The sequence below is a fragment of the Pistacia vera genome, unplaced genomic scaffold, assembly GCF_008641045.1.
Source record: "Pistacia vera cultivar Batoury unplaced genomic scaffold, PisVer_v2 Contig340, whole genome shotgun sequence".
In the NCBI taxonomy this organism is placed as follows: Eukaryota; Viridiplantae; Streptophyta; class Magnoliopsida; order Sapindales; family Anacardiaceae; genus Pistacia; species Pistacia vera.
In genome coordinates, this window is record NW_022196158.1 from 383,965 (window position 1) to 523,173 (window position 139,209).

General features: G+C 35.8%; 18 protein-coding genes, 4 non-coding genes and 1 pseudogene across 29 annotated transcripts; 10 read left to right on the plus strand and 13 right to left on the minus strand.

The window, feature by feature from the left end:
• The first annotated feature begins 587 nt into the window (after nt 1–587).
• Nucleotides 588–4,428, plus strand: LOC116138422 (tobamovirus multiplication protein 2A-like). Its single transcript, XM_031424139.1, has 6 exons — nt 588–1,336; nt 2,045–2,144; nt 2,368–2,448; nt 2,528–2,632; nt 3,088–3,297; nt 3,989–4,428. Exons 1-6 carry the CDS (start codon nt 1,098–1,100, stop codon nt 4,094–4,096), a joined length of 843 nt encoding a protein of 280 aa, XP_031279999.1. The 5' UTR covers nt 588–1,097; the 3' UTR covers nt 4,097–4,428.
• A 6,156-nt stretch (nt 4,429–10,584) lies between these two features.
• LOC116138358 (uncharacterized mitochondrial protein AtMg00810-like) lies at nt 10,585–11,103 on the minus strand. The gene has a single exon (XM_031424068.1). The coding sequence runs from the start codon at nt 11,101–11,103 to the stop codon at nt 10,585–10,587; it is 519 nt and encodes a 172-aa protein (XP_031279928.1).
• A 3,851-nt stretch (nt 11,104–14,954) lies between these two features.
• Nucleotides 14,955–16,656, plus strand: LOC116138360 (tobamovirus multiplication protein 2A-like). The gene is made up of 3 exons (XM_031424069.1): nt 14,955–15,005; nt 15,283–15,525; nt 16,217–16,656. Exons 1-3 carry the CDS (start codon nt 14,955–14,957, stop codon nt 16,322–16,324), a joined length of 402 nt encoding a protein of 133 aa, XP_031279929.1. The 3' UTR covers nt 16,325–16,656.
• Nucleotides 16,657–28,531: 11,875 nt separating this feature from the next.
• On the plus strand, nt 28,532–33,322 carry LOC116138342 (type I inositol polyphosphate 5-phosphatase 2). Of its 2 annotated transcripts, XM_031424058.1 has the most exons (10): nt 28,532–29,149; nt 29,235–29,340; nt 29,429–29,521; nt 30,249–30,336; nt 30,440–30,544; nt 31,183–32,011; nt 32,163–32,350; nt 32,476–32,584; nt 32,705–32,853; nt 32,997–33,322. In XM_031424058.1, the coding sequence occupies exons 1-10, from the start codon at nt 29,120–29,122 to the stop codon at nt 33,205–33,207; spliced, it is 1,908 nt and encodes a 635-aa protein (XP_031279918.1). In that variant the 5' UTR covers nt 28,532–29,119; the 3' UTR covers nt 33,208–33,322. The 2 variants fall into 2 exon arrangements, with proteins under 2 accessions (XP_031279918.1, XP_031279916.1); XM_031424056.1 differs by lacking the exons at nt 28,532–29,149; nt 29,235–29,340; nt 29,429–29,521 and adding an exon at nt 29,817–29,988.
• A 2,519-nt stretch (nt 33,323–35,841) lies between these two features.
• On the plus strand, nt 35,842–37,567 carry LOC116138343 (peroxidase 20). Its single transcript, XM_031424059.1, has 4 exons — nt 35,842–36,198; nt 36,298–36,489; nt 36,682–36,847; nt 36,982–37,567. Exons 1-4 carry the CDS (start codon nt 35,980–35,982, stop codon nt 37,401–37,403), a joined length of 999 nt encoding a protein of 332 aa, XP_031279919.1. The 5' UTR covers nt 35,842–35,979; the 3' UTR covers nt 37,404–37,567.
• A 398-nt stretch (nt 37,568–37,965) lies between these two features.
• On the plus strand, nt 37,966–39,501 carry LOC116138361 (S-norcoclaurine synthase 1-like). Its single transcript, XM_031424070.1, has 5 exons — nt 37,966–38,013; nt 38,057–38,332; nt 38,417–38,664; nt 38,777–39,101; nt 39,186–39,501. Exons 1-5 carry the CDS (start codon nt 37,966–37,968, stop codon nt 39,426–39,428), a joined length of 1,140 nt encoding a protein of 379 aa, XP_031279930.1. The 3' UTR covers nt 39,429–39,501.
• Nucleotides 39,502–39,671: 170 nt separating this feature from the next.
• On the minus strand, nt 39,672–39,764 carry LOC116138433. The gene has a single exon (XR_004129292.1). It is a non-coding gene; the product is annotated as a small nucleolar RNA Z101 (small nucleolar RNA).
• Nucleotides 39,765–40,087: 323 nt separating this feature from the next.
• On the minus strand, nt 40,088–40,182 carry LOC116138432. Its single transcript, XR_004129291.1, has one exon. It is a non-coding gene; the product is annotated as a small nucleolar RNA Z101 (small nucleolar RNA).
• Nucleotides 40,183–40,296: 114 nt separating this feature from the next.
• On the minus strand, nt 40,297–40,382 carry LOC116138430. Its single transcript, XR_004129289.1, has one exon. It is a non-coding gene; the product is annotated as a small nucleolar RNA snoR14 (small nucleolar RNA).
• A 113-nt stretch (nt 40,383–40,495) lies between these two features.
• LOC116138434 lies at nt 40,496–40,588 on the minus strand. The gene has a single exon (XR_004129293.1). It is a non-coding gene; the product is annotated as a small nucleolar RNA U61 (small nucleolar RNA).
• An 806-nt stretch (nt 40,589–41,394) lies between these two features.
• On the minus strand, nt 41,395–46,156 carry LOC116138409 (ribose-phosphate pyrophosphokinase 1). Of its 2 annotated transcripts, XM_031424118.1 has the most exons (9): nt 45,826–46,156; nt 45,597–45,617; nt 45,319–45,492; nt 44,237–44,485; nt 43,769–43,912; nt 43,498–43,665; nt 43,022–43,091; nt 42,568–42,649; nt 41,395–41,859 (listed from the first exon to the last, which is right to left on the minus strand). In XM_031424118.1, exons 1-9 carry the CDS (start codon nt 45,976–45,978, stop codon nt 41,679–41,681), a joined length of 1,242 nt encoding a protein of 413 aa, XP_031279978.1. In that variant the 5' UTR covers nt 45,979–46,156; the 3' UTR covers nt 41,395–41,678. The 2 variants fall into 2 exon arrangements, with proteins under 2 accessions (XP_031279978.1, XP_031279979.1); XM_031424119.1 differs by lacking the exon at nt 45,597–45,617.
• Nucleotides 46,157–47,474: 1,318 nt separating this feature from the next.
• LOC116138421 (tobamovirus multiplication protein 2B) lies at nt 47,475–50,931 on the minus strand. The gene is made up of 5 exons (XM_031424138.1): nt 50,724–50,931; nt 49,567–49,632; nt 49,419–49,483; nt 48,657–48,747; nt 47,475–48,313 (listed from the first exon to the last, which is right to left on the minus strand). The coding sequence occupies exons 1-5, from the start codon at nt 50,856–50,858 to the stop codon at nt 48,275–48,277; spliced, it is 396 nt and encodes a 131-aa protein (XP_031279998.1). The 5' UTR covers nt 50,859–50,931; the 3' UTR covers nt 47,475–48,274.
• A 73-nt stretch (nt 50,932–51,004) lies between these two features.
• On the plus strand, nt 51,005–54,512 carry LOC116138417 (isoamylase 2, chloroplastic). Of its 5 annotated transcripts, XM_031424136.1 has the most exons (3): nt 51,007–51,243; nt 51,854–53,381; nt 53,460–54,512. In XM_031424136.1, exons 2-3 carry the CDS (start codon nt 52,025–52,027, stop codon nt 54,392–54,394), a joined length of 2,292 nt encoding a protein of 763 aa, XP_031279996.1. In that variant the 5' UTR covers nt 51,007–51,243; nt 51,854–52,024; the 3' UTR covers nt 54,395–54,512. The 5 variants fall into 5 exon arrangements, with proteins under 5 accessions (XP_031279995.1, XP_031279996.1, XP_031279994.1 ...); XM_031424135.1 differs by having other exon boundaries at nt 51,005–53,381; XM_031424134.1 differs by having other exon boundaries at nt 51,485–54,512.
• Nucleotides 54,513–54,795: 283 nt separating this feature from the next.
• Nucleotides 54,796–58,255, minus strand: LOC116138419 (protein PALE CRESS, chloroplastic). The gene is made up of 7 exons (XM_031424137.1): nt 58,047–58,255; nt 57,864–57,931; nt 57,300–57,494; nt 56,586–56,672; nt 56,283–56,333; nt 55,503–55,682; nt 54,796–55,222 (listed from the first exon to the last, which is right to left on the minus strand). Exons 1-7 carry the CDS (start codon nt 58,249–58,251, stop codon nt 54,989–54,991), a joined length of 1,020 nt encoding a protein of 339 aa, XP_031279997.1. The 5' UTR covers nt 58,252–58,255; the 3' UTR covers nt 54,796–54,988.
• A 166-nt stretch (nt 58,256–58,421) lies between these two features.
• On the minus strand, nt 58,422–68,405 carry LOC116138326 (mediator of RNA polymerase II transcription subunit 33B). The gene is made up of 12 exons (XM_031424042.1): nt 67,921–68,405; nt 67,379–67,489; nt 66,335–66,679; nt 65,798–66,114; nt 65,605–65,696; nt 64,113–64,473; nt 63,472–63,682; nt 62,436–62,550; nt 62,160–62,321; nt 61,037–61,700; nt 60,132–60,338; nt 58,422–59,649 (listed from the first exon to the last, which is right to left on the minus strand). Exons 1-12 carry the CDS (start codon nt 68,202–68,204, stop codon nt 58,529–58,531), a joined length of 3,990 nt encoding a protein of 1,329 aa, XP_031279902.1. The 5' UTR covers nt 68,205–68,405; the 3' UTR covers nt 58,422–58,528.
• A 2,521-nt stretch (nt 68,406–70,926) lies between these two features.
• Nucleotides 70,927–73,836, minus strand: LOC116138405 (RNA exonuclease 4). Its single transcript, XM_031424113.1, has 7 exons — nt 73,715–73,836; nt 73,079–73,230; nt 72,869–73,002; nt 72,496–72,719; nt 72,195–72,401; nt 71,838–71,918; nt 70,927–71,384 (listed from the first exon to the last, which is right to left on the minus strand). Exons 1-7 carry the CDS (start codon nt 73,753–73,755, stop codon nt 71,141–71,143), a joined length of 1,083 nt encoding a protein of 360 aa, XP_031279973.1. The 5' UTR covers nt 73,756–73,836; the 3' UTR covers nt 70,927–71,140.
• A 1,759-nt stretch (nt 73,837–75,595) lies between these two features.
• LOC116138371 (sm-like protein LSM2) lies at nt 75,596–77,832 on the minus strand. Its single transcript, XM_031424079.1, has 3 exons — nt 77,765–77,832; nt 77,461–77,619; nt 75,596–75,949 (listed from the first exon to the last, which is right to left on the minus strand). Exons 1-3 carry the CDS (start codon nt 77,765–77,767, stop codon nt 75,830–75,832), a joined length of 282 nt encoding a protein of 93 aa, XP_031279939.1. The 5' UTR covers nt 77,768–77,832; the 3' UTR covers nt 75,596–75,829.
• Nucleotides 77,833–79,749: 1,917 nt separating this feature from the next.
• On the minus strand, nt 79,750–83,689 carry LOC116138370 (BTB/POZ and MATH domain-containing protein 2-like). The gene is made up of 4 exons (XM_031424078.1): nt 82,935–83,689; nt 81,591–81,939; nt 80,612–80,888; nt 79,750–79,977 (listed from the first exon to the last, which is right to left on the minus strand). Exons 1-4 carry the CDS (start codon nt 83,357–83,359, stop codon nt 79,799–79,801), a joined length of 1,230 nt encoding a protein of 409 aa, XP_031279938.1. The 5' UTR covers nt 83,360–83,689; the 3' UTR covers nt 79,750–79,798.
• Nucleotides 83,690–101,447: 17,758 nt separating this feature from the next.
• On the plus strand, nt 101,448–105,216 carry LOC116138372. The gene is made up of 5 exons (XM_031424080.1): nt 101,448–101,824; nt 102,531–102,711; nt 103,006–103,423; nt 103,707–103,781; nt 104,313–105,216. Exons 1-5 carry the CDS (start codon nt 101,738–101,740, stop codon nt 104,806–104,808), a joined length of 1,257 nt encoding a protein of 418 aa, XP_031279940.1. The 5' UTR covers nt 101,448–101,737; the 3' UTR covers nt 104,809–105,216.
• An 833-nt stretch (nt 105,217–106,049) lies between these two features.
• Nucleotides 106,050–110,211, minus strand: LOC116138398 (elongation factor Tu, mitochondrial). The gene is made up of 12 exons (XM_031424106.1): nt 109,922–110,211; nt 109,633–109,708; nt 109,371–109,463; nt 109,168–109,242; nt 108,566–108,670; nt 108,366–108,456; nt 108,052–108,257; nt 107,717–107,800; nt 107,391–107,456; nt 107,243–107,305; nt 106,622–106,862; nt 106,050–106,451 (listed from the first exon to the last, which is right to left on the minus strand). Exons 1-12 carry the CDS (start codon nt 110,098–110,100, stop codon nt 106,381–106,383), a joined length of 1,350 nt encoding a protein of 449 aa, XP_031279966.1. The 5' UTR covers nt 110,101–110,211; the 3' UTR covers nt 106,050–106,380.
• Nucleotides 110,212–110,963: 752 nt separating this feature from the next.
• LOC116138399 (GDSL esterase/lipase At1g54790-like) lies at nt 110,964–112,962 on the plus strand. Of its 2 annotated transcripts, none has more exons than XM_031424107.1 (5): nt 110,964–111,525; nt 111,696–111,896; nt 111,986–112,152; nt 112,229–112,499; nt 112,588–112,962. In XM_031424107.1, the coding sequence occupies exons 1-5, from the start codon at nt 111,291–111,293 to the stop codon at nt 112,863–112,865; spliced, it is 1,152 nt and encodes a 383-aa protein (XP_031279967.1). In that variant the 5' UTR covers nt 110,964–111,290; the 3' UTR covers nt 112,866–112,962. The 2 variants fall into 2 exon arrangements, with proteins under 2 accessions (XP_031279967.1, XP_031279968.1); XM_031424108.1 differs by having other exon boundaries at nt 112,016–112,152.
• A 1,506-nt stretch (nt 112,963–114,468) lies between these two features.
• LOC116138376 lies at nt 114,469–118,873 on the plus strand (annotated as a pseudogene).
• Nucleotides 118,874–120,658: 1,785 nt separating this feature from the next.
• Nucleotides 120,659–136,884, plus strand: LOC116138362 (E3 ubiquitin-protein ligase SP1-like). Its single transcript, XM_031424071.1, is given in 13 exon segments — nt 120,659–121,251; nt 133,018–133,070; nt 133,743–133,867; nt 133,973–134,068; nt 134,266–134,403; nt 134,492–134,557; nt 134,820–134,932; nt 135,073–135,183; nt 136,056–136,085; nt 136,087–136,097; nt 136,179–136,287; nt 136,768–136,778; nt 136,781–136,884. Coding segments are annotated over 13 exon segments (1,560 nt in total).
• The last annotated feature ends 2,325 nt before the right edge of the window (nt 136,885–139,209 follow it).

A 139,209-nucleotide genomic window follows, 5' to 3' on the forward strand; every position in this document is an offset into this window, starting at 1 on the left:
TTTTGAATTAATTAACAAGAGCACAATATGTTCATTGTGTTGTACTCAGAGACAAATTGACACAATTATCCCGCTAACAACAGCCAATTGGTATGCAACTCATGAGGATATTATGGTGATTTTGTTATAAGAAGTGGGCGGTGTAATAAAAATAGATGGAGTGGACAAAGCAAATGCCAACTGTCGAATAACACGAACAGCGAACAAAATAAGTAAAAAGGTGTCGAATTATCGTCCCACAGTTTTGAGCTTCCAGACACTCCTTTCCCTTGTTTATTTTTATGTTTTTTCAGAAACACAAAAAAAAAAAAGAAAATAAAGCAAGCCAATATTAACTTCTCTAATACCTGTAAGTTCTTCAAATTTCAATTTTTATCGTTATCGTTATTTATCTTCATTCTTTCAATCATTTAACGCGATCTGAGCTTAGCTTTTCATAGGATTCCATTAAACTAACGCTTCTGTAGATATTCGATTTTTATTTTTTATTTAATTTTTAAAGTTAATTAGGGTTTTTTTTTTTTTTTTTTTGCTATTTGTATATGAATTGGATAAAATTTATTGAAATTAGAGTTGCATTGCATCACGAGCTGATTCAAGTCCTTTTTTAATTTCATGGATTGAAGTGATTAAGTGTTCTAATATCTCTGTTTGGGTGCCGGGAAAATCCAGGAAAATGAAAAGAAATTTTAATTTAATAATCCACTGTTAGATTAGGTCTTTTTGTTTTGGGAATTGTAAGCCAACATTAAACCAGATAGCCTTATTTAATTTTTAATTTTTTTTAATTTTCCTGAAAAGTGTCTTAATGTGTTGCATGGATCGTGATAAGGGAATAATCTAAAATTCAGTAATTCAATTTTCTTTAATTTTCCACTTTTTACTCGGAACGTAGTACAAGTTTCTGACTGAAAAATCTTTGCCATACATAAATATAGTAACAGTTTGTGTTAAATTTCATTTACAAGCGAAAGTTTTTGCGTAAGTCATTTTTAGGTAAAATGTGGGGTTTTTTGTTGAAGGTGAACCACAGAAGTTGATGAATTAAGAAAGACCAAGTTGGACTGTGATCAAAGGGCATTTGAGCAGTTTAGGGGATGGCTTGTAGAGGATGCTTGGAGTGCTTATTGAAGCTACTGAACTTATTGCTGACTCTTGTGGGATTGGCAATGGTTGGTTATGGAATCTACTTGTTTGTGGAGTACAAAAGAGCGGAGGCCAATGAGACATTGTTTTCACCTGTGAGTGGTGATGAGACTTTGGTACAGCTCGGTCGGCCTATGCTTATGGCTGTGTCTTTGTCGTCCAGTATTTTTGATAAGTTGCCGAAAGCCTGGTATGAATGCTGCCTACTCATTTCACCTAAAATTCAATTAATGTTTTTCTTTTCTTTTTTTTTTTTTTATTTTTTCTTTTTTTTTATTTTGTGGCTAGACTTAGCATGTTTTATTTTATACTTGAGAATCTGTGTGGTATGTTTGTATAGAAAGTTGTGATGTTGATAGTATCAAATTGCTTGTGTTGCGTTAGTTTTGCATGTTAGCTATCCTGTTTTTATTTGATTGTTTGGTTGTTAAATGGGTGTATGATCTTGCATGTAATTGCTAAAGTTATAAGATAACTGGTTACATCATAACGCAATGCAAGAACACATGAATTGTTAATAAACTATGATCAGAAGTATCTTTTCAGTGAGGTTACATAGAACATCCATCTTTTTAGTGAGGTTATATGAAAAATAGTGTTTCTTATCTGGTTTTGATTTGGAACTGGATTGGTCTCAGTTTGGCAAAGGTCAGCTCAGATTTTAACTTTGGTGTGTAGCACCTCTTCTATGCTCCCTATTATGTTATTGTCAACCATAGTCTGCTTATTTTGTTGAGTACTTGTTTTTCATTGAAAGAATCTAATCCTGGCCCAATTTATGTTTATTTTTATTGATTAGTAGTACAAGCGTTTGAATGCTTAAGTTGAGTTATTTATTGCATTACATATTATCCTGTAATTTGCTCAATTCTAATTGTTGCACCATATCTCTTTGCAGGTTCATATACTTATTTATTGGCGTAGGAGTGGTTCTCTTTGTCATCTCTTGTTTTGGTTGTGTTGGAGTTACAACACGGAGTGGATGCTGCCTGACTTGTGTATCCTAATTGGTTTATAGTACTTATTGGGACTAATGTTATGAGTATGATTTCTAAGAGATAACTCTTTCATGTGGTACTGATGTTGTACTTTTCATGCATCTTGACATATTTTCATTTTAATAATTCAAATGGTTGATAATATCTAATTTTTATGCTCTTTTTTCATGTTCCCCTCCATGTTTCTTTGTTGGTTATTATTGGTTTCCTTAAGCAAACATAGTATTCAATATTGGTAATCTTGTTGATTTTAGTTGAACTGGGCTGTGCAGCCTTCTTATTCTTTGACAAATCCTGGAAAGACGTGAGTATGCTCAACTGAATTGTTGACATTCAGGATTATACACCTGATTAACTAATAAGTGAAACATTTTTCTTTTCAGGAGATTCCAACAGACAAAACTGGTTATTTTGACATGATATATGATTTTCTGAAAGGGCACTGGACTATTGTGAAATGGGTTGCTCTTGGAATTGTTGTTTTAGAGGTATGTGTAATATGAAGTCATTTGCTTTATTGAGGATAAATATTACCACATGCATGATCTCACTCATCCTCACCCTGAAATGGTTAGTATACTGATGGACGAGCAACTCTTCATCTGTGAACTTTTACAATAAGTGGATTAGGTTTGGGGTTGAGGTAGATCTTATGTTTAAATTTGCTTAGCAAAGATAGAAAAATCAGAAAAGAATAATTTTTTTTTTTAATGGCTTCTCTTTATAGATAAGCTCCATTTTTTTTCATTTTTAATAATTATGAATTCCCTGAACATGAACATGATGCTTCATAAAATATGTGAAATTTATTACACTTCTTGAAATGGCATCAAAGTTATTCCTTGCTTGTGTGCGATTTTGAACTTTCAAATTGATAGAATTGTTTATTACTAATGCTACCCCATAGCAGCCCTTAAATAATGAAGCAACTGTGAACTTGCAGGCTCTTATTTTCCTGTTAGCTCTTGTGGTTAGGGCAGCAAACAGACCTGTAGAGTATGATAGTGATGATGAGCTCATTGCCCCAAGGCAACAAATAAGGCAGCCCTTGCTCAACAGGCCACCAGCTCCTGCAACAGGTGTGCCTGTAGCTGGAGCTCTTGATCAGCGTCCAAGTAGAAATGATGCTTGGAGCACACGCATGAGGGAAAAGGTGCGATATTTTTTTCCTAGAAATATATACTTTTTAAATGCTGAGAACATGGGTGCTTTATCTGCTAATTATGAATAGTATTTTGTTGCACTGTACTGCCTCTTTAATATATTGTCAAAACATTGGATCTAGATTCTCAGGAAGCGTCTAAATTTTGGAACTATCTGAAATGCTTGAATTGACCCAAACAATTTATTTTGCATTTTAAACCTGCCTTGCTTACCCTACAATCTTTTCTTATTCTGATATTGTAGGGAAAATATATCTTTAGATTTCTGATCACTCATCCAGTTAAATCCCTAATCTTGCAATTGATTCATGTGGTTACTGTATGTACAAAGAGAACACTGAGCCCATCTTATAATCAAGTAGAATTTAGAGACTACTGTTGATGCTCCATCTCATTCTTGAGTATTTCATGATGTTAGGATTTTATGGTCTAATACTTATGCACTCATCAACTTGATTAGTGTAATATATGACAATTTGTCCCAGTTATTATTTCTGACCTCTGAGATACCTTATATTAGGAGCCATATAGGGCCCATTATCATGTAGTACCATCATAGTTTTCTATCTTTTAATAACCATCATAGCACTGAGATTGGATGAATATATGTTTGTTTATTTATAATTCATACTGAGTTCTAGTCCTGATACTGTTTTCTGGTTTATAATGCGTTTAAACCAGTATGGGCTCGATACTTCTGAGTTCACATACAACCCATCTGAGTCACACAGGTTCCAGCCAGTGGCCCCACAACAATCAGAAGAAAGGAGTCGTTGCACCATTATGTGATGCCTTTGTGGATGTTGCCCAACTCAAGTGTTTTTTGAACAATGGTTTCAGAGCTTAAAAGTTTCCAGAGGACGGTCTTTTCCTTTTTTGTGTACAAAACTCATTGTTTTACTTTGATCATGAATTCTCGTGGAGTTCAGTTGAGTCGTTGCACCCCGTATTTCACTTTATGCCAACTGCATTACCATTTTGTGTGTAAAAATGTACTAATTACAATCATGAATTCTCGTGGAGTTCAGTTGAGCTTAATTGTTTTTATAGAGTTGTGAGGACATTCTGTACTTGCATAAGGCTTATTGAAAAAAAAATCTAAGGGTGTGTTTGTTTCCTTATTTTTGTCCTATCTTATTTCTATTATTTTCAAAATACACATTTATTTCCCTATTATGAAAATACTATTATATTTTATTCAATTATTTTAAACCTCCTAAGTTTGTTAATTTAACTAAATACCCTCCAAAAAAAGTTTAGAAATTGATAAAAACACCTTTATCCATTCACATTTGTCAGATTTCGGTCACCATTGTCGTCAGGTGGTCGAAATCTGGTATAATAGCGCACTATTGGTTGGATTTGGTCGATAATGCGTCGATATAGTATTTTCTGGCTATATTTACGGTGGATCTAGTTGGAAAAAGCCAGATCTTTGGTCGTAGTTAGTCGTCAACGATAACCATATATTTGGTCGTCGTTGACGACTAAACGCAGTTAGATCTGACCTTTTCCAGCCAGATCCATGGTGGATCTGGCTGGAAAAGACCATCTAGCTGATCGTGCGCTGATATGGTGACTCAAGCCATCCTCCAGCGGTGGTGGCCAGCTGCCAGTATTTAATGGGTGAGTGGGGGTGTTTTTATAATTTTTAATGTTTTTATTAAGGGGGTCTTTAGAAATTAACAAGCCTAGGGGGTGTTGTTGTTAATTTTCAAATTTTACCTCGTAATTACTACTCAATTCTTACTTTTTCAAAAACATTATTCAAAATACTTAAAAAACACACCTTAAGCTTTCACATTATGCACAACTTCTAAAAAAGCTGCATTTCTTTTCTTCTTTAAAGAAACCAAACATCTGGAAATTTTTCAAACCTAATTCTTCCTGAATTTAGGGTATCACCATCTTTTAAGCACTGTTTTAAAACCTGGACTGGGACTCGGAAGCTTCTCTGGTTCGGTTCGTTTTAGGGGGGTTTTTTGTAATATTTCAAATTTATAGGGGCTAATTAAATTTTCTAGGGGTGTTTTGGAGATATATAAAAAAATTTAGGGATTAATTGGTAATTTTTTGGAGGCATTTTTGAAATAAATAAAAATTTTAAGGACTAATTTGAATTTTTAGGGGTATTTGTGTAATATACTAAAATTTAAGTGATTAATTTATAATTTTTTAAAAATAAAATTATTGTTGACGTCACCGGTCCAAATCCAACCGACCAGTCCAATCGGTTGAACTGCTCGACCCATGGCCCAGTCACTTTATCGGGTATCAAATGGGTTGAGTTTTAAAACAATGCTTTTAAGTTTTGTTTTACTTTGATCTACATTCAAGTTGCTCGAAGGGTAGTGGTGTGATATCAAAGTTTGATTATCAACAAGTTGGGATAATAAATGTCACTTAATGGGAGAAGCTAATTTACATTGGCTTGAAATAATGCATAAAGCCTCGTGCAACCATTGTTTTAAAACCTGACGTTGTGAGACCTGTAAGTGACCGGTCATGGGTTGACCAGTTCAACTGGTTGGACCGATAAAATTAGCAATAATTTTATTTTAAAAAAATTTATGTAATCCCTTAATTTAATATATTACAAAATACCCCTAAAAATTTCAAATTGTCTCTAAAATCTTATTTATTTAAAAAGTGCCCAAAAAATTACACTTAATCCCTAATTTTTTGACAATCTCCAAACACCCCTAGAAAATTACAATTATCTCTATAAATTTGGAATATTACAAAAACCCTCTAAAATCTGAAATGGTCCCGAGAAGTTGTCGGGTCTAGATCCGACCAGTCGGGTTTAAAAACAGTCGTGCGAACTTGGCTGATTGCTTTATTTTTCATAGTATCTTGTATGAAACTATGATAAGAATTGAAATGATGAAACAGAAGGAAGATATTATTGAGTGATATTTCAATGTCATTGTCCATAAAAACGCAAGAATTGCAGAGATGATGGAGGCGGTTAGTCGGTTCCAGAAGATATTTTTGTTTATCTTAAAAGAAAACAAAAGAATAAACGTACATTGTAGATGAAAACCACATGTAAACACTCCCACTGAAAACAAAACAGATACATCATTGTCTTCTATATCTGTTTTGGTCTTGTTAAGTTGTCGAGGTGTTTTAAGACTCTACCGACATTCAATGTTTACAGAAGGGTCGATTTCATTTCCTAAGTGACATCACTTCAGTATTAATAAGCTAATCAATAATGCTAAATGTGCAAACAAATCTTACCAAGATTTATGTATAAAGATGTGACAAAAATAAATGAAAGAGTAAATTGATGAGTTTACTTTTTGTACCAATTCTTTTATTATTTTCTGTCATATCAGTTTGTACAAAATCTTTGCAAGAGTTTTGTACATGTAACATTACTTAAAGCTAATAAAGGAGTGTGCTAAAGGTATTCCTCTCTTCTTCTCAGTTGGGTCCAAGTTCAAAAACAAACAAAGAAAGTGATTGCGGTTGAGACTTGAGAAGGACCAGAGATTGGGGTCTTTAATTATGCAGGTACTTAATGTTTGTGCTCGTTGGTGAATGGTGATAACTGTTCACAATGGGTTCTGGTAATGACAAAATATATACCGAGATTCCAGACAAAACAAAGGCAATTAAGAAGATTAAAACTAGTGGGTGATGACTAAACCATAACCCACACAGCCCACTACATCTTATAGATAATCGATGGTTTAAATTAGTGCATTATCTAGCATAAAGATGAAAACTGGATTATAATTATTGCAATCCTCGACGACTATGATGTCACAAACCGCCAAACTCTTTTTATTGGTCTCAACTCAAATGTATCTTCCACACACACAACATGACAACAACTAACGTTCTGTGTGTAAAATATTCTGTTTTGTTTTCATTAAGCTTTCGTAAGGGGCTGCTCTTTGGACCAATAGATTAAGATATGTTGTTTCGGTTAGTTAACAATACTCAATGAACATTAATCAACCAGGTGTATATATCCAAACTGCGTTTATTTACATAATATGTGGTAACTTAAAGACTCTATCATGTTCAGGAGGAGAATGATTTCATCTTTTCATTTCGGTCGTATATAAGCGTAAACTAGTAATTAATAGAGAGCTTTTTCCTCCTTTAATCCATTCGTAGTATACTTATAAAATGAATGGAAAAATATTCTTAATCTTTCCATCCCATAGAAACTAATTAAGCGATTTATGAGGTGTAGTGTCCAGTGGCAGACCCAGGATTTTTGCTTGGGGGCCCCCCTCGCTCTGCCAATGCTTGCCAATCAACTAGTAAAAACATAAGAAAATAACATCCAATTCACAAGGAAACACAAGAAAATTGTTACGTGGAAAAACTTCTCAATGTGAAGAGATAAAAACACACGAGAATCTAACGATCCACTTAAATCCAATATAATCAAAAGAGTTAACTAATGCATATTTTGACAAACATGCAAATGTAGCAAGTGCACTAGTTGCAAAAAGTAATAAAGTGATAAGTAGAGTATCGTTCCCACGAGGATAGTATTACTAAGTACCGATTTCTCTAGTTTAAGTCCTAATTGAAGCAACAATAAATTGGATTGATGGAAAATTAACGAACTAAAACATAAGATAAATGAATTATAATGAAAAAGGAAAACCCAATAACTTAACATTAAACACAATGCTAAAAAAAATGTTAGGGTGTTGATTTCACCTAGATACGCAACCAAATCATAGAATCTATTACCCAAGTTCTAATTCCTTGATTGAAAATCGAATTCCCTAAGTTATAAAACATACCTTCTCAGGATATTTTTCTACTTATCCGTATTAAGCTTCCGCACCCAACAAAATGAAGATTAATAGTTCAAAGTTTTTTAAGCTTTATGGAATTCTATCTAGATTTCATAAATCGGTAAACTTATCTCTAGTGTTTGCTTAATCTACGGTATTTATTCCAAGAGGCACAATCACAAATCACTTCTTAGTCTCATTGTGAACAATACACATTTGAATAGTGATCAAGCATCCAAAAGTCATTAAGCAAAGAGATAAATACTCAATCATAAAATTAAAACTTAAAGTAAATCAATTCATATAAATTTGAATCATTGTATCAAGGTTACATCAACCCCTAGCTAAACAACTCAATTCATACTCAAAAACAAAATAAAATAAAAAAAACAAACTGAATCAAGATTTATCATTGAAAAACAAGCAAAAGATGGAGAAATCTTCTCTAATTTGAAACTCAAATCTTCAATAATCTTCTCCTTTCAAGAGCTGCCTTCCAAATGACGAACCAAGACCCTTTTTCTTTCATTTTCGTGCTAATTTATATCTCTTTCTCTTAAGGACCAAGCCCTAGAAAGCCAAAACGCGTTGTTTTATTTTTCACATCTAACGAAGTTTTGCCGCGGCGAAGCTTTTTCCTTACCGCGGCGAAAATCTTTTGGGCCAAATTTGAGCATGAAAGAATCTGAATATGGAAAAGTGTTAAACATATGAATTGTAGCCCTTTAAATTATATTTCTACTCGTTAAAGAATCAGCACAATCCGAGGTCTACAACTCAAGTTATGGCAGAAATATTGAAGCACGTCCAAAGACCTTTTTCTTTAGTTTCCAACAGGTTTTCACCATTGTCCAGTCAGAATTAGTAAAAACCCAAAACACAAAAGTTGTAGCTCTACTTCTTAGCTTTCCAAAGCTTCTAAAATCAGGTCATTCTGAGTTTCCAAGCTCAAGTTACGTAATTTACGCTCAAAACTGTCATTTATGATCAAAATCATCGTTTAGGCCTACAAAGACAAATTAATAAAATTAGGTAACAATTATGGCCCAAATTGTATGAGAAATATCCTAAATCCTATCGAATTTAATGCAAAATCATAAGAAAAAATATGATTATCATTTACAACAACCACAAATCTACTAAAAATATTCTACACTAATTTAGAACTCAATCACAACTCTAATAAAAATAAAATACACAAAGATTTACCAAAAGATGAATTACAATCACTCCAAATCCAGATCCGCATGTAAAAGGGAAGTTGGAAATTGGGGAAGAAAAACTTGAATATGACAAAACCTAACTTTTTAATTTTTTAACTTTTAACTTTTCTTTTTTACCTTTTAATAAAACTTTTCAATTTATTTTTTAAAGTTGAGGGCAGGCCTGTGCCTACCCTCAAGGGGCCTGGATCCGCCCCTGGGTCTATAGTGTAGTACTGCTAAAACCCTGTTTCCATTTTCGAAGAAAAGTTGGTGGCTATGAATGAAGTATTTAGGGGTTAAATGATTTGTGGCTGATATTACAAACTTTAGAACATGAATCTGACCAGTCGAGTAAAAAGTAGCCTTAATGAGTTGAATCAGATCTACTATGGAAAATTAAGCCTCTCTCTACACTTTAATTTATGTCGGTATAAAAGTTAGGCCAATTTGCCGACTGTTCATGCTCCACCTTATTTGTTGTTGCTAATGCCGGAGAATGCAAAGAAAAGAAAGAGAGCTACTGAGAAAAATGAAAAGTAATATTTTCTACATTACCAACTGAGTTTTACATCAAAACCAATAAAGCAAAAGTTTACTGTTGACAACCACTTTACAGACATATTTTATCCAACATTAATCTAAAGCTATACATTAATACCAACTTACAACAAACATTATAAACACATCCCATATAACCTGGCAGTACAAATCTAAGCCATTACAAAATGAATCAAACAAGGTTGCCACACAAAACTGATAGATGGCAGATTGAAATACATTTTGGCGCCATAACAGATTCAAAACAAGTTGACAAACTGCTACATTTCTAGCTAACTATCAGAATTTAACACTCCTCCTTGATAGTTGGCTGGAAACACCAAGTCCGAATTTGAATTCTTCAAACTTGGCTTTGGAAACAACTTTAGTCATAATGTCAGCCACTTGGAATTCACCCCTATAGTGCATCATTTCCACTTCACCATTTTGTTTAGCCTCTCTCACTGCATGAAACTTAATTTTGATATGCTTTGTACGTCCATGATGCATTGGATTTTTGGCCATTGCTACAGCAGATTGGTTGTCACACATGATGGCAGTAGGCTTGACCTGCTTCAGCTTCAAATCTTCAAGAATCTTTCTCATCTAAATGACTTGATTCACAACAGCAGCAGATATATACTCTGCTTTTGCTGTGGATTGAGCTACGGTTTCTTGCTTTTTGGAAAGCAAACAAATAGCACCACAATTTAGAAAAAAATGCATACCCTGAAGTGCTCCTCATGTTATCTATTGAACCAGCCTAGTCGCTGTTAGAAAAACCAACCAACTTGAAGTCTTCTGATCTCCTGAACCACACCCCAAAGTCAGTGCTGCCCTTCACATATCTCAGCACCATTTTTGCAGTCTTGAAGTGAGTCTTGGTTGGTTGACTCATAAATCTGGACAGCAAACTTGTGGCATACATTAAGTCTGGTCTGGTTGCTGTCAAGTACAGTAGGCAACCAATCAAGCTCCTGTACAATCCTACATCAACCTTCTCAGTCTCATCACTTTTTGATAACTTCATATTTGGAACCAATGGTAGGTCCACTGGTTTACAATTCTCCATGTAAAATTTCTTAAGGATTTCACTTGCATACTTCCTTTGATTCACAAAAATACCATCTGCATCTTGATCAATATCCATCCCAAGAAAGTATGACATTTCACCCAAGCCCATCATTTCAAACTCACTGTGCATGAATTTTTTGAATTCCTCCACTTGAGCATGATTGCTTCCAATCACTAGAGGATCATCCACATACAGAGAAATGATCATTACATCATCTTCGGCTTCTCTAATGTATAGAGTGTGCTCATTTGGACTCCTCACAAAGTCTAAACTGAGCAGGTGGTCATTAATCCTGCTATACTAGGTCGTTGGTGCCTGTTTTAGGCCATATAAGGCCTTCTTCAGCAAGTAGACTTTTCCTTCTTCTCCTTGAATCTGATACCCTTCTGGTTGTTCAATATAAGTCTCCTCATTCAACCAGCCATTCAAGAAAGCAGATTTAACATCCAATTGATGAATTTTCCAAATAAATTGAACTGCCACAACAAGCAGCAATCTGATGGTATCATGTTGGGCAACTGGTGCAAATGTCTCCAGGAAATCTACTCTATATTGCTGAGCAAATCCTTTAACAACTAGCCTGGCCTTATGCTTGAAAAGGATTAATTGGTAATTTTGGAAGGCATTTTTGAAATAAATAAAAATTTAAGGACTAATTTGAATTTTTAGGGGTATTTTGGAATATACTAAAATTTAAGTGATTAATTTTTAATTTTTAAAAATAAAATATTGTTGACGTCACCGTCCAAATCCAACGACAGTCCAATCGGTTGAACGCTCGACCCATGGCCCAGTCACTTTATGGGTCTCACAATGGGTTGAGTTTTTAAAACAATGCTTTTAAGTTTGTTTTACTTGTCTACATTCAAGTTGCTCGAAGTGTAGTGGTGTGATATCAAAGTTTGATCTTATTCAACAAGTTGGGATAATAAATGTCACTTAATGGGAAGAAGCTAATTTACATGGCTTGAAATTAATGCATTAAAGCCTCGTGCAACCATTGTTTTAAAACCGACTCGTTGGGAGACCTGTAAATGACCCGGTCATGGGTTGACCAGTTCAATGGTGGACCGATAAAATTAGCAATAATTTATTTTAAAAAAATTTATGTAATCCCTTAAATTTATATATTACAAAAATACCCTAAAAATTTCAAATTAGTCTCTAAAATCTTTATTTATTTAAAAGTGCCCCAAAAAATCACAATTAACCCTAATTTTTTGACAATCTCCAAACACCCCTAGAAAAATTACAATAATCCTATATTGGAATATTACAAAAACCCTCTAAAATCTGAACTGGTCCAGAGAAGTTGTCGGGTCTAGATCGACCAGTCCGGGTTTAAAACATGCGTGCGACCTTGGCGATTGCTTTATTTTCATAGTATTGTATGAAACTATGAATAAGAATTAGAATGATGAAACAGAAGGAAGATATTATTGAGTGATATTTCAAGTCATGTCCAAAATAACGCAAGAATTGCAGGATGATGGAGGCGGTTAGTCGGTTCCAGAAGATATTTTTGTTTATCTTAAAAGAAAACAAAAAGAATAAACGTACATTGTAGATGAAAACTCACATGTAAAACCTCCCACTGAAAAACAAAACAGATACATCATGTCTTCTAATCTGTTTTTGGTCTTGAGTTGTCGAGGTGTTTTAAGACTCTCCGACATTCAATTGTTTACAGAGGGTCGATTTATTTCTTAAGTGAATCACTTTCAGTATTAAAAGCTAATCAATAATGCTAAATGTGCAAACAAATCTTACCAAGATTTATGTATAAACTGATGTGACAAAAATAAATGAAGAGTGTAATATGATGAGTTTACTTTTGTACCAATTCTTTTATTTATTTTCTGTCATATCAGTTTGTACATAAATCTTTGCAAGAGTTGTTTGTACATGTAACATTACTATTAAGCTAATAAAGGAGTGTGCTAAAGTTGGTATTCCTCTCTTCTTCTCAGTGGGTCCAAGTTCAAACACAACAAAAGAAAGTGATTGCGGTTGAGACTTGAGAAGGACAGAGATTGGGGTCTTTAATTATGAGGTACTTAATGTTGTGCTCGTTGGTGAATGGTGATAACTGATTCACAATGGGTTCTGGTAATGACAATATTATACCGAGATTCCAGACAAAACAAAGGCAATTAAGAAGATTAAAACTAGTGGGTGATGACTAAACATAACCCACAGCCCAATACCTCTTATAGATAATCGATGGTTTAAATTAGTGCATTATCTAGCATAAAGATGAAAACTGGATTATAATTATTGCAATCCTCCGACGACTATGGTTCACAAACCGCCAACTCTTTCATTGGTCTCAACTCAAATGATTATCTACACACACAACATGACAACAACATAACGTTCCGTGTTAAATAATTGTGTTTGTTTCATTAAGCTTTCGTAAGGGGCTGCTCTTTGGACCAATAGTTAAGATATGTTGGTTCTGGTAGTTAACTCAAACTCAGATACATTAATCACCAGTGTTATATATCCACACTGGTCTTATTTACCAATTAATGTGGAATAAAGACTCTATCATGTTCATGGAGGAGAATGATTTTCATCTTCTTCATTTCGGTCGTCATATAAGCGTAAACCTAGTAATTAATAGAGAGCTTTTTTCTCTCCTTTAATCCATTCGTAGTATACTTATAAATGAATGGAAAAATATTCTAATCTTTCCATCCCATAGAAACTAATAAGCGATTATTGAGGTGAGTCTGTCCAGTGGCAGACCCCGGATTTTTGCTTGGGGGCCCCCTCGCTCTGCCACTGCGCAATCAACTAGTAAAAACATAAGAAAATAACATCAATTCACAAGGAAACACAAGAAAATTGTTACGTGGAAAAAATCTTCAATGTGAAGAGATAAAACCACACGACGAATTAACGATCCACTTAAATCCAATAAATCAAAAGAGTTAACTAATGCATATTTTGACAAACATGCAAATGTAGCAAGTGACATAGTTGCAAAAAGTAATAAAGTGATAAGTAGAGTATGTTCCACGAGGATAGTATTACTAAGTACCGATTTCTCTAGTTTAGTCCTAATTGAAGCAACAATAAATTGGATTGATGGAAAATTAACGAACTAAATACAATTTAAGATAAATGAATTATAATGAAATTAAAGGAAAACCCAATAACTTAACTAATTAAACACAATGCTAAAAAAAATGTTAGGGTGTTGATTTCACTAGATACGCTAACCCAAATCATAGAATCTATTACCCAAGTTCTAATTCTTGATTGAAAATCGAATTCCCTAAGTTATAAAAACTACCTTCTCAGGCTATATTTTTCTACTTATCCTTATTAGCTTCCGCACCCAACAAAATGAAGATTTATAGTTCAAAGTTTTTTAAGCTTTATGGAATTCTATCTAGATTTCATAAATCGGTAAACTTATCTCTAGTGTTTGCTTAATTTACGGTATTTATTCCAAGAGGCACAATCACAAATCATCTTGTCTCATTGTGAACAATACACATTTGAATAGTGATCAAGCACCAAAAGTCATTAAGCAAAGAGATAAATACTCAATCATAAAATTAAAACTTAAAGTAAATCAATCATATAAATTTGAATCATTGTATAAGGTTACATAACCCTAGCTAAACAACCCATTCATACTCAAAAACAAAATAAAATAAAAAAAACAAACTGAATCAAGATTTACATTGAAAAACAAGCAAAAGATGGAGAAATCTTCTCTAATTTGAAACTCAAATCTTCAATAACTTCTCCTTTCAAGAGCTGCCTTCCAAATGACGAACCAAGACCCTTTTTTCTTCATTTTCGTGCTAATTTATATCTCTTTCTCTTAAGGACCAAGCTAGAAAGCCAAACGCGTTTGTTTATTTTTCACATCTAACGAAGTTTGCGCGGCGAAGCTTTTTCCTTACCGCGGCGAAAATTTTGGGCCAAATTGAGCATGAAAGAATCTGAATATGGAAAAGTGTTAAACATATGAATTGTAGCCCTTTAAATTATATTTACTCGTTAAAGAATCAGCACAATCCGAGGTCTACAACTCAGTTATGGCAGAAATATTGAAGCACGTCCAAGACCTTTTCTTTAGTTTCCAACAGGTTTTCACCATTGTCCAGCAGAATAGTAAAAACCCAAACACAAAAGTGTAGCTCTACTTCTTAGCTTCCAAAGCTTCTTAAATCATCTTTATAGATAAGCTCCATTTTTTTTCATTTTTAATAATTATGAATTCCCTGAACATGAACATGATGCTTCATAAAATATGTGAAATTTATTACACTTCTTGAAATGGCATCAAAGTTATTCCTTGCTTGTGTGCGATTTTGAACTTTCAAATTGATAGAATTGTTTATTACTAATGCTACCCCATAGCAGCCCTTAAATAATGAAGCAACTGTGAACTTGCAGGCTCTTATTTTCCTGTTAGCTCTTGTGGTTAGGGCAGCAAACAGACCTGTAGAGTATGATAGTGATGATGAGCTCATTGCCCCAAGGCAACAAATAAGGCAGCCCTTGCTCAACAGGCCACCAGCTCCTGCAACAGGTGTGCCTGTAGCTGGAGCTCTTGATCAGCGTCCAAGTAGAAATGATGCTTGGAGCACACGCATGAGGGAAAAGGTGCGATATTTTTTTCCTAGAAATATATACTTTTTAAATGCTGAGAACATGGGTGCTTTATCTGCTAATTATGAATAGTATTTTGTTGCACTGTACTGCCTCTTTAATATATTGTCAAAACATTGGATCTAGATTCTCAGGAAGCGTCTAAATTTTGGAACTATCTGAAATGCTTGAATTGACCCAAACAATTTATTTTGCATTTTAAACCTGCCTTGCTTACCCTACAATCTTTTCTTATTCTGATATTGTAGGGAAAATATATCTTTAGATTTCTGATCACTCATCCAGTTAAATCCCTAATCTTGCAATTGATTCATGTGGTTACTGTATGTACAAAGAGAACACTGAGCCCATCTTATAATCAAGTAGAATTTAGAGACTACTGTTGATGCTCCATCTCATTCTTGAGTATTTCATGATGTTAGGATTTTATGGTCTAATACTTATGCACTCATCAACTTGATTAGTGTAATATATGACAATTTGTCCCAGTTATTATTTCTGACCTCTGAGATACCTTATATTAGGAGCCATATAGGGCCCATTATCATGTAGTACCATCATAGTTTTCTATCTTTTAATAACCATCATAGCACTGAGATTGGATGAATATATGTTTGTTTATTTATAATTCATACTGAGTTCTAGTCCTGATACTGTTTTCTGGTTTATAATGCGTTTAAACCAGTATGGGCTCGATACTTCTGAGTTCACATACAACCCATCTGAGTCACACAGGTTCCAGCCAGTGGCCCCACAACAATCAGAAGAAAGGAGTCGTTGCACCATTATGTGATGCCTTTGTGGATGTTGCCCAACTCAAGTGTTTTTTGAACAATGGTTTCAGAGCTTAAAAGTTTCCAGAGGACGGTCTTTTCCTTTTTTGTGTACAAAACTCATTGTTTTACTTTGATCATGAATTCTCGTGGAGTTCAGTTGAGTCGTTGCACCCCGTATTTCACTTTATGCCAACTGCATTACCATTTTGTGTGTAAAAATGTACTAATTACAATCATGAATTCTCGTGGAGTTCAGTTGAGCTTAATTGTTTTTATAGAGTTGTGAGGACATTCTGTACTTGCATAAGGCTTATTGAAAAAAAAATCTAAGGGTGTGTTTGTTTCCTTATTTTTGTCCTATCTTATTTCTATTATTTTCAAAATACACATTTATTTCCCTATTATGAAAATACTATTATATTTTATTCAATTATTTTAAACCTCCTAAGTTTGTTAATTTAACTAAATACCCTCCAAAAAAAGTTTAGAAATTGATAAAAACACCTTTATCCATTCACATTTGTCAGATTTCGGTCACCATTGTCGTCAGGTGGTCGAAATCTGGTATAATAGCGCACTATTGGTTGGATTTGGTCGATAATGCGTCGATATAGTATTTTCTGGCTATATTTACGGTGGATCTAGTTGGAAAAAGCCAGATCTTTGGTCGTAGTTAGTCGTCAACGATAACCATATATTTGGTCGTCGTTGACGACTAAACGCAGTTAGATCTGACCTTTTCCAGCCAGATCCATGGTGGATCTGGCTGGAAAAGACCATCTAGCTGATCGTGCGCTGATATGGTGACTCAAGCCATCCTCCAGCGGTGGTGGCCAGCTGCCAGTATTTAATGGGTGAGTGGGGGTGTTTTTATAATTTTTAATGTTTTTATTAAGGGGGTCTTTAGAAATTAACAAGCCTAGGGGGTGTTGTTGTTAATTTTCAAATTTTACCTCGTAATTACTACTCAATTCTTACTTTTTCAAAAACATTATTCAAAATACTTAAAAAACACACCTTAAGCTTTCACATTATGCACAACTTCTAAAAAAGCTGCATTTCTTTTCTTCTTTAAAGAAACCAAACATCTGGAAATTTTTCAAACCTAATTCTTCCTGAATTTAGGGTATCACCATCTTTTAAGCACTGTTTTAAAACCTGGACTGGGACTCGGAAGCTTCTCTGGTTCGGTTCGTTTTAGGGGGGTTTTTTGTAATATTTCAAATTTATAGGGGCTAATTAAATTTTCTAGGGGTGTTTTGGAGATATATAAAAAAATTTAGGGATTAATTGGTAATTTTTTGGAGGCATTTTTGAAATAAATAAAAATTTTAAGGACTAATTTGAATTTTTAGGGGTATTTGTGTAATATACTAAAATTTAAGTGATTAATTTATAATTTTTTAAAAATAAAATTATTGTTGACGTCACCGGTCCAAATCCAACCGACCAGTCCAATCGGTTGAACTGCTCGACCCATGGCCCAGTCACTTTATCGGGTCTCACAATGGGTTGAGTTTTAAAACAATGCTTTTAAGTTTTGTTTTACTTTGATCTACATTCAAGTTGCTCGAAGTGTAGTTGGTGTGATATCAAAGTTTGATCTTATTCAACAAGTTGGGATAATAAATGTCACTTAATGGGAGAAGCTAATTTACATTGGCTTGAAATTAAATGCATTAAAGCCTCGTGCAACCATTGTTTTAAAACCTGACTCGTTGTGAGACCTGTAAAGTGACCCGGTCATGGGTTGACCAGTTCAACTGGTTGGACCGATAACATTAGCAATAATTTTATTTTAAAAAAATTTATGTAATCCCTTAAATTTTAATATATTACAAAAATACCCCTAAAAATTTCAAATTAGTCTCTAAAATCTTTATTTATTTAAAAAGTGCCCCAAAAAATTACCAATTAATCCCTAATTTTTTTGACATATCTCCAAAACACCCCTAGAAAATTACAATTAATCTCTATAAATTTGGAATATTACAAAAACCCTCTAAAATCTGAACTGGTCCAGAGAAGTTGTCGGGTCTAGATCCGACCAGTCCGGGTTTAAAAACAGTGCGTGCGACCTTGGCTGATTGCTTTATTTTTCATAGTATCTTGTATGAAACTATGAATAAGAATTAGAATGATGAAACAGAAGGAAGATATTATTGAGTGATATTTCAATGTCATTGTCCATAAATAACGCAAGAATTGCAGAGATGATGGAGGCGGTTAGTCGGTTCCAGAAGATATTTTTGTTTATCTTAAAAGAAAACAAAAAGAATAAACGTACATTGTAGATGAAAACTCACATGTAAACACTCCCACTGAAAACAAAACAGATACATCATTGTCTTCTATATCTGTTTTGGTCTTGTTAGTTGTCGAGGTGTTTAAGACTCTACCGACATTCAATTGTTTACAGAAGGGTCGATTTCATTTCCTTAAGTGCACATCACTTTCAGTATTAATAAGCTAATCAATAATGCTAAATGTGCAAACAAATCTTACCAAGTTATGTATAAACTGATGTACAAAAATAAATAAAGAGTAAATATGAGTTTAACTTTTTGTACCATTCTTTTATTATTATTTCTGTCATATCAGTTTGTACATAAATCTTTGCAGAGTTGTTTGTACATGAACATTACTTATAAGCTAATAAAGGAGTGTGCTAAAGTTGGTATTCCTCTCTTCTCCAGTTGGGTCCAAGTTCAAACACAAACAAGAAAGTGATTGCGGTTGAGACTTGAGAAGGACCAGAGATTGGGGTCTTTAATTATGCAGGTACTTAATTTTGTGCTCGTTGGTGAATGGTGATAACTGATTCACAATGGGTTCTGGTAATGACAATATTATACCGAGATTCCAGACAAAACAAAGGCAATTAAGAAGATTAAACTAGTGGGTGATGACTAAACCATAACCCACACAGCCCACTACATCTTATAGATAATCGATGGTTTAAATATTGCATTATCTAGCATAAAGATGAAAACTGGATTATAATTATTGCAATCCTCCGACGACTATGATGTCCACAACCGCCAACTCTTTTCATTGGTCTCAACTCAATGATTATCTTCCACACACACACATGACAACAACATAACGTTCCCTGTGTTAAAATATTCTGTTTGTTTTCATTAAGCTTTCGTAAGGGTTGCTCTTTGGACCAATTAGATTAAGATGTTTTGTTCTGGTTAGTTACTCATACTCAATGACATTAACAACCAGTGTTATTATCCAAACTGGTCTTTATTTTACCATATATATGTGGTAACTTAAAGACTCTATCATGTTCATGGAGGAGAATGATTTCATCTTTCTTCATTTCGTCGTCATATAAGCGTAACCTAGTAATTAATAGAGAGCTTTTTTCCTCCTTTAATCCATTCGTAGTATACTTATAAATGAATGGAAAATATTCTTATCTTTCCATCCCATAGAAACTAATTAAGCGATTTATTGAGGTGTAGTCGTCCAGTGGCAGACCCGGATTTTTGCTTGGGGGGCCCCCCTCGCTCTGCCCACGCTTGCCAATCAACTAGTAAAACCATAAGAAATAACATCCAATTCACAAGGAAACACAAGAAAATTGTTACGTGGAAAAACTTCTTCAATGTGAAGAGATAAAACACCAGGAATCTAACGATCCTTAAATCCAATATAATCAAAAGAGTTAACTAATGCATTTTTTTGCAAACATGCAAATGTAGCAAGTGCACTAGTTGCAAAAAGTAATAAAGTGATAATAGAGTTCGTTCCCACGAGGATAGTATTACTAAGTACCGATTTCTCTAGTTTAGTCCTAATTGGCAAAATAAATTGGATTGATGGAAAATTAACGAACTAAATACAATTTAGATAATGATTATAATGAAATTAAAAAACCCAATAACTTAACTAATAAACACAATGCTAAAAAAAATGTTAGGGTGTTGATTTCACCTAGATACGCTAACCCAATCATAGAATCTATTACCCAAGTTCTAATTCCTTGATTGAAAATCGAATTCCCTAAGTATAAAACATACCTTCTCAGGCTATATTTTTCTACTTCCTTATTAAGCTTCCGCACCCAACAAAATGAAGATTAATAGTTCAAAGTTTTTTAAGCTTTATGGAATTCTATCTAATTTCATAATCGGTAAACTTTCTCTAGTGTTTGCTTAATCTACGGTATTTTATTCCAAGAGGCACAATCACAAATCACTTCTTATTCTCATTGTGACAATCCATTTGAATAGTGATCAAGCATCCAAAGTCATTAAGCAAAGAGATAATACTCAATCATAAAATTAAAACTTAAAGTAAATCAATTCTATAAATTTGAATCATTGTATCAAGGTTACATCAACCCCTAGCTAAACAACTCATTCATACTCAAAAACAATAAATAAAAAAAACAACTGAATCAAGATTTACATTGAAAAACAAGCAAAAGATGGAGAATCTTCTCTAATTTGAAACTCAAATCTTCAATAATCTTCTCCTTTCAAGAGCTGCCTTCCAATGACACCAAGACCCTTTTTCTTTCATTTTCGTGCTAATTTATATCTCTTTCTCTTAAGGACCACCCTAGAAAGCCAAAACGCGTTGTTTTATTTTCACACATCTAACGAAGTTTTGCCGCGGCGAAGCTTTTTCCTTACCGCGGCGAAAATCTTTTGGGCCAAATTTGAGCATGAAAGAATCTGAATATGGAAAGTGTTAAACATATGAATTGTAGCCCTTTAAATTATATTTCTACTCGTTAAAGAATCAGCACAATCCGAGGTCTACAACTCAAGTTATGGCAGAAATATTGAAGCACGTCCAAAGACCTTTTTCTTTAGTTTCCAACAGGTTTTCACCATTGTCCAGTCAGAATTAGTAAAAACCCAAAACACAAAAGTTGTAGCTCTACTTCTTAGCTTTCCAAAGCTTCTAAAATCAGTCATTCTGAGTTTCCAAGCTCAAGTTACGTAATTTACGCTCAAAACTGTCATTTATGATCAAAATCACGTTTAGGCCTACAAGACAAATTAATAAAATTAGTAACAATTATGGCCCAATTGTATGAGAAATATCCTAAATCCTATCGAATTTAATGACAAATCATAGAAAAAATATGATTATCTTTACACACACCACAAATCTACTAAAAATATTCTACACTATTGAACTCAATCACACCTCTAATAAAAATAAAATCACAAAGATTTACCAAAGATGAATTACAATCACTCCAAATCCAATCCCATGTAAGGGGGAAGTTGGAAATTGGGAAGAAAAACTTGAATATGACAAAACTAACTTTTTAATTTTTTAACTTTAACTTTCTTTTTTACCTTTTAATAAAACTTTTCAATTATTTTTAAGTTGAGGGCAGGCCTGTGCCTACCCTCAAGGGGCCTGGATCCGCCCCTGGGTCTAATTGTAGTACTGCTAAAACCACTGTTTCCATTTTCGAAGAAAAGTTGGTGGATGAATGAAGTATTTAGGGGTTAAATGATTTGTGGCTGATATTACAAACTTTAGAACATGAATCTGACCAGTCGAGTAAAAGTAGCCTTAATGAGTTGAATCAGATCTACTATGGAAATTAAGCCTCTCTCTACACTTTAATTTATGTCGGTATAAAAGTTAGGCCAATTTGCCGACTGTTCATGCCCACCTTATTTGTTGTTGCTAAGCCGGAGAATGCAAAGAAAAGAAAGAGAGCTACTGAGAAAATGAAAAGTATATTTTTCTACATTACCAACTGAGTTTTACATCAAACCAATAAAGCAAAAGTTTACTGTTGACAACCCTTTACAGACATATTTTATCCAACATTAATCAAAGCTATACATTAATACCAACTTACAACAAACATTATAAACACATCCCATAACCTGGCAGTACAAATCTAAGCCATTACAAATGAATCAAACAAGGTTGCCACACAAAACTGATAGTGGCAGATTGAAATACATTTTGGCGCCATAACAGATCAAAACAAGTTGACAAACTGCTACATTCTAGCTAACTATCAGAATTTAACACTCCTCCTTGATAGTTGGCTGGAAACACCAAGTCCGAATTTGAATTCTTCAAACTTGGCTTTGGAAACAACTTTAGTCATAATGTCAGCCACTTGGAATTCACCCCTATAGTGCATCATTTCACTTCACCATTTTGTTTAGCCTCTCTCACTGCATGAAACTTAATTTTGATATGCTTTGTACGTCCATGATGCATTGGATTTTTGCCATTGCTACAGCAGATTGGTTGTCACACATGATGCAGTAGGCTTGACCTGCTTCAGCTTCAAATCTTCAAGAATCTTCTCATCTAAAGACTTGATTCACAACAGCAGCAGATATAACTCTGCTTTTGCTGTGGATTGAGCTACGGTTTCTTGCTTTTTGGAAAGCAAACAAATAGCACCACAATTTGAAAAAAATGCTACCCTGATGCTCCTCATGTTATCTATTGAACCAGCCTAGTCGCTGTTAGAAAAACCAACCAACTTGAAGTCTTCTGATCTCCTGAACCACCACCCCAAAGTCAGTGCTGCCCTTCACATATCTCAGCACCATTTTTGCAGTCTTGAAGTGAGTCTTGGTTGGTTGACTCATAAATCTGGACAGCAAACTGTGGCATACATTAAGTCTGGTCTGGTTGCTGTCAAGTACAGTAGGCAACCAATCAAGCTCCTGTACAATCCTACATCAACCTTCTCAGTCTCATCACTTTTTGATAACTTCATATTTGGAACCAATGGTAGGTCCACTGGTTTACAATTCTCCATGTAAAATTCTTAAGGATTTCACTTGCATACTTCCTTTGATTCACAAAAATACCATCTGCATCTTGATCAATATCCATCCCAAGAAGTATGACATTTCACCCAAGCCCATCATTTCAAACTCACTGTGCATGATTTTTTGAATTCCTCCACTTGAGCTGATTGCTTCCAATCACTAGAGGATCATCCACATACAGAGAAATGATCATTACATCATCTTCGGCTTCTCTAATGTATAGATGTGCTCTTTGGACTCCTCACAAAGTCTAAACTGAGCAGGTGGTCATTAACTGCTATACTAGGTCGTTGGTGCCTGTTTTAGCCATATAAGGCCTTCTTCAGCATTAGACTTTTCCTTCTTCTCCTTGAATCTGATACCCTTCTGGTTGTTCAATTAAGTCTCCTCATTCAACCAGCCATTCAAGAAAGCAGATTTAACATCCAATTGATGAATTTTCCAAATAAATTGAACTGCCACAACAAGCAGCAATCTGATGGTACATGTTGGGCAACTGGTGCAAATGTCTCCAGGAAATCTACTCTATATTGCTGAGCAAATCCTTTAACAACTAGCCTGGCCTTATCTTGAAAACTGACCCTCTGGATTTAGCTTTTTTTTTTTTTTTTTTTTTTTTTTTTTTTTTTTTTTTCCTGAAAATCCATTACTTGGATCACTTTCCGTTTTCGGTCTATCCACAAGCTTCCAGGTCTGATTTTTTTCAATCATGGCTAGCTCCTCCTTCATGGCAATCCTCCAGGGTTCTGACTTCACTACTTCTGAGTAGCTTGAAGGTTCCATTTTTGCCATATTGCTCTTCTGTCATACACATCAGCCAGAGACCTTGTTCCTTTGACAAAAATCTCTTCATCTGATTCATCCCCTGGATTTTCTTCAACCTGATCAACTGGAGCTTCACTCAATTGAGGTCTTGTTTCTACATCAACCTTACAGTTCTCCCAATTCCAGACTCCACTCTCATCAACTGTAACATCCTTGAACAAGTATTTTTTTGAGTCAGGAATGTATATTCTATAAGCTTTGGATGGCTACTGCAACCAATAAAAATTCTTATCAAAGCCTTATCCTCCAGCTTTGTTCTTTTTGCAGGTGGTACCAAACATAGCATATGCTTCCGAAAATTTTCAGATTATCCACTGCTGGCTTGACTCCGTCCAGGCTTCAAATGGTGTTTGACTGATCAAAGCTCTAGTGGGAAGTCCGTTGAGCAAGTGCCCCCTGTGTTGACAGCCTCTACCCAGAAGGATTTCGAAAGTCCTTTTCTCAACCATCATACGTCTTGCCATCTCCATAACAATCTTGCTTCTCCTTTCACTAACTCCATTCTGTTGTGGAGTATAAGGGTTGCTGAATTGATGTCTGATTCCAGTCTCCTTGCAGATCATTTCAAACTCTTGAGAAGTGTTTTCAGTACCATTGTCACTTCTCAAGGTTTTGATAGTCTTTCCTGTTTGGTTTTCCACCAGCTGTTTGAACTTCTTGAATACTCCAGCCACCTCATTTTTCTGCCTTAGAAAGTAAACCCAACACATTCTAGACCCATCATCTATGAACAATACAAAATATCCACTTTCATTTAGGGATAAGGTTTGCATGGGGCCACACACATCCGAGTGAGCAAGCTGAAGTTTTTCAAAGGCTCTCTAGGCTTGATTCATTGGAAAAGTTTTTCTACTTATCTTGCCTAATTGACATGCTTGGCAGACTGCTTTTGATTCTTCAACAATGGCCAGATTCTGAACTAAGTTTTTTGACTGAATCTCCCTTAGACTTCTATAATGTACATGGCCTAATCTCTTATGCCATATCTCAGTTTCATCTTCTCTAGCATTACATGCTTTGTGTGGAGTAATTCTCCACATGATTGGAAAACTCATCCCCACCATTCTTACTCTCATAATTTCATTTCCCTCACTGTCTAGGATTATGCAAGATTGATTTTGAAAATGCAATGCATAATCCTTTTCCAGCATTTGTCCCACACTAAGGAGACTTTGACTTATATCAGGTGCATAAAGTATATTAGAGATTAACTTCATACCTTTTGGTGTCTGGACAGCAACATCTCATTTCCCTTTTGCTTCCACAAACTCTCCATTTCCCACTTTGATCCTTGACCGTTGTGAGTGATCCAGGTTCACAAAACTATGCAAATTTGGTGTCATGTGATGTGTACATCCACTGTCAATCAACCAAGTTTCATCACACGCTTGGATCAAACTGGATGAGGCCACAAATAACTGCTCTGTCTCTTGGCCTGGATGTTGTTCATCAGCTGTTTGAGCTTGTTGTTAGGGCTGCTCTCCCTTGTTTTTGCAAACTCTTTTGATGTGGCCAAATTGTTTGTAGGCCCTACATTGTATTCCTGGCCTGAACCAACATCTATTCCCCGCATGTCCCTTCTTTTAGCAGTGAGAACAAGCTGGAAAATTCTTCATTCCACTAGCTTTGTTCCACTGAATATTGGACCTTTCTTTTCCTTTCTTATCTCTAGCAAACCTTCTGTTATTTCCTTGTGCAGACTTACCCTTGTGAGCTGCTAACATTGCCCATTAACTCGCATCTTCTAGCCTTAGGAGCCTTCTCTACTCTTGTGCCTACAGAGCATGGACCAGCTCAGTCAAAGTGATTTGAGTCAGGTCTTTTGAGTCCTCCAAAGAGGAGATTTTTGCTTCAAACCTTTCTGGCAAGCTTACTATCACATTCTCCACTATTCTTTTATCTGTCATCTCCATTCCAGGCAACCTGATTTTGTTGACTATATTCATCAACCTGTCAACATATTCCTTCACTTTCTCAGTCTCCTACATTCTCAATGTCTCAAATTCCCTTCTCAAATTCAGCACCTACATGTTTCTTGTAGTGTCACTCCCCATGAACTCCTCTCTCAACTTGTCCCATGATTCTTTTGCTGTTTCGCATGTCATGATCCTTGTAAAAACAAGGTCTGTGACAACTGAATGAATATGGGCCAAGGCTCTTGGAGCCTTTGAAGCTTCTTCTTCATGCAACCAGATTTGGTTGAGTGTGGGATTTGGTCCCAACTGAGGGGGTTGTTTCTCCTCCTCTACATACTGCCAGAGTCCTTGACCCCTCAGATATGCCTTCATTTTGAATGCCCATATATGGTAATGCTCACCATTAAATACAGGAGGTAGAAGATAAGCTGTCTGAGTGGCCATTGATTCAAGAAAACAGGTCTGATGCAAGACGGTTTTCCAGAGAGATAGATAAGCTGTTTCAAGAGAAGGAAAAGGTTCAGATTTTTTCAGCTCAAGTAACCAAGCTCTGATACAATTTTGTTGTTGCTAATGCCGGAGAATGCAAAGAAAAGAAAGAGAGCAACTGAGAAAAATGAAAAGTAATATTTTCTACATTACCAACTGAGTTTTACATCAAAACCAATAAAGCAAAAGTTTACTGTTGACAACCACTTTGCAGACATATTTTATCCAACATTAATCTAAAGCCATACATTAATACCAACTTACAACAAACATTATAGACACATCCCATATAACCTGGCAGTACAAATCTAAACCATTACAAAATGAATCAAACAAGGCTGCCACACAAATTTGCCAGACGGCAGATTGCAATACACTTTGGTGCCAGAACAGATTCAAAACAAGTTGACAAACTGCTACATTTCTAGCTAACTATAAGAATTTAACATTATTGCCGTATAAGGTATTTATACTTCCTACCCCAAATAAATACTATATTTCTCATGCCAATAACTCTTCACACTTGTTTTAATTTATAATATTGAAGGGAGTTAACTAGTGTATATTAAGTAATGGAATTGACAGTAAAATATGATATCTTAAAGTTATGTAATCCTGGTAGTTGTATTTAAGTAAGAGATATTGCCAATCCATATACGCATCAACTTGGTGTATGGAAGACACTAGGCAAATGCATATCTAAATTAACGTCTGACTTTGAGGCTGTGCCCAGAAAGTGTTTTGCTGCTGGGCTGCTTTGTGATAAACAGCTGTGTCCTTTACATATCCCATTTTTCATATATACTTCCAAATTTTATTTTCAAAAAAATAGCAATAATTAATTAAAAGTCCAAGTCAAGGAAATTGTTCTATTTTGTTTGTTCTTTGCTTTTCAATCCTCTATCATGTTTGAAAACTTTATCTAAAACCAAAGATATGCATGCTTTGGTGATAATAGTAGTAATCTAGGGTTACTTTTAGTTAAAGATAACAAACTTAATAGCAAATTGTGGAATAGTGGTCAATTTGAGAGAGATGTTGATTAACTGCATTTTGCCTTTATATATATATTATACAATATTTCATTTCAATGGCATTGCATCTCCAGGTCATTGCATGCCTTATCTTTTGATTGTAAAGAGTTCATCTTTTATCCCTTCAACTTTTGGGTGAGTGGGCACCATTCAAAACACTGAGTAACTAAAAATATGCATGGTTGCACTTTTACAAATTGATATGGAAGTCCTTTGATTTGCACCCTTGAAAGTTGTCTTGCCTTTACTAAGTAATATACCCAAGAGTCTTTATTGAACCACTCAGTCTTCTAGAAGTAATACTTCTTTTTCAACACTCCATTTTAACCTGACACTTCCTTCATTATTTATTTGGTTTTAATACTAAATACTTTAAAGTCAAAAGCCATGCCACTTACTTCTAAAACAAATGTAATGTTTTTGGCTCATTTCATTCTTCTCTTTGTGGTAATAATTGCATATTTAAACTTTATAAATTTGATTATATTATTATAATTTGTTTGTTATAACAGAAATAAAAAATCTTACCCACCTTTACCTTTCCATTGATTAGTTGCATGGTTGTAATAAAATCATATTCTAAAACACAATTATAATAATAAAGAAGTTCATTTTCAGTTGAAGCCAAAGAGTCGCTTATCTTCACGTAGTGTGCGCGTTGACCCCATCTTCAGGGTCCCCAGTTTGCTCCATTTTCATGAATTTTATTTTGATATTATATATGCATGTTTGTATTATGTATATGCTACCGTCTGCCCAATCTTCGCTCTCTAAAGCTGTCTTGAGTGAAATTATTTTTTTTTGCTTACTTTCTAATTACCCATTTGACTTCTACTTCCAAATTTTTTATTATCAAGTTTCAACAGTTTAGGTTGGCTGTTACATATTTCAGGCTGAGCCAAATAAAACGGGTGGGGTCTAACCAAATCTTGGCTGTGATGGCTATCATCATCCTTTATCATTACTATTATTTTATGTCATTATTTCTTGCCATTGTTGCATAGAATGCACTCACACGTCTTAATCAGTATTTGTCTTTCGCTTCTATATCTTTGTGCAAGTTCCTAAATTTGTTTTTAAATTTGTGGTGGGCGGGATTGTTTATTTATATAATGCCACTACTTAATTGGGTTGTTAAATATGAATGATTTTAAATCCCCAGTTGGGTTTTTCTTGATTCTAAGGTGTAATCAGCTTCTGGGTTTTTTGTGTTTTGGGTTGTTTTCGTTTTATTTCTTTTTGCATACAAATTGTTCTCTACTCCATTTTCAAACATTTCTGTCAACAGCTTATCTTGTCTACTGCCCAGCTGAAAGTAATGGTTATAGCCTAAATTGATTTCAAGACTATAAAATTCTTTGGATGAGAGTGACATCTTGAATTTTTATGGTTTTGTTTTTTCAACATATATCAAGCCATCTATGCTGTATTTGTATGAGAAAATTTAGACGCGGGTGGAGGACCATTGAGTATACGTTTTTTATATTTGGGCAAGTTGCGGTTGTGGATGTCTGTTGAATATGGTCATAGCTTTTCTGTCCTTTCTATTTGGTCATATATTATGAATCTTCCTTGTATTTGGCACCAAACAGTGTCCCACTACAGACCGTGTTTGTAATGCTTTTCAAGCCTCTTATATAAATATGAATCCTTTGAACAGTGAGAGTCAGATTCTTTTTCCTGCTTCCGTATATAAGCACCTGTGTTTCGAAAGATTGCTGTTCTAATTCGGGGTTCTATTCAAAGTTCTTGATCTTGACACAATGAAAACAAGGAGAGGAAAGCGTTCTGAGGTGTGTTTTTGTGCTCTTTATTGTTCTGTTCTGATTTGAAGGAAAATATTAGTCAGATTAACTTGATGATTGCTTTTGACGGCAGGCCTTTTGGCCTTCCATTGTTATGAAGAAGTGGTTAAATATACAGCCAAAGGTGTATGATTTTAGTGAAGATGAGGTTGACACGGAAACTGAAAGTGAAGATGATGGTATATGACTATCTAATGTTTACTTGAACTATTTATCTCTTATACCGTCTGTTGTTGATACAGTTTTTCTTTCTATTTTTCTTTTCAGCTTGCTCTCTTAAAGATTCAAGAGAGCACATATGTGAGGATCATGCCCGTAAAACTCAGGGGAACCAGTCAGATTGTGGAACTCGAATTCCAGGCAATAGTTGCATACTAAAATCACTATTTTGGTGTTAAAAATAAAAAAAATAAATTCTCTCTTTATGTTCTGTTTAAGCCTAAAACATATTTATTTTTGTCTACACTATCATCAAAATTCTTTTGCCTTTTCTCCTGGCCATCTTTTTGCAGCTTCTTAATTTTTATCATCCAACTATCCCCATGAACATTTTTATAAGTGCTTCAACACCTTCTCTACTAAATCATCATCAAATAATTTTCGCCAGTTCTAAACTTGTACTGTTTTTCATTTTAAACAATTAGTTCTGAATTAGTTATTTCATAACTAACTGTTGAAAAATCTACTCCTTTATTCAGAAGAAAATTATCTTGGCCTAAAGTTTGTGTGAAATATTGTTTTTGTTGATGTTTCTCTGGACTGGCCTTGGGTCTAATCTGTATATTTGGGATAGTATGAAGAAATAGGAAGAAAAACATCAAATTTAAGTAAGAAATGAAGCAAGCTTTGAAACACCTTTGGTCTTGATCCTTCAATTTTTTGAAATGCGCTATTGAAATTGTTACTGAAGTGTTAGACGATTTCAGTTTCTAAATACTTTTTTTTGGTTCTAAATTGAGTCTTGTGACCTTGAGGGTTAAACTGCCTGATAATTTTGAAAATAATCTTCTAAATAGTTTAATGCTTTGAACTTAGCCACATGCCAGTCTGAAATCATTTTTAATGTTTTGATGTTCTATTGGTCCAGATACACCTACTATGGGCTATCAGTTAAGGCACAGGAGAGGGAAATCAGAAACACTGCGTGCTCAATACATAAATACGAAGGATGTGAGGTTTGTCTTATTGTCTTCAAACTTTCTGTGATAAAAATATTAGGCTGAATTCCTACTACCCGCTTCTGACAAAAAATCATGTTTGATATTTGGTCATCTGTAGGGTGACGATAGGCACTTGGAATGTTGCTGGAAGAGTTCCTTATGAAGATCTTGATATTGATGATTGGCTTTGTACACAAGAGCCAGCAGATATTTACATTATTGGGTAAATCACTCTTACATTGGTTGATCCCACATTATTCCAACTTCTATATACTCTTCTTGATTTGTTCTCTAAAAAATTCATATGGTCATGTAACCAATGAGTTTAATGCCTAAGGAAAATATTTTGCCGTCCCTATGTCCATCCCTTTCTTCCTCTTGGCCAGAGTGTGTGCCTTGTCTATTTCTGTAGTTGTGGCTATCGTTCTGTCTGTTTATAGATCAGCATCTTATTCAAGTTTCAGTATTTTTAATCATATTCCTTTATGTGAAATTCTTTTAAGTCTATAGTATCATGTACGTAGATAAAAGTATACGTACACAATTAATGGATTAAATAGTTCTATTTCCTCATAAATTACATTTTAAATGGACAAGCTTATGCATATATTCTAGATAAAAAGTAATGGACATTGACACTAGGTGTTGCGCTTCCTACTTTTAAACTGTTTACCTACATATTTTCTGGACTGTCGCAGCTTGTAATTGTTATAAGACTGTGTTAACTATATTATAGTGTTGCCATCTGCTTGTCTGTGTACAATGGTCAGGTTTTCAGTTATGAAAAGACCCTTGTCTGCTAAGATGATGTATTTTTTACATATCAGACTGTAATATCATGTTGATGTCTGCCTTTTGCAGCTTCCAAGAGGTAGTCCCTTTGAATGCTGGGAATGTGCTGGGAGCAGAGAGTAGTAGGCCAATTCGAAAATGGGAGGCAATCATCCGCAAAACTCTGAACAAATCTTCGGAATCTGAAAGGAAACACAAAAGCTATAGTGCCCCACCTTCTCCAGTATTAAGAACTTCTTCTGTTGCTGATGTACTCGCAGATGAGATGGATGATCTGCCACTGGGGATTACTTGCGAGGAATTTGCCAGTATTGCAGATTCTGACTATAAAGGCGAAGATTTGAATAAAGCTATTGGTATTGGAAAAAATTTACATTTAAGAAGATTATATGGGATCGATTGTGACAGTAGACTGGACTGGCCTGAGCATTCATTAGATGCAAATCCTCAGGTTGTCTCTTCCAATTCGAAATTGCGGAGAATATTGAGCAGTTCTGCTAGAATTGGCTTTGATTGTATAGAGAATCCTCCGGTATTTAGCCCTCAAAATTTTGCATTGAATGGAAGTAGACTAAAAAGATCGTACCATAGCTCTGGAAACCTATTACACTCAGCCTGGATGGAACAGCAAGAGGAACCTGAAGTTGATGGTCTATCTGAAATATCTGATGAGGGTTCTGATGAGGAAGCTGATACCTTCTGTGAAGCATATAAGGAGCAACTTGATAATGGAGTCATCAGTGGTGCTGTGAAGCGTCGTAAATATGTGCGAATTGTCAGCAAGCAGATGGTTGGGATATACGTATCAATTTGGGTGCGTAAGCGGTTGAGGAGACATATAAACAATCTACAGGTCTCTCCCGTTGGAGTTGGCCTTATGGGCTACATGGGAAACAAGGTAAGAGCTTGTTCTTTCATGCTATAAACATAGAAACGAGAAGTTGAAACATGTCTCTTTAATGTGATGTGTCACAATGTAATTGGCTTCAACATAAGTCAATTAGCTGCTCTGTTGGAATTGAATGTCTAAAGAGAAGTTGCTGATGCAGGGCTCTGTTTCAGTTAGTATGTCGCTCTTCCAATCACGGATGTGCTTTGTTTGTTCGCATTTGACTTCTGGTCAGAAGGATGGTGCTGAACAAAGGCGCAACTCTGATGTATACGAAATTATTCGGCGGACCCGTTTCTCATCTGTCTTTGATCATACAGATCAACCACAGACCATTCGTTCTCATGAGTAAGTAATATTTTGCCATTTAAGTTTCAACTGCCCCATTTAGCTATGTAATTGCTCTATTATTTGATTGTATCTCTATAATTTGCATAGAACATTTATTTAAAATTTGGTCCTACTGTTAACAGTCAGATATTCTGGTTCGGGGATTTGAACTATCGTCTCAACATGGTGGATGCTGAGGTGCGGAAGCTTGTTGCACAGAAGCGATGGGATGAACTTATCAACAGTGATCAGGTGAGATTTTTTGGGATTGACCAAATAATTTTCTTGTTAGTGGATGATATTTCGAAACAAATATGATGCACAAGCATAATGAATATTTTGCCTGAAATTATTTGATTTTTTATGTGGCAGCTAAGCAAAGAACTAAGCAGTGGGCATGTTTTTGATGGATGGAAAGAGGGGGTAATAAACTTTCCTCCCACTTACAAGTATGAAATAAACACGGATAGATACGTTGGTGAGAACCCAAAAGAAGGGGAGAAGAAGAGATCTCCGGCATGGTATAGCACACATATTAAACTTTCCTCTAGGATTATGGAATCTATTACTGAAAAACTTTACATAGCTAACTGCCTTTTTAATTTCTCATCTTCGTATATCTTTAAACCTTAATAAACAAGTAATTTATGCACTTGGTGTGCAGGTGTGATCGTATACTTTGGTTAGGAAAACGCATGAAACAACTTTCATACAAGCGATCAGAAATAAGGCTGTCAGATCATCGGCCAGTTAGTTCCATGTTCTTGGTTGAAGTTGAAGTGTTGGACCATTGCAAGCTGCAAAGGGCACTCAATGTCAGTACTGCAGCAGTACATCCTGAGATTTTCCTTGATGAAGACGGGGAATTTTTTTAGCAGTTTCCTGGTATTCAAGCTCGAATGTGTTTGTGTTTGTGACAATGTAGAGACTCCACACAGTCAGTAAAAAGAAAATAGTTTGCATATTGTATACATCAATCTTTTTGTCAAAGTGCTCAAAATTTGTATGAATGACTCATATTATTTTATTTCAAAATAATTTTACATTCTCTCCACTGCTAAATTCTGAAACATTATTTCAATCACCAAATCATATTATGAACTAATTGCATACATCGCTAAGCAATATTTTCTACATACACAGTCATAACGTCGAACCATTTTCAACAAGTTTAGAGGATGGTTCAGTTGTGATCATTTAATTAGGTGAACGGAAAACAAGCATTCCACCACCCATAATGCATTATGCAGATCACAATTATTAATAGAACCAAAAAATTATCAATTTCGAGTTGCTCATTAATCTCAAACTTATTTTACATTCCCAAATTTCAAACTGCCATGAATGTTGATCTTTCTTGTGTGGTTGAAAAGGGTGAACCGCATTTTTTATGAGAGGTATATATAGATGGTGCTTCTTTGTAAAATAGTTGGTTATTATACTTTGCTAGTTGTTGACCAAATATGATAAAACACAGTTTTTCTTTCAAGCAGGGTAATTATGAAGTCGATTCACTGAGATTATAGAGGACTGATATTAATTATTTGAAGTATGAGTTTCAAGATACTGCATTTAGTCCCTTTAAGATTAGTCAAAGTGTATATAAATTAGTCTAGACATCTTAGTTACAAAAAAAAAAAAAAAAAAAAAAGAAAAAAAAAAATACTGCCTTCAGGCATCAGGCACGAATAATATCATGACAGCATAAGAGAATTAATGTACAAGACTTTTTGCCTTGACATATACAGTAAAACCTCTCTATAATCATAATGGTAGGACTAATTAATTTTATTATTATGAAGAGATTATAATTTAATGGAGGTGTAGTTACAAAAATTATTGTTTTGATTTCTTATTTTATAATTCATGTTTTAGTAGTACAGTATTAGGATTTCGATTCATATTTGAGTAGTATTAGGATTTCAATTCAGCATTTCAATTGTTTACTTTTGAAACGGATAGAAGATCGTGTCTTGGAACCAGTAAAGATAAGTGTCATTGATGGAACCGTAAATGCAGTTAATGCATGGTTAATTGATGTGAAGCCACAAACAATTGTCAATGGTTTTAAGGACAACAAAATTAAGACCCCCAATATCGATGAATTGTAAGTTACAAATGAAGTGAATGACGAGAATAAAAGAGTCATTACAGAATTGAGTGATCAGATTCGACAACTTCAATACACTAATCGAATGGATATTAATGTCTATCTCGATTATCGAAATGAACAACAAATCGTGTATACTTTAACCAAAGAAGAAATCATGCAATTAGACAAGAGAAATGAAATAATCCTAAGGATCATAGTACGGAAATACAAAAAATTTTGTGTCATGAAGCTCTAAACATGCTTGAGAAGATAAAAATATTTTGGCTTTCATGAGAAAGTGTCTATGCTAGCGAGTTATTACGTACTCGCAAGATAAAAGATGTAGTAATAACTCTAAAGTATAAATCATTGTCCCAAACAACTTTAGATAAATATTTTATTTCATCTTAAACATTTAATGTAAAATAACATATATTTTTTTAAAATATACAGATAATTATTACTATGTAGAGGTAATTTTCCTTAAGGTGCGAATTAGAAAAATTATAACTTATGACAATGTAGAGTTTATTTTTATTTATAACTATCCCAAATTGGGATTATAATTTTTTATGACTATCTAGAGTTTATTCCTATATAAAGTATCACTATAGAAAATTTTTACTGTATAATAGCTTAATTGGACAAGGAGTAATTTGTAAAGTCTTGAGTCATATAATATGTGGTGACTGTGTATAATCAATGAGTAAAATAGATAAAGAAATGTGCCATATACTTCTTAACGGTGAATGTATAGAGCATACCAACTGATCTCTTCCTTTCATTTTTTATTTTTTTCACGATGAAACCTCGGGGTACCAGTATGTGTTATCATAAACCTCGTGGGAGGAGATTAATATTTACCCAAATTTTGCTTTTTTTGGTCGAGATTTATTCTGGGTCTATATATTGACAATTGTAAAAGTTCCTGCATATATTTGGTTTACTTGTCCGAATTTTTCTTGATTTTTTGGGTCTGTAATGATGACGGCCTATTCTTTTCCCCGTGTGTGTGTGTATATATATATATATATCCTTATACTGGAAGGGAAAGACGTAATGGCTTTAAAGTTTCAACAACTACTTACCCACTTATGACTATGAGGGAACCATTTGTTAAACATATTTTTTGGTTATTAAAGCATAACACCGTCGTCCAAATTCAGGTGAGAAAATCGATGCCAATCCAAAGATTCAAACATGCCGATAGGACCTGCATTTGTAAGAAACTATAACGTATTTATTATTCCATTTGTCCTTACGTTCTTTTTTTATTTAGTTAGGTTGAGTTAGTTGCATCAGCTTTGATTAAAACCCAAAATCAAAAGGATTTGTTTAAGATAAGTTGGTTTTAAAAATTTAAGATTAAAAAACGGAACAAGAAAACATCATTTTCAAGGTCTGTACCTTATAATAATAGAGATTTAGTTCTGATATTCTTCTTCACCATGCATACACACTCAAACATGAACCACATCTTATACATTAATTTTCACATGCATTAATTTCTGTTCTTGATATTAATTGTATCTCACCATCATCATCACCATCACCAATGGAGATCTCAAGGGCATTCTTTATCATCATGATTCTATTGTTTGTTTTGCGTGGAACGAATACTTTGAGTGATGATCTTCTTTTTCTTGATTACTACAAAGAGACGTGCCCCTTAGCAGAAGAGATCGTGAGACGTAATGTTGAGAATGCGGTGCTCAAAGATCCTCGAATGGCCGCCTCACTCGTTCGCTTACATTTTCATGATTGCTTTGTCATGGTTATCTATCTCGATCTCACTCTCCATTATAATTATTTTAATAAATATATCAAAGTATCGGGTGTAAGTTATGTTGATTTTGTGGAGTTTCTGTTATAGGGTTGCGATGGATCGGTTCTTCTTGACAGCTATGGGGCAATGGTGAGTGAAAAGCTTGCAGGGCCTAACTTTAACTCTCTGCGTGGATTCGAAGTTATTGATAAGATCAAGTATAATTTGGAAGAAGCATGTCCATATACAGTCTCATGTGCTGATATTCTAGCTTTGGCTGCACGTGATTCCGTTGTTTTGGTATGTGTTTATTTAAACTTCTTCTCCATCTTTCTCAAGTACTTCTGTTCTGTCATCTTAATTTTAAATGTCATGATTCATTGGTAGAGGCTACAATTAATCTTTCATTCTTCTCTGTATCTTATATAATTTTTATTTTTGTAAAGGCAATTCACAAGATAGATATATAAATTTTTTTGTTCTGGATATCAGAGAGGTGGACCAACATGGGGGGTTCCTCTTGGCAGAAGAGACTCACTGAAAGCAAGCTTCGATGGTGCCAACCTGTACATTCCTTCGCCAAATTCCTCCCTCGAAATTCTTATTGAAAATTTTAAAGTGCAAGGCCTTGACATTCGAGATTTGGTTACTTTGTCAGGTCAACAACAAACAACTACTCATGGAAAATTTCTTAATTAACTAAAGTATTAGCAATTTTCAATGCTTACAATATCTAACAATGGGGATGATTAACTGAATGCATTAGTAAAATTTGTTTTGGCATTGCAACAGGTAGCCACACAATGGGGAGGGCAAGATGTTTGAGCTTCAGGCAAAGAATCTACGACATCACCATGGAAGAACGATATGATAAATACAAAAGATATAGAACTTTTAGAAGAATCCTAGAGTCCATATGCCCAGAATCAGGAAACGATAATCAACTCACACCTCTTGATTATACCACTCCAACAAGGTTTGACAACCATTATTATATTAACCTTCTGCAAGGGAGAGGATTGTTATTTTCTGATAATACTTTCGTTACTCAAGACCATGAAGGAGAGATAATAAAGCAGGTGTGGGCTTATGCAGCTGATCAAGACCTTTTCTTTGCTAAATATGTCAATTCTATCATCAAGATGGGCAACATTAATGTACTCACTGGACACGAAGGAGAAATTAGGAAGAACTGTAGGTTTATCAATACCTAGGTTGTGAAATAAATTTTCTCCAAACAGTATTTATGTAATTGTATTCTCTAATTTTTATTTCTTATTCCTGGTTACAAGGAGCTGGTAATGTTACCTGTGCAGTAAGATACTGTACCTAAAGTAATCTATTCTACATATTGTATATTAACAAATTAATACAAGTTTATGGGCTTTTGATTATAATTTATAACAGCCTCATAAGCTACAGGTTCGAGAAACTTTATTCTTCCTTGCGGTTGCCGAAAAAACAAAGCTAGTATTTATACTTGATTTAGAGACAAGTGCTTAAAACATACGTCACAGACATTTAAATAACGGAAGAGCGGTTTGAATGACCAATTCAATTAACTTTTTCCATTACTCATTGGTGTTTATTGTGTGTTTTATAGCATTTGAAGACGTATACAAGACGGCTTGAGGCCATTTGGTCATCTGAGAGTCGATATTGTTTTGTAGTCTTAATCAGTTTTTGATTGACGTAGACAACTTACCATTACATATTTGCTCATTGGGCTTTGATATTGACGATATTGGACAAGGGAAGTCTCTGATTCCCTTAGCAATGGACACAAAACTTTCACAAGACACTGCCAACTGCCGCCCAATCAAGGCATCATCCAAAGATCCATATATAATTTATGTAGTGTCTATAGAACAAAGAGATACCAGATCCCAGAAAAGAATTGTGGACAGTGATCAGTGAAATGGGAAACGACTTCGGTGGTTCCCTACCAGTTGAAAATGTCCAATCTCTTGCTTCTAATGACTTGAACCACATTCCATCTCGCTACATCCGACCAGAACGTCAGTCCGAACAAGTTCTCATTGATGAATCTCTTCAAATTCCTGTCATAGACATGAGCAAGCTTGTGGATGAGGACGAGTTAATGAAACTTCATTTGGCTTGCAAAGACTGGGGCTTCTTCCAGGTATTATATTTTTCGTTATTTGCTGATATCAATAACCTTTTTTTTATATAAAACTACTAAACTGAGATAAATAATGTAGTACAGTTGATAAATCATGGGATATTAGAAGAAGTAATTGAGATAATGAAGATCGACATAGCCGAGTTCTTTAGTTTGCCATTGGAAGATAAGATGGTATATGCTCAGCAGCCAAATAACATAGAAGGTTATGGCCAAGCTTTTGTTTTATCCGATGAGCAGAAGCTAGATTGGGGCGACATGTTCTTTCTTATTGCACAACCACTTTCTTTAAGAAATACCAAACTTTGGCCTACAATTCCTAGGTCTTTCAGGTAAAATCAATGACACCTAATTTATTCTTCAGAGCTCTTTTAACTTCTAGCAGCTCAAAATTCTGCCAACAATCTGATATATGTATCTGTTTATCATTTTACTTTATATTAGAGCAACCCTGGATAAATACTCTTCACAGCTACAAGAGGTTACAATTTGTCTGTTAAAGTTTATGGCAAAAAATTTGGGGGTTGAATCCGAGAAACTTACAAGCCTGTTTGAAGGTGGAACACAAGGGGTAAGAATGAACTACTATCCACCTTGTGTAGAGGCAGACAAGGTTATGGGTCTAACAACACACTCTGATGCCACTGGATTGACCCTGTTGATCCAAGTGAACGAAGTTCAGGGCTTACAAATAAAGAAAAATGATAAATGGGTACCGATTACACCTATCCCAGGTGCGTTCATTATCAACGTCGGCGACATCATTGAGGTAAATTATATACCAATCTCATAATACATTGACTTTAATTTCAACCCTGGTAAAAGAGAATTAACTGCATTCTTCTTGAAGCAGATTATGAGCAATGGAGTATACAAGAGTATAGAGCACAGAGCTGTTGTGAACCAAGAAAAGGAACGCCTTTCAATAGCAGCATTTCATGGTCCAAGTACGAAGACAATCTTAGGTCCTTTGCCAGAACTAGTAAAAGACAAAGCTGTTTACAAGAGTATTGCAAATGAGGAATTTATAAGACTCATGGTAGCCAGCAAACTTGATGGTAAGAACTTATTGGGCCACCTGAAACTTCAAATCTGAAATAGGGCTGGCTGGCTGATTGCAATTTCTCTTGTTATTTTAAATCTATATGTACGATACACCTATTGCATTTTATAAATACATTGAAACAGTCAAAAGTTGATCTTTGTTCAATTAAAATATGACTTCAGTACACACGTCAATTTCATCCCATTCATATATTCAGCTTAATATATGACTTTAGAATATTATCCTATAAATCATAGGAAGAACTAGGAAAATTTCAGACGACATAGTTAAAGAATAAGGCATCAGATATACAAGGTGTTAGCATCAATCAAATATTTCAGACGCAAATTACCCATTAGTTGTATTAGCATTCATCACTTGCCAAATTCTTTACAGCCCCAAATACCATGCTCTCACAAATCAGACATCTCACCAAAAAATCATCACTGGTCTTAGCACAACTAATCAGTCCGGAGCTAATTCGTCCAGAATTTCAACTACCTAAAAGAAGATTGATTTTCTTTTCCATATCCAATCAAGTTTATTGGAGTTACAGGGATTAAGATAGGATCAGCATTCAATTCTTTGAACAAAAAGTATGTGCCACGAACAAACAAATCCAATCAATTGTTATTGTAAGCAGCTCAATCCTTGCACACAAGACACAAGTGAAAAAGTTCAATAAAAAAATTCAAAATATGAAAGTAGCATACGGGCATCAGTTCTCCAAGGTGATATAGCATCAATGAAAAGTTTCAGACGCAAATTACCCATTATATAATATGAGATTCATCAGTTGCCCTTGCCCACCATATATTAACCATAAAAAAGCATACTACCATCAACTCTAAAACAATTATTGACACTAGTGATCTTTCCAGATAGGTAGATTTGTGGGATTAAGAGGGATTAAAATAAAGCGATCAGAACCTGTCGGGATTCACAGTAACATCACACCGTAGTTCAGTGGATTGACAGACTAATGAATTTCTATCGTCACCTCGCTTTTCCCCTCCAATGAAACACAAGAAAACCCGATACACAATCAAAACAGAAAAAGTCGATATCATAATCAAAACCAAAGTACAAGCAAAACATGAAGTTACAGACAAAAGGGTCAGCTCAGAACTTCTTAGAGGGATGTGTTACCGTCACCGACAGATCCAATAGAGATCCGTCTACGGTACACAGCAGAGATTTCATCACAGCATGACTTTTCTAAAAATTCGAAAAAACAAAATTCATGGCAGAAACAGATAGCTCTTTGAGCAATAACTAGAACGTGTTGAAGAGAAATTGAAAATGTAGACAGAGGGTGAGAGACGACTAATGGGGGCGACAACAAGGGCTTTTAAAGAAGCGAGCCGCCCTGCGTGGTGCGTACATTCAGAAACCCTAATACTAAATCCTTAAAAAAGAATATATATATATATATATATATATATATATATTTTTTTTTTAATTTTTTTCACGCGGCCTGATATAAATGGATAATTATCAGTGACTTCTTATTTCGAAAATTCCAACAAAATCTTCTCTAACAACTTTTAAATATAAAATAAATTTTGAATATAATCATAGAATTGAATAAACTTATAACTTTAAATTCACTATTTTAATTTTTTTATATAAATAAGTATAATAGATATTTCAATGGTGGTTAGTAACAAGTCTTTATTTTGAAGTACAAGTATAATAACTATAACCACTGGTTACTTAAAAAGTTTAAAGTAAGTTTAAGTCTTTATTTTGTAAAGAGAAATTAGTAAAACAAATTATTCCAAGAATAAATTTAACCTCCAACGACAATTGCTTCCACTTTTACTTTCTTAAAAATAATTCATCAAATGGATGTTAAAAATTTATAATACATAATCTGTATGTAGCAAAAGAAGATCGCCACACAAACACAAAATGGAAGAAAAAATTCAAAGGTTAGTTGGCAAGTTCAACAGTGTAACCATCAATCAACAGGAAAATAAAAAACATGGGCTAAAAGGTTTTCACTAACTCTATATATATATAATTTTTTTTTTCTTTTAGAAGGGAGATTACATGGCAATACTAGCCAAACAGATAGCAATTCATCTTGCGCAAACTAAATATCTTAGTAATAAGACCAAGAAAAAATGTATAAAGAGAAAAAAAAAAGGGGGGTGAAATAAACCAAAATAAAAATTCTATGGTTAAAAAGCATTCGGAGGAAATGAAATGAGAAATTGTATATCTCCGTTTTGATATACCCAAGATTAGGTTATATGTCTAAAGACCTGTATAATATTTAGAAGGAGCTATCCTTCATCACTGAAAAATGCTACTAACGGAACAATCATCATGAATACGCCATATGGTTTCCCCCAATAAGTTTGCTACTGAAAGTACTGTCAATTCCGGGAAGTAGTTCTGATCTGCTAATGGAAGCGTGTTTGTAATTATCACCTCTTGAAACAAACCACCGGACAACCTCTCTATTGCAGGAGGGCTGTGACAGAAGAATATGTAAATTCATTATATAATATCTCCACCGCAAATATATCTATATAAAAAGTGTATAATCAACCATACATCTCAAAACTATAGAATTTGCATAAATATGAATTTGACTGATAAAAGATATCAAGTCCATAGATATGTGTCTGACTGTTATCAGATTTCAAGATCATCCTACCAATACCAGCTTGGGTGGAACCAACACCAACTAATGGCATTTTTTATAGCTTATACATAAAAATCAAACCAGGACTAGAAAGTATCAATTTAATGGAATATCCTCTAACTTCCACCCAAAGACGAAACAAACACCAACATGATGGTCTTAAGCATATCTCAGGGCAGAGTTGGAAGCCAGTACTAGACTGCAACTTCAGTCAGGATCAAACTAGAGCCTCCACAGGCAAAATCACAGAGGGTTTCCTAATAGTTCCCACAGAAAATTGAAAAGATAAAGGCAGCCTTTATCATGCTTTCAACATAAATGCAGCTAAATCACTAGTTATTCAGTCTTGAGTTCTAAGCAGAATAAATAGAACCTCAACTATACAAATTGTTCAGAAAGTGATGATCCAATAGGCTCAAAGTCAGTGAAGTTAATCAAGTGAGATTTAAGCAACTGTCCAATAATACTTGAAGTGCCTACCATGCTTCTAGAAAATCATTAGAAGCTATCAAATGCTGCAAATTTAATTGGTACCTCAAAACAGCATGCGTGCAGCAAGCATAAACTTCTCTAGCTCCTTCTTGATGTAAAAGAGCTGCCCCTGTTGCAATAGTCCCTATGACCCACAAAAACCTTGATGTTAAACACAATTTTCCATATCCAAAAAGCAACAGGTATAACCAAAAATTTCATTGAAAGCATTAGACATAAAAGTTATTTATTCAGGAACAGATACAATAACTATAACGATATATAACCCAGGAACTAAGAGAACAAAAAGTAAATAAATTAATTGCAAGAAGTTCTCCAACGACTCAACCAAAATACAAATACTACTGAACTGACTCATAAGTTCAACCATCATAATATATTCCACATCAGCCCCATCACAAATACAGTGATCGGAGAAATTCATGCTCATGTCACCCCCTCCCGCACAACCAAAAAAATTTAAGATCTAGTTTGGCATCAACTTTACTTTACTAACCAGCAGTATCAATCATGTCATCCACCATTACAGCAACTTTTCCTCTTACATCCCCAATCAGGTTCATCACCTGAAAGATAACATTAGGCATAATGAGTACATAAAAATTATACTCAAATACTAAAGAATAAAGAACAAATGGACACAAGTTTCCCTTAAACTTAGGCATGTCTTTAATCCCCACAAAAAATAGATAAATATCAATTCCATTTAAAAAATTAATTCAGTGTACTGTTCTTCACATTAAACTGAAAAACTTTATCATCAACGTTTGAGAAACACTATCAAACCAAGAAGCCAGATAAGTTTTAGTATAGTTTGCAAAGGGTGATTTTGAGGGGTGAAAGAATCTATGAGGGGCAAAATAAGAGAATTGCAACGAAGAGAACTAGAACTGACTTCTAATATTTTACACAAATAGCAAATGTAGAAGTAGAGAAAAAATAAAGTGAGAAGAATTGTGCTGCAGTAATTACCTCTGCAACATTATGTCCATGACGCCTTTTATCGACAATGGCTAAAGGTGCATCGGATAACTTTTTTGCAAAAGCACGTGCTCTTGCGACTCCACCAACATCAGGTGAAACTACTACCAAGTCATTAGAAGGAACCGTCTTGCTTGCCAGGTAATCAAGGATCACAGGCTACAATAATACAACTGTCAGTAGATGATAAAACATCCTTTTTCTGGCTATTCAGTGAACAATAAATCAGTAAGATTCAACAATGAAAGATGTGCACTAGTACCTGACAGTATACGTGGTCAACTGGAATATCAAAGTAACCCATAGATTGCCCAGAATGAAGATCACAGGCAAGAACACGGTTTGCACCTGCCTCTGTGATAAGATTTGCAACAAGTTTGGCCGCAATAGATTCACGTCCTTGAGTCTTTAAAGAATAAGTATACTCAGCATATGGTATAGATAAGAAATAAGTTTTTACACATAACAATTCAAATATTTCCTAAGATTTTTGTCATGCTTAAAATACAACCTCAAAGTTACTGCCACCAATTATTTGCAATGTCATTTTCAATGCTCATTACGAGATGAAAACTACTCACTCCAATTGTTTTCTTCCATTTTTTTTTTTTAAAAACAAGCAAGAAAAGAATAGCAGAAGCGCGGATCAAATTGATTAGGACATCATCTGAATGAGGATCCTACCAAATTCTGCTATCTTCATCTAAAGTGGACAGTAGATAATACTTGCCTTTCTATCAGCTCTAGCATATCCAAAATAAGGAATCACAGCTGTAATATTTTTGGCTGACGCTCTCCTACAAGCATCTATCATTATTAAAAGCTCCATGAGATTCTCATTAGCCGGAGGGCACGTGGGCTGCACCAAAAACACATCACAGCCTCTAACACTCTCTTGCAACTGAACATAAATTTCGCCATCAGCAAATCTCTTTATGTTAATCTTTCCTAATTCCAAGCCCATGTACCAAGCAATTTCCTAGAGCAAAATAACAGAGAGTATTCAGACAATGAATGTGATGGAACTTTTATAAGAAACTTACAAGAAAAGGTTATAAAAGAGAGAATGACATGTAAACATGAGAACAATGTATACTGTGTTACTGTGTAGCACGCTCAGAATTGAATAGAATACCCTGTATGAGCTTCTGATTCTTATAACTTTGAAAAAAATAATAAGCAATGAAAATCGATGGCATCTTGACAAAAATGACACACCATTTGAAAAATTAGGTAATAGGGTCTACTGAGACCAAATTTTTTGATGATTTAGTGATTTAATTAGTGGTTTGCATGTTTAAAACTTGAAGATGAATATCACCTTTTTGGATACAATAAATACAAAGGTTGATAGTCAGATGTGTAAAATTCCTCGGTTTTGTTAACTCTTAGAAAGGAAAGACAAGGTCATCAAAACTGATGCATAATACACAACTACAAGGAAAACTAAACTCATTCAATTCACACTTTACAAATAATTAGAGGAAATGACCTCGTACATTCTGCCAAATTGTTTAAACCAAATTCACTTAATTGCGGAAACTAGCAACTTTGTTTGCAATAACAACAGCTAGTACATGAACTGAAAATACTTTTATCACTTCTTTCACGATTTCAATGAGATCCGACATTATAATGAAACCAAATAGATTCATGGGCCCACATTAAATTCATTATTCACCAACGACATAAGCCCCATACAAGGCAATAACAAACTACAATTACTTTTCACAGTTGTCTAACACCAATACCGTTAAAACAAGAGCAACCAGAAACAGTATTCTTAAAGCATACAGAAATGCAATTAAGTACCTGAGAAAGTGCAGGATTCGCTGTGCCAGAAAATAATTTTAGCCTGGTATTAGTTCTGCTGACTGTTTTCTCCATTCGTGCTGATTCCAAAAATTTGGGCAGCGTTCGTTCATTAAGAATAGGAATATTTGGCTTTCCATTAGGAAAACTCAATTGCTCAGACAGGTCACATCTCTGCCACATTAAACAAAAATTACAATGAGCACAAATTTTCAAAATTATTTAATTTAAAGGGAAAGAAATCCAACCAAGTTCATATTTTCAAGACAAAAATTTACCTTCAAACGAAAAATATTTTCCTTCAAAACAAACAAAACCCAGATTCCATAATTGCATAATAACAACAAAAATGAAAGGTTTGTAGTGTGAAACATACACACTGCTGACTCACAGTCACAGAAAGATAATAATCATATGTAAAAGAAGTTATTAAAAAAAAGAAAAACAATTAAACCATCCGTTTATTCAACCATATTTAAAATTAAAAGAAAAGACATGTAAACTTACAACGGCGTTAGATAAATGAATTCGGCGGCGAGATTCATTAAAAGAGAGAGTTGCATGGGTGAGAGAAGAGCGACGTAAGAAAGAGGAAGAAAATGAAGAAGAAGAAGAAGAAGAGGAAGCTTGTGAAGGAGAAGGAAGAGTGAGGGAAGCCATAATAGTGAATGGAGAATGGATTTGGGTTTGTATGTAAATGTTAAAAATTTGAAAGGGTGAGCGAGCGGCTTCTCAGCAATTTCAGCTCACACTTTGTGGTGGTGGCTGCTACTAAACAACCTTCACTGGTTCTTGATCTCTATCTTTTTTTTTCTCTTTACTCTTCACATTTTCTAGGAATGTACTACCTATGTATTTATACCAGGAAGGTCGATACTGTGGCTTTATAAATAGAAAGTGAGATGGCAGACTGCCACACCACCAATTTCACATCAATTTTTTTTAAAAATATTTTAGATATAAATAATGTTATACTTATAAAAAAAAATAAAAAAATCTTACAAAAATCTTCTTATAAAATAATGTGATAAAAAATAAATATAATAAATTTTATTTTTGCCACCTCATTTTCTATAAAAATGTGGTAAATTTTTTTTTTTTTTTGTAAATACAATGTTATTGTTTGGAGCATTGAATTTTGCTGACCTTCCGCATTGACTTAATACAAATACAATGAATGGTTCTACTACTTTTTGGGAATGAATATTTAATATCATTTATTTGCAGTTAATTGATGATGGTATGTATCATGATACTATTTTCTTTATAAAATCATATTTAACCTATTTTGTGTTGTGAAATTTGGATGTTACCAAACAGGCAGAAAATAATTATGATGAATAAGAAATAATTTCATTTAAGGAGTTAATATTTTCACTGTCTATAAATATTTCTGTATGTATAAACCCATTAATGTAATTAGGGTGATAGTAAATAATATATCAAAAATATTAGAATATATCATATAATATGAACTAGCAGAATACGTTACTAGTTACGTATCTTATGACAACTGACAAGTGAAGTCAAAATGAAAAGTAATTACGCGTTGACCGGTGGTCCCAATTGATAGTACTTTTGATGGGCTTATGCCACGTGGAGAATCAAATGCAAGTGGCGTGGTGTTGCGCTGCATTCTACACCGTTCAAATATACTTTAGTCAAAGCATACGATGGCTGGCTTCAATTTGTTATCCAGCCAAAGGCATTTGATTCTTTGGACCATTAATTTCTATGTGGGAAAACAATAATATTTTTTTCTTATTTATTTATTTTTTCATACGAAAAAACAATATTTACATGTGTTTAAGTTGAAGCATGAGATAAGAGTTAATTAATTAATTATAATAAGATCTCATTCAATATGGCTCAAATTTTATGATTTTGAAGTTTGTGGTTATATTTAACAGCATCATTTAGCATATAAAGTTACGTACTTATCAAAACTGTTAAAGTTTCTACTTAATTTTGAGTTTACACTAAAAAGCATCATATCATAAACTTAAAACTGTCCCCCAAAGTTTGGTAAAAATACGAATAGTCTTTCGTCTACATAAAGTTATATTTATAAAATGGTGTAATTAACAGTTAGTAGGTGCCATTAATGCTATATCTGCATAACATCAACATCATGCCACCGTAACACATTGATGCTACTTTCATAACTTGGATCATGGTGATCATTGAACCCATCTTCAAATGTGACTCAAACCTGGTCCATAGCACAAAGGTTAGGCCTACTTTAATCAATCAATCAATCATCCAAGTTTTCTTGTTCATAAGAAACTACAATCGATTGTGCATGTTTGGACAACAACAATCTAAACTATCCTCAGCCTGGGAGGTTAGTTTAATATTGCATCGACATTATTAGAGAAAACACGAAAAGAATCCAGTCCAAGCCAGACTTTTTGTCAAAGTCTTCGTCAACATTTTCCCTGGCGGTGGCTTCACAATGCATACTCTTTACACTGCCATGTCAAGCAAGCAAGACTATCTCAATGTGAAAACAAGATAAAATATAACTTTTGCACCATAAATTATGGAATCTGCTCATCACAATGTGCTTCACGATGACTTGGAACAATCCACAATGAAGGAAAGTGATGCTAGATTTCCATTTTTTAGTCAATTCATCATGCAGCCTTTTTTGTATAAGGTAAAACGTGTATCAAGGGCTAGGAGAAAAAAAAATGAAGATAGTTATGTTCTCTACTACATTCAGTGTATCATGGGACCACAAGATGGGGGCATATTATGAGATATGACACAATGTGTCCAAAAGATGGACCATTCTTTCGTTACCTCCTAAGTGTCCTATGGTTGATTCTGAGTCAATCTGGCTCCACGACAAAACAATTCCTCTAATCTTGAATTTGGAGGCTTGGCGTGATTAAAGTCATAGTCTTAACGTGCCAACAAAGAACTCTGCAGAATGGCTCCAAAGTTTGGTCGGTCACTCCACCTCTTTATGATGATTTTCTAACTCAGGTTCCTGCAATAAAATGAAGTTGAAACAAATAAATGTGACTTAAGAGCATTAGACTTGAATTTGCAATAAAAGGATAGTCCTTAGGTGCTATTAAAGAACTCTGCAAAATGGACCGGTAAATCCACCCCTGCAGGTTGGTTTACCAGCCCAGGTTCATGTGAAAAGAAATGCAGCAAAGAGACATCACTTAGTACTGAATTTTAAAGCAATTATTAAATGGGGAATCAATAATGGACTATTGATGAGAATAACTCTGACTGTCACAAGTCCAGCATATAGTGAATGACTCGTTTTTTACATAAATTTTGCAGTCATTAGTCATGAGAGAGAGAGGTGATGTAAATACCTTTAGAGCTAGATGAGCTTGAGAGAGAGAACTAAGTTGGGAGCTCTCCATATTTGCAAGTAGTTGGGCTACAGGTTTCAGATGAGGAACACTGTGAATGGTAGCCAAATTCAGAAAGAAAGTCAAAAGCAGCAAGCCATCGAGTTTATTAACAGTTCTCAAGTAAGAAATTAAGGTACCCATTAAAGTATTTAGAATGCAACTGTTGCAAAACGTCATGCCAATAAATTACTAGTGTTATTATGTTTCCACATCATTTCCATTGTATTTAAATACACACAGACACGCACATATGCAGAATATGATTGATAAGACTAGTCAATTGTTATTTGTAAGTAGAATAAAGCTAAATGGCACAATGGATTCATAGGGTCAAACTCAAGCAATTGGCATAAATTCCCCGAAGTTACATTCATTGTTATTCACGAACTATTATCTTTCATAATTGTATCATATTCTGCACATAATCTCCATCCTCAGTTTTTTCTTTTTCTAATGTTAAAAAATTACATGATCTTTATTATCAAATCATCAATTATAATTTTAAATTTTAAAACCTTAAAGAACTACAACATGAAATATACAAGAAAACTAAATTGGCAACACTCTTGTGACTCGTGATCTGGTAATGCAACGTCAACTTAGATTAACATGTTTATCTGAATTGGTATTACATTTCCGCTAACATTAGATGTATAAAGTGAAGACCATGTTACACAAATCAGCAATGCCTAAAACAACAAAGGTTTATGTAAAAGCAACCTTTGTAATCCATATTCCATATGTGCATCCAGGGAAGAAATCACCTGAGGCATCTGCTCTAACACCTGTATCAAAAAGGGGTCAATCAAAAGGCCTGCACCTGGGTACCTAGAATAAAAATATATCTTCGTACAAATGGTGTACATACTTGCCCTGTATTCTTAATCATGGAAGTTTTTGCCAAAAGGTTTTTCGGGAGCTTCATTAGTTGGACCTGCAAATCAGATAATGAATGTAATATATGAGTTTATTTGAACATGTTACATGTATATGTACTTTTACAAGGATGTCTGAGAAACTTAAGAAAATCCAAATGTAATGAAATTGGAACCTTCTATTAAAAAATTTCCAAGATATTATAACCTTAAAATGAGCCAAATAGTACACACAAAGAAAATTTCTATAAAAGGAGATGCTTTTCTCATGTCTCAGAGTTGCTGTTTAACCAGAGGCAATAGCATATACCAAAGACAGAAATAAAGACCTAACAAACAGGGTTCCAAAACTCCAAAGTGATGGGGGCAATTAACAACGATATGGCTTTACAGACTCATTCAATGAATTCTCTTCCAGATGCCTTACTTCGATTTTACTATCAGGCCAGAGAATATCACATGGGAACAAACTTAAGCTTTAAAAGCTGAGAACTTTACTAATGCTAGTGAGACCGAATTGTTCATCAACTCATAGGTCCACTAAGTTATCAGATCTGTTCATTCTAGCCAATAGTGCAGAGTATTATTAACTTACAATTGCATAGAATTGGCAATAATGTCCGTTTCCCAGAGCTGAATCACTTGCATAATTGCATTGACAATCCATTCGCGTCATCTAAATGATTAATAAAGAATACAGATCCATATTGCTCTTGATTTACACAAATACAGTTGTTAAGTTTTCCCTTATAGTTCCCTTCATATGGTCTTCTCACTTGCATTAGATGCTTTTTCCCCCGGGTCAATCGAATTATGAGATTTACTGCCTGCCTTTAGTATTTCGAAATCTTTTTAGGCTGAGACTTGTGTCTGGTGATGGCAGTACTAGTTTTATGATGACCCATAAGAAACTGGGAAGAAAACATTATCTAGAGACGGCTCATCTCAATAATTGCTACCAAAAATCTTCTTCAATCGTAAAGAATTAACATTAAAATTTGTCTACTTAAATACTAAATAAGGCTGATTATTATTGTTCCCCTCATCACAATTACGGGAAATTGCAACAATTCTCATGAAATTCATATTAATATATAATCGGATTAAATGCTTTGAGCATGAAATTAAAGAGAGAAGAGGTGGTGCATGCCTGAGAAGGCGAAGAGTCCTGCATAAGGTGGAGGAGATTGGAGGTGGACCGTATGGCTTGAGAAATCTGATCGCTCACCATCGCTTTCGCAGTTCCTTCTCTGCTGCTTCCACCGCCACTTCTTGATGTGGCCATCTCTACAACACTTTTACCAACACCACCAAATAGTCACTGGGTGGTTATTGTTCGTGATTTGTGAGTTCATTATGTCAACTTGTGACATTATTCGACTCGGTTCGGTACCCAAGATCCGGATATTCGGGCTTCGACCCAACAGGATCCGATCCATATTAGATCAATCAAAGCTTTACGATTAGTGGTGTGTTGTGCGGTCCTTACTCCTTCGCGTGGCTATTTATTTATTTTTCAAAGAAGACAAATCCTGAATCCCTGTGTCTCTTAGTTCCTTTGCCATCTCTTTCATGTGCCACTGCCAATTCCCTCATCATCATCATCATGCCTCGGAATATCAGTTTCTCTCTCAGCTTTTTCATCAACTCATAAAATCTCATTTAATGATGTAAGTTCAACGCAACTCTCTTCTCTTAATTCTCTGTGATTATCCTACATTTGCCTCTTTCTCTCATCTGTGTATTCTTTAATTTGTTATTCATGAACTACTTATTACTCGGAAGTTAAATCGTACTTACTCAATACATATGATTTTTTTTATTTTTTAGTTTTGAATAAGTTAATCATATATGCACATTTTTAGGATTATATTGATGATCGTGATGTTCATTTGACATGTATGTTTAAAGGCCTGGATTTGTATTTTCCATCTTCATCCAAACACTGTTAAAAGTTTTGTATAGACACAATTGGGAATCAAACTTGGTCCTTTATGTGAAATCCGAGGAATATTTAGACTGCTTTAAGATCCGGTTATCAGGGAATACAGCCAATATATTTGCAAATTCTAAACAGAACATCTTTTCAAATTCAGTAGGAAAATCTCCTCCTTGTTTGCAAGGGTTTTGTTCTGCTTTCTGGTTCCGGGTGATCTGCTTTTACAACAATAGATGGCAACTCTTCCTCTATCACTTGCAATACGGCCCTGCTGTGGAGCCATACAATCATCTAAATTAACTGCTGCCCCACATTATATCTGTAAATCAAAACTTACGCAGGTACCTGGGAGAATAATTGTCGAAAGAAAACTTTTGTGTGGAGAAGCTTCTAAGAATGTTGTAAAAACTAATCGAGATATTAATTTAAGAGTGTTTGCTGCATCACGAGTTTCTGTTGACCAAACTGAGCAGATATTTACTACGAGTACTGAAGTTGATGAACTCAAGAAGATGTCCACTTATCTATTTAGGACAGAACTTGGCGGTCTGGTGAATGTTTTTATTAGAAAAGCAGATGTCAAATATGAAGTGAAGATCGAAGTTATATCCTTGCAACTAAGCAGTGGTGACAATAGGCTGGTACTGATTTGGGGTGTGTACAGATCTGATTCATCAAATTTCATTTCTCTGGAATCTCAACAACCTGTTCCAGATGCCAAAACCAAGATGATTGAAACCCCATTTATGCAGAATTCTTTAGGTAGATTTGTAGTTGAATTGGAGTTTGAGGCAAAACAAACCCCCTTCTATCTCTCATTCTTGCTGAAGTCTCCATTAGGCTCTGATTCAAGTGACTTAGAAATCAGGAGTCATCTGAAGGCAAGTTTTTGTGTGCCAGTTGGTTTCAATGCTGGTTCTCCTGCTCCATTGGGTCCCTCCTTTCCAACTGATGATACCATCAATTTTGCTATCTTTTCAAGAAATGCAGAAAGTGTGGTCCTATGCTTGTATGATGACATCAAAGCAGAAGAACCTGCTTTGGAGCTTGATCTTGATCCCTATGTCAATCGATCAGGTGATGTGTGGCATGCCTCAATGGAAAGCTCCTGGAATTTTGTGAGCTACTGCTATCGATGCAAGTGGGCTGTTAGTCAGGGAAACAGACATAAGTCTCATGCAGAGCGTGTTCTTTTGGATCCATATGCTAAAGTTATCCAGAATTCCATTCCTATTCATCCTGAGTCAGGATTGCTTTCAACATACCTTGGACAACCATGCAAGGAACCTGCTTTTGACTGGGATGGTGATGTTTGTTTGAACTTACCAATGGAAAAGCTAATGGTTTATCGGTTGAATGTGAATCGTTTTACTAAGCACAAGTCTAGTCAGCTACTAACTGAAGTAGCTGGGACCTTCTCTGGTTTAACTGAGAAGGTACACCATTTGAAAGATCTTGGCTTGAATGCAGTCTTATTAGAGCCAATATTTCCATTTGATGAACAAAAAGGACCATATTTCCCATGTCATTTCTTCTCGCCAATGCCCCTACATGGACCTTCCGGTGCCTGTATAGCTGCGATTAATTCTATGAAGGAAATGGTGAAGAAGTTGCATGCCAATGGGATAGAGGTTTTACTGGAAGTTGTTTACACCCATACTGCTGATGGTGGAGCATTGCAAGGAATAGATGATTTATCCTATTACTATGGGAAAGAGGTTGAAGACTTGAAAACTAGGAATGTCTTGAAGTGTAATCATCCCATAGTTCAACAGCTGATTTTGGATAGTCTGAGGTATTGGGTGACCGAGTTTCATATAGATGGTTTCTGTTTCATAAATGCTTCCTCTCTTTTGAGAGGTTTTCATGGTGAGTATTTGTCTCGCCCTCCTTTGGTTGAAGCAATTGCTTTCGATCCCCTCCTCTCAAAGGTGAAAATCATTGCAGATTGCTCTGGTCCCCATGATGTGGTACCAAAGGAAATTCATTTTCCTCATTGGAAAAGATGGGCAGAAGTAAATACAAGATTCTGTAACGATGTGAGGAATTTTTTGAGAGGTGAGGGTCTTCTCAGCTATCTTGCAACCCGGCTTTGTGGGAGTGGAGATGTCTTTTCAGATGGACGAGGCCCAGCTTATTCTTTCAATTTTATTGCGAGGAACTCTGGCCTTCCCCTTGTGGACCTGGTTAGCTTCAGTAGTGACCAGCTAGCTACCGAATTAAGTTGGAATTGTGGGGAAGAAGGACCTACAAAAAGATCTGCTGTCCTTGAAAGAAGACTTAAACAAATACGTAATTTTCTCTTTGTTTTGTATCTTTCACTGGGTGTTCCTATTCTAAACATGGGGGATGAATGTGGCCAATCATCCGGAGGCTCCCCTTCATATGCTGATCGGAAACTTTTCAATTGGAATACTATGGCAACAGGTTTTGGTATTCAAACCAAACAATTCATCTCATTTTTGAGTTCATTTAGACTGAAGCGAAGTGACCTGCTTCAGCAGCGGAACTTTCTGAAAGAAGAAAACATTGACTGGTACGGAAGTGACCTGTCTCCACCAAGATGGGAAGATGCATCCTACAAGTTCCTGGCTGTGAGGTTGAAGACTGACAAATCTGAGAGCCAGTTGAACTCTGAGTCATCTCATATTAAAGGTGATGTGTATATGGCCTTTAATGCATCTAGCCGATCGGAGAATGTTAGTCTACCGCCGCCTGCAGAAGGGATGACATGGCATCGTCTAGTTGACACAGCACTTCAATTCCCAGGGTTTTTCTCAATTGACGGTGAGCCTGTTCTTGAGCAGGAGGTAGGATTACATATTTATGAAATGAAGCCTTACAGTTGCACTTTATTTGAGGCCTGCTGTTCTAGCAATTGAAATCTCTCCCAGGTGATTTTGTAATTATAGGATTTGAACCTTTTTTTCTTTCTTTGTACAGTATTATTGTGATAAAAGATGAAAAGTATAGTGAATTTTAGGGGTGAGTTGAAATAAATATCACTGCCGTTAACCCAGTGTATATTTGTTAATTCGTTTTAGTAAGGCCATTATCAAATATCAATCTGTTATTTTCATTAAGAAAATGTTGAAATATCACCCAATAAATCATTTCTATGTTTTACCTCTGGTGTGAAGTGTAGCAGTATTCGACTTTTCTTATCATATGAATTCCGGCATCCTGTTTCTCTCAATGAAAGAGTTATAATTCCTGTTCTTCCGCTGAACAGCTTTGCAGATACAAGAACGATTCAATAGTGCCATGACAGAGGAGACCTAAATGCTCAAAATATTGTCACATATAATTCAACGAAGTAATTAACCTAACAAACAAGTTTTATCACATCCTAGGATATTTACAACACGAAACTCTAGAAATAAATTTAAAAAAAAAAAAATCCAACGGAACTGTTCTGTAGACCTAAGTGGAGATTAACAAAGTGCAGATATAGGGTTCTATACGAAAGGTGATGATTACCACTTCAAATGAAGGGCGAGGTCTAACAAAGCTTCAACTTGGTGTATGGTTCGTTGCTTCTCTTGTTGCTTCAACCTAACTGCAACAGATTCGGGATCAAACCCTTGAGAATTCCGCGCTTCACTTTGCTCCAGCTCTACCTCTTTTAGCAATGCATCAACCTCTCTGATAAAATCTACCCTCAAGAGAGGGTCATCTCCTTCCAGTGGTGGTCGTAGTGGCCCATGATGCTGATTTACAAATTCAGGGACTTATTACAATTTGTTATTACGAATTAAAATAGAAGTGGCTCAATTTAAAATGTTAAAAACTATTCTTGTGTTACAATAACAATGTGTTGTTTTCTTCTCTTTTTTCAGATTTTTAAACCTATCAGAAGGATTCTCTTGTGTTATAGAACATAGCATGCAGTTAAACAATCATGTAGGTTTTTTTTTCTCCAATTTTTTTGGTGAGTGCGTAAGCAGATCTATTGGAGCAGTTAAGCAGATCTTAGAATTTGCAGCATACCTTATCAATGTCAAACCCTTCTGGCACAAGAATGGTAAATGGATCTTCTCGTGGAAAGGTATCAATCATGAGTTTTCTGCATTCCTTCAGCCACCCTTCATCATCAAATCCATCATGAATATTCAGAAGATCGTTGAGCAGTCTCATGGCAGGAGTAGCCTCCCGTTTCAAAATCTCAGTCTGAAATGTTAAGTGGAACTTAAATCATCTGAAGTTCCAAACTAATAGTAAAGAAAAAAGAATTGAGAAATTCAAAAGAAAGAAACCAGAGTAAAAGGCAAAATTTCACATCATGCAGTATGTGTAAGCTGGAATAATAACAAAACAGTAACTAAAAAAATTGCATAACTTGATGAAACTGATGAAGATTATCAACTATTTCTTTTCTTGATTTTCCTAATTCTCTTTAAAGAAGGAAAAAAAAAAAAAAAAGACAAGCCACCTGAATATTTTCAATCCAGTCCTACAAAGTGCTAAAGGCAGCAATTCACATTACAAAGTGCACACACACCATGAACACAATTAACATGCAAGAACACAAATTGATAAGCCAAAAGTGTTAAAAGGTTTGTATAAGATCATCCTGAGTGTTCATGCAGGATGATGAATTCAGCATTCAGTACTGGACCTATATAGTAAAACATAATTGAGGAATATAGCACAAGTCAAAAATGGTCATACAGTTTCGAACAATTTAATTATCTTCTGAAATTCTTCAATTCCCTCGGTGAAAGTAATAACACTTTGACTGGAACTTAAAATATCAACTGTAGTACATACCTCAACCCTTCTGTATAGCAGATCAAGACTTCTTATAGCATCCTTTTCTTCCTGGAAATATACAATAATCAAATAAATCAATAATAAAAAAAATTACAGTGGTATAGTTGTTATATTACCTCTTAAGTAGATTTGGAAGTCAATTCTAGAAACCATATTGACATCATATGAGTAGTATCACATAATATAAATAAAAACTAGGTGAACATCACCTTATTAATATTCCCTTGAATGGAAAGATGGATAGAGAAAATGAAGCAAGTAACGAACCAATAAATGGTAAACATACTAACACTAACTTACATCACGTCGAGCAAGATCAAGGCGATTCCATATGACCAGTAGAACAAGTTCAGTAAGTTCTCCTTTTTCAGCAGCTTCTTCAATTTTCTGCATAACAAGAAGTCATATAGAATCAGTTGTCTGATATGAGTGTTTTTACCTTACATAGTTCATTACTGGAAGATTAAACGAAGGATGCATAGGGATAGAGGGTAATGAAACAGAGTGTATTTGGCAATAAGATATAGTAAATGAAACAGAGTGTATTTGGCAATAAGATATAGTAAATGTTTATGCACTGATAAGGTAGAAAAGGGGAGCATAATAAATTTTAAATGAATTTTTTTTTCAAAAAACTTCTCAACAATTCTATGCGCAGAAAGAATCACACTTCAAAATCCAAAAGATTTGTAACTAAAACTTGTCATGCAAAAGCAAATTAACTAAGCTATCCATCTCAGACCAAAGAACATTCTTCTGATTTCTAACTGATAGAGTAAGAGCTATTTCTCATAAAACATTAAGCCAAAAGGTTTATGCAACTTCTATGCCATACAATTTCAAGGTAAAGTTCCCACCCAAGAAAAGTATTTTCCTCATTCGGATGTTGAGAATCATGAAGAAAATTCATATATATCATAAAACTATGCTTATCAATTATGACCTATAATTTAAATTGACCTTCTGATTCTAAATATCTATGATTCAATCATTCAAGTATATTGGATTCTTTACCTCTTCCACCTCCTCTTCAGCTCTGATAAAGGTAGAAACCAATTGTCTTGCTTTTCTGACATCTTCTTCAGGATATCCCTTCAACCGCAGGCCAATTTCACGATATTCGTCAATCTTTTGTTCCTCTTCTTCATCTTCTTCTCGCTGTCTTCTATGCAACTCCTTTGTCTTTTCTCGTTGTCGAGCTTGCCATTCCTAGCCAAGAGAAGGTAAAAGCAAGCTTCCGATCAGAAATTATAATTTTCTTATTCATTTCAATTACCAAATTATCTCGTAACGGTTATAACAAATAAGTCCAGCCATTTTAGCCAGCTCAACAGACCCCCAGAATCAACTATCTAATTCTAAAACAGTTCATAGTTTGGTTCGTAAAACAGAAAGCACAAATAAAAAGATTTGTTTGGCATAATTAGCCACTGCAAAAGGGAATAGTGAACCATCTTAGTTACCCTCTTGCCTACATCGTCAGAGAGCCAAGAATACCCAATAATCGACCACTAATAATAACAATAATTAAAAAAATACAAGAGAAACAAAGACAAGAAATACAAGGGAGACGCATACCTCATCGTAATACTCCTTAGGCATGCCTTCTAAAACCGTTTCTTCTTTGTTTACGCTTCTCCGCAGAACTGCCCATTAAATAAACCCCAGAAACTTACTCTCTATTTTTACTTTAAAAATGAAAAAGAAGAAGAAAAAAGGTTCTTCGAGAGTGGAACATAAGTGGGCTTTGAAGAAACTAACCTATAGCAGGTGAGTGTTTCGTCCTGAAAAGAGAGATACGTACGTTCGTGGGGAAGGAAGAAGAAGATAATAAAAGAGGTGCGCATGTCAGCGGGAAAACTTTCGCTTCCATTTCTATCGCCTCCCAAATTGCAGTAGCACAGAGGCAGCAGCAAGGTCGGAGTGGGAGAATACTTACGCGGATATATCTTCTTGGGTTTAACATATAAGTCGAGTGATAGCTTAACTTGATTATTTTTTTTATATTTACCTCTTTTCAGTTTTTGGTTCCAAATGCCAACTGATTTTCGAAGCCTCCAGTATTATTATAATTTAATTTAATTTTTGCTTGTCGACAAGAAATATGTTAATAGATAGGATAGGAATAGGATGAACGGACTATTTTCTATTTAATCGTAAATAATATGTATGTTTTAACTTTACATGCACTAATAAATATACTCTTAACAAAACATAAATCAGCATCTTAAAACTGTATGAATTCAAATCCCACATTCCACAATGAGTTCAGCAGCTGCACCCATTGCACCAACACCACCAATTCCCAGTACGGCTAAAGCTAATTCTTCCTCGTTCCATTGCCTGAGGCCCTTACTCAACCTTTTCAGTACATCCACATTCACCTCTTGCATCCATGTTGGAGTGCATGCTACCATCAAGCTCACAAAACCTGACACATACGCCCGCCAAGTTGCACCATCACAACCAAGTGATATCTTCCCGTCCAGTGCACTTGCAAGAAATTCTAGGTGAGCCCCAATAACTATTGGCCGCCGCTTTGAATATCTTGATTCTGCTTCCACTCCCCAAGCAAATGACCCGCTAAGCACTGCAAAGTACGCAAGTGCATACCCCCCCAGCATGGCAACCATGCCTCCACATTCTCCACCTTCCTGCTCCAGTCCATGAACAGATATAAACCACGAAGGTAAAGTTTCTGTAATCAAAGATTGCACCAAACTTGATCCACCAGACATCCAAACTAATGAAGCCCCTAGTGAAGCGGCAATCTTCACACGCATCATTGCTGCAGCAAGAGAAACTTGTCCATATCTCAAACCATACTTGGTCTTCTTCAATTTCTCTGATTTTCCCCTAGGTAACCCACCACTAGCAATATCTCTTACAGAAAGCATCAAAAGAGAGACAATTTCTTCTTTCATAAACATTACATCTCTGACAGATTGGTGTACTCGTAAGAAGAGGATACCAGGGGCAACTGGGGAGATCCCACCAGAGTGGTGAGAGCCAAATCCATGGCCAAGCAGGGCACCGACACCACCATTGCTGCAAACGTTGGAAGAACTCAATCCAAGAGCGGATGTGAAGCAGCTCCTAAGGAGCTGAACCACAGCATCACTACTGTGGTGGAAGACTGTTCGAGAAGCAGAGAACACAAGAAAGTCCATCCAACGCCTTGCTTTCTGAGCCCATAGGGAGGCTATGATGGGCATGCATGGCCAGGGGCAACTAATGGCAAGAGCACTTAAGGCAGGGGCAACTAGAACGAGAAAACGTTCGGACGCCTTATCAAGTTTATATGTTATTGTGAGGCTAACCAGGGCAGCCAAGGGCAAAGGAAGTGTAGCTGGAGAACTGGCCCCTGCAAGCGAAAAAGGTTTTTGAGGCATAACGTTAAACAGATTTCACTAGTAAAAACAACAAAATACAATGTAAATATCTGAAAATATTTCATTCATCCAACCCACACTATAGTAACGAGGAGTCAAGGACAGAACCCCAAGTGATTGCATCCTTACTGCTCCATTACCAGGAGGATCTTACCGTGTTTGAGGGAAGGATATTTCTGTTTCTAGTAATATGTCTTGACCTAATTATCAAGTTAGATCAACCAATATTTTGGAAACATTTTGCCGGCAAAATCATGCAGATCCAGCTAAAAGAAAGTCACTTGTTTGGGATAGTCCAGCTGATGATGCCCAAAGAATTAAAAGGGAAAGATTGATTAACCTTGGTTGCAGAAGCAGTAAAGCAGTACACATAAGAACTTTCAGTCTGCCTATATACAGGGAATCCATGAAACGAATAAAATAACCAAAAGAGTTTCAAAATATGAAGTAATACCTGTAGCAAGACTTGGAACATCAACACCAGTGGCAGCTAGGATTTTCTTGATCTGTTGCTCAACACTGATTAAATTTGCAGCAGGACTCGGCCAGTCAGTTCCATTCATAAAAGCAGGCTTCCATATACCTCGTGTTACTTCTGCTGAATAGTAGCTAACTATGGTTGCCAGGGTCGCTGGAAGAAAATCAGCAAGTTCTTTAAGCCCTGAGATAAGAAGACAAAGATCTTATAGTAGCAAATAATTCATTGAGAGATTAGAATAGATTGTCAGTGATTCCCTGTAAATTCTACATCACATACGCAAAGAGATATGTTTATCCATACTTTTGTGCAAAAAGAAGGCAGAGGAAGAGGGTGGTTTATAGGCACTTCAAAGACATCCCAGAGATGATCTTACAGGTCAGCTCAATGGTAATTCATATAACAACTCATCCTCTTTTATGGTAAGAAATCAAAAGCAATTGACCATATCAAACTTCTCTAAACAAAACAAGCAATACAAATACTTATGACCAAGTAGTCTTTTGTTCAAGTCCTCCCATTGTAATAATTAAATTAGAGGAAGTTGTGCTTATGCTTATTGTGGTTGAGGTTGTGGTTGTGGTTGTAATTAGTTAACATTCCCTGCAAACCAGGAGGTACAGTATTAGAGTTTAAACATTATTTTGGTGTCATTACCTATCAAATTTAGTATTTGGGTCAAGTGGTAACGTAGCATTTGTATTGAACCCCAACTTTAACCTAATAAATCAGATAACTTGCTCTGTTTCTTTCTAAGCGCTTAGCATCATTCCATGTTTGAGGCCTCATTACATAGAAACACGCTTCACATATGCCTGCATTCATAAAGGTTCAACGAGAAACAAAAACATCCCATTCCGTTTAAAGCAAATTAGGCAAACCTGTTGCTAGTTCACGAGGTGAGAGTCTTCCATGGGCACAGGCAGTCAAAGCAGCATCAAGAACAAAAGGAGTTGCTTCCAGGATATCCCATGCAGGTACTCTGAGCCTACTTGACACATCCTCCACTCCAGACCCAGATGAATTAGTACTTCCGGAAGTTGTAGGAGTTAAAGGAGTCCCACTTCTATTAATCTTTCTAAGCATCAAATTGAGAAGTGCATCAACAAGCTGATGAACAGGTGTCCCATGTTCAAGAGCAGAGAGGGTGGAAGCAATACATTCTTGATGCTGTCGGTACCAGAACTTTAATTTGGGAAAAGAATCCAAAAAAATGGGACCTAAAGACATAGTTAAGATTTTTGAAAATCTCTTGGTTTTAAATCGATCCTTGGGTGACTTTCCAAAAGATGTTATCATAGAGTTCCGAACTAATAATAAATATTCTGGACTTAGTTGGGACCTCACAGGCGCTGCCATGTCTCCTATTACCTGTTCAAGAGGAGGATGATCAAACCTCCATAACCTCAATAGAAGGGTAAATGCATTGGAGAAAACTGCATGACAAGATGATTCTTCCCCTGTTGGAAGAGTCCATGAGACATTGGGAACGCTTGATCCAAAAACCTCACAAATAGGCATCAGTGCACCTGCAAGTAGTGGGACCTGGCAATAAATGTCGAACAACATCAGTTTATACACGATATGAAGACCAAAGGTTTTTTGTTGCTTCACATGGACTTCCTTGATACTAATCTTTTGAATTACTAGGTGAAAATGAGCATATGAAAGAAAACATGGTTTGTTTACTTGGAATGTAGCAAGGGGCTTCACCAATGTAAAAGAAACACTTTTTCCAATTCTTTTGCTTGTTTTTCTTCTAGGGATTCATTTCTGGATCAACATTACAGAGAAATTTAGCGGGAGTCCTTTCTTCATTTTCAAATACAAAGGAATCCTCCACATTTCATTTATTGGTCTTGTGTGGAGGACAGAGCCTTCTTAAAATCAAACTCTTCAAGAATTTACTTTACTACTATTTCAGCTATAAATGCAAATATCAAATATAAAGACACCTACATAAACATTAATGAGCAGAAAATGGAGTGTTTACATGCAACCTACCAAGCCATGTAGGGCCAAAATCTGCACGCAATCTACAGATGATATTCCAACAAGAAGAACATATAGAAATGGAGCATAACCAATTAAATGGCTTTCACTCCCAGAATGATCTGCAGGAACTTCGGGTGACAACAATTTTATAATGAGAAGAATGGTGTTTTCCTACAAACAACAGAAACCAAAATAAGTCCAACTATAAATGAAATGCGAGCAAGAAAAAAGAGAATAGACTCCTGAACGAAAAGGAAGATAATGATGAATTCTGCACTACAATACCTGAATATTCCAACCACGAACTAGAGATGCCCCACAAAGAATCATAGCAGCGGATAACTTCTCATCGTCCGAACCATTGACAGCAATCTCATATATTCTCTCGATCTCTGCTAAACTTCCATCAAATCCACGAGCTTAAATTCAGTTGCCTTACCACTAAGTAAATTTACAAAAAAGAGCATCTGATATACCTGGCTTCAGGAAAAAGTAGGTTGTAACTGAAGACCAGGTTATACTCAGTAAAATAAGGGAATGCTACATTAATGAGACGAAAATCTTTTTTTTTTTTTTCCCTAGAAAATTATAAATAAATGAAAATAAAATATAGATATCACCAATAATATGCATATAATCTACACAATGTAGATATATGCGTATGCTCCAGCATGTATTTTTATAACTATATTGTGAGTGACAAGAAATAGAAAGGGGGAAAGGTAAAAGGATGTAATAGAAGGAGAAGAATAATGTTTTATTCAAAGATAAGAAGCCAGACTTGTTGCACATGGCTTGGGAACCACCAATCAACTAACACGGTATTAAGCCAAAGCATCATCATGAAAATAATTATTGACAGGGCATTCACTTGACACCATAATGACTCCAAAAGTGGGCAATAAGAAGGCATATTATATTTCTTCCTATTCTATATCTAATAAAGACATCTTGGTCCATCAGAGGAACCATAAGATAGACTATATGAAGATATCCTTCACCAATTCACATCTTCCAATCATTCAGCCCACAACCTTCTATTTCCGGATCTTTCACAATAACTTTCTAAATGTTATGACAAAATCAGCAGGGGTACTGGCCAACATAATTAGATTGAATCAGCCAGTCTCAAAAATATTTGACTCATTCAAGCTCTTTTGTGTGAGTAGAGCATGAATAAATAACAATGGAATAACAACTGAAAAACAAAAAAGAATCGATAGAAAATCAATGAATCTTAAAGGAAAAAGATAAAATCGATAACTTCAACTACAGAAAAATTAACAGATAAAGGTAACATGAGATGCAGCTGGCAGCATACCTAGAAGCTGGAGTAGCAATTAAAGCATTAATCAATGATGGAGTTAGAGGGGACCCCTTCATCAACGAAGACCATCCTGGTGTTTGGGTTGCAACATTACGGGGTATTTGGTTGCTGCGTCCATTCACATTAGCTGACCAGAGATACGCAGAAGTATCCAGCAGATTCCTAGCAATACAAGACTCAACAATTAGATGTTGCATGTTTCCAGCTGCAAAGAAAATGACAAAAGATTAGAAAGCCATGCAGAGCAGAAAATAAGGCACTCAAAACTTGAACTAAATTAACTCTCTTCTAACTCGAGAGATATTCAATAACTATTTAATTTAACAAAAAAAGGGTATTGTAATAATCAGCTTCAACCAAAGTGACCCTCTCAACAAAATCAAACCAATCAAATATTCATATTTCAAATTTTATCAACATCAAATGAGGTTTTCTTTTTTGGAACCAACATTTGGAGATAATTTTTCGAACTGATGAATTACTCACCAATAAGGTTGTTTTTGCACTTAAAATGCTTCTTTCACGAATGCAAAATGAAAAATGGCTTCATGCAGAAGCCTGCATCAAAACTAACTTACTTGTTCCCAAACTGCAAGAACAATAAAGTTGCAATACTACAAGAACAATATACTTACAACAGCTAATTGGCAAGTCATTCATGCTCACACTTTCATAGTAACCATTACCAACAGTGAGACCTGAAACAAACATTGTTGCTTTGGCAGCAGCCTGATTGGCTATTGAACGAACAGAGTAAGGTGGAGTCAACAAGCTCTCATAATCACCCAAGAGTTGTAGGCTAGCAACTAAATCCTTTCGCCGTTCTCCTGGAGCATGCTTCTCTTGTCCATGATTGCTCAGGCTGTGTTCAGTTTCCTCCATCAGTTCACTTTCATCTTCCTCAATAATCTCGGCAACCGCAAGCGTTGTAATAGACAACAACATGGACAAGCAACTGTCAAGACGAGGTACAGGACCTTCACTTGGATCCCTTTCCTAAAAGACAACAGCCCCCTCGTGTTAAAAATCATTTGACTTTTAGAGCTTAAGCTATTTGGGAAATCTAATAGGCTTCTTCATGTGCAATGTTGAACAGATATAAAACAGACCAATGGACCAAGCCCTGAGACCAGAATTAAAATAGATAACAGATTTTTCAAATTGATAAAAGCGCACTCCAATAACTCAACAATTTGGGCTAGGCCATAGGTCTTTCATGAGCTTGAGTAGAACTCTCCTTGGAAAACCGGCTTGCCAAGGAAGGGTACCCAAGCCTTTATAACCCACAATGCCCACCCTTTTCCCTTTCATTGTGGGATCCTAACATTCCCCCACGCTGCAAGACCCAACGCCCTCGTTGGTCTTCTTTCCAGAGAGCACCCGCCCTCATCAGCCTTTACTGCCCTCCCTTTGTGTCTTACTTCGCCTAGAAGCCTGTTAGGCCCTAGAAGCCTGTTAGGCCCTAGAAGCCTGTCAGCAACTTTCCTTCTCGACCCCTCGGGGCCCACTGGGCCCTACTACGTGGGCTCCACGTCAACCTCTTTACCCTTTGGGTGACTTCGTGGATCCCCTTTCCTTGGGGTAGCAACCTAGGCCCAAGGCCAGCCTACCACGCATGCGTAGGATCATACTCTGATACCAATTAATAAGAACCCACTCCAAAACTCAACAATTTGGGCTGGGTCATGGGTCTTTCATGGGCTTGGGTAGAACTCTCCTTGGAAAACCGGCTTGCCAAAGGAGGGTGCCCAAGCCTTTATAACCCACATGCCCACCCTTTTCCCTTTCAATGTGGGATCCTAACACAAACCAACCCAAAATACCCGATATGGATAAACAAAAATTATAGTGTTAATACATTACACGTGCGGTATTCAAATTTGAGGCCTTTAGCTGTGATAATATATTAAGTAACCACTTAATTTGAAAAACTTAAGCAATCAAGTAGAAGCCCCGACTTTATTCTTCATCTATGTATAAGGTACTCCACACAATAGATAAATGATCCATGCACTATTCCTCATCCCTATATCCTACAACATTCAAAAACCTAGGCCAGCTAAATTATTCTGTCATAACAATTTCAAACTTTTAAGCCAGCAAAATCAAGTTGGTATTAATTCCTACCCTTTGAACAAGCCTTAAAGCCGCAATCCATAGACCTAAGAATGTATCAAGCCATGAGGTACCATTAACCGCCTGCAGAGCCTTTACTAAACCTGCAACATCAACTCTTTTCAATAATACACACAAGTAGAGGTTTGTCCACTTCCATGTAAAGCAAAAGATTGAACATTACAATAAAATAACAGAGGTTTACCTGTAAGAATTTCAATGGAACTATATGCTGCAACTTGACTTCCATTTATAGCATCTTCAAGAAACAAATCAATTGGAAGCCACAATGCAGACCGAGTAGTTCCATTACATTGACTAGCAGAAGATATTAAAGAACCAGAAGTCATGATTGCATGAACCTCTTTTGATGTTGTTTTACATTCCCTGGACAAAACTTTATGTGTATCAGACGTCAACTGCAGAAGGGCCTCTGGTGTAAAATGTTTCGAATTTCTCAATGCAGTTGACTTCATCACAAGCAGTTTTAGCCGCTGAACAAAACCTCCCCAATGTGATGGCCTAAGATAAATAAAAGGTTCATGAGTTAATTAAAATTACCTTTCTTTAAATTTTAATAGGGATCTGCTCCAGAATTCAGTAAGACAATAAGGTTAACCATTAGAAATTGAAATCAAAAGGTATTCAAGGAACTGCTCGTGCTCTCTCACCTAAAAGACATGTAACGTTAAGATGAAAAAAAAAAAAAAAAAAAAAAAAAAAAGTTGACATGAGCTCTTACATGTTTTGACATGCCAAGTAAAGAATTTTTGAAGTGACCTTGTTTCGTAGAAACTCTCCAATTAACTCTATGGCCATGGTAGTATTTGCTTTGCAAAGTCCTTCGTGGTGCTCAGTTCTCTTCTCGTTCAAGCTATCAAGACCATCTATTTCCATGTCTTGTGGCTTGCTTGACCATCTAAAATTCTTTTCTGGAGCAAGTTCCAATAGGCTCTCATCGTCTAATGATGCATCTAGTAATTGCAACACAACTGAAAAGACATATGCAACTAGAGTGCCAGATTCACACACTTTAAGGCCAAATATCTGGGAAAGATGAAGGACTTCATCTATGGATTTCATGATCCTGTAACTCACCAAAAGGTTGTGTTAGTACATACCATATCAATAATAGAAAGGAAAGGTACCCGACAAAAAGTAAACATAATTGGATAAAGACAGTCAATTAACTTAAATTGCAAAAAAATGTTATTTGTTCTGATTATGGTTACTAATGATCTATTACATAATTTTTCCAATGATTTTCCTCTGAACCTGAATCACCAGAACTCTCGTCTCAAGTTCACCAAGTTTGAAACTAGGAACTACTGTTCAACCCTAAAAACTTGGATATAAGAACTTATGATATTCCATGTAGGTGACTGCTAGGGGTTTTGATCCAATGACCTCTTGGACAAAGGTCTTAACTGCTCATCTCAATACTTGGAGTTGATTTTATATGCAATGTTTTTAATATAATTAAGTTACAACTTAAAATGAAAGAAGAAAACCACTGAAAAGTGCATTTTTGAACAATTTACCCTAATTTCACAATAGTATCAAATGTTTGTATTCAAGTATTCAAAGCCTAAATATTGTGACATTGTAAATAATTGAAAATCTCAGTCACAGTTTCACCATTATCTTTTTCTCTACTGAGCTAATTTCTTGTCTACATTACATTACATTGTTCATAGGCAAGTCATATAGAACTCAAAGAAACAAAGAAGGCAGCTATGAATGAATACATTCATCAAAAGTAAAACAAGATTAATTTGATCCTTACTTAGAGTAATTTGGTCCATTGACAAGTGATAAAAATGAAAAGGCCTGCTGCTTGAGGAGTTCCATATAAAGCCTATATGCCGCAGGGTGAAGCTGCCGGTTTGGAATGACCCTGTAGTAACCAAACAAGCTAAGAAAGTCAAAATTAACCTAAGAAATAGAATGTACTGTAATGTACTATGATAAAATATAGTTTATAGAGTATAAACGGGTTCCAAATGTTTGCCATATCAAAACATAGAAACATACAAACTCCCTAAAACTTCCTTTAAAAACCAAATCATAAATTAACCCACTCAAAGCAACATTAAGGTTCAAGTATAACAGATCAAAATATTGCATTTTGAAGCTAGTAAGTTTTTTTCTTCTTTTTCCTTGTTATCTGTATTCACAGGTAACCACAAATAATTATATTTTGCTAAAAACCTATCAAAAAGTGGCAAATGAGTAAATAATCTAAATGAATAAATAAATTCCAAAATTTTAAAAAAATAATAATAATAATCAATACAAAAATAATAAATATAAATGTGGTAAGTAAACCTGGAGGAGAGAAGAGCGAGTACGAGAAAGGGAGGGACGACCCTGACAGTCAATGCTTTCTCGAGAAACTTCCAGGCAATAGGCACGTGATTGTCCCAGCAGATGTGAGAGACGAGTAGATAAGCGAGATTAGTTGAAGGGAGAGAGACTCCAGCTGAGTTAAGAGTTGCAGTGAGTTGAACCGCCCAAACCAGAGGGTCGCTATTCTTCTCCTGCGCCGCCTTCGTCATCTCCAACACCGTGTCCCATAAGGTATGTTCATTGGGCTGTACGGACACCGCCATCACTACGCTACACGCTCTTTCTCTTTGTCTTGTCTTTCTTCTGTTTCAGAAAGACCTACCTCTAGTAGGAATTCATGTGAATTGCGAAATGAAGAAGAAGAATAAATAGGGAGAGAGAAGAGTCGCGAACAAGAGAAGAGTAGCGAACAAGAGACAATTGTTGATTAGACTCCAGAGGCTAATGTCAGCTTCGGCGGCGGGTGTTTAATGGTTCTATTTCTTCCCCAGTCCAGGGGTTATTAATTTTTTCAAAATTTGAAGAGACACACTTCCATAATCCTGTACGTAAATTACATTTACGTGGCGTTTGGTTGGTTATTATCGAGTTAATCCGTCTTATATTAGTTGATTATTATGTTTGATTGTCAAGTAATATAATATATTGATAATCTTCAAATATCAATAATGATTATTATTGATAATATTGGAGCTAATTACCTCTATTTTCTAAGGTATTCTGAGATTATCCAGTTATCTTTTTTTATTATAATTTTATCCCTTATTAATAAAATTTTAGGACAATAATATCCTTACTTTTAAATTTATTTACACGAATATAGCTTTTACTATTTCACCCTAATTAATTAACTTTTCAAACAAAATTACCCTTAAATTTAAAACAAATTACAGTTCACCTAAGCCACCCACCTGTCACCACAACCACCACCACGACTAGCCGTAGTCGTCGCCGAAACAACTCACAAAAGGCCGAAAATGATCATTGTGCGTCGATATGGCCATTTCCAGCCAGATCCCTGGTCGAAAATGGCCATACAACGCACGAAGGCCATTTCCTACCTTTCGTGCGCCGTTAGGTTACCGACTGCCGACAACTGGTAGTGGTTAGGTTGGTGGGGGTACTTTGTTGATTTTTCAAACTTTTATTATAGAATTGGTTTTACTAAGTTTTTAAATACATGAGGTTATAATAATCTAAATAATAATATTTAATTAAAAGACAGGTTAGTAATTTAAATAACATATCTATCAATTTATTCTTCACAACCAAATATATTAATATAACGTTCCCACCAATTAACCAAACATATTTTCCTAAAAATTCCTAATAATCCTCGAGGTAATCTAATTTTTTAATAATTCAACATCCCCAATAATCCAACATTCCCTGAATCAAACGCCCTTTATTTTAATTTAACTACAAATTTTAATAATTTGAATCAAGTTATTATCTTCGAGAAGTTTACACTTTACATTTGTATCAAATTACCCTTTTTTTTTTGGGGGGGGGGGGGGGNACGTTGGGTTAGAATGTGGGTTTGTGACAGAGGGCATTGGGGGTTCACGGTGCTGGTACTGGAAACTAGAAAGGGAGATGGTGGTAATGCAAACTGGGAAGTGAAGCACCGAACCTGGTAATGGATTATCAGAAACTGAAATGGTGGTGATGGATATTGAGAAAGTGAAGCACTGAAAACGGTTATGTCAATTGAGAACTGAAGCACGAAGCTGGTAGTGAGGATGCAGTGATACTGAGAAAGTGAAATGGTGAAACAGTGAGGATGCAGTGAAAAAAAATGAAAAAACAAACTGTAACGGTCAGAAAACATGTCAAAATAGTTGTCAGGATTCCATTATCAGGGTAGGATTATGTAAATAATAAAACAAACAACATTTCAAAAATCCGGTCTAAAATACAGATAAAAATAGTTAGCCAAACATGCAGTAGATTATTATACTTATTATTATGTTTGGTTATTATGTTTAGTTGTCAAATAATATAAGATATTAATAATCTTCAAATATCAATAGTGGTTATTATTAATAATATTGGAGGCAATCTGGTTATTTCTATTTTTCAAGGTATTCTAAGATTATTCGGTTATCTTTTCTTATTATAATTTTATCCCTTATTAATAAAATTTTAAGACAATAATACCCTTATTTTTTAATTTATTTACACGAATATAGCTTTTATTATTTCATCCCAATTAATTAATTTTTTAGACAAAATTACCCTTGAATTCAAAACAAATTACAGTCCACCCAAGCCACTCACCCCACCCACCTGTTGCTGCAACCACCATCGCAACTAGCCGCAGTCGTCGTCGGAACAGCTCACGAAAGGCCGAAAATAATCGTTGTGCGCCAATATGGCCATTTCCAGCCAGATCCCTAGCCGGAAATGGCCATACAACGCACAAAGGCCATTTCTTGCCTTCTGTTCGCCGTTAGGTTACCGACTGCTGACAACCGATAGTAATTAGGTTGGTGGGAGTGCTTTGTTAATTTTTCAAACTTTTATTAGAGGGTTATTTTTGCTAATTTTTTAAATGCAAGGGATTATAATAATCTAAATAATAATAAATATTAAAAAATAATATTTAATTAGAAGACAGTTTAGTAATTTAAATAACATACCCATCAATTTATTCTTCACAACCAAACATATTAATATAACATTTCCACTAATTAACCAAACATGTTTTCCTAAAAATTCCTAATAATCCTCAAGGTAATCTAATTTTTTAATAATTCAACATTTCATATTCAAACACCCTTTATATTAATTTAACTACAAATTTTAATAATTTGAATCAAGCTATTATCTTCGAGAAGTTTACACTTTACATTTGTATCAAATTATCAATTTTAATTTTTATCTTTTGGGAAATGGGGTGTCCGGGCTAACCTACGGACACCCACAAGCCCAAATGACAGATAAACCAAGATGTTAAAATACCTTTAATTTGAATTAGCCCCAAGTAAAGTCATCCTCGTCGATTGACAGTCGCATCCGTGAGAGAGCCCTTGTATAATCCACATAAAAAGCATACTTAATTACAAAGATTAACAAGTAAACCCTAGTGGTGAGTATTTCAAAAAAAAAAAAAACTTCAACACATCACTACCATGCTCCGCCAAGATTAGTATTTACACGAGAGATAAATAAGACACGATAATAGATAAGTATTCAATCAAGGCTGCATAATTTTTCTTGAATCCAGACACCAACACCTATAGTTGGATCTTGACATGGCATAGAGTTCACTTGGGCTCATCTTCATAAGTTCCTTTGACATATATGACTCCAAACCCCCGGTAATATTTTGAGTTCCGATTTCTTCCACATGATCAAGTTGGCAACTAAATCTCTTGTACAATCTCATCACTGCCACACAATCCTCATATGGGTCATGCACCCCGGACTGAATATCGTACCTGTGAACAAAAGCCTGATCAATAATTTTATGTGCTTGGTAATTCCACAAACCCCAAAATAAATTACAAATTCTATCAAGTATTATTATCATTATTATTATTATTATTATTGCCAATAGTATTGCCCTTCATTCACAATCACACTAAATGAGCATCTTATTATAGAGATAGAGCAAAACAGAGATTGTTTTAATTTGTTCTTACAACCTCCCTGTCTAACAGAAAAAAAAATGTCCATAGGCGCTAAACAGTGGAACTGTAGTGCGGATTAGGAGACACTAGTTTTAATACTTCATGAGGAAAGATCTCTTTATGCACATACAATAGAGGTACAAATTAGATAATAACCACCATATGAACAAGAAAGTTCAAGGGAAAAAATTGCTGGTGAAATAAAAAAGAACATTAGAAAGAATCAGTTTGCAGAATAGAACCAAGACAGAAGTAACTTGCCCCAGATATGTTCTGGTGAGGTATTTGAGCGAGTGGCTAACCAGATTTGTCTTCATCAATGGACAGTATTTTGCAGTATCCCTGAATGAAGAGGATGTTATTATCGTACAAGAGAAGGGTTATATTTTACAGCTACAACAAAACTTCATATAAAGCACGTATTAATAATTAAAACGTCCCATAGATCATAAATAAAAAAGCGTTATCAAAATATCCAAATCCAAAGCTGCAGAAGCCAAGCACCTGAAATTTTAGTAGACCTTCTATGCATATTTCATTATATCTTTTAATTGAAAAAAGAGCATTTATAGGATACATTTATTATCCAGAACAGGACCCATAAAATGTTCACTATACCTCAGCATGTGCTCAGGGTAGTTCATTCTTAAGCAATCTAAATCATGCTCTAGGTCATGACCCACAAGAAGTCTAGCCTTTCCACCATCCAACCTTAGCTTCTCAACAGACTCTCCATTGTACAAAATTTGCAAAATTTTATCCCGCACTTCATTTAGTGCCATGGCATCTTTTAGATGCTCCTCAGTTAACCCAGTTACGTCATATCTGAAAAAGTTAATGAAGCTATGTGAATGATCAGCACATTCACTCATAACAATTATTTTAGAAAAACAACAGACAATACATAACAGGAATGTACCTATAATTTGTGATAGGGAATTGAGGTCGAACATGAGTATGGAAAATTATATTCTCATCTTCGTCAATGAGACAGACCCTAGCACAAAGGTTGAGTGATCCATTGTCTCCACCACTAACCATTTCGCAGTCCATGGCTACTGCACCATGGCCTCTGCCAGTGTGATTTTTAACAACTACGCCTGAAATTTTCTCCTGAGATTCTGCACAACGCATTGCTATTCCCTAGAATAATCAACACGATTTAGCACATGAATGTCTAAAGAATTACAGGACTTTCTCAATTGATTGCTCAAAAAGTTTAACACACTGTGAGAAGAGAAGATTCTCAGTTCTCATAATGAGACACTTAAAAATTTCACCAACCAACTTACAGAGGGAGCAGGTGCAGAAAGGCAGCATCCTTCTTTATGCTTGGTAAGGGAATTGGGGTTATCAAATATTTTGAAACAAAGACTGCAGCCTAGATCAGAGAAAATCTTTGAACAACATGCTTTCCGCAATGGACCTATATGAATAAAGAAAAACCAAACTAAGAAACTTATCAATAGATTGATCAGAATAAGCATGCAAATAAAATATACCAGTAAGATGTTCATGAAGAGATTCGTAAGTTTTGCAGTGCTTTTGACAAACACCACATTTTGGCTGATGAACTGAGTGATATGAGACCTTCAGGTGCTCAATAAGATGTTCCTTTCTCTTAAATTGTTTAAAGCATGCAGGACATTTGTGCCTGTAAATAAAACAGGAATACAAAAAACTCAGTTCAACCCAAGAAATTCCAATTTATTATCATTCTAGTGGACAGAAACAACATGTTGATTCATATCTTGATTATGAAAGCTGTTACAGATCAGTGAAACAAGATTTTCTTTTATTTTCTTTGGCTTAAAAGATGTTAAAACCAGATTAATTAAACCGACACTGATGTGCCAATGGTTTAACTAACTAAATATATTCTCCATTATGATTCTTAAATTTTCTCAGGCACTGAATCGTTCATTGAGAAATGCTTAACCAATGATCTTTATAGAAGTTCAAATAAAATTAAGTTAATTCAATCATAATGATGTGTCAATGGTTGTTTACCTAACTAAATATGTTCTCCATCATGATTCTAACATTTTATCGGCGACGAAACTATTCAAGAAAAAATACTTGACAAAATGATAATACAATGCATTAATAGAACCCAAAAAGAAACAAGAAAGGAGAACCTTCTGGCTAGGGTTTCGGGATGATCTGATCCCGTGTCCATCTCAACCACCTGCAAAAATGGTTCTCTTGACTAAAAACGGGAGATTCGCCGGGCACATAACTAGGGTTTAGTTTTCGTTCTTTCAATAATTCATATTCCAGAATAGGAAAAAAATAAACCCTATAGTTGTCCCAAATTCTTTTATTCCCCTTAATTTTTTAAAAATAACAAACACCCATATTAATTTTAATTCTGTAAAATAAACATCAAAAGCTCCAAAAATTTAATCAATACCCTGAATTTTGAACAAAATATTAAGAATTAAGAATTAAGAAGAAAACTAAACCTAGAATGAAACACTCATTTTGATGGTGTCAGACCGAACAAATTACAAAATACCAATTCACCTAGATGCATTGAAGAGAAGGGGCTAATGAAGACCAATTTACGTAGATGCATTGAAAGGAAGGGACTAATGACTAATCAACGTTGTTGAAGAAGTCTCTTTGTCTTGGTGACATTCTCTGATTCTAATATTTGGATATGCATTTAGCTCTCCAATTCTAATATTCCAATATCAGCGCCATCAAGTTTCATGTTTGTATTTATAAGTAAAGCAAAGCGGTGGGAAATATTAACGTTCAAGATTTAAGGGCGATTTTAAATTAGCGTCAAGTGCACGCTTTCCAACGGCTATAAAAAATAAATTAACTTTATTGCAAAAATACCCCTCCAAACTAAAAAAATAAGAGAAAAGGTACACGGTGATTAACCACATAAGGACTCGTATAAGGAGCACCATTATAATAGTCGAGATAATCATTGTGATTGAAGTAGGTTGATGATCTTCTAACTTGTCATGGTTGTCATTTTTCTTGTCCTTTGAGGAACTTACATTTCTAGCCTGGCCAATCTGCATGTTGTTCAAGAATTAATCTAGTTTTTCTTCGGCATGAATGGGATCTTTTTCATGAACCAAAAGCTTTGCAATTACGCCAAATTTCTCTGTTGTGTTTACGAGAATGGATGGATCTACTGAGCCAGTAACTATTAGCAAACCTTGTTCTGTGTACCACAAACTCCTAGATGCAAGAAAAATAACCAAATAAATAGAAAATGTTAATAAAATAAAAAAACAGCAATATGTATAGTAAGTACATACCTTTGATTTTCAGCGACTCTTTATTCAGTATCTTGAGACATGTTTTACAACAATGGTGATTACTTCGGGAACACAAATCTGTATAGACAAACATGGTCCAAATATACATGCATGTATGAAACAAGAGAAGAAAACAGCAGAGGGAGTTGCGTGGTGAAGGGGAGGTGGTGCTAAATAAACCCGGCCTTGTTAAGAAATGGAAATGGATACATATGAAGACAGTTAAAAGCATAGGTAACTAACTAATAAATATTTTTTATTTATACATGGAAAGTTGATATATTATAAGTTACAGGTAAAAGATGCCGATGGCAAGATGAGAGAATGAGAATCTCGTCAGAGTTTTAGGGAACTTATTAGGAGAGATCTCAGGAACTAGCTCTTAAACAATACAAAACAGCATTTTGTTTTTTTTTTGGCTTATTACAATCAAAATATTACCTGGCACATAGTACATACATTTGAAATGTGACACACCAATAGGATTAAGATCATACAAACCTTTCGTAGAAAACGCCGTGTTTCAACTTTCATCCTCCAAATTTCTCTATCATTATCACACAAGAGTAAATGATGCTTCTAATAGCTAATGCCCAACTTTTTAAGTCAAAAGCTTGGGCATTTGCACACCCCTCAGACTACATCAATCTTAATACGATTTGTGAACTCAATGTTGCATCACTCACACGCGCACACACACGTATATATATTCAACATGCAATGAGATTAAAGAAAATATAGATCTCTCCAAAGGGCAGACTTCTGAAATAATTCATAAACAGATAGATGTTAACACAATCCAAGAACATTTTTCCCAATTAATAGGAGGGGCTCTGGATTTTGTCCACATTGGCCTATTGCAGGGCCAATATACAGCCTTTGGAGTCTTACTTCAAAATAAAAATCTATTACATTAAAAAGTAATTTAAATTAATATCCATAAAAGTACATTAAAGATTTAGACAATGAACTTCAGCCACCCCGAGCTTCTCTTCTTGTGGCATCATGAAGCAGCTCAACGTCAACTCCATCTGGAGGCAATTGAACATATCTCACCACTGATCCCCTGATGAAACAATTCCTCACTGAAAGCTGTAATTTAGCAAAAGGTCATCAAATGCACCCAGCAAATTATTAAGAAACAGAAAGATGGATAAATAAGGGGAATAACATCTGCATTAGACTAAAGAAGTACATTGAGGATCTACAAAGAAACAAGATGGGTAATAAAACACATGCTTGACTGAGGGAACACAACTTAGTGGTATACCATCAACAATATCTACAACTAGTATATTCAACATTCTGGAAATTAATGAAAAATTTGAAGGGAAATGAACAAGCATATATAGAGAAAAATAGTAATTAAAATCCACATTTTGACATGATATTTTAACTCAACTTTTTATTTGTGCATCATTAATGCATCAGAAAACTACAAAATAAGTGCATCAAAATCTCTCCCATATATGATCAGCCTACAAAAACATGAGAAACCAAGGGTAAATACACCCAAACATTCCACTATTTTATAGCACCAAAATTTAAATGACCAGCCACTAAATTTTCTTGTAAAATCTTTAATAAGATTAAAGAGAAATTCCAAATGGATAACTGAATATCATTGAACCATAAATTCAAATTCTAGATCAATTTAAGAATTAATAAATTCAAATTGAGAAAACCACAACCTATTTTTTAAGTTGTTTTGTCTTCCAAATTTAATTTAATATTCTTTGACTCTACAATTTGTGGAACTTCAACCTAGGAATGTATCTTAACATCCCAAAAGCTTCGAAACCTTAATATACCACAAACTCAGGAATTTTACATCATAACCCTGACTAAAGCATTTTAAATTATATCCATAAGCACCAATATCATCCCATCAAAACATTTGCTATGAAAAACATGAACAGATCAAACTCATCAATATTCAGCAGATAATCAGATCAGGTGTCATAAGAAAAATAAAGTAATCACTGGAGGAAAAGAATGACAAATCCCAGAATAAACACAATAGCAGTACATGCTGCAGAGGTACCCATTTTCTTATAATACTTCATGATAAAAATCAGTGCAAAAGCCAATTCACCTCCAGAATAAATTCCTTCAAAGAAGGTAAACGCAAAGTAATAACATTATTGACCAAGGAGAGCAACAAAACAGAAAACGCCAGGCTCATAAGTTATCACAGTACATTGATGCACTACAAGATCATCCCGTAACTACTATAAAAGGTACAAGCTGCCAGATTCTATAAGACAAAGGCTTACAAATTTGGTAGTTGATAAGCACAACAATTGAGATTCAAGGCTCTAGAATCTTCTAAAGCCCTAACAAATCACAGCCCTAATTTCCCTATTAGTTTCACACTATCAAACCCAATCATTGAAAGCAAAACCATAGTCAATAGAAAATTACATTCAATATATGGTAAACCTAAAATTTAAAGAGAGAAAAAAAAAGTTCAGATGCCCTAATGAACCCTAAATTTCCAACCGCAGTCGCACAATTCAAAAATGGATGTTCATTATTGAAACATTAATAGAAAAAAAAAAAAAAAAAAAACCCTAGAAAGTTATGAGAGGAAATATGTGTACCATGTGAGGGTATTTGTCTTGATCAACAACCCTGGTGTTCTCGAGCTTGATATTGAGGTACTGATCAACTGAGTGCAGGGTCCCTCTGATCGCCAAATCGTTCTTCAACTCCACAGTCACTTCCCTGCCCACCAAGTCCTTGAAATACGAAAAAAACAACTGCACCAAAACAAACAAACCGATGAAACAAGACCCATGATATTAAAAGAGATAATAAAAAAAAATCTACGAAAAACTCCTTAAAGCTGTGGAAAAACACAGACAAGATTAGAGAGGAAATATTAAGAATCTGAAAGAATATTACCATTTTTGTTTGCCGGAGAGGTAGGGTGTGCTTTGATTTGGTTTTTGTCCTGGTAAGTGAAAGCAAGGGAAGGGAACGGCTTTTGTTTCGTGCTTTGCACTCTGTTTGGGTAGCAGTACATGTATTTCCCCAACTAGAAGCGCATTGCCTTAAATGAGTGAAGGGAAGGTTTTTTCATTGTTTCAGTTAATTTTCTTAATTATAAATTAATAAGGATTTATTCTTCCGTTAATTCAGTATTATTATTTAATATAAATAAGTTTATTTAATATATCATCCAAAATTAATATTTGAATTTGCACAAATAAGGTGACATTATTATTTTATAATGATAAATTAGTAGATAATAATATAATATGATATGACTATTATATTAATGTAACAGTAATACTTCTAATATGCTATTAAAATTAATTATTTTGACAAAAAGGCAAAATGTTTTTTTACTCGTTGTTTTGCCAAAAAACTTCAAGTAAAGCGTTTGGGCTCCGCTGTGTGTTCGGTACAGTTTCTTCAAAAATCTCACAGAAACAGAGTTTATTATTAGGGTCCATTTGGTTGGAGGGTATTTGAGGGTGTTTCATGTTACTTCAGTAGACAGTAATATCATCTTATATTAATTATGTTGTTATGTTTGATTGTTAGGGAATATAAGATTTCGATAATCCTTTAAAACCAATAATAATTATTGTTAGTTATATAGGTGATAATATGAATGTAACCATTTTTTTAAGTATTTTAAGATTACTTGAAATTTTAAATTTGTTACAATTTTATCTCTAACTAATTAAATTTTTAAACAATAATGTCTCTATTTTTAAAACAATTTACCCTCATCACCTTCTAACGACAGCAGCCCACCACCGCCACTGAAAAACAACCAAATTTATCTAACAAAAAACAGTCAAATTCGATCAATTGTGCATCATGCAAGCCACGACCAATAGTGGTAGCCGACGACCGATTGTGGTTTGGGTGAGTGAAGGTGATTTTGTTAAAATTTAAACTTTTATTGTCACTGAGATTCTCTATTTTAAAAGCCGGACCCGACTGGTCGGTCTGATCGGGACCAGGCAACTTCTCCAGTCCGATTCAAGTCTTACTTCTTAGGGGGGTTTTTGTAATATTTCAAAATTATAAGGGTTAATAAATTTTATAGGGGTGTTTTGGAGATATATCAAAAGTTTATAAATTAATTGGTAATTTTTTGGAGGCATTTTTAAAATAAATAAAAAATTTACAGACTAATTTGAACTTTTTTAGGGGAATTTTTGTAATATATTAAAATTTAAGAGATAAATAATAATTTACAAAAAAATTGTCGCTAACCTCATCGGTCCAACCGGTTGACCCGTGACTCGGGCAACAAAACAGATTGCCCTCCGATCCGGGTTTTAAAACAATGCTGAGATTACATCGAAACCACATGAGTTCATCAAGATGTGGTTTTTACAAAATCTCAAATGTTTAAAAAATAATCTAAATAATAATAATAATAATATTAAAAAAGAAGGACATTCTAATATAACCAAACACATTTAATATAAGATTCTCATAAATCTTTAAGGTAATCTATCTTCTCATTAATATAACATTCCTAATAATACATCCCCTCAACCAAATGAACCTTCGTATCATCTCTTCGTAAATAAACACAACCAAAGTAGACTCGATTATCAATGCCACCTCTTCATGAAAAAAATAATGAATGTTATATTTAACTTGTGAAATTATGTTATACAAGATAAAAGAATAGGCATTTGGTTCGAAATTGCGAGCTGCGGTTTGAACTGAAATTCAAAGAATGCACACTGGTAATTCAAGAAATGCAAGATTAGGAGAAACTACAAAAGCAAAATCCATAAAACAAGCAAATCATAGGACACCAAATGAACTAAATTTACAACAATTACAAATACAGAATTACCGAAGCAGACCTTAGAAAAATTGTTTCTAATCCTACATATGAGAAGGCTTTCATTCTCTCTTTTTTTTTGGTGGGGGCTACAAGAGATGTATGAAAAGCTGCTTTCCCTATAGCCTTTGCTTAACCCGCCTCCCATTGACGTCACTCCCATCAAGGATAGCTTCATTAAATTGCCTGCATACTACTACAGAGTGCTCACTTACTCTGGCGACGTACTCCAACAGTTCTGTCAAAACAGAGGGGCAACTTTCCTTCAAGTACTCGAAACCATCAGTTTGCATCACAGCTGCAAAACACACACACACACACACACACACACAAAAAAAAAAAAGGTTAAACAAGCTTCAGCTTACTAATAATATTGGAAAGCAGAGATAAATTTTCGGTAAAATTAATACTGAAGATTGTGGCACTAATTAATGCAGGAGTAGAAAGACAACTTTCTAGGAACAATGCCTAACAATTGTGCAACTCGGGACACCTCACACCTTTAAGCCTAAAGACTATATTGTGAACATGCAACGCAAGGTCAAACTTATTACAATATATCATTGTAAGTGAGATACGCAGAAGTAGGACGACTGGCAATAAACATGCAACATTTAGTGAATTAAAAAAGCTTGGTATACGCTTGTGAAAGCTAGAAAATATATACGATAAATGTACACTGTACAAAGATATGCACAACATGGGTCTAAAATTCTGAGAATACGATAAATGTTTTTATTATACAAGATGACCACTAATCACATCAGTGGTCAACTCCAATCCTTTACATGGTTTGTGAACGGAAGACCTAAAATCTGAAGAGTTTCAATATTTTCTTCAATACGGGGTATAGTTCTGGGATTAGTGAAACAATTTTTCTCATCCAAGATCAAATTGCAATAGACATAATAAGAGGATTTCGTTATAAGTACCTCTCAAATTTTCAGGCATGGCAACAAATTTGAGACAAACAGCCTTCAGCTGGAAACAATGGTGATGCTCTGCCAAAGCTAATGTGGTTGCCACAGTGTTAATGGCAACGTCCTCACAAAGATTGGTCTCACAAAGCAATCTGAGCCTGTCTAAACCATACCTATCTGCCGCTGCAAGCAGATGCTGAGACATCAAAGTTGAAGCCCACTTTGAGTTCATACCAGTAATCTCTTCCATGTCAGGTACAGTGTCCCAGTATATGAAATGCAGCAAAGCCTGGAAGGGACAAATCAGGTTTGAGAAGCGATAAGTTATGAATGATCATTTAAAATGGTTCACCTGATTTGTAAAAATAAATAAAAAAGCCAGACGCCACATTTGTCCAGTGAAGCGATGAACGTTTACAATAAATAGACAGCATATTTCCAAAACTGTAGATTTAATCAACTTATATTTGCATATCACAAATACTAAATCTAGAATCTCATGACAAAGTTCAATTGGTATATAAAATGTTAAAGATTACAAAACACTGGGGTAAATTAAAGAGATCGGATAGAACTTTCAAAACAAGAGGGATTGATATAGCTCTTTCATGACCCCCACAATTCATAACCAGCAAAAGAGTAGTCAAACTTCCACAAGGTCCATTCCATGAATCCATTAAAACAATGCTATTCAGATTTGCTTTAGAAATCCCAAAATTACTTAGCTGCTAATAAAATCTCATGATTTATGCCCAGTGAAAACCAAAATAAAAGTTATAAAAACAAACACACAAAATATTTGCAGCATGCAACCACAACCAGCACACTATTTGCATTTCACAATTTGGATTTAAAAAACAGTAGATTTATGTACCTAAAATGTCTTCGAAACCTCTATGCAGGCATATTTATGGAAAAAAAAAAAAAAAAAAAACTGACTGATGCAAAAATATTGTGCAGCTAAGAAAAGAAAAAGAGAGATGTATTGAACCTTAAAAACCGGGGCCTCCATGTCCTCAACTTTTATACGCTGAGTATTCTGATCCTTCATCGGACCAAAGAGTTGTGCCCTGAATACAGGTGAACGAGCGGCAAGCACCAATTTGTGAGCAGCGAATACTTCACCATCAACTTCAAAATTTACATCAGTTTTCTTTCCACTTTCCAGTAGTTTCCCAAAATGCTGACCAATGTTAGAAGGTGGTACAGCTATGGAATAGATCTTGGGCCCCTCTGTGTGTGACTTCACAACACCAACACTGCAGTGAACTGAAAGACAATCATCTTTGAGGTAGTCTGATTGTTCCAGAAGAACTCTTTTGAAAAAACGCTTGTAGCCCCTGCAGCATTCAATAATCAGACAAGCTGTGTAGCGCTTGATACTTAATTACATATATTATGAGTGAAATTTACTCACTATAATATAACAAGCCATAAGTTCATAAACAACCAAGAACTTAAGACCAAAAAATCATAACCCAGATATGATAAAACCAAATGACAACCAATTTAACCTGGAGTAAAAGAACGATTATACATAGAGGAGATGAAAATAAAATAAAATATACATATAAGCCTAATAACAAAAGGCAGACATCATTAACAATACCGGAATACTGTGATCAACAAACCCTGTCTCATTAAATTGCTCAATGAGAACAAATTACATAACATTTGGGTAATCCTGCAATGCCGACCCTGTAACATATCGATACCAACTGAACACCCATGGGCTCAAATTTTTTAAAAGAAAAGAACGGGATTGAAGCAAGCAATGGTATCTTGCTTCTGGTTTATTTACAAACTCAACCCTAATGGAGCTATAAGGAAAATTCAAAAACAAACTCTGAATACATTGCAAGTGCACCACTATTCATCAAATAATTCTTTAAGACTTAAACGCGCAAAATTTATGTTATCCAAACAATCTTTTAACCATGTTCTAAGAATAATCATGATTTATTTTGTCCCCAATTTTATGCCTACATAAGATAATAATATCAGTTAACAGATCAAAATTTAAGCTCACAGCTAGAAGAAAATCCACGTAGCCGAAATCATTTCAATATGATAATAAATAAAACATTTAGAAATAACTACAGTCCACACAAAATCAAAGATTAACAGCAACACCGACACCCATGTCAGCAGCAGAAGGCCATATACGAAATTATCTTGATAATCATCATCAGCAAATGAATATGAGACAAAAAATTATAACAAGGTCACAAAAGAAAGCAACACAATCAAGAGAAACAAGACATTGTTACATTATATGAGAAAAAATTCCACACAAAATTAAATAATAAAAAAGAAAAAGAAAAAGAAATCTTACCACATGCTCCCGCGATACTTGAGCGTGTAGGGCCCGCTCTCGAGCGTCCTCCCAAAATGGCTATGCACTTTGTGGCGCTCCTTCCCGCTCTGATCCAACAAAGTCAACTCAAACAGAGCCCTCACATCGGTCCCCTCGCTCGCCAACGCAATAAACAACGAAACGTACGTCGCATTGTCCTCTACGCTCTTCCCATCAGGATAGAAATAGATCGCCCATGCGTAGCCGCCCACCATAAAAGTATCGGACGCTATGTACTTGCCGATCCCTAAACCCTTCGATAAAGAATAGCCGGTGATTTTGAATTGGTGAGATCCATTGACGGTTTCGGTAATCGAGGTTGATGTGGTGCTCTGAGACGGGGAAGAAGATGAGGAGGAGGAGGAGGCGCTGGGTTTGGAATATTCCCGGAAAATCTTTCCCATTACAGGGAAATCGGGAGGATTTTCTTGGGAAAATTCAAGATTTGGGGAATTTCTAGGTAAAAGAAAGGTTCCGGATGAAATTGGCGGTGTAATTCAAGATTTGGGTAATTTCTAGGTAAAAGAAAGTTTCCTGATGAAATTGGCGGTGTTAGAGTGTGGAAAGGGTGTGAAATGAGTTTTGCGTTTGAGAATTTCTCGGGAAAGAAGGTGTTTGGTTGGTGAGAAAATCTAGGGTTTCGTTAGGGAAAAGTTCTTATCGAGGACGAATGAGGGAGAAAATGAAAAAGAGGGAAAATGATCTGTAAGAGGATGATGACTTAAAAAAGAGTACGCAAGTGTGAAAGTTAGCATATATATATAGACAACGTGCACAACATTAAATAAAAAAAAAAATTGACGGCACAGGGAAATTGTAAGTTGGAGAACGTGCCAGTTAAACGCACTTGGTGATGTATGCAGAACTTAGGACTCGCTGACACGTAAGGACACGTGTGAGTATATGATTCAGGTAATGCCGTTTCGAATCTTTATTACTGTTAATGCTTAATTTTGACACCAACAACTCACAAGTGTAAAATACTAGACGGACTTAAAAATTACACGTAATATAGAAATGTGCAACAAAAAAATAAATAAGAGACAATTTTTAAAGTGGTTCAGATATTCAAAAGTGAATCCTACGTATACTATATTTGTTTTGATTGATGATTACAGTCAAGTTGTGGGCAGCGAACTGAGTTATAATCTAAAGAGAATTTAAATACGGAGAGAGATTCTGCTTTTAGAAAACAAAAAATGACCAGATTCCGTAAATGAGAGAGGAGCCATCTATTTATAATCAAGGGATTCAAGGTAATAATCATGATACAATTCTTACCTTGCTTCCCATTGGCTGACCATACATAAGATATCCTTAAATCGCGTAGGGTTTGGGTAGGTGGACAATTCCTAGCCACTCACAAGCCAAGCTTTCACTTGCCACACTGACGACAACCTTACTTCTTTCGTCCTTGTGCGACGTGGCAGCATCTAGATGACACAAAACCTTCATGAACTCTGATTAGCCCTTGCCGTCGTGAGCTTACGTCAGCCCTGATTTTTTAGGCATAACAAAAGCCCCATAGTTCTTAAGGTTTAAAAATTGAACCTTGAGAACTTTAGAATTATGTCATGACCTGACTTATCCTAAGTGACGCTTGATCGAGCTGTATGAGACAAGCAGTTAAGATGATATGAAATTAGTGGTTCAACCCGACCAGCGAGTTGTAAGGAGGTCGCAGCATAGGTCTCTAAGAATAGTACAAGCGACCTGAGGTGGCCTTCCCCCACAAGTTCAACGACCTGGGTCGAACCCTGTTCAGTGCTATACCAACATGCTTTGGACTTCATCCGTCGCTCACGACCTGAAAATACTTAGCACATTTTTGTCGAAAACAACGGTTCACATCGTCTCGAAATCGATACATGGAGAAGAGTGTTTTACTTGAACGACCTCTTCAAATGTTATCCGTTACGCTTGACAGTTGGTCTGGTTAATAAAGTAAACTTTATTCTGACAGACGTGTCTCTTACGCAATAAGTGTCAGTCATGCGCATTAAATGCAAGCCATGCTGAAACGACATCCCTTTCAGAGCATTAAATGCGAATGAGGGCGTATTTAATATGGAGGAGATAACCGCCCTGATGCTTGGTTACTCCAATGGAGTAAAACATCGATTGGCATCCGCAAAGCGTAAAGGTTACTCTTCACGTGGATTAACGAGACGTGGTTGTAATCAATGGCGAGAAACGTATCCCGCCCAAGCGTCGCTTGCTAGGGAAACCAACCGTCATCTTTCCCCCTATAAAACCCCAGGTTCGCTTCAAGTTTTATCACAAAACTCACATTTTTAGAGAGAAAAGCAAAGCTCTTGCACTTGTAAAATCAATCCGTTCTTCTTCCAATTGATGCGCACTCTTCGTTACGACAAGAAGTTCATCCCCAGTAGTCAAGAGGTATGGAGGACTCTCTTTCATTTTCCTCTTTTATTTCTATTAAAAGCTTGACTTTATAGTAATGGTGGGCATGAACTGTCTGGTAAACCTACACGATGCATGTTTTCGGACAGTGGTAAAAAGAGAAAACTTTTTTTTTGTATTTTTTTTTTTAAAGGGAGATCTTGGGGCACAGATTCTTGAGAATTCATTCTCAAAGGTTTTTTGGGTTTTCCTAAGGGTTAAGGAAGGTAAATTAGGGTTTCTTTTGCTCTTCCATGTCATCGTATGGGACACTATACGGAGACTGAGTCATCTCTGCATGTCACCCCTTTTTCAGACTTTAGAAGCGATGAACACTTCAAGGACTAGAGCAGCCGAGGGGACAAGCTCGCAAGCGCCAGGCACCTTAGTGGGTCCCATGCAAGAGACATTATCAATGGCCACCTGGGACGAGATATAGAAAGCAGTGGACCAGTTCGCGCTTAGCGTAGATGTCTACCAACATAAGACGTACACAGCTCGAAATCCCCCAGAGGGAATGGTCGCGATCTCTGAGGCGATCTTTAAGTGTGGGGCGTTGATACCTTTTCACCCCTTCATCAGATCGATCCTCAACCACTTCGAGGTCGCACCATTACAATTGACGCCTAATGCGTATATGATAGCGGTTGCTATATATATCGCATATGGCAAATATAGTCTTGGCGAGCTGACATCGTTGGAGCTAGCATGTGCTTACTATTTGAAGAATAGTAAAGATAAAGACTCTTTTTACCTCTCGAAGTGATCTTCGATCAAGGGAGGAATATTTGTTACCCTAGTAATATCGAGACTTATGAGACCAAATTTTTCTTTTTTGCATACGATGGTGTTTGTCAATTTAGGGAGCCAAGTAGGTTTTTCTTTCCTTTGATTTGCGAACTGCCCTTTTTTCCTCAGCTCCTCTTCGATAGGTGAAATTAACGAACTTTTTGTCTCTTCGCAGAAAATAAGACGACCAGGTTGACGGCTCTCACAGACTTTAACCACATCGTGACGTTCGATCGTCTACCCGAATAGAATCGCGACGCAAGATTGCTCGTGACAACTGTCAACTTGTGAAAGCACGGTTTCTTCAACCCAGAAGCATCTTTGGAACCCCCAACCCGTAAGAATCTTCACACTTAAGGCCTTTTTTTTTTCTTTTTTTTTTTTTTTTTGGCAAAGGTGACCTTTCCGCTAACATGTTTCCATGGCACACAGCAACCATGCCACCCAGGGTTCCAAAGTCATCGACGAGGACTAGGAGGTTCATATTTCCCCAAGTCGACGTGACTGAGCCAGCCAAGGTGATCCTCGACGATATCCCCATAGGAGGGATATATATTGGTGCCGAAAGGCGCACATCCACAGAGCGATGTGGAGAAGCTTCTTGACCTGTGGCTACTCGCGCCGCGAAGCAGAAAACCATGGGTCAGAAGACCAAAAAGAGGAAGCAGCTACTTATCGAGGAGGAGTCGGAGTCCGAGTCGGAGGGATCACAGCCTTACCAGGCTTTCTGCTCGGGGGTGCCCCAGAGGAGTGCCCTTGGCACTTCGACGGTCCTCGAGAGCTCGCGCAAAGGAGAGAGGGAAGTTGCTGTTGATCAAAATAGAGCGGGCAAGCAACGAGTCGACTAGGTGCCTGTTCCTTTGGGACCAGACCCGCAAGTGCTGGATTCCATGGGGCAACTGTCGAAGCGCCTGCAGCCGGTGGTGCATACCTTGCTGGAATGCCAACTGGCTACAGCCTTCGAGGAGTTCATGGCTTCTTGGCCCACGGACCTGGTGGCTACCGCGCTTCAGTTGCAAAGTCGGGTATAATAGTTTGTTCTCGTCAAGGACTTTTTAGTATCACTTGATTTCATAACTTTTATGATTTTCGGAAGAAAAAAAAAGGCTAACTCTTGTTTCTTTTCTCATACAGTCCCTGCTTGCCTTACACATGGCCCAACAGATGATCGATATGGACTCTGATGGAGGATTCCATGAGCTGAGGGAGGAGAATACCAAGTTGAAACAGGACTTCGCAGCTTTGGATGCAGAGGCAAAAGTAATCCAAATTTAGGAAAATTAGTACTTGGTAGAGAGAAATTTTTCCCTTCGTACAGTGGACTTCCAGAATGCCGAGCTTGAGAAGATAGGCGAGGATAATAAGGAGCTCCAAAAGACAGTAACCAGACTCATCAAAGAGTGTGGCGAGAAAGAAAATGAGTTGAAGGCGAACTCTGAGCGTGCCAAGAAGGCAGAGGAGGACAAAGCTTGATTGTGGGAAAACTCTGAAAAGCAGAAGAGGGCTCTGGAGGTGGATATCGAGCTACTCCAAGGGCGAGTTACTTCATTAACTAAACAAATAAAGCAGAAAAACCTTGAACTTGAGAAGAGAGCTACTGATCGGGCAATACAAGCTATCTACAGCATGCGACCGTGAAATCCGATGATGGACCTCTCCAACCTCCCGAATGAATACCAAGACATCCTTGCCTCCATGGCCAAAGCTGATGATGCTGAAGAGGAAGAGAGACAAGAGGCTCCCCCGGAGGATGACCAACCGGAGACATACGTCCATGAGGACTAGGCGATTGATCGAGCGGTCAGCGACCAACCAGTGGACACAGAGGTCGCACCCAGAGAGCTTGAAAGTGAGGACCAATGATCACCTCTTCTGTTTTTCACAGCTTTTCTTTTGACTCTTTTTTTTTTTTTTTTTTTTTTTTGTATCTTTCTGCTGTCCATTGTATTTACTTAGACATGTATATATAAAAGAAACATTGTTGGCCACTTGCGATAGTACTTCTATAATTCGAGCATTTCACAAGACTAATATTATACATCTAATCAGGGAACTTGTAAAAATATTGTAACGAACAAGATCATTCAAAAGAGCATGACACAAATATTCCTTCAGGAGAAAGCAGAACGATCTTATTTATAAAGATTACAAAGGAAACTTTACAAGCAAAAGAAATGAACAAGATTAAAGCGGGTTTGGAATTACTGGTAATAAGGGCGAAGATGTTCAACATTCCAAGCTCTTGGTACTTCGAAACCGTTAAGCCTCTTGAGGTGATACGTTCCAAGTCATATTACCTTGGCGATGCGGTATGGGCCCTTCTAGTTAAGTCCCAATACCCCCGCACTTGGTTCCCTTGTACCGAGAATGACTTCTTTTAGAACCAGGTCTTTGACCTGAAAGTCTCTTCTCCTGACCTTAGAGTCGAAGAACTTTTTCGCCCGCTGCTGGTAGGATGCTATCCTTAATTGAGCCCTGTCACAGTGTTCTTCAACTAGGTTCAGACTTGCACGTAAAAGTGCTTCATTGTCTGTCTCATTTAATAGGTCTCTCCGGAGTGAATCAGTTTCTACTTCCACTGGAATCATAACCTCACAGTCATATGCTAACGAGAAGAGCGTTTCCGAAGTAGAGGTTCTCGGAGTTGTTATATATGCCTATAGAACTTCTAAGAGGTCATCGGCCCAATTGCCCTTGGCAGCGCCAAGCTTGGCCTTCAGTGTGCCCTTGATGGTCTTGTTGATAGCTTCAATCTGACCATTGGCTTGTGGTCTTGCGACTGAGGTGAACTTCTTATGGATTCTTAGCTCATCGCAAAACTGCTTGAATTCCTCATTTTCGAACTACTTTCCATTATCAGAGATGAGTGTGTGAGGAATCTCGTAGTGACACACTATATTCTTGAAGACGAAGTCTTTGAGCTTCTTGGTAGTGATCGCAGCCAAAGGCTTGGCCTCGACCCATTTGGTGAAGTAATTCATTGTGACCACAACATACTTGACGCTCCCTTTTCTAGTTGGCATGGGTCCGATGAGATCAATTCTCCACATAGAGAATGGCCAGGGGCTAGTCATTGTTATCAGCTTGTGGGAAGGAGCTCGCAGAATGTTTGCAAACCGTTGGCACTTGTCACACTTTTTCACAAAGTCGAAAGTGTCTTCCTGAAGTAGAGGCCAATAATATCCCTAGCGGATAATTTTATTGGTGAGGGATTGTGTGGTGGTGTGATTACCACAGATCCCTTCATGTGTCTTCCTCATAATATAGTCTGCTTCTTCGTCAGTTACACATCGGAGGAAGGGGGTGCTAAACCCTTGCTTGTACAACTGATCTCCGATAAACTTGTAACGAGCAACTCCAGTGTGTAGGATTTTCGCCTCAGTCTTATCACCGAGCACAGTCTTATCTTGAAGATACTGAATGATTGGGGTCATCTAGGAGGTAGATTCTGTTGTAGCTACGGTCTGCTCAGGCAAGCTGATACTAGGAATCTATATGTACTGAACTAGAATACTTTCTGGCACATCAAAGTCTAGCAATGAGGCTATCCTTGACAAGGCGTTTCGATAGAGTTACTATCTCTCGGGATTTACTTGATCGTAAAGTGCTTGAAAGACTCGATTGCGGCCTTAGCTTTCTTCAGATAGCTGATCATGTTTTCTTCCTTGGCTTAATATTCTCCCAAAATCTTATTAACAACTAGTTGGGAGTTGCTATGAATGTTGATAGCATCCGATCCCATTTCCCTTGCTAGACGCAGACCAGCAAGCAGAGCTTCATAGTCGGCCTCATTGTTCGTAGCTTGGAACCCAAATCGAAGAATTTCATAAATGCGAATCTTTTCGGGACTAAGGAATAGAAGACATGTTTCGGCTCTTTTTCTGTTCGAGGAACCGTCGACATACAGGCTCTAAGTCGATAAGTTCTGAATGGCTTCCTGGATGACTTCGCTGGCTGACTGCTCAGATTCTCGATTTGGTTGGTACGAGAACTCTGAAATAAAATCGGTAACAACCTGCCCTTTGATTGTTGTCTTTAATTTGTAATGTCGATCGAACTGACTCAATTCCATTGCCTATTTGAGTAACTTACCCGAAGCTTCTGGCTTCTAAAGAACTTACCTAAGTGGGTAGTTGTTCAGAACATGGATTGTGTGGGCATGGAAATAGGGTCACAGCTTCCTGGAGGCGATCAGTTGGGCATAAGCTAATCGCTCCATCTCTGGATATCGCATCTTGACGTCCAGTAGTCGCTTGCTCGCGTAATACACTGGCCACTGAACTCTGCCCTCTTCCCAAATGAGAGTTGCGCTAACCGCATATTGAGAGACGGACAGGTAAAGGAATAGAATTTCCTTGGGAAAAGGCTTGGATAGAAGAGGCGACTTTTCGAGATGTTCTTTTATACACTGAAAAGCCTGCTCACACTTTAGAATCCACTCAAACTTCTTGTTGGCCCTGAATATATTAAAGAATGGCAAGCAATGATTTGTTGCCCTTGATATGAAGGGACTGAGAGCCGCTATCCTCCCATTTAGGCTGTGAACTTGTTTTCGGTTGGTCAAACGTTTCATATCTATGAGAGCTTAGATCTTCTCTTGGTTGAATTCGATTCCCCTTTGGTTAACTATATACCCTATAAACTTTCTTGAGGATACTCTGAATAAGCACTTAAGAGGATTAAGCTTCATCCTGTACTTTCGGAGTATGTCGAATATCTCAGCGAGATGCGTTATGTGATCTGAAGCGACATGCGACTTGACCAGCGTGTCATCCACATAAACTTCCATCGACCTTCTGATCAGCTTAGAAAACATACGATTAACCAGCCGCTATTAGGTTGCCCCAGCATTTTTCAGGCCGAAAGGCATGACCTTGTAATAGTATAGTCATCGATTTGTAATGAACGATGTATGCTCTTCGTCAGGTACATACATCGGGATCTGATTATACCCTAAGTAGGCATCTATGAAGCTCAACAACTTATGCCCAGAGGTGGCATCAACGAGCTGGTCGATCTTTGGCAAGGGAAATTTGTCTTTTAGACAGACTTTGTTTAGGTCGATGAAATCGACGCAGGTTCGCCACTTTCCATTGGGCTTCTTCACCAAACTGGATTGGCAACCTAACTCGAGTAACGCGCCTCCTGAATAAACCCGTTTGAAATGAGCTTATCTACCTCACTTTTCAAGGTAGCATAGTGCTCTGGGTCCATGGCTCCTCTCTTCTGGCGAACCAGTTTAACTGCACTATCCATGTTGAGTGCATGACATATCACATTCGGGCTGATCCCAATCATATCAACATGAGTCCATGCAAAAACATCGACATTTTTTCTAAGGAAGCTCGCCAAGCTTTTGGCAAGTTGGGGTTGAGATTACTCCCAATTCTCAACACTTGAGTCGACTTATCTTGATCGACTGATATTTCAGATAGATCCTCAACTGGCTCATTATAAGGGCACTCTTAGATGCGAGAATCCATGTTGTCCTCTACTAGGCCGGGTTGTGGCTCGATCCTGTTGATAGCCATAGCCTATTCAGGGATGCCTGTTGGTCTTCCTTTTCCCTTGCACGCCATCTACACTACTCTTACGTAGAAGTTACGAGATTCGAATTGAGATCGTTTTACTTCCTCAATCCCCGTCGGAGTGGGAAACTTCATTTTCAAATGATAAATGGAGGATGGCCTTGAAACTTTGCAGTAAAGGTTATCCCAAAATGCCATTGAAGGCGGACAGACAGTCTACTACCAAGAACTCCATTATCTTGGCCACTTTGTTGGTCTCACCCAAAGTGACAGGAAGTGTGATCGTTTCCCTAGGAATCAGATGATCCCCAGTAAAACCGTAAAGAGGGATAGAGGCAGGCTTCAGGTCTGCCTCGTCCAATTGCATTTTTTTGAAAGCTCGCTGAAACAGGATGTTCACAGTGCTTCCATTATCCACCAACATTCTGTGGACTTCGCACCAACCTATTTCAGGCGCGATGACGAGTGCATCCTCATAGGGATGATGCAATCGCATCACATCTTTCTCAGAGAAGGTAATCTCTTCTTCCCTACGAACCTTAGCAGGTCGCAGTGCCACGCTCATCACACTTATAAGGTCATGACAAGCTTCTTGAGCGTACCTTTCTTGGGCACCTCGAGAATTTCCCGCGAGGTGTGGTCCTCCAAAGATGATCCCCACACAAAAGAGACCCTTACTACCACGACGCTTCTTCCCTTATTCCTCTTGATCCTTTTCCTGAATGGGAGTCAGACCATCAACATACTCCTTGAAGTGTCCACACTTGATGAGGTCTTCAATTGTTTGCTTGAGAGGCCGACACTCATCGGTGTGATGCCCATTATCCCAATGATAACGACAATATTTTTTGTTGTTCCTAACTGATGGGGGATTATTCAGGGGCTCTGGCTCTACGAGCAGACTGACCTCTACTGACTTGTCTAGAATAGCCAACACTGAGGCATTCAAAGGAGTGTATTGACTTTTGTCGCAATCGCGACGAGAAACTTTGGCATAAGATTTTTTGGGCTCAAACCGCTGCTTCTTTCTTTTTCGTTGATCGTTATTAGCCCATCAGTGATCAACCCTTCTACTGTCCTCCCCCCGGTTGGGAGCACTGATCGAAGGACTAGGGTCGTGGCGATTAAGAGCTGCCACAAAATTTTTTATTTGGAGATACTTCTCAGTAAGGTCGTAGAAGCGAGTGAGGGAAACATCGTCCTCAGATTGCAATTCTTTTCACAAGTCAATCTACGGGCGAACCCCCGAATAAATGAGAGTCCGAACGGACTCTTCGGGAGTGTGAGCCACTTTGTGGAGTTCCCTGTGGAATCTGTCTATTTAAAACTGGAGGGATTCATTCCTCTCTTGCCGTATGTTGCTTAGATAGCTCAACGACATCAAGAACTTCCTGTTCGCCTGGAAGTGCCTCAAGAATAACAAACTCATTTGTTGTCACGAGCTGATAGATCATGTGGGAAGCGATCTGAACCAGTGCTTGGCATGGGCAGTCAAAGTTACTACCAAGCAACGACATTTGGCCAAGTCGGAGACTTGGTAGAGTTCCATGAGGTCGTTGAATTCATAAAGGTGATCTTGCGGATCAGAATTCCCATCGAACGCTCGCATATCGGGCATTCTAAATCTCGACAAGAGATGAGCAACTAACACTGTTGGAGAAACGAGAGACCCCTCGGTGACCTTCCCACGCCCATGCTGCTGAGCTTTAAGCTGATCCAAAACTTGCTGTAATTACTCAATCTGAGGTAGTGGAGCTACCTGAGGATCACTTTCCGCAACGTGGGTTCGACCCTCATGATTGCGGTTGAGGAAAGACTGCAAATCAGGCTCTTCCTCAACTCAGTCGAAAACTCTGACGAACCTTGACACATGCTTAGGGAACCTGAAGCCGTGTGAAGGCAATGAATGGCTCGGGGAGTTTTCCTGACATCTACGGTGATCAAAACTAACTCACGGACAACGAGGGTTTCCCGCATGATGACAGTCGAGTTTATCATTTCAGTGATATTGGGAATCTCCATGCCTTGCATTCTTGTGAGGGTGCTCATGGGCCGTGGCGTGAGACGACTCATGCTGTGACATGTCGCCAAGTCATAATGTCGTGGGTATTCTACCTATTGCACGACCGGTGTTCGCTAGGCCCACTATCTGCCACTTGTTTTCCCTTTCTTTTATGCACTACAGTGCGCGCGGTATGGGCTTTTGCCTGTTTTCGTGCTTTTGCGCGACCTACAAGCGTCTTTGGCAGTAGCACCGCCTCGTCGGATTTTGGCGGTACGACCCGATCTAAACTATCTAACCTTCGGCTAATCGTTTGGAGCATTGTTGAACCTCTCCAAACAATCCATCACAGCTGGGTCGAGTTGTGAGCTCGAATGAATATTTGCCATGGTACTATGCTGGACTGGAGGCACTTCGCGAGAAGTGTCATCTTGCATCGGGGGATCTCCTCATTGTCGAGACTAGTTCGCTTAGTTTCAAAACCACGAGCCATTTGTTGATGGATAGGATAGGATCGATCGATCAGAGATTTCTAATGAAAAGCGGATACTAAATCAAACCCTCCTTCTAGCATCAAACTGTTGATACTTGATTTTGACACTAATGACTCGCACGTGTAAAGTGCTAAGCGGACATAGAAATTACACATGATATGAAAATGTGCAACGAAAGAATAAACAAGAGACAATTTTTAAAGTGATTAGAATGCTCAAAAGCGAATCTTACGTCCACTATATTTGTATTGATGGATGATTACAGTCAGATCATGGGCAGCGAGCTGAGTTACAATCTAGAGATAATTTAAATACACACACAGAGAGAGAGAGAGAGAGAGAGAGTTCGCTCTTAGAAAACTAAAAATGATCGGATCTCATAAATGAGAGAGGAGCCCTCTATTTATAGTCGAGGGATTCAAGGTAATAATCATGATTTTGCAATTGGGTAAGTGTGATACAATTCCTACCTTGCTTCCATTGGTTGACCGTATAGGAGATTTCCTTAAATTGCGTAGGACTTGGGCAGGTGGACAATTTTTAACCACTCACAAGTCAAGCTTTCACCTGCCATACTGACGGCAACCTTACTTCTTCTGTCCTTATGCAACGTGACAGTGTATGGATGGCACAAATCCTTCATGAACTTTGACTAGCCCTTGTTGTCGTGAGCTTACATCAGTCCTGGTTTTTTAGGCATAACAATTACTAATTTAGATTCCATTATCCAAAATCAGCTGTCAACCTCTTTTGTTGAGAAATGATTTTATATAATTAAATTAAATAAATTTTAGAACTATATTAATTAAATTCCATAATTTTGTAAATGAAATTTTCCAAAAACTTATCTTGAGCGCGTACCTGGGTGTGATGTCATTAATTTTAGAGAATGTGTGTAATAAAGATTGAAAGGTTGTTGGGGGCCCGCCAAGAGTAAATATAGAGTTGACTAGTCGTTGCTCTGTTGTGTAAGTGTAGTGGAAGCGCGTAGGATAAACATGGAGGTGATGGTGAATGGCACGTGGCAGTAAAAGTGCACATTCTTACTACAATACAAACACAAACGTAATTAAATACAGAATTATTTTTGGGTTTAACACGTGTTTATATATTATTTGTGTCAAAAATTCTCACTAGGTTTGTTTTTCTTCTTTCTGTTTTATTTATTTTTTCATCTTCAATCTTTATCTTTATAATAATTACAACATGTCAATGTTTTAAATCATTACAACAGTATTCATATTAGTGTGATAGCGGTTTAAATCACTGCAAATTATATATATATATATATATATATGGAGTACATTTGACATTTCTATCATGACATTTTTTTCTTTTTTTTTTTAATCGGGGTATTTTGGGTTGGGTTGTATGTAGATCTAACAAAATAGGTTGAAACCCGTGGGTTGACTTGTATTTGGGTAAATTATATAGGGTACGGGTCTGTATAATTACACCTGTTTTTTTAGACCTGTACCTGGTCGTACCTGTTTTATAAACGGGTAGACTGGGTACAACAACGGGTGTCGTAGATACTCGTTTTTAATTTAAAGAAAAAAACCCAAATTGCATTCTTTGTCTTTCTCTTTCTTAGCGTGTGAACTAAAGCCTAAAACACTTTTTCTTTGCCCTCTCTCTCTCTCTCTCTCTCTCTCTCTCTCTCTCTCTCTCTCTCTCTCTCTCTCTCTCTCTCTGTGTGTGTGTGTCTCCACACTTAACTTCTCTTCTCTTATTCATTTCGTAGTTCGCCTCTTTCCTATCAAAATCATTCACAATCTTCATTCATTCCCCTTTCCTAACCCACTAATTTCTCTTTCCAAAGAGTTTTTCAACAACCCACTCTTCTTCGTTGCGACGAAGGGCCTATTGGGCATAATAGATTCAATTGATGGCGTAAAAAAAACTTGAATTCACCCAACCCATCTCACTTATGGTTCATCAAGATAGGCTGTAGAGCGACACATTTCCATTTCTTCAAATTGTTTTCTCTTCATGTTTCTCAAGATTTCGGAGCTTTTAAGAATTTTTCTTTTTTGGGTTTGTTTTGTATGGTTGAGTTATGGGAAGAATGAAAAACATTGTGTAATTTTGGAAACAAATTTTTTTTTAAGATTTGAGGTTGTTCTTTTTTGGGTATTTGCTTTTGGGTTTGGGTTTGGTTTGAAGAATAGTGGTCAAGATGATGAGGTGGCGGCCATGGCCGCCTCTTGTGAGTTGTGACAAAGAAGTACGAGTTGAAATTGGTGGTACGGGGTGGGATATGGCGCATGAGGTTGCAGAGAAGAAGGAAGAAGAAAGAAGAAGAAAGATTAGCATTTGAGATTTGTTGGAAGGGTCCTAAAGTCGCCTTGAGTACTTTGAGAAGAAGGGTCAAAAGGAACTTCACCAGAGAAGTGGGCACCCGCGGGTCCATCGATACCCATATAAGGTAGGGTATGAGTCTAAAACATTGGACCCGTTTAGGACCCATACCCGTGAGACCCACACCAGTTTAGACCTGGACTGTACTCGACCCACCCGTCCGTTTTGGTAGGTCTAGTTGTGTGACCCCAAGGTTTGATCCATAAACTTAAGGTAGGAAGCAAACTTTTCTACCGTTAAACCAACCCCTTGAAATTAAAAAAAAAAAAAAAAATTGGTTTGTTTATATTTTTTATTTTATTATCAAAACCTTATAGGCTGTGTTTGGTAGAGTATTTAAAATTGTATTTTTGAAAAAATTGAGTTGAGTTACTATTACGAAAATAATATTTGAATTTGAAAATGTGTTCGATAAATTTTTGAAAATATTTAACGTCGTTGACGACCAGATCTAACCATCAAATCGTCAAATCTAAACCATCATGCGCTATTCTGATAAATTCCAGCACCTTTCGACGGTGGTGGTCGATTGTTGAGAATATGTGGGTGGGTGAAAGTGGTTTTCTTAATTTATAAAATTTGATTGTTGAGGGTGTTTAGTTAAATTAATAAATTTAGGGTTAAAAAATTCTAAATATTTTGAGATTAATAAAATAGGGTTTGACTTTTAAGAATATTGAAGGGAGGATTTTCAATAACGAAACAAACACATTTTTCGTGTGCGTTAAACAATTTCATTATTATAGATCTAAAGTTGTCTAGAATATCATCAAGCTCAATCCCATTGGTCTGTCGTTGTCATTCTCATGCCCTTTTTCTTCTGCCAAGTTGAACGATGAAGTCAATTCAATTGTCAGAGCAGCAGTTTTGGTGTACATGTCAATTATAAGATATATTAAATTATGAGTGGTGCTATATAAAAAAAAAAATTGGAATGATAAAGGCTCCGTTTGGTTCACAATTTTGTGTTTTTAGGAAAAGTTTTTGAAAAAAGTTAAAAAAAAAGTTGAATTGGGCGGGTATTACAATGTAGGATTTATAAATTGATAAAATACCCCCTATGTTTATTTTTTTACAAAACCCCCCTTATAATAAAACATTAAAAGTTAACAAAAACACCTCCAATACACCCTCAAATACGGACAGCCGGCCACCACCGCCGAGGGTGGCCGGAGTCGCCGTAACAAAAACATTAAAAATATTTAGGGGTATTTAATTGAATTAATAAATTTAGGGGGTTTAAAAAATATTGAATAAAGTTGAATAATATTGTGAGTTTTTGGGTATTTTACTGTTTAACTTTTTTGAGAATACTAAAAGTAGTATTTCCAAAATCCAACCAAACGAAGCCAAATTTATCCTTTAATAAAATAAAATTATTTTTGACTCCTTAAACCTTTTTTTTTTTTAGGAAAACAATTTACACAGTCAATATTATGAAAAAATAAGAAAGGAGTAATTATTACTTTAATGTTTCCAATAATTAAGATTAGACAATATGAATTAATTTATTGTAATAATTAAATTGCTTCAAAAAAAAATTATGTAAAGGTGGCCGTTTTATCTTCTAAAATTGCAAATATATGTTTTTTTTCTTGTGTCAGACCTTCATCACCCAAAGTTACAAGTGTAAGAACTATTTGCAACCCATTGATTTTCAATATATTTTCATATAAAGGCACATCCTTTTATCTCATTTTTGCCGACAAATAAATATGCTAGTTTTATCTCATTTTTGCCGATAAATAAATATGCTAGTTTATATTGTGATAAAATAGCAGTTGGATAAAAAATGTTTTATGTATATTGTTTGGAACGTTGCATGGATAAAAAAGATAAAGTTGGATAAAAAAAATGTTTTTGTATATTTATTAGAATGTTATGTGGATAAAATAGATAGAGCTGGATAAAAAATGTTTTATGTATATTTGATTTGATCATTATACGGATAAAAAAAGAGAAAATTGGATAAAAAAATGTTTTTGTATATTGATTAGAATGTTGTATGGATAAAATAGAGAGAGCTGTAATTTTTTTTTTTTTTTTGTATATCAATGTTTTATGTATATGTATTATGAATATTGATAACAAAGTATTTTTTCCTTAAATACCCTTAATCACCTTAAATCATGATTATATATATCTATATATACAATATTATGTGTATAAAGTCTTGTATAGAACGAGTATGCCATGTCATTATGAAAAAAAAGTAATTTTCTCTGTATTTTTTTAATAAAATTAGATTGTATTAATTTAAAAAATGAACAAAAATATTAATATATTTATTGATCTCTATTCAGAGAGTGTGACGCATCATTTTGCATAGATAATTGAAGGGTATCTAGGCAATGAATGGTGGGTTACGGGCTATGTGTTGCTCCACCATTGCATTATTCAGGTGTTCGTATATTTATTAATCTTTATTCAAAGAATGTTCATAGATTTTGTACAAAAGATTTTTTTATTTATGTATAGACAACTTAAAATTCGATTAAACCAACCATTGTAATCCAAATGTTTATATTTCGTTTGGTATGGTTTTGTTTATTAATAAGTGTTAGTTTTCCTGTTAGAAGAAAAACATTATTCATTGTTCGATTTGGAAGGGAACTATGGAATTTGGAGAGCTAAACGTGGTATTGGAAGCAATTTTCAACAATAGTGAAGATATTGTTTGAAATTGAATTTTTATCACAAATATCTTGATTATAATTAAACTTATAATTGTTGGCATGAGTCAAGTGTATGATAACTCTTATCATATAATTAAATTAAAATATTGGTAACAAATTAAATGTTTTGAAAATGTCTCATCAAAATTTGATTTTTAGACTAAAAGATGGAGAGAGAATTAAATGAAATTTGGAATCATTCTCTTTCTCACCATTAAATCATTTTTTTACTTTTTAACTCTCAAATATAAATAAGTCTTTTTATACATGGATTACCCTATTAAAAGTCAACTATATCACTATTTTATCCGGATCAATTGATCCAACAAGCATTTTTATTAAATTATTAACCTGAGATGAACAATATTAATTACCTCAAATGAAATATTATGGTTAGAAAATGCATGAACTAGGAAAGATATTGGATTTAGATTGAGTATGAAGTCCAAAGGTAGTGACCTAGCTTGGGTAATTGGGTTGGAAAGTAATACTACGCTGACAAACATCTCTCACAAACACTCAACGTGGTATTGAGTTGACTTTACACGTCAAATCACGAACTTTGACTAAACATGAACGACTATTACTTAAGGAGGAACGACCATTCATTCATAAGGAACTATCGTTCTATTCATAAAAAACGACAATTCCCGTAAGGAATGACTGTTCTATAAGATAAAACGGGATTCCATCTTATGGAATAGGTATTCCATATGGAACCCCCATTATATAAGAAGGAATAGGGATTCTATAAGCCCATTTAGAATGGCCGTTCCTCAACCAAGAACGATCATTTCTCATCAAAGGAACAGTCGATCTTATTTCATAATGGCCGTTTTTAGGTGTAATCGAAATCATTTTGCCACTGTTTTGGTGGGAGTTGCCAACTCAATGCCATGTGTACGGTTTGTGAGAGACATTTGTCAAGCTAGTATTATTGTTGGGTTGTTGGGTTGGGTTTATTTCCACTCAAAATGTCAACACAATTTCCAATCGAAATTCGAAACATCCAACTCATTTATTTTGTTTGTTTAACCGTAGCTTTCTCCTTTAAAGCTGGCGTCAAGGTTATTACTTATTAAACACAGCATACAGCAGCCATGTCATAACATTTTTTAAACCCATGAAGAGAAGGGTCAGGTCAATGAAACATTTCATTCATTTAAAAGGCATGCAGAATTTGGCGAGTGGTTGACTGTTGAAAGAGTAATTGACATTGAGATGTAAAGATTGGTTGAAGAACAAGAATTATATATACTTAAAAAAAAAAAAAAAAAAAAGAATTATCTAATATGAAAAATGAATGTATTATAAATTAAATATTAGGATGCAAAAACTAAAAATAACTATAATAATTTTATTTTTTTATGACCAGGAGTGTCTAGGGACTAGATTACCTCAATCAAACCCTAAAATTAACTATCAATCGAGTAAAAGTTTTAGGTGAATTGAATTCAAGACCTTATGAATAATATATCTAAAAGTTTTAGTTAACCAGTCGATCACCCAATGGTGGTTAACAACTATAATTTTATAGTTACTATACACACCCCTTTTGTTTTATATGCATACATTATCAAAATGTTTAAGAAAATATAATTTACCTTCTATAATTTTAAAACAAAGCTATATGTGAAATATGAAATTAGTTGATATATGACTACTTACTGAATATATATTGGTATTTACTATTTATTTTTATATATGAAAAACTTTATATTTAAATTATAAATGTTGGGCTGGACGTGGATTAGGAATGTTAAGAGGATTCTAGAATCTAGGGTTATAACTTTACCTTATAAATATGATAAATATTAAATAAAATAATAATTAGTAATATAAAATGTGAGAAGAGTATACCATGTGCTTTGCTTCTGCTTTTGAATATATAAATAGTTAATTAAACAACTTGATATAAAATTATTGGCATTGACGCAATTTGATCATGGCCACTCGTTTCGAACAATCCTCAAAACAAAGTCAAAGCACAAGTGGCATTTTCTTGCGGGGCCTGCCAATAATTTATCCGTAATCATGTCCCGCACGAACACCCTAACGTGATTCTCACATCAACCCACTGATTGCCAACATCTAACCTGTACAATCAAGCATCTCCACCCTTGACTAAATAATGAGAGGCTAAGATGGAGTCATATATCAAATATACAATGAGGTCGGATACACAGGAACAAAGCAAGGAGACGAATCAAGTGAGAAGAAACAAAGAGTTGTTTTGTCGGATACGAAGACCCAACCTGGATTCTCAAGGCAAGGTGTGTGCCACAGAACCCAAACGGCAGAAAGTTCTGGATCACAGAGAACGAATTCATCTTCATCTTGTTTTTACGTGTATAGTTACCACCCAAAAAGGAAATCTAAAAAATTGTGGGGAATCTTTTGATTTTGAGGTTCAGTATAGATTAGATGGATAAGTCTATTTGGTTTTAACGAAGCCACCAAATTGAAGAGAGAGCTTAGGGTTCAGAAACTTGGATTCTGAACTGGGTTTCTCTTGGAAATAAAAGAAAATATGGCGGAGCTTTGTTTGATGGCTTCTTATGGTTACCCGCCGGGGCTTGTTTATCATCAAGAACAGGGCATGAGCAGGGTCATCAAGGTAAATTTTAAGGGTTTGCCTATCTTGGTTTCTCAAAAATGTTGTGATGGTTTTGTTTTTAAATGAGTGTAAAATGGAGTGTGTGTTTTGTGTTTTTGTTGTAATTGGTTGCTGGACTTGATTGTTTATTGATTTTAATGGGTTTGACGGGTGCTCAAATACAGCGTTAGATGCTGTGAGAGGAATTAGTTTTAATTCTAGTTCAGCTATACTGAGTTAATATTCAGTGCTTCGGTTGACCGAATATACAATATAACCATCTCTGTTAACCAAGATGAATGCTGATTATAGATTAGGTTTCAGTCATACCGTCTCTCCTTCATATAAGTTGTTTTTTTATTAAGTTTTTTTATTTTTGTTGTTTTTTTTCTCTTAAATTATAACTTAGCTCTATGAGTGAATGTCTAAATTTCCAATTCAATGCTATTCACATCTGCTGGCCTCATTCATTGACTTCTTGTTTGCCCATATACCTTCTAATTATATCATATATTAGCCTTATCATGTAGTTTCTCTTTGATGGTGAATTACTCATAAATTGTTTATTTCACCATTGGGTACTATCATTTTACAGGATTGTGTTAGCCGAGTAGTATGCTTATCCAACCTATTGGTCTTGACAATATGGCTGAGGTCTGCATGGTAGATTCTTATTGTAAGTTTCGTCTGTTTGATAATTGATAACTTTTAATCTTTGATGATGCAGGATTGCCAACCTTACTTGCCATATCAAGGGGCTAGACAAGAGATAACAAGACCTGATTACCTTAATCTCAGGTCACATCAATCTGAGGAGCCGTGGAAGGCTATGAGTGGGTTCTGTGAGTCTAACCAGTTTGTCAAGATCGACTCGACAGTTAGAAGGCCTGGGCTCATTGACGTGCAAGGTTTGTAGCTCAAGAGTTTGTTGTTGAGAACTAGTTTCCCAGAGATCATCATCCCTCTTCCCGATTTCTGTAAATATTATTTGTGAGGAAACCGTGTAAAGCTTAATTAATTCTGTGTCTTTTTTATTCTCCCCTCAGAAATTGAAAATTGAAAATTTTCTTTTGGTGTAAATATATTCATAAATACTTAAATATGCCATTCAAAGTGATCTATTTTATATAATTTATGATTCCTTGCTTACTTGTTGCTGTTGTGGAAGTCATTTATTTACTTGCCTCCTTGTTTTTGTGCAGATTCTAGGCCAGACTTGGTACTCTTCAGCTCTGGCATAGCTGAGCAATGCACAAGACATGAGAAAATCATGCGGTTTCTTAAGTCCAGATCAAGTGAGGCTGAAGGAGGTGTTTTGGATTTGTCTTTACTCTCTGACTTGATGGGGCTTCAACCATTGACATTTGATTCACGTCAACAGCCGTCATCTCCTTCTCTCATTTACCCTACTAATGAATTATTAGAACAGAAGCCTCTCATGGACTTTGTGGGAGATATGGCCTGTAGTTCAAAAATCACCATTCATCCTGATGGTAGAATCTTGTTCACTGGTAGTGGGACTGAGATGAATGACTTCCTTTCCATTGTTGCTGAGTTTTACTTATCAAGAAATTCTACTAAATGGACGAAGCAGTCATTGCTGATTCCACATTTTGACAGGTATGGATATATAGTTCTGGTTGATTTTTCTATCATGCATGAATACATGTGAATTAATTATGGGCACCTACATTTTAGGATCTTCAACATTGTGAAAAATGTACCTGTACCAGTATATAATTGGCTGAGTAAGGTGGTAACCTAGTTTCCATCTTGCATTATAGTAACTGTAACACAGAATGTGCATGCTTTTTTAAACACATTTCCTTTATCACTTGTAATTTCAGTTACTATCCAATGATATTACTAAAACACCTGACCCTGTAATCATCCTTTTGAACAGGCTTGAGAGCAGTGAAGCTCAGGTTAATAAATCTGCTTTGAAGACTGAAGCTGTAACTGTTGCACCTTTGAAGAGGTATCAAATCACCTTTTGTTTCAGCAATGCATCATAATGCCTACCCTTATCTGTGACCTGTTTCCCAAAATAACATATATGATGACCGGAAATTGTTGAAATAAAAGGGCTATTAGAGATATTACTATCTTGTTATCTCTTATAATATGTCTTAAAATTCTTTTCAAACTACTTGCCTAAGCCTCCCCAACCCGTCCCATCCCAGACCTTTCATCTGCTTCTGTTTTTTTTCTACCTGTACCCCTTTTATATGATTACACTTATTTTTTTCTTTGGCTAATCCATTGCCGGTGGAATAGAGTTTGAGTAACTATTTGTTGCTTAGCAGGGCGCCAGGGCCAGAAGGCATATGGTAATTTGGTGAGTTTATAGGGAAAAATGATCTTAACATGAATTTTAGATTACAGATAGTCGCTCAAATTAGCATATGATAAATAAATTTGTGTCATATGAATCATGTTGTAGGCATGGAGTTCTGCCTCCTTCAGGAAACCTAGTCTGACCTTGTTTTTGTGTTATCTTTCTTGACAGTCCTGAGAAAATCAAAGTCAAGCCAAAGAAGAAGAACAGTAGAAAGATGGGTAAGGAGAGGGATCTTTATCGAAGGAGCTACTTCCATGCTTGTGAGAGCCTCCTATCCTTGATGATGAACAAAAGACAAAATGGAAAAACAGCTATCCTTTCACTAAAGAAATCAGGTCCTGAACTTCCTGAGCTCTTAACTCATTTTTCTGCTGGCATTGCTGGGACTGGCCTTGCTGTTCTTTTCTCTGTAATCTGCAAAGTAGCTTGTGGGAGGGTTCCGTTCTGCTCATCGAAAGTTTTAAATACTGGCCTTGCATTTGGGCTGGTTTGGCTCTCTTGGGCAGTAAATAGACTGAGGGACACTGTTATGTTGATTAGTAAGAACGGAAGCAAAATGGAATTGAAGGAGGAGGAGATAATGAGGAGAGTAGAGAAAAGCATAAATGAGATATACTTCAGAGCTGCAACTTTGATAGCAGTGATTCTGCTTAGGGTTGCATGAATAAATGTCAATGGAAATGATGAAGGTTTTGAAAGCATGGTGATGTGGTGGAAACTATTAGTGTAAATGTTGTAAGTTGAGTGATGATATTATTTGAGCTTTGCGTGATTCTGAAGCGGAGGTAGCGAAGTCATGTGATGAGTAGCTAAACAATTTTGATTTTGATTCCAGGCAATGGCTGTGTGAAGATGACTTCCTTTGTGTCTATGTTATTTGTATATTGATGTGAATTTTAATAGAGAATTTATGCATGCTTTTGAGTAGCAAGCAGGTGATTGCAGGAGAGCGGAATGGTGAATATATTGGAAGCGTTTGTCTGATTAACTTCTAATGAAGTGCTGAACGAAACGATGGAATAAGTTAGGGTTATAAAGGGGAGAAATTTATGGATTTTTTTGTTCAAGGAGAGCTGTTACTGTGTTGCATACTTGTTTGAATATAAGATTATCCTTAGCTAACTAATTTTATAGGAAAAGTAAGTAATTAATCTCTTAACAACTGCCAATGAATTAATATAAATCTTTATAAATTAGCAAAGAATTCCATATTAAACAGTCAAATCTGGAGATCTCAATGGGCTTTGCAATGAACAAGTCTTCCACTAGATATCTTACGCTTATTCTTTAATATACATGTATATATGTCAACTAGTAGGAGTAGAAGTCTCTAATCTTAATGTTACCCGTCTTCTTTCAACTTCTCAACTAGTAATACAGTACGTATAAATAAACCGTGATGTAACAACAACTAGAGAGTTGAGAAAGCTCACTGGGTTATGGCGAACAGGCCCAGTCATGGTCTCATCTTCTCATCATATCATATATTTCTTCTTTATCCATCTTGTTCACCATGCGGATTACATACTGTCTGATATGTCAATGAAAAATTAATATGATGTATTATTTATTACTCACATAAAATGACACACTGGAAAATTTCACACAAACTTACTGCTCTCTCCATTTTCCAACTTCAATTTATCACTTGCGTCCTATTTGCACAATTTTCACAGCATCAAAATCAAATACACCAATGAATATCAAATAACAAAATGTTAGTATCTACCATCACATTCAATAAAAATCACACTAACTTTAAGTAGTCAAAGGACAAAAGAAACTTCCCTTTTTTTTTTTTTTTGAATTCTTTTTACAAAATATATTAAATTCATAATTTAATTTTATAAAAAGTTCTCTCTTAATTCTAATTCAAAACAACGGATACCTTTTCAAACAAGTAAATTCACTCTTCAACAAAAATGGACATGCCTAAAAGGAAACATAACTATTCTTATTGTGCCGATCTCCATGCTAAGCACAAATGGTTAACTCCATCGGCATGTACAACGTCTAACATGAGTATTATTTCAATATCACAACATAAGTAATGTCTCAAATGGATTCAAAACCATGTGGAGTGGAGGCCAAGATTGAAAATTATGATACGCTTTCGCTTTGACTTTCTCAATTTCAAATCATTGAAAATCTAATAAACAATTCCTAGAAAATAGCATCAAATGTAAATATCCTCATGGTATTAAGCATGTGTTTCCATGAAAACAACCACATCAACTCAGCTCATAACTTTTGACACTACACCTGCACCAACCGTTCTGCCACCCTCTCTCAAGGCAAATCTTTGTCCTGTTTGTCAACAATAAACAATGTATCAAGTGTCATATTGGAGAATGATGCATATAAAAGGCAAAACAGTTTAGAATAAATGAAGAGCATAGATTGTAGTTCCTAAAGATAAAAAAATGAGAGCAGTTACAATACTTTCTTCCAAGGAAGATGAAGTTAAGTAGACACACCTGCTTCAAGAGGCACTGGCAATATCAACTCAAAAACTGCAGTCACATTGTCCCCAGGCATAACCATCTTAACATTTTCAGGTAATTCTACTTTTCCAGTTATATCCGCAGTCCTCAAATAAAACTGTGGCCTATAGTTTGAGAAAAAGGCAGTATGGCGTCCACCTTCATCCTTTGTGAGGACATATATCTCAGCCTCAAACTTCTTGTATGTCTTTACAGATCCTGGCTTGGCAATCACCTAAAAAACATGTATAAAAGGATAACGAAGCACATCCTTCTAAAGTACATATTTAACAATTAATGCAAAAGTTAATTTCAGTGCATCACATATTACAGATGATAATTTCCGACATCTGTCCCAAAATTAAGATTATTACATATTGTTCATGCATCAACAACAGTTGACAAAAAATATCAAAAGCAACATATTATTCACTTTATTATAAGCTGTGGCAATCAACCAGACTTACATAGGGTAATTCACTTTGACTAAAAATTAAACCACAGAGAGAATGATATACACATGTGCACTCCAAAGATGAGACATGAACTTAAAACTTTGCAGAGTTCTATATTTTTTTTAATTAAGTTCTCTAAAGCTAGAAAAGTGCCACTTACTTGTCCTCGCTGCACATCATCTCGTTTTAGACCACGCAAAAGAAGACCAACATTGTCACCAGCCTAGTAATTTGTACAAAAACCCACCAACATCTGAGCATATGAACAAAACCCTTAGTCCAATAAATGCAAAAAGACATTCACTTACTTGCCCGTGATCCAAAATTTTCTTGAACATCTCTACACCAGTTACAGTAGTTTTCAAAGGAGCACCCTGTCGAGGAAAGGGCCAATCATTTGTCAAAATAGTTCATTGACCAAAGAGATAACAAGGACTGTATATAAGAAGTTATACGCTAATGCCAGTAATTCAAAGCATCACAAACTCAATAGATGACTCAAAATTGCAGGGAAAATTACCAACCAAAGGGTTTTGTGAGAAGAAAACACAAAATAACTTCACAAAACTCTACTATAAACAAATGAATTACACATTTACCAACTCCACTATTAAAAGATGATTACAACATCTACCTGCGTTAGCCCCAAAACCTCAACTTCTTCACCAACTTTTATGGTTCCTTGTTCAACACGACCAGTTGTAACCGTTCCACGTCCCTTCAACACAAGAAAAAATTGTCAACGTAGGGTATGCATTCAACTCCAAAGAAAAAACCTTTCTGGAAACAACGAAAGAACTCAATGACCAATAGCAGAACAAGAAAATCCAAAAGGGCATTACAAGCCAAAATCCATCAACCAAAATTTAAATTCAAAACTTAATACTCAGAGATATTTTACCAAATAAAGTTTTTAGATAACAACATTCGTTAATTTTCAAAGGGCACCAAAAAAACATCTTCCTTTACCTGAATTGAGAAGACATCTTCAATGGGCATCAAGAAAGGCTTGTCAAGTTGGCGCACAGGGTCAGGAATGTATTCATCCACAGAATCCATTAATTTCAAAATAGCCTTTCTGCCTATTTCATCATTTGTACCCTGTAAAGCTGACAAAGCTGATCCCCTGATGATAGGTATATCATCCCCAGGAAACTTGTAGAAACTAAGAAGTTCTGCAGTAGCACAGTAAGCTTGTGTTACACCCTTCCAGTAAAATTAGGTCAACACCTAAGTAAATAATGGCCGTTTGAAAACTAAATAACCTCAAAAAGCCATTCTACCTCGGAGCTCCATTTCCACAAGCTCTAACAACTCAGGATCATCAACAGCATCGACTTTGTTCAGAAAGCACACAAGTGAGGGCACGCCAACCTGTACAGTGTGTTTCCAAAATCCAATGAACATATTCCACTCTGAATGCACAGATCAGAGCAAAAATGTAAATTCAATGTGCTTCACAAAATATTGATAGGATACCCACCTGACGTGCAAGCAGAATATGTTCCTTAGTCTGAGGCATTGGTCCATCAGGAGCAGAAACAACCAGAATACCACCATCCATTTGTGCAGCTCCAGTAATCATGTTCTGTAAATCAATAAAAATGAACAGTAAATTACACGACAATACGTGTAGTTAACTAAAAACTGTAACCTTTGCTAGAACTAGTTGACATTTATTACATGAATATGAATTTAGAAAATTAGATAAGAGAATTTGCGGTGGTAAGAAGACCTTCATGAAAAAAAAGGGTAAGTTGTCATCCATGCAAGATCAAAAAAATAATTGAAGGTTCTATTGATAACCCATAACGATAATAAGATATATAAGCAGCCAGAAATCTACACCAAAAAAAAAAAAAAAAAAAAAAAAATATAAGCACATGGAAGTTTATCAAAACAGAAACAAAATTTAGATTTTCAACGACTATGTAGAATGTAAGTTACTGTCGATAAATGGTACAGAAAAATACTAAACATCTACATAACACCTCCATCAATTTGTATTCATCCATGCATGGTTAAACAGCACAATACTCAAAAAACTAAAAATATGTTCAAAGAAGCAATTTAATTACAACTTACTTTAACATAATCTGCATGTCCTGGGCAGTCAACGTGTGCATAGTGACGCTTGGCAGTCTCATACTCTACATGAGCCTGCAAAATTGAAATCAACACTGATTTTTGGGCAGTAAAAAAAGAAAAAATACAGAAGGAAACCACATTTATCTTTCCAGTGGCATAATCAAATAATAAGCACAAAATATAGGAGAAAAAATCCCAACCGTTGCAATTGTAATTCCTCTCTTTCTCTCTTCAGGAGCCTTGTCAATTTCATCAAAGGCAACAGCTTTTGCTTTCCCTTCCTCTGCTAACACCTGCACAAAAAAATGACGTATCATAAACATGAAAAGATCGATTCATGTATACATATTTAATTATCTAAGTCATACCAAAAATAATAATAATAATAATAATAATAATAATAATAATAATAATTAAAGAAGAAATCTACAGCCGGAATCAATCAACCGAACAGCAACGAACCTTTGTAATAGCTGCAGTCAGTGTGGTTTTCCCGTGATCAACATGTCCAATTGTTCCAACATTTACGTGAGGCTTACTATCAAGATTAAACATATCACAAGTAAAGTCAGACATCCATTTCACAAGAACACTTTTAATTTCCGTTTGTCATGATTTGGTTCCTTTAGCCGAAGGATGAAACGCATCGTCAAACGAAGCAAAACCCTCTACTTTAGCAACAACGAGACTACAAAAATGGAAAGTGTAATATGCAAAGGCATGAAATGAATAGATCAGAGAAGGAACATACGTGCGGGTGAAAGTAGCCATCGATCTCCACCATGGCATAACGGCGGTGGGGGCCGAAGGTCTGTCATTCCGAGAGAGAGTGTCAGAGATTGTGACAGAGCCGCGACAACACGAGTAGATTTCAGAAGTAAACGGTACGATTCGCTTGGAGTTAGGGTTTCTAAGAGCCACCGAAGCCATTGATTTTAAAATGCAAATCTAAAACCTCACTCTTAACTCAGTGAGAGGCGGAATCTGAGTGATTTTGTGGGTTTTAGCGTTTAGGGGTTCTCTAGAGGGTTTTAGGGAAGGAGAGACACAGGGAGTGGGTGCTACTGCCCTACAGGCCCATTAGGCCCAACCCAACAGAGAAATCTCTCCCACCTTTATAAAAATGATTGTCACTAAAAATGCCACAAAATCGCAAACCAATCCTAAAGGGGTTGGTTGACGTGAATAAGGTTTGTTTTCTTTTTTGAGATTCTGAATTCAAATTATGAGATCATTTACCACAATAATATTATAACTTACTTAATCGTATGAGCTTGTAGAGTATTCAATAGACCACAAGGATTAGTTGAGGTGACGTAAGCTAGCCCGAAACCCTGGTTACCAAAAACAAAAAAAAGTCACAAACCCAAATTAAGCTTCCTTAGGGTTAGGGACAAATATTCTTCAAAATTGAAAGATACAACCAACTCTAAACAATCATTCGCCAAACAATAAGAAAATCAATTCCCATTAATTAGCAATGAAAGTAGTTAGCAGAGATTGGCGTAAACGAAACGTTAACTTATAAAATCAAAATGAACCTTTTTATGGTATGTGGAAAGAACCTCCATTCCTAAACATCATTTTATTTTCATGGTGAAGTTATTGCATGGCCATTCAAAAATGAGGTGTAAACATCAATGCAGATGAGGTGAATAGGCGAAGTCATTTTCAAATTTGTTGCTCCTCTGAAAATTTCAAAGAGATTGGTACAACGTAGACTGTTTCTGTCACTACTTATAGCAACTGTACAACACAACGTACATATATATTCTCTTCTCATTTAAGGTTTTTCTTGATTTTCTTCTCTTCGGTTCAGTGGCTATATATGAAAATGCCCAGGCCATCTTTAAATTGAACAATAGTCCAAGCCTTAAACGCTTTCTCCTAAGCTTTCTAAGCTTTTTGTTTCTTCCACCTTTCTCCTTGTATACTAGTCTTTCGTTTTAAGCAGCGTACTGCATATAAACACCTGTTATTCTTGAAAAATTTTGCATCCCTTTGTTTCAGCTTGAAAGATACCCATCTCTTTACCTAACTCAAAGCTTGACATAAATCTGGATTTCCACCCGCTTTATTCTAATTGATTATATTTTGTTTCAGGCTCTAACTCAACTTCCATGGCTGTAAAAATCTCTATTATTCAAATACTAGCTCTGTTTTTTCCACATTTGGTTTTTGTTAGCTCATTGAATTTCAGTTATCCTGCCGTTTTCAACTTTGGTGATTCAAATTCAGACACTGGTGGCCTCGTTGCGGGAATTGCTTTTCCACTGGGATTACCTATGGGACAAACCTACTTCCATGAATCATCTGGGCGATTCTGCGATGGTCGTTTGATCATTGATTTTCTAAGTAATTTGTCTTTACATTTAATTATTGCTTGTTTATCATGGTGATATTTCATTTGGTTAATTGATGAATGCAATTTGGATTAGGAATTTTTTATTGTCTTATAAACGGTTGACTATTTGGTTGAATGTATAGTATACTCTGTAATTTACTTACACTTCAATTTCCTGCAGTGAATGCGATGGGCCAACCATTTCTCAGTCCATACTTGGATTCTATCGGAGCCCCTGATTTCCGAACTGGGTGTAATTTTGCAGCAGGAGGGGCAACTATACTCCCACCCACTCCATATTCATTATGCCCTTTTTCCTTTAATTTGCAGGTAGCTCAATTTATCAGATTCAAGACTCGAGTTTTTGAATTATTAGCAGAAGGTATTAGCGATTTTATTGAAAAAGTCCGGGTTTCAGTAAAAGTTTTATGTTAGTGAAATTTCTGAGTTGTAATGTGGGATTTGTTTTAGATAAAAATCTACAAAAGTATCTTTTTCCAGAAGATTATTTCAAGGACGGCCTTTACATGTTTGATATGGGTCAGAATGATCTTGAAGGAGAATTCTACTATAGATCCGAGGACCAAGTACTGGCTTTCATTCCAAGCTTATTGTCGCAGATTGAGAAAGGAATTCAGGTTGAATCATTTTCTTTTAAATCATATTTAAACTAGAGATTAATACTAAATTAAAAGCTTGCTCCTTACCTTCCAGAAATTGTACACTGAGGGAGCAAGGAACTTCTGGGTTCATAACACTGGTCCCCTTGGATGTTTACCCAGACTCATTACAACATTTGGTAAAAATTCATCAGAGCTTGACCAGCTTGGGTGCGTTAAATCGCTCAATAATGCCGCTGCCCTTTTCAATTTGCAACTGCGTGATTTCTGTACCAAGTTTCAGGAACAATTTTCTGAAGTTAATGTTACCTTTGTTGACATTTTCTCGATAAAGTTAGACCTTATTTCAAATTATTCCGAGTACGGTAAGTTGTCGTCTTGTCCTGTAATGAGTCTTAAAAAAAAAAAAAAGGTGCTTTTTTCCATTGACTTATTTTTGTTAATGACTTGCAGGATTCAAGGAGCCTTTGGCTGCTTGCTGCGGGATTGGTGGGCCGCCATTGAATTTTGATCCTCGGATAAATTGTGGGCAAACTAAGAATCTGGATGGGAGCATAGTGACAGCAAAACCTTGCAGCAACTCTAGTGAATATGTAAATTGGGATGGAACTCATTATACAGAAGCTGCAAATCGACATGTTTTTGAACAAATACTAAAGGGAAATTACTCTTACCCTCTCATGTCAATGAATGAGCCATTGGAAATTCCTGTTACCATCCCACCTCAGTGAATACATTAGATCCCGAACAAGCTGAGGAGCTGGAGTGGATTGTATTGGCAGTAATTTATTTATAGTAGTTATATTTATGCAAAAATGTTGAATTTAATTATGGTTTAATCTTGTACCATAACATTTCTTTTTCTTCTCACAACTCGAGCATATTAATTTCAAAAGGAGTAAACGACATATTCCCACCCGAGGTTTGGCAAAATTCTAAGCGGATACCCCTTGGTTCCATTTATTCCAAATCCCAACCCTTAAATGAACGTTGTTACTTGTTAGTGACGGTTTGGTTCTGATACAGGCTATTACAAAACTACCCTTCACCCCATTCCAAACCATAGTCGGTTCTAAGCCACCCCATCCCAAACCGCCACCACAACCGGCCAAACCACCCCCATTCCAAACTACCACCACAGTCGGCCCACCTTATAATCAATCAACGAAATCAAATTCACTCCAAAACACAGGTGGTGGGCGACGACAGTGGCAAGAAAAATCAACGGTAGCGGGGAAAACAACCAGAAAAAACCCATAACCAATCAACAAATTAAATTCACTCCAAAACGCAACAAAAAAGCAGCAAATCAAACTCAAAACAAAGGCTCAAAATCAACCCAAAATAAGCTGTCGCATGAAGAGATGGGGAAGTGATGGACAGTGACCGGCGATCAAACAACTATCGGGGATGGAAGGGGTTTCAAGAGAGGCGGTCGGTGAGGTGAATGGTGGTGACGGGAGAGATTTCTATTGCCGAAATGGATGGGAAAATGGAAAAATCACGCAAACCCTAAATTTGTGGTGACTTGCGATTGAGAGGTTCTTTTATATGGGGGTGAGAGGGGTTTTGGTGTGTTCGTTAAGGGGAAGTGATTGGTGGTGATGGGGTTGTCTGGCGGCCAGAATCAGACGGTTGGGCGCTGCACTCACGAGAAAGGCAAAATCGCGCTGTGAAGAAGAAAAAAATGGAGAAATGCAAGAGGGAGATGGATAGTCACAGTTAGTTAGATCTGGGCTTCATTACAGGAAAGGACCGGAAAATGGTCGGTGACGACGCTGCAAAGATGAGAGAAAGTGGAAGATGAAAGGTGAAGGTGGGAGGTTGAATTTGGGGTTTTTTAGGGTTATTTTGTCCTTTTAATTTTATATAGAGTAAATACTATTTTAGCATTTCACTGTTAAAATAAGAAAACAGAGTTACTTTAAAGGTGAAAATCTGAAATAAATGAAACAAAAGGTAAACGCCCAAAAAAGGTTCAAAATCTTCTTCAATCCGGATTCTCATTTACCAAATATACATCTCTTAAAAAACCAAACCAAACATCCATTAAAAAAGAAATAATCCCAAATTACACATTTTCTTTCTCTTTCAAAGACAGCCACCTTTTTCCAATCGTTTTTCACAAAAAAGATCTGGTCCATTTCAACCACCTAATGAATGGGAAATGTACCTACAAATTTCTGTTTCCTATCACAGATGCTCAAGTAAATTAGGATGTTAAATAGGAGTTTTTGTCACTTAAATCAATTGTTTAAGATAAGACATATCACGCGCTCTGCGCATCTTGAAACCACGCAAAGCTGCTTACCTCTCTCTCACTCCCTCGTCTCACCCTGTCTCTTACACTTCGCATCCGATTCTCTCTCTCTCTTCTCTCGCGAACTAACGAACATCAATCAAATTTTTCCTAAAATCTGCGAATTTTTTCCCCTGTATTAGTTACTTTTATAAGTTTCTAGACGGTGTGTCCTCTCGTGCAATGTCGGTTCTTGAAGATATGCAAATGAAGTTTGTTTCTGATAATAAACTAAGATTAGGGTTTTATAGAGGCGGTGAAGATGATTCCGTGGGGTGGGATAAGTTGCTGCTGAGTGGAGCTGCACTTTATCTGCTCGGAGGAGCAGTGGCGGTTTCTCCTTTTTTCTACTTTATTTGATACCGAATTTAGGGCTGTATAAATTATTATTAATTTTTGTTTTTTTTTACGGTGGTGAAGGGACGCGGAGGTTCTTAAGACGGTTACGCGAGTCGATCAGCTCAAGGAGTTGGGTATGTGGTTTGTAAATTTGTAATTCTTGTTCTGGTTTTATTTGCTTGAAATGTTGGCCTGCTTCGTTTGTTGGTTATAGTGAATCCACAAATTAGCGATGCGAATCTCGTTAACTACCTTGACCACTTCTACTTCCCTCTGCTTTACTTTTAATCTTGTATAGTTTTTTGCTTTTCTTTCTTTTTATTGATGTGCATGTTAAGATGGATTATATTAGTCATCCTCAATAATGAGTAATAATTATGCTAATGTGTTACACTGAGAAGAAATGGTGTCCATGACTGAATTGTGTATGAAATGAATTTTAGTCTGGTGATATATTAATATTCCCTTTGTATCCCACTTTCTGTAACTAGTTATTTTGGCTCTAATGAATTATCAGATTCTGATGAACTTCTGACATGTTTCTTGGGATAGTGATGCACTTGAAGCATATTAATTTTGTCTGCTTGGCTCAAGGGTTAGTGATTGGATTTTGGGAAATGGATTGGGACACATGTATGTAATGTTGTTGTCATTCATGTTCTAAGCTTAATGCTGAAGACACAGGTCCTTGTATCATGTTGGATGCTGATCTAGTTGTGAATGGCAAAGTTGTGAAATAAATATCTTTCTCAAACAATGATTTGCTATCTGCTTTGACCTTTCAGCCCAATTACTTGACATTGAAAGTAAAGTTTTGCCACTCATTGTTACGGTTTGCGGAAGGGTTGGCTCTGAGACACCTATTAGCTGCGAGTATAGCGGGTTGAGAGGTGTCATATTGGAGGAAACGGTGATGTTGGGCTTTAATTTTCTTAAAAAATAGCATAATTTACACATGTTGATGAGTTTCCAATTGATTTTTGTGTAAAATCTTTGTTGATTTGTTTTTTAGGCTGAACAAACATTCTGAAACACAATGATGCTGGGTTTGGATACAAGATTCTGCATTGATGCTATCAATGAGTAAAGAGGTTCCTTGGTACCTAGTGAGACTCTCTCTCTCTTTCTCACGCTCTGCTCTAGGAAAGATTATGCTCTTGTGTATACCTTTAGTGAAATGGCTAATAAAAAACCTAACATGAAGGCTTAAAATTATTGAGATATCGTATTAAATTGCATTGCTGATTTAGGGTACGTTGATGGTTTTTTGTGCCCTCTCAGGAGGACGGGACTGGTGTGTATTTGTAGTGGGAGCCCGAAGTGCCACAGGTTGTATTAACTGTTGGAAGTGAAGTGTTTGAAGAATCTGGACGATCACTTGTAGTGGAACATTAGACTATTCCAAGGCCTCAAGGTTTTCCTGTTCTGCATTTTTTTCATTTACACACAAAACCTCCACTGCTGATTCAGGATTATTTGATGTGTAATACATGATTTTAGATGCTTGGAGTCAAGCGTATTGAACGGCTACTTCCAACGGTACCCTTGACTGTGGTTGGAGAGGTATGGCTTAGCATAGTGATCGAAATTATATTTATTTTTCTTGCTTTTTAGATACAGCGCATACCACTATGAAAGACTGGGGTTATTAGACAATAGAAATTAATAATTGGGCTATTAGGCAAAAACGAGTGATGAATAATATTTTTCTAGCTGAATACTGGTGGATGAATGGTTGCTCCAAAGTAAGCCTGATGTTTTTAAAATGCTTTGCAATATATATTCAGGCAGTGAAAGACGATATTGGAACAGTTCGTATACAACGACCACACAAAGGCCCTTTCTATGTCTCCCAAAACTATTGATGAGCTATGCAAACCTTGGGAAATGGGCAAGGTTGTTTATTGCACTTGCAAAGAATTGTTCTCCTCCTTTATTTTTTTATTTATTTTTTTTTTAATTTCTTTATAAATTTATGTTGTTGAATCATGAGAGAAGAAAAGGAATTTAATGAAGGTTTATTTACAGGTGGTATAAGTATGCATCTGCAGGTTTGACAGTGTTTGGCGTTTTCCTGATCGCTAAGCGTTTATCCAATATATCTTGGAAAGAAAGCGCCCGCGGAATTTCAGAGAAGGTATGTGTGGTTGATTCATCATTTGCGTATGGAGACTGTATACAACAAGAATGACTTATATGCATTCTTGAATATGTGCACTGTTGTTCTCTCTACTGATTACAAGCTGTGTCTTTGCTCAGACAGGTTGGCTGGTTCTTCTGCTGACTATTTATGTATTGTAATTCATTAGGTGATTGTTTGTGCAATTTTATGCTCTCCTAAGCTGGTAGGGATTAGAATAGTCTTCTTGAATTTTGTGGTGCATTTGTGTATTAGCCATGTCCAATAGTTTCAGGACGTGGATGTATCCATATAGTGGATTGGGTCTTTTTCTTTTCTGTTTTTAATTACTTCATACGTGAGCCATCATTGGAAGTCAGGTAACTATTGTAGATTTGCAAAAAGATTTGAGAAATTCTTCTTATCAGCGTATAATGGCAATGGGTAGGGTGATGTAGCCACCGTAGTATGGTCAGGTCTAAGCCTTCAAATTCTAGTTGGTCAGAGACAGGTTGATGTTTGGATATATTGTATAAGTTGATTTCATTTCAAATATATATATATAATATTGACAGTCATATACAGTTGTAAAATGCTTGTCAGATAGATGGAATAAATATTTAAAACTTAGTCAGCTAGTATTGGATGGGACTATTAGCTTGGCAAAATATCGGTTTGATACCATCACTATCTTTGTGCAAAAATAATCTGTATGATTTCTACAATTCTCAGGCAGTCAATTACGTAGTCCTTCAAACTGATGTGAAATTCTACTTCCTTTTATCTATTCAAGAATCTAACATTATGTTATAGTGAATTACTCTCTTCTCTGCTCTTACTCTCATGACAAACTGAGTTGTAAAACCTTGCCCAGCAGGGTTCTTGCTGCTGCAACTAAGAGATCAGGGAAAGACAGTGAAGGTAAATTGCTGGTTTTCTACGTAATGTTTGTTTTTGAAAATTTGTTTGGATGATTCAGTCCTAATGTTCGATTGTTTTTCAGCTTCAAAGGAACACTGAGAATGGATCAGATGGTACTAAGAGAGACCGTGTGATGCCACGATATAGTGTGATATGCCTTGAGCAGAGTACAATGCGTTTTTGTCCCGTAAGTTACATAGTATGTTTTGTGTATTTATATATAGACTGCTGAATTGCCTATTTGTTTGGGTTACAATGCCATGTTGCAAAATTCTAAACTATTTTCTGAAGACTAAGAATTGGAGTATATGGCCCATTTCCTAATATAAATGCACTTTGGCAATAAATGATAGATGCCATTAACATTTTCTTCCCAAGGGGTATATATCATAGTAGTTTTATCTCTTTCGTATTGGCGTAAGCCAGATGAATTTTAGTTTTGATCACAAACGAAAATTGATCATCTTGTCACAATAAACATTTCTTTTATCCTTGAATACCTTAATATCACAGATTCGATTAGCAGAGCTTGTATTTCTTCGTTTGTCCTACCCTTATCTTCTCATTTGATTGCATTAGTAGCAAAGGACTTACTTTGTGGAACAAGTCTCCTTTCCTTGACAGTTTGAGTACTTGTGGCCTTTGAATTGAATGAGTTCCCTACCCTTTATGATCTACAGGTGTGGTCATATGTGTTGTTGTACAGCATGCTCCTCACACTTGACCAGCTGTCCTCTATGCCGGAGACGAATTGAACAGGTGGTGAAGACATTCCGCCATTGAAGTTACGGCTCTATGACCTATAGCAACTGTAGTAGATGAAAAATACTTATATGATCAGAATCTTGTTTCTTTTTACCAATTTAAGATTCTGGAGGTGTAAAATTCTCTTCATAATGCCAATCGGTTGAAATAATTTATGTAAATTCCTCATTATTCATTCCTATGTAAATATTTAGAGATTTTTACTTCCCTCTTGAAAAATGATATCCCAACCAAACATGATTGTTTTAATTAGTTTACAAAAGATCCCAGTGATATATGCTGGTGCTATTATTTTATATTGTGCTGTTTTGCATTATATGGTATACTATATGATATAATGGAAATCCATGTCATTACATATAAGCAATCAGAAATGTGCGAGTCTCGTGGGATTATAAAAACTGCCTCTGGCTTGGCTTTGCTTCCAATGGAATTATAATTTAGGTAACCGTACCTTGGCGAGGCGAGGGCCGAGGATTACATTGAGAGCTTGTTCCTCAAAACAATGAAAATCCTGATTATAAGGTGTAGGAGCGTAAAGCATGTCTAGCCTATACTTTATTCTTTTTCTGTTACAAAATTTCCATCTTCTGAATATTCTTATTATAATTGATCTCTCTAGATAACAAAGAAGATGGAAGAATATCCTTTGGTGAGATATAAGTTGGCAGTTTTATTATTATATTCACAAAATAATCGGACGGGTAAACGACTTTTTCCCACTGAAGGTTTGCCTTAATTATACTTTTTCACCCAAAAAGTTTCAAAATACCATTTTCTCACTCAAAATTTATATTTCATTAATACCTAAACCCGATTCTGGTGGCGAAAATTCTCTCTGTCACCCATTTGAATCTCCGGTCTCTTCTCTACAAAACCCCTCTCACTTCGGTACTTGATTTCTCATCAATTGTCGGTTACCGTAAAGCTAAGGTTTCTTATTCTTAATTGATTTTTGACTAATTCCGATGACGAATATTCAATCAATCACCACCATTCGAACCACCAGCCTCCGCTTTACAAAAATCCTCCTACCCTGGATCTTGATGACTCATCAAACGCCGACTGAGAAAGTGAAATATATTTTGGATATTAACATAATATAAATTTTGGGTGACAAAATGGTATTTTGAAACTTTTTGGGTGGGGAAAAGTGTTTTACTCGTGGACATATAGACACTGCGCAATTATATTAATGTACACAGTAGGAGAATCTAGCAACGAGTTGTATTGAATTGAAAAGACATCCGCAGTAGCCGAGAAACAATAATATAAAAATGAAGAGGATAGGAAATGCGAAACTTAAAACACATAGTAAAGTCGATATTCCAGTTTCGCGTCTAAAGTCTGAATTCAGAGGTGTTAAAGTTGCAGTTGCTTCATGATTGTCAAATCTGGGTGACTAGGAAGCATATTTGCTGATTTATTTCTCTACTCGGTCTAGCTCATCAACTTCTACAAAGAAATTTCACAGATGGATGGAGAATCTGCCTCCACACTCCAAATCCCATGCTACAAGAAAACTCAAAAACTTTCTTTGGAGCTCAAATCTTGTCCGGTTGATTGAATTTGGTAAAGAAGTAGTTACAGTACCAAGGCATCTGATGCCTTTTGAACGTTCAGTGAAGTCGTCTTAACGTTGCTAATAATATCTTTACGCTCTGTCAACAGCTATAGACTCTATTATATCTCTTAATCAGTCGTGCTCTATAAGCTGTATTTTGTTTGATTCAAGGTGATAGTTTATAGAAAAACAACACAAGGAATATGATCCCAAGCCATCCCTTCCTTTTTGAAAATCTGGGAAAGTTGCCCCATTTACTGTTTAAATATCAGTGTCTGGGAATCTTAGCCCGAGTTTCTCCATTGAATTCTTCTGCGAAATTTAATTTAGATTACCCTGGAAGGATTCACATCAATAGGTTGTTTAATATTTATATATTTTATCTTTACACTTATTGGTGCAATTGCGAGTATAAATACCAATTTCGTCAGCCTCACATTTTGCAATTTGGTTTTGTATTAGTTCTTTCATAAACATTTATATATCTCCAATATCTCTTCAACTTTCATTCACATCAATGGAAAAGAAAAACAACAGCACCTGTGAGAAAATCTTCAAAGCCATTAATATCAGCCCTTCCTTCCGAACAATTCGTCGCATCTCACACAACCCTCAACATCCAATGCCTTCACCCAACCCTTCCAAGCCAGTAAAACCCCTCAATACACCAAAAAACAGAGATGGTGCAGAAGTTGTTTCCATCAAGTATGATAATTCAAGTCTTCCTGCTCATCCGAATGAGAAACTCAAGTCAAAAACACCACCTGCACCAAAAAAAGAAGCTCCATCTCTAATGATTCCAGTTCAAAAGAAGCCTAACACACTTGTGCCATTATCATCTCAGCATGGTGAAGGACGCAAGACTGGTGCCAAAGATGACAGAGTGAAAAGTAACAAATGGGGAGAAAATGCTGAAGATAAATTTAGTAATTTCATTTATCATGCGAAGAAGAAGATTACAGCTACTAATTCACATGTTGGTGAACGAAAGAATACTTCACATGTTGGTGAACAAAAGAATGACGATCATTTCTCGAATTATATCGATCGTGTTAAGCATAAGATAAGAAAGATGTCAAGCTTCGTTGGTGGAAGCAGTGGCTCCGTGAAGTAAAGAACCGGGCTACAAATCCTTCAGGAGTGGCTCTGCTCAAAAGGGTTTGCTGGATAAAGTTTATTGCCAGTAATTCATCTTCTTGGTTCCGTATGCGTGAAGAAACTTAAGAGATGCCTGTTTGTGGAGTGTTTTAGTTTCATAAATAATTCTTTCAGTATGTTATTCATCGTTTTATTACTCAGTACTTTGATCTTGTAAGGTTTTATTATCTCATTTGATTGTTGGGATTGATCATAATATCATGTCATAAAGTAAAATTATAATATTTTGTTTACGTATTTCTTTCCAGCGTCGCGTTTTCTTCACAACGCAAGTGTTAAAAATCCATGGCTTTAACTAATGCAGTTAATGAATTTTCAGAACAAGAAATTAACAACTGATTTGACGGTAGTGATTAAAATAAAACTAGGCCTTAATCACTCTGCATTTGTTTCCATTTGAAATGAAGTTTGGAATTTCAGTGCAAGAACGCCTCCTATCCAGGACCGCTATATTTTCGCCGTTCAAAGAATCGGTATATTTTTTACAAGTAAAGGAATGTAGTTGTAAAACCATGAAATAAATCAGCGAGAAGGAACAGAAACGTAAATCTTTTTACCAACATCAGTGAAGTGTATTCAGTATCACTGGTCTTCGATGTTTCTGTAGCTCAGCCTCAGCCTGGGGCGTTAATGGGTTTATAAAGAAGAGTGAAGCTTTTGTGGGATATCCATGTTTAGTGTAGAGATATTCTTTGGTGAGAAATAATGTAGCGTTTTTAATGTTGATAAAATAATAAATTCTGGGGAACAGCCTGAAAAGATGGAGAGAAGAGCAGTGCGCAATCGTGTTTATGTATAGAGTAGGAGAATCTAACAAGATGCTGTTTAAATTGAAAAGACACCCGCATTAGCCCAAAACAAATAAAATGATAAAAAGGAAATGTGAAACCAAACACATAAGAAATTCGATATTCCAGTTCAGACGTGTTAAAGTTGGTGGACGGTGAGTCCATTAACAAACGAATCGGGGCTACAAATCATTCAGCAGTGGCTCTACTCATCTTATGGTTGCCGTACGCGTAAAGAACCTTAAGAGAAACATGTTTGTGGAGTGTTTAAATTCATAAAAATATTTCTTGGCATCAAATATTTTTAATGTATACTCTGTTCTAAGTAGGTTAATTCATCATTTCATTATTAATACCAAATTGGGGTTTTATCAATTGTGTAGTGACAAATTTCATATTTTTCATTATTTTTCAAAATAATATCTAGACTTACCGACCTAACTACTGACTTTAACATACCTCATGTGAATTGAGTCGAATTTTGAGATTTGGGTAGTTGGTTAGGTATGTCAAAGTCGGTAGTTGGATCGGTAAGTTTAGCATTACTGTTTTAGAAAACCATGAACACGTTTTCATTTTTCGGTTTTAATATTTCATGTTTTCAATTATTCTTTTTTGACAACATGTCAAACACGTTTTATTTTTCGCATTTTCTAATCATTTTCAATATTTTAAAAATAAAAATGAATACACAAAATTCATAAATCACTTTGACGTTTTGTTCTATTTGGAATTTCAGTACAAGAACACCACCATATCCGTTCATAAAATTGGTATAATAATTTTTCAAGTAAAAGGGAATGTAGTAAACCATGATCAGCAAAAAGGAAAAAAAAAATTGAAGAACTTTATTTAAGATGAATTGATTCGTGGGAGTGATTAATTAATTTTTGGATGAAGAACTGGTTGAATCGAACCCAATTATTGTATATTTTTTGACAGCCCAGACCATCGAATGTGAACCAGCATGAAACTGGCTGACAGCCTGACCAGACCGACCCAGTCTAATCTCTAATCTATCCTCAGCCCAAACTATTTTGTGCATATTTTTGTAAATTCATCTCATCAAATCGATTACGCATACTCCATAGCAATCTTTATTGCTCTGATATTCACATGACTGCAAGCAATGTGACGGTAGCATTAAATTCTCCCATGAGATATTAGCAATTACAGGGTGTGTATTGTCTGTATGGTTGTATCCACGCCATTAACTCTGTGTCTCATCTCCATTGTGCCGAAATTGGTTGGATGGTTTTGTTACATTTTTAACTTAAATGGTACTGATTTCTAAGTCCATATTGTTTTATCAACTAGCTGTTCCTCTAAGTTTTGTCTTTGGATTATTATTTGTGTTTGTTGTCTCGGTGGAATGACCTCATTGATTCCACTTCACACAGGAATTAACAAAATGCACCAATGTACTAACTTTACCTATCATACTTTATGCACCAATCACGAAACAGAATTGGCCCCATATTACTATAATTTATTCAAGCTATTATATACCTCATTAATATGTATTGTATATACATATTGCTACATACATCAGTCTAACACAAGAAATTTTGTTTGTACATTTATAGGAACAATAAAAAATGAATGATTAGAAAGATAAAATATAGCTGTCTTTTCACCTTTATAATTAGACGGGAAATTAGAATGTTAGTTCCATTGAGGGATTAAAAAATGACCACTCTTAGGTAGTTCAAATGATAAGACGAACTTTGAGATGTGTGGTTAAATAATAGCTTATTAAATCCCTTTCTCTTAAGATTTAAAAACAAAATATAAGAATAGAACAAATTGAGACCTAAATTACACCAAATTTGTTTGTTGGAAGCGTATTTGAGTGTTGATATAGAATACTACGGTGAATACATTCCAAAAGCCAATTCTGGGTGTAAATGTATGGATCATCATATTGAATAGTGAATGAGCTTTGGGTAGATGGTAGGGGGTTTGACCCTAAACAAAAACATAGCCCAATAAGAGAATTGAAATAAATGGATGGTGTGAGATTAAGGTCCTTTGGGAGTTATCAAAGATCGCAGCCTTATACATATTTTATCAAACACTGTTCACAATTTGGCTAATTATAATGCGCCTTCTGGTGCTTGCATGCACGATGTGTCATTGTCTTGATAATTGGTTTCCGATCTTGAAGTTAATAGGTTGAAGTGAGAAGCATATAAAAGCACCGGCATGACATTATTATCTATTTTGTTTTAACACAGGTCAACCGCCTCTCTCTCTTAATCATAGTCCATAAGCACCCCGGCCCAGCTGATGCATGCTGCCTCTTCTTCAAACAAAACATTTATTAATTCTAATTATACAATTAAACTAAAGGAACAACGTTGTCATTTGATATCAACATAACAGACTTTTTGGGTTCCTATAAACAAACAGATATTTTAATTAAGGTCAATTAAAAGTGCATCCGCATGCACGCCTCTATTGGCTGATGAAATAAATATCTAACCGGGGAGCCAAAAATTGATTCAACTCAATCTCAGTCTTCAACATTTTTGACTTCATCTATGCATGCCAACCAACCTCATTAAAATCTCTGGGGGCAGTACACATTTGCCTTGCCTCAATTCTCAAGTCTCACATGTTGACATGAGAGATGGCTTTCTTCTTTTTTCACTTGATCATTGCTTCACACACACACATATATATTTTAATTAATCAACCAGTTCACGAACTCTGTAGAAAATTATTTTGGTTCAACATCCGTGAATTACTTGATAGCGCTAGATTCGTTGACCATGTGACATCCTCGAAACCAGTCATATTATTTTTTTTAACAAAGAAAATATGAATGAAATTAAAGACGAGAGAAATTTATACTTTTAAAGTGTACTAATTTAATTGATGGGGGAAGGTTTATTTGGTTAATGTGAGTGGTGGATGGTAATTGGTTGACATTATGAAAAGCAAAAGTGGACATATTTTTAAGTTGACATGACATACGTACCTTTCTATCAATCAAAACAAAACAACCTAACTTACACGCTATGTTAATACAATGTAAATAAACGCTAAAATCCACCAATCAATTTACAATTCCAGTTAACCGTTTGCATCACCCTATCTACTCTTTATAATCTTTTATTTGAATGAAATCACAAAAGTATTGTATACTATATTGGTCACTCACTTCCTTGGATGTTCATTGCCCAAATAGGCAAACAAACATTTAATAATATATAATCTACCAAAAATATACAAATAAAATCCTCCATTTCAAGATCTGCTTTTGCATTTGATTCTATTAGTATATATATCACATCATTATAATCTAATAATTTCAAATTAAATATAACTTCTAATTATCATTCGTAGCCCAATCAAGAACTCTTTGCTTCTTAGCAAAATGTAGATACGCTTCACTTTCAAATGCAAAATAATTAGGTCTAGGATTATATAAATGAGAGAAGGAATCGTGTTCCTTACCTAGCTTTCCACTTTTTAACATTAGAACGGTGGTGATGAACCCACCTGGCATGTTTTCTCTTTTCAGTACAAGAACACCACCATATCCGTTCATAAAATTGGTATAATAATTTTTCAAGTAAAAGGGAATGTAGTAAAACCATGATCAGCAAAAAGGAAAAAAATAAATAAAAAATTGAAGAACTTTATTTAAGATGAATTGATTCGTGGGAGTGATTAATTAATTTTTGGATGAAGAACTGGTTGAATCGAACCCAATTATTGTATATTTTTTGACAGCCCAGACCATCGAATGTGAACCAGCATGAAACTGGGCTGACCTGACCCAGCCTAATCTAATCTATCCTCAGCCCAAAGCTATTTTGTGCATATTTTTGTAAATTCATCTCATCAAATCGATTACGCACTACTCCATAGAAATCTTTATTGCTCTGATATTCACATGACTGCAATGCAAATGTGACGGTAGCATTAAATTCTCCCATGAGATACTAGCAATTACAGGGTGTATTGTTTGTATGGTTGTATCCAACGCCATTAACATATCTGTGTCTCATCTCCACTGTTTCCGAAATTGGTTGGATGGTTTTACTTTTAAATGGCATTGATTTCTAAGTCCATATTGTTTTTATCAACTAGCTGTTCCTCTAAGTTTTGTCTTTGGATTATTTATTTGTGTTTGTTGTCTGACCTCATTGATGTTCCACTTCAAACAAGGAATTACAAAATGCACCAATGTACTAACTTTACCTATCATATCTTATGCACCAATCACCGAAACAAGAATTGGCCCCATATTACTATAGTTTATTCAAGCTATTAATGTACCTCATTAATATACATATTGCTACATTACATCAGTCTAACACAAGAAATTTTGTTTGTACATTTATAGGAACTAATAAAAAAATGAATGATTAGAAAGATAAAATATAGCTGGTCTTTTCACCTTTAAATTAATTAGATGGGAAATTAGAATGTTAGTTCCATTGAGGGATTAAGATAAATTGACCACTCTTAGGTAGTTCAAATGATAAGACGAACTTTGAGATGTGTGGTTAAAATATATAGTCTTAGGTTTTAAATCCCTCTTTCTCTTAAGATTTAAAAACAAAATAATAAGAATAAGAACAAATTGAGACCTAAAATTACACCAAATTTGTTTGTTGGGAAGCGTATTTGAGTGTTGATATAGAATATGCTACGGTGAATACATTCCAAAAGCATGCAGTTGCATATAATAAAATACTTAACCAATTCCGGGTGTAAATGTAATGGATCATCATATTGAATAGTGAATGAGCTTTTGGGTAGATGGTAGGGGGTTTGACCCTAAACAAAAACATAGGCCGGAGAAGAGAATTGAAATAAAATGGATGGTGTGAGATTAAGGTCCTTTGGGAGTTATCAAAGATCGCAGCCTTATACATATTTATATCAAACACTGTTCACAATTTGGCTAATTATAATGCGCCTTCTGGTTGCTTGCATGCACGATGTCTCATTGTCTTGATAATTGGTTTCCAAGCCTTGAAGTTAATAGGTTGAAGTGAGGAAGCATGATAAAAGCACTTAAAACTGATTGGATGCACCGGCATGACATAATTATCTATATTTGTTTTAACACAGGTCAACCTGCCTCTCTCTCTTAATCATAAGTCATAACACCCCGGCCCAGCTGATGCATGCTGCCTCTTCTTCAAACAAAACATTTATTAATTCTAATTATACAATTAAACTAAAGGAACAACGTTGTCATTTGATATCAACATAACAGACTTTTTGGGTTCCTATAAACAAACAGATATTTTAATTAAGGTCAATTAAAAGTGCATCCGCATGCACGCCTCTATTGGCTGATGAAATAAATATCTAACCGGGGAGCCAAAAATTGATTCAACTCAATCTCAGTCTTCAACATTTTTGACTTCATCTATGCATGCCAACCAACCTCATTAAAATCTCTGGGGGCAGTACACATTTGCCTTGCCTCAAGATTGGGTCTTTTCTTTTCTGTTTTTAATTACTCATACGTGAGCCATCATTGGAAGCAGGTAACTATTGTAGATTTGCAAAATAGATTTGAGAAATTCTTCTTTATTCAGCTGTATAATGGCAATGGGTAGGGTGATGTAGCCACATGTAGTGGTGCAGGTTAAGCCTTCAAATTCTTGTTGTCAGAGACAGGTTGATGTTTGGAATTTGTATAAGTTGATTTTCATTTCAAAATAATATATATATTTGACAGTCATATACAGTTGTAAACTGCTTGTCAGATAGAGTTGGAATAAATATTTAAAATCTTAGTCAGTAGTATTGGATGGGACTATTAGCTTGGCAAAATATCGGTTTGATACCATCACTTATCTGTGCAAAAATTAATCTGTATGATTTCTACAATTCTCAGGCAGTCAATTACGTTAGTCCTTCAAACTGATGGTGAATTCTACTTCCTTTTTATCTATTCAAGAATCTAAACATTATTGTTATAGGAATTACTCTCTTCTCTGCTCTATCTCATCATGACAAACTGAGTTGTAAAACTTGCCCATGCAGGGTTCTTGCTGCGCAACTAAGAGATCAGGGAAAGACAGTGAAGGTAAATCTGGTTTCTACGTAATTGTTGTTTTTGAAAATTTGTTGGATATGATTCAGTCCTAAGTTCCGATTGTTTTCAGCTTCAAATGGAACATCTGAGAATGGTCAGATGGTACTAAGAGAGACCGTGTGATGCCGATATATGTGTGATATGCCTTGAGCATGAGTACAATGCTGTTTTTGTCCGCAAGTTACATAGTAGTTTTGTGTATTATATAGACTGCTGAATTGCTATTTGTTTGGGTTACAATGCCATGTTGCAAAATTCTTAACTATTCTCGAAGACTAAGAATTGGAGTATATGGCCCATTCCTAATATAAATGCACTTTGGCAATAAATGATAGATGCCATTAACTTTTTCTCCCCAAGGGGTATATATCATAGTAGTTTATCTCTTTCGTATTGGCGTAAGCCCGATGAATTTTAGTTTTGATCACAAAAGAAAATTGATCATCTTGTCACAATAAACATTTTTTATCCTTGAATACCTTAATATCACAGATTCGATTAGCAGAGTGTTATTTCTTCGTTGTCTACCCTTATTCTCTCATTTGATTGCATTAGTAGCAAAGGACTTACTTTATGGAATAATTCTCTTCCTGGACGTTTGAGTACTTGTGGCCTTTGAATTGAATGAGTTCCCTACCTTTATGATCGCGGTGTGGTCATTGTGTTGTTTTACAGCATGCTCCTCACCACTTAACCAGCTGTCCTCTATGCCGGAGACGAATTGAACAGGTGGTGAAGACATTCCGCATTGAAGTTACGGCTCTATGATCTATAACAACTGTACTAGATGAAAAACTTATATGATCAGAATCTGTTTCTTTTTACCAATTTAAGATTCTGGAGGTGTAAAATTCTCTTCATAATGCCAATCGGTTGAAATAATTTATGTAAATTCTCATTATTCATTCCTATGTAAATATTTAGAGATTTTTACTTCCCTCTTGAAAAATGATATCCCAACCAAACATGATTGTTTTAATTAGTTTACAAAAGATCCCAGTGATATATGCTGGTGCTATTATTTTATATTTGTGTTTTGCATTATATGGTATACTATATGATATAATGGGAATCCTTGTCAGTACATATAAGCAATCAGAAATGTGCAAGTCTGTGGGATTATAAAAACTGCCTGGCTTGGCTTTGCTTCCAATGGAATTATAATTTAGGTAACCGTTCCTTGGAGAGGCGAGGAGTACATTGAGAGATTTTCCTCAAAACAATGAAAATGATTATAAGGTGTAGGAGCGTAAAGCATGTCTGGCCTAGACTATTCTATTTCTGTTACAAAATTTCATCTTTGAATATTCTTATTATAATGATCTCTCTAGATAACAAAGAAGATGGAAGAATATCCTTTGGTGAGATATAAGTTGGCAGTTTTATTATTAATTTACAAAAAAATCGGACGGGTAAACGACTTTTTCCACCTGAAGGTTTGCCTTAATTATACTTTTTCACCCAAAAAGTTTCAAAATACCATTTTCTCACTCAAAATTTATATTTATTCAATATAAACCGATTTGGTGGCGAAAATTCTCTGTCACCCATTTGATCTCCGGTCTCTTCTCTACAAAACCTCTCACTTCGGTACTTGATTTCTCATCAATTGTCGGTTACCGTAAAGCTAAGGTTTCTATTCTTAATTGTTTTTGACTAATTCCGATGACGAATATTCAATCAATCACCACCATTCGAACCACCAGCCTCCGCTTTACAAAAATCCTCCTACCCTGGATCTTGATGACTCATCAAACGCCGACTGAGAAGTGAAATATATTGGATATACATAATATAAATTTGGGTGACAAAATGGTATTTGAAACTTTTTGGGTGGGAAAAGTGTTTTACTCGTGGACTATAGACACTGCGCAATTATATTAAGTACACAGTAGGAGAATCTAGCAACGAGTTGTATGAATTGAAAGACATCGCAGTAGCCGAGAAAAAATAATAAAAATGAGAGGGATGGAAATGCGAAACTTAAACAGAGTAAAGTCGATATTCCAGTTTCGCGTCTAAAGTCTGAATTCAGAGGTGTTAAAGTTGCGTTGCTTCATGATTGTCCATCTGGGTGACTAGGAAGCATATGTGCTGATTTTTTCTCTACTCGGTCTAGCTCACAACTACTACAAAGAATTTCACAGATGGATGGAGAATCTGCCCACACTCCAATCCCATGCTACAAGAAAACTCAAAAACTTTCTTTGGAGCTCAAATCGTCGCGTTGTTGAATTTGGTAAAGAAGTAGTCAGTACCAGGCATCTGATGCTTCGGAACGTTCAGTGAAGTCGTCTTAACGTTGCTATAATATCTTTACGCTCTATTATATCTTTAATCAGTCGTGCTCAAGCTGTATTTTGTTTGATTCAAGGTGATAGTTTATAGAAAAACAAGGAATATGATCCCAAGCCATCCTCCTTTTTTGAAAACTGGGAAAGTTGTCCCCTTACTCTTTAAATATCAGTGTCTGGGAATCTTAGCCCGAGTTTCCCATTGAATTCTTCTGCGAAATTTAATTTAGATTACCCTGGAAGGATTCACATCAATAGGTGTTTAATATTTATATATTTTATCTTACACTTATTGGTGCAATTGCCAGTATAAATACCAATTTCGTCAGCCTCACATTTGCAATTTGGTTTTGTATTAGTTCTTCATAAACATTATATATCTCCAATATCTTCAACTTTCATTCACATCAATGGAAAAGAAAAACAACGCACCTGTGAGAAAATTTCAAAGCCATTAATATCAGCCCTTCCTTCCGAACAATTGTCGCATCTCACACAACCCTCAACATCAATGCCTTCACCCAACCCTTCCAAGCCAGTAAAACCCCTCAATACACCAAAAAACAGAGATGGTGCAGAAGTTGTTTCCATCAAGATGATAATTCAAGTCTTCTGCTCATCCGAATGAGAAACTCAAGTCAAAAACACCACCTGCACCAAAAAAAGAAGCTCCATCTCTAATGATTCCAGTTCAAAAGAAGCCTACACACTTGTGCCATTATCATCCAGCATGGTGAAGGAAGCAAGACTGGTGCCAAAGAGACAGAGTGAAAAGTACAATGGGGAGAAAATGCTGAAGATAAATTTAGTAATTCATTTATCATGCGAAGAAGAAGATTACAGCTACTAATTCACATGTTGGTGAACGAAAGAATACTTCACATGTTGGTGAACAAAAGAATGACGATCATTTCTCGAATTATATCGATCGTGTTAAGCATAAGATAGAAAGATGTCAAGCTTCGTTGGTGGAAGCAGTGGCCCGTGAAGTAAAGAACCGGGCTACAAATCCTTCAGGAGTGGCTCTGCTCAAAAGGGTTTGCTGGATAAAGTTTATTGCCAGTAATTCATCTTCTTGGTTCCGTATGCGTGAAGAAACTTAAGAGATGCCTGTTCGTGGAGTGTTTTAGTTTCATAAATAATCTTTCAGTATGTTATTCATCGTTTTATTACTCAGTATCTTGATCTTGTAAGGTTTTATTATCTCATTTGATTGTTGGGATTGATCATAATATCATGTCATAAAGTAAAATTATAATATTTTGTTACGTATTCTTTCCAGCGTGCGTTTCTTCACAACGAAGTGTTAAAAATCCATGGCTTTAACTAATGCAGTTAATGAATTTTAGAACAGAAATTAACAATGATTTGACGGTAGTGATTAAAATAAAACTAGGCCTTAATCACTCTGCATTTTGTTTCATTTGAAATTGAAGTTTGGAATTTCAGTGCAAGAACGCCTCCATATCCAGGACGCTAATATTTCGCCGTTCAAAGAATCGGTATAATATTTTTACAAGTAAAAGGGAATGTAGTTGTAAAACCATGAAATGAAATCAGCGAGAAGGAACAGAAACGATAAATCGTTACACAATCAGTGAAGTGTATTCAGTATCACTTGGTTCGATGTTTCTGTAGCTCAGCTCAGCCTGGGGCGTAATGGGTTTATAAAGAAGAGTGAAGCTTTGTGAAGGATACCATGTTTAGTGTAGAGATATTCTTTGGTGAGAAATAATGTAGCAGTTTTTAATGTTGATAAAATAATAAATTCTGGGGAACAGCCTGAAAAAGATGGAAGAGAAGAGCAGTGCGCAATCGTGTTTATGATAGAGTAGGAGAATCTAACAAGTGCTGTATTAAATTGAAAAGACACCCGCATAGCCCAAACAAATAAAATGATAAAAAGAGAATGTGAAACTCAAAACACATAAGAAATTCGATATTCCAGTTCAGACGTGTTAAAGTTGGTGGACGGTGGTCCATTACAAAACGAATCGGGGCTACAAATCATTCAGCAGTGGCTCTACTCATCTTATTGGTTGCCGTACGCGTAAAGAACCTTAAGAGAAACATGTTTGTGGAGTGTTTAAATTCTAAAAATATTTCTTGGCATCAAAATATTTTTAATGTATACTCTGTTCTTAGTAGGTTAATTCATCATTCATTATTAATACCAAATTGGGGTTTATCAATTGTGAAGTGACAAATTTCATATTTTTCATTATGTTTTCAAAAATAATAATACTAGACTTACCGACCTAACTACGACTTTAACATACCGACTCATGTGAATTGAGTCGAATTTGAGATTTGGGTAGTTGGGTAGGTATGTCAAAGTCGGTAGTTGGATCGGTAAGTTTAGCATTACTGTTTTAGAAAACATGTGGAACACGTTTTCATTTTTCGGGTTTTATATTTCATGTTTTCAATTATTTTTTTTAGACAACATGTCAAACACGTTTTATTTTTCGCATTTTCTAATCATTTTCAATATTTAAAAAATAAAAATGATACACAAAATTCTAAAATCACTTTGACGTTGTGTTATTTTTTTACGGTGGTGAAGGGACGCGGAGGTTCTTAAGACGGTTACGCGAGTCGATCAGCTCAAGGAGTTGGGTATGTGGTTTGTAAATTTGTAATTCTTGTTCTGGTTTTTATTTGCTTGAAATGTTGGCCTGCTTCGTTTGTTTGGTTATATGTAGAATCCACATAATTAGCGATGCGAATCTCGTTAACTATCCTATGACCACTTCTACTTCCCTCTGCTTTACTTTTTAATCTTGTATAGTTATTTTGCTTTTCTTTCTTTTTATTGATGTGCATGTTAAGATGATGATTATTAGTCATCATCATATAATGAGTAATAATTATGCTAATGTGTTACACTGAGAAAGAAATGTTGTCCATGACTGAATTGTGTATGAAAATGAATTTTCTAGTCTGGTGATATATTAATATTCATCCTTTGTATCCCACTTTCTGTAACTAGTTATTTGGCTCTGATGAATTATCAGATTCTGATAAACTTCAGACATGTTTCTTGGGATAGTGATGCACCTTGAAGCATCTATTAATTTTGTCCTGCTTGGCTCAAGGGTTAGTGATTGGATTTTGGGAAATGGATTGGGACACATGTATGTAAATGTTGTTGTCATTCATGTTCTAAGCTTAATGCTGAAGACACAGGTCCTTGTATCATGTTGGATGCTGATCTAGTTGTGAATGGCATAAGTTTTAAAATAAATATCTCTCTCAAACAATGATTTGCTATCTGCTTTGACCTTTCAGCACAATTACTTGACATTGAAAGTAAAGTTTTGCCACTCATTGTTACGGTTTGCGGAAGGGTTGGCTCTGAGACACCTATTAGCTGCGAGTATAGCGGGTTGAGAGGTGTCATAGTGGAGGAAACGGTGATGTTGGGCTTTAATTTTCTTAAAAAATAGCATAATTTACATTGTTGATTGATGTTCCTCAATGTATTTTTGTGTAAAATTCTTTGTTGATTTGTTTTTTAGGCTGAACAACACTTTCTGAAACACAATGATGCTGGGTCTTGGATACAAGATTCTGCATTGATGCTATCAATGAGTAAAGAGGTTCCTTGGTACCTCGTGAGACTCTCTCTCTCTCTCTCTCTCTCTCTTTCTCACGCTCTTGCTTCCTAGGAAAGATTATTGCTCTTGTGTATACCTTTAGTGAAATGGCTATATAAAAAACCTAACATGAAGGCTTAAAATTATTGAGATATTGTATGTAAATTGCATTGCTGATTTAGGGTACATTGATGGTTTTTTTGGTGCCCTCTCAGGAGGACGGGACTGGTCGTTTATTTGTAGTGGGAGCCCGAAGTGCCACAGGTTTTGTATTAACTGTTGGAAGTGAAGTGTTTGAAGAATCTGGACGATCACTTGTACGTGGAACATTAGACTATCTCCAAGGCCTCAAGGTTTTTCCTGTTCTGCATTTTTTTCATTTACACACAAAAACTCCCGCTGCTGATTCAGGATTATTTGATGCGTAATACATGATTTTAGATGCTCGGAGTCAAGCGTATTGAACGGCTACTTCCAACTGGTACTTCCTTGACTGTGGTTGGAGAGGTATGGCTTAGCATAGTGATTGAAATTATATTTATTTTCTTCTTTGTTTTCACCGATTCTATCAAATATCACTAGATTTTTAGATACAGCGCATACCACTATGAAATGACTGGGGTTATTAGACAATAGAAATTAATAATTGGGCTATTAGACAATAAAATCGAGTGATGAATAATATTTTTCTATGCTGAATACTGGTGGATGATATGGTTGCTGCAAAGTAAGCCTGATGTTTGTAAAATGCTTTGCAATATATATTCAGGCAGTGAAAGACGATATTGGAACAGTTCGTATACAACGGCCACACAAAGGCCCTTTCTATGTTTCTCCAAAAACTATTGATGAGCTCATTGCAAACCTTGGGAAATGGGCAAGGTTGTTTATTGCACTTGCAAAGAATTGCTTCCTCCTCCTTTATTTTTTTTATTTATTTTTTTTTTAATTTCTTTTACATAAATTTATGTTGTTGAATTCATGAGAGAAGAAAAGGAATTTAATGAAGGTTTATTTACCAGGTGGTATAAGTATGCATCTGCAGGTTTGACAGTGTTTGGCGTTTTTCTGATCGCTAAGCGTTCTATCCAATATATCTTGGAAAGAAAGCGCCGCTGGGAATTTCAGAGAAGGTATGTGTGGTTGAATTTCATCATTTGCGTATGGAGACTGTATACAACAAGAATTGACTTATATGCATTCTTGAATATGTTGCACTGTTGTTCTCTCTACTGATTACAAGCTGTGTCTTTGCTCAGACATTGGTTGGCTGGTTCTTCTGCTGACTATTCATTATGTATTGTAATTCATTAGGTGATTGTTTGTGCAATTTTATGCTCTCCTAAGCTGGTAGGGATTAGAATAGTCTTCTTGAATTTTGTGGTGCATTTGTGTATTAGCCATGTCCAATTAGTTTCAGGACGTGGATGTTATCCATATAGTGGATTGGGTGTTTTTCTTTTCTGTTTTTAATTACTTCATACGTGAGCCATCATTGGAAGTCAGGTAACTATTGTAGATTTGCAAAATAGATTTGAGAAATTCTTCTTTATTCAGCTGTATAATGGCAATGGGTAGGGTTGATGTAGCCACCTAAGTATGGTCAGGTCTAAGCCTTCAAATTCTAGTTGGTCAGAACAGGTTGATGTTTGGATATATTGTATAAGTTGATTTTCATTTCAAATATATATATATATATATTGACAGTCATATACAGTTGTAAACTGCTTGTCAGATAGATTTGAATAAATATTTAAAATCTTAGTCTAGTATTGGATGGGACTATTAGCTTGGCAAAATACGTTTTGATACCATCACTTTCTTGTGCAAAAATTAATCTGTATGATTCTACAATTCTCAGCAGTCAATTACGTTATCCTTCAAACTGATGTAAATTCTACTTCCTTTTTATCTATCAAAGAATCTAACATTATTGTTATAGTGAATTACTCTCTTCTCTGCTCTATCTCATCATACAACTGAGTTGTAAAACCTGCCCATGCAGGGTTCTTGCTGCTGCAACTAAGAGATCAGGGAGACAGTGAAGGTAAATTGCTGGTTTCTACGTAATTGTTGTTTTTGAAAATTTGTTTGGATATGATTCAGTCCTAATGTTCTGTTTTTTCAGCTTCAAATGGAACATCTGAGAATGGATCAGATGGTACTAAGAGAGACCGTGTGATGCCAGATATAGTGTGTATATGCCTTGAGCATGAGTACAATGCTGTTTTTGTCCCGTAAGTTACATTAGTATGTTTTGTGTATTTATATGACTGCTGAATTGCCTATTTGTTTGGGTTACAATGCCATGTTGCAAAATTCTTAACTATTCTCGAAGACAAGAATGTAGTATAGGGCCCATTCCTAATATAAATGCACTTTGGCAATAAATGATAGATGCCATTAACTTTTTCTCCCAAGGGTATATATCTAGTAGTTTTATCTCTTTCGTATTGGCGTAAGCCAGATGAATTTTAGTTTTGATCACAAACGAAAATTGATCATCTTGTCACAATAAACATTTCTTTTATCCTGAATACCTAATATCACAGATTCGATAGCAGAGCTTGTATTTCTTCGTTTGTCCTACCCTTATCTTCTCATTTGATTGCATTAGTAGCAAAGACTTACTTTATGGAATAATTCTCCTTTCCTGGACAGTTTGAGTACTTGTGGCCTTTGAATTGAATGAGTTCCCTACCCTTTATGATCTGCAGGTGTGGTCATATGTTTGTTGTACAGCATGCTCCTCACACTTAACCAGCTGTCCTCTATGCCGGAGACGAATTGAACAGGTGGTGAAGACATCCGCCATTGAAGTTACGGCTCTATGATCTATAACAACTGTACTAGATGAAAAACTTATATGATCAGAATCTTGTTTCTTTTTACCAATTTAAGATTCTGGAGGTGTAAAATTCTCTTCTAATGCCAATCGGTTGAAATATTTTGTAAATTCCTCATTATTCATTCCTAGGTAAATATTTAGAGATTTTTACTTCCCTTTGAAAAATATATCCCAACCAAACATGATTGTTTTAATTAGTTTACAAAAGATCCCAGTGATATATGCTGGTGCTATTATTTTATATTGTGCTGTTTTGCATTATATGGTTACTATATGATATAATGGGATATCTTGTCAGTACATATAAGCACAGAATGTGCAAGCTCCGTGGGATTATAAAAACTGCCTTGGCTTGGCTTTGCTTCCAATGGAATTATAATTAGGTACCCGTTCTTGGAGAGGCGAGGAGTACATTGAGAGATTTTTCCTCAAAACATAAATCCTGATTATAAGGTAGTGAGCGTAAAGCATGTCTGGCCTAGACTTTATTCTATTTCTGTTACAAAATTTCCATCTTCTGAATATTCTTATTATAATTGATCTCTCTAGATAACAAAGAAGATGGAAGAATATCCTTTGGTGAGAATAGTTGGCAGTTTTATATATTATATCACAAAATAATCGGACGGGTAAACGACTTTTTTCCACTGAAGGTTTGCCTTAATTATACTTTTTCACCCAAAGTTTCAAAATACCATTTTCTCACTCAAAATTTATATTTCATTAATCCTAAACCCGATTCTGGTGCGAAAATTCTCTCTGTCACCCATTTGAATCTCCGGTCTCTTCTCTACAAAACCCTCTCACTTCGGTACTTGATTTCTCATCATTGTCGGTTACCGTAAAGCTAAGGTTTCTTATTCTTAATTGATTTTTGACTAATTCCGATGACGAATATTCAATCAATCACCACCATTCGAACACCAGCCTCCGCTTTACAAAATCCTCCTACCCGGGATCTTGATGACTCATCAAACGCCGTGAAAGTGAAATAATTTTGGATATTACATAATATAAATTTTGGGTGACAAAATGGTATTTGAAACTTTTTGGTGGGAAAAGTGTTTTACTCGTGGACATATAGCCACTGCGCATTATATTAATGTACACGTAGGAGAATCAGCAACGAGTTGTTAATTGAAAAGACATCCGCAGTAGCCGAGAAACAATAATATAAAAAATGAAGAGGATGGAAATGCGAAACTTAAACAGAGTAAGTCGATATTCCAGTTTCGCGTCTAAAGTCTGAATTCAGAGGTGTTAAAGTTGCAGTTGCTTCATGATTGTCAATCTGGGTGACTAGGAAGCATATGTGCTGATTTATTTTCTTACTCGGTCTAGCTCATCAACTACTACAAGAAATTTCACAGATGGATGGGAATCTGCCTCCACACTCCAATCCATGCTACAAGAAAACTCAAAAACTTTCTTTGGAGCTCAATCTTTCCGGTTGATTGAATTTGGTAAAGAAGTAGTTACAGTACCAAGGCATCTGATGCCTTCGGACGTTCAGTGAAGTCGTCTTAACGTTGCTAATATATCTTTACGCTCTATTATATCTCTTAATCAGTCGTGCTCTATAAGCTTTATTTTTTGTTTGATTCAAGGTGATAGTTTTAGAAAAACAACGGAATATGATCCCAAGCCATCCCTTCCTTTTTTGAAAAACTGGGAAAGTTGTCCCCTTTACTCTTTAAATATCAGTGTCTGGGAATCTTGCCCGAGTTTCTCCATTGAATTCTTCTGCGAAATTTAATTTATTCCCTGAGGATTCACATCAATAGGTTGTTTAATATTATATTATTTCTTTACACTTATGGTGGCAATTGCCAGTATAAATACCAATTTCGTCAGCCTCACATTTTGCAATTTGGTTTTGTATTAGTTCTTTCATAAACATTTATAATCTCCAATATCTCTTCAACTTTCATTCACATCAATGGAAAAGAAAAACAACAGCACCTGTGAGAAAATCTTCAAAGCCTTAATATCAGCCCTTCCTTCCGAACAATTCGTCGCATCTCACCAACCCTCAACATCCAATGCCTTCACCCACCCTTCCAACCAGTAAAACCCCTCAATACACCAAAAAACAGAGATGTGCAGAAGTTGTTTCCATCAAGTATGATAATTCAAGTCTTCCTGCTCATCCGAATGAGAAACTCAAGTCAAAAACACCACCTGCACCAAAAAAAGAAGCTCCATCTCTAATGATTCCAGTTCAAAAGAAGCCTAACACACTTGTGCCTTATCATCTCAGCATGGTGAAGGACGCAAGACTGGTGCCAAAATGACAGAGTGAAAAGTAACA

Bases quoted from the DNA above. Each gene is read 5' to 3' on its own strand.
- LOC116138422 (XM_031424139.1), top strand. From the start codon at position 1,098: ATGGCTTGTAGAGGATGCTTGGAGTGCTTATTGAAGCTACTGAACTTA. The intron at 2,633-3,087 runs GTATGTGTAATA...GTGAACTTGCAG, and splicing joins TTGGAATTGTTGTTTTAGAG to GCTCTTATTTTCCTGTTAGC. The intron at 3,298-3,988 runs GTGCGATATTTT...CGTTTAAACCAG, and splicing joins GCACACGCATGAGGGAAAAG to TATGGGCTCGATACTTCTGA.
- LOC116138358 (XM_031424068.1), bottom strand. From the start codon at position 11,103: ATGATCATTTCTCTGTATGTGGATGATCCTCTAGTGATTGGAAGCAAT.
- LOC116138360 (XM_031424069.1), top strand. From the start codon at position 14,955: ATGGCAGAAATATTGAAGCACGTCCAAGACCTTTTCTTTAGTTTCCAA. The intron at 15,006-15,282 runs GTTTTCACCATT...ACCCCATAGCAG, and splicing joins TTTTCTTTAGTTTCCAACAG to CCCTTAAATAATGAAGCAAC. The intron at 15,526-16,216 runs GTGCGATATTTT...CGTTTAAACCAG, and splicing joins GCACACGCATGAGGGAAAAG to TATGGGCTCGATACTTCTGA.
- LOC116138342 (XM_031424058.1), top strand. From the start codon at position 29,120: ATGAAAACAAGGAGAGGAAAGCGTTCTGAG. The intron at 29,341-29,428 runs GTATATGACTAT...TTTTCTTTTCAG, and splicing joins AACTGAAAGTGAAGATGATG to CTTGCTCTCTTAAAGATTCA. The intron at 30,337-30,439 runs GTTTGTCTTATT...GGTCATCTGTAG, and splicing joins ATAAATACGAAGGATGTGAG to GGTGACGATAGGCACTTGGA.
- LOC116138343 (XM_031424059.1), top strand. From the start codon at position 35,980: ATGGAGATCTCAAGGGCATTCTTTATCATCATGATTCTATTGTTTGTT. The intron at 36,199-36,297 runs GTTATCTATCTC...TTTCTGTTATAG, and splicing joins TTCATGATTGCTTTGTCATG to GGTTGCGATGGATCGGTTCT. The intron at 36,490-36,681 runs GTATGTGTTTAT...TCTGGATATCAG, and splicing joins CACGTGATTCCGTTGTTTTG to AGAGGTGGACCAACATGGGG.
- LOC116138361 (XM_031424070.1), top strand. From the start codon at position 37,966: ATGGACACAAAACTTTCACAAGACACTGCCAACTGCCGCCCAATCAAG. The intron at 38,333-38,416 runs GTATTATATTTT...AATGTAGTACAG, and splicing joins AAGACTGGGGCTTCTTCCAG to TTGATAAATCATGGGATATT. The intron at 38,665-38,776 runs GTAAAATCAATG...ACTTTATATTAG, and splicing joins ACAATTCCTAGGTCTTTCAG to AGCAACCCTGGATAAATACT.
- LOC116138409 (XM_031424118.1), bottom strand. From the start codon at position 45,978: ATGGCTTCCCTCACTCTTCCTTCTCCTTCACAAGCTTCCTCTTCTTCT. The intron at 44,486-45,318 runs GTACTTAATTGC...ATTTTGCTCTAG, and splicing joins CGAATCCTGCACTTTCTCAG to GAAATTGCTTGGTACATGGG. The intron at 43,913-44,236 runs GCAAGTATTATC...TATTCTTTAAAG, and splicing joins ATGCTAGAGCTGATAGAAAG to ACTCAAGGACGTGAATCTAT.
- LOC116138421 (XM_031424138.1), bottom strand. From the start codon at position 50,858: ATGGCCACATCAAGAAGTGGCGGTGGAAGCAGCAGAGAAGGAACTGCG. The intron at 48,748-49,418 runs GTTGCTTTTACA...TACCATTCACAG, and splicing joins ATGGAATATGGATTACAAAG to TGTTCCTCATCTGAAACCTG. The intron at 48,314-48,656 runs GTATTTACATCA...ATTTTATTGCAG, and splicing joins AAGCTCATCTAGCTCTAAAG to GAACCTGAGTTAGAAAATCA.
- LOC116138417 (XM_031424134.1), top strand. From the start codon at position 51,746: ATGGCAACTCTTCCTCTATCACTTGCAATACGGCCCTGCTGTGGAGCC.
- LOC116138419 (XM_031424137.1), bottom strand. From the start codon at position 58,251: ATGTTAAACCCAAGAAGATATATCCGCGTAAGTATTCTCCCACTCCGA. The intron at 57,495-57,863 runs GTATGCGTCTCC...TCTCTTGGCTAG, and splicing joins CTAAGGAGTATTACGATGAG to GAATGGCAAGCTCGACAACG. The intron at 55,683-56,282 runs GTATGTACTACA...TTAACATTTCAG, and splicing joins TGCTATACAGAAGGGTTGAG to ACTGAGATTTTGAAACGGGA.
- LOC116138326 (XM_031424042.1), bottom strand. From the start codon at position 68,204: ATGGCGGTGTCCGTACAGCCCAATGAACATACCTTATGGGACACGGTG. The intron at 65,697-65,797 runs GTAAACCTCTGT...TTGATGTTGCAG, and splicing joins TTCCATTGAAATTCTTACAG to GTTTAGTAAAGGCTCTGCAG. The intron at 60,339-61,036 runs GTTTGCCTAATT...TTCTTATCTCAG, and splicing joins ACCTCGTGAACTAGCAACAG to GGCTTAAAGAACTTGCTGAT.
- LOC116138405 (XM_031424113.1), bottom strand. From the start codon at position 73,755: ATGGACACGGGATCAGATCATCCCGAAACCCTAGCCAGAAG. The intron at 73,003-73,078 runs GTATATTTTATT...TTATTCATATAG, and splicing joins TCTTCATGAACATCTTACTG to GTCCATTGCGGAAAGCATGT. The intron at 72,720-72,868 runs GTAAGTTGGTTG...TGATTATTCTAG, and splicing joins TTTCTGCACCTGCTCCCTCT to GGAATAGCAATGCGTTGTGC.
- LOC116138371 (XM_031424079.1), bottom strand. The intron at 75,950-77,460 runs GTACACATATTT...GCTAAATTACAG, and splicing joins AAGACAAATACCCTCACATG to CTTTCAGTGAGGAATTGTTT.
- LOC116138370 (XM_031424078.1), bottom strand. From the start codon at position 83,359: ATGGGAAAGATTTTCCGGGAATATTCCAAACCCAGCGCCTCCTCCTCC. The intron at 80,889-81,590 runs GTTCAATACATC...TGTCCCTTCCAG, and splicing joins TGGAGGCCCCGGTTTTTAAG to GCTTTGCTGCATTTCATATA. The intron at 79,978-80,611 runs GTACTTATAACG...TGTGTTTTGCAG, and splicing joins CATGCCTGAAAATTTGAGAG to CTGTGATGCAAACTGATGGT.
- LOC116138372 (XM_031424080.1), top strand. From the start codon at position 101,738: ATGGCGGAGCTTTGTTTGATGGCTTCTTATGGTTACCCGCCGGGGCTT. The intron at 102,712-103,005 runs GTTTGTAGCTCA...GTTTTTGTGCAG, and splicing joins TGGGCTCATTGACGTGCAAG to ATTCTAGGCCAGACTTGGTA. The intron at 103,782-104,312 runs GTATCAAATCAC...CTTTCTTGACAG, and splicing joins ACTGTTGCACCTTTGAAGAG to TCCTGAGAAAATCAAAGTCA.
- LOC116138398 (XM_031424106.1), bottom strand. From the start codon at position 110,100: ATGGCTTCGGTGGCTCTTAGAAACCCTAACTCCAAGCGAATCGTACCG. The intron at 108,258-108,365 runs GTAGAATGGCTT...GTGCTACTGCAG, and splicing joins TGTGGAAATGGAGCTCCGAG to AACTTCTTAGTTTCTACAAG. The intron at 106,863-107,242 runs GTAAGTGGCACT...CATGTTTTTTAG, and splicing joins ATGATGTGCAGCGAGGACAA to GTGATTGCCAAGCCAGGATC.
- LOC116138399 (XM_031424107.1), top strand. From the start codon at position 111,291: ATGGCTGTAAAAATCTCTATTATTCAAATACTAGCTCTGTTTTTTCCA. The intron at 111,897-111,985 runs GTATTAGCGATT...GATTTGTTTTAG, and splicing joins TTTTGAATTATTAGCAGAAG to ATAAAAATCTACAAAAGTAT. The intron at 112,153-112,228 runs GTTGAATCATTT...CTTACCTTCCAG, and splicing joins AGATTGAGAAAGGAATTCAG to AAATTGTACACTGAGGGAGC.